Source organism: Alligator mississippiensis, chromosome 1 (assembly GCF_030867095.1).
Source record: "Alligator mississippiensis isolate rAllMis1 chromosome 1, rAllMis1, whole genome shotgun sequence".
Classification (NCBI taxonomy): Eukaryota; Metazoa; Chordata; order Crocodylia; family Alligatoridae; genus Alligator; species Alligator mississippiensis.
In genome coordinates this window covers 301,698,169-301,842,347 of record NC_081824.1, presented here as the reverse complement: position 1 = coordinate 301,842,347, position 144,179 = coordinate 301,698,169, and the positions used below count along the sequence as shown (strand labels likewise).

Genomic DNA, 144,179 nt, shown 5'->3' with positions numbered 1-144,179 from the left:
CCCAGACCCCAACTGGGGTTTGCTGGGGTTGCAGTGAGCCAGTCAGTGAGACCAGTGAGCCAGCCCTCACTGCTCCAGCTAGGCAGCAGAGTGGTGGGGCCAGCCCTGTTCTCTGGAGCAGACAGCACAGCCCAACCCAGGGCCACAAAATGCTGGGATGCTGGGAGACTGTAATTTAACTTGAACCAGGAAGGGATTTGAGGCAGAAGTTTCATAAACTGGTTTGACCTAAATCAGTTATGTCTGATACTACATTCAACCAGGTTTATCTGAAACCAGTTTCAGCCATTTTGAAGCTTGTTTATATGCACTGAACTTACGTTCTGTTACAGATTTAAACCAGTTTCTGATCACTTAAACTGTTTATGTGTATCTTCTGTCCCTAGCCTTTGTGTCACCCTGAGGCTTCTTTGCCTGTCTCCCTCTCTGCTCTTTGGTGACAGATAACCTGTTTTTTCTGTACGTCCAGCCTTTAGGGAGAGGTGAGTGTCTTGCTGGAAAAGTCACAGTTAAATCAAATAGTAAACTGTCCAAGAACTGACTTCCTTGACAGCTCTGATTCAGGCTCCCAAAAATGCTCTGTTCAGTGAATCATGCTTCCTTCTGGAAATGACAGCACTTCCTCATCATGCTGTTCTAACTTGCCCTCTCCTCATCTTCTGTGCTATCAGGAAAGGATTGAATTGCATGCTACATTTTTCCATGCTTGGTAGGGAGATGCATCCTTTCTGAAGGGGAAGAGTTTCTATGAGTCAAAGGATGACAAACTGAAAATTAGTACCAGGCACAGAAATAAATTACAAACAACAATAACACACAAACCCATCGAGGTGGACAGTGGGTGTATATTGGAAGTGTGCCTCCCTGGCAATTTGAGTTGTAGAACTGTTTTAATCAGTTGCTTTCCAGGACTGAAATGAGTGGCAAAGTTGAAAAAGTTCATGCTAGCTGTTGTCCGTTGCTTCTGTGTCTATTGGGGTTTATTGGTTTTTGTCTGTTTTCAAGGCAGGTAAGCTAACACTGTGTGTGAAAGAGAGACAGAGCCACAGAATCTGCCCCTGTTTTGAAGGAGGATTGTATTTATCATCAAACTTCTAGAGGGGAGGGGGGAAAAGAGGGCAGTGCTAAAAATATTTTGTTCCAGCAAAATTTATGCTGCAGACTGTTCCACAACGATTATAATGACAGCGATGTACAGAGACATTTTGTTACATAGAACTTAAACCCCCCCCCTATGATTTACTGAGCAACATGCATTTGGGATAAATATCTTACCATATGGTGAATGATGACTTACATTGGAATGAGAATTTTAAACAGCTCTTTTTATTTTTTTTTTCTGTACAAATCTTTAACTCCCTTGGAGCCAGAGTACATGAAAGCTCAAGCTGTACTTATTATTTGGTAGTTACAACTTGAAATCCTGGCCCTGCTGAAGCTAATGGCAAAACTCAGTAGAGGCCAGACTGAATCTAATTTAGACATGATTCAATGGGAGAGTAAGATGAGAGGTGCTTTTGGGGAAAGCAGGGGTATTTCAGCCACAAGGTTACTTGGTTACATACAGGATGAAGGGTTGTAATTACATCTATATGATTGATTTTTTTTTTTAATTCTTATAGGTGAGATATAGTTCTCTCGTTACTAATTTTGAAACACTGATTGTTGTTTAGGCATGTAACAACTTTGTACCATTTCAGCACAACCAAAAGCACAGGTCTCATATTGTTGTATTTTATTACATATGGTTTAACCCCACAAGCTTCAAGGCACCCTTGGCTGTCATTGTCATCACTCTGAGGCGCTGGGCATTTCCCAGGAATCCATGACACCTCTTAAAACTTGACTCTCTGATGCTTGTAGAGAGAGCTTTATAAATAAAGCATGAAGAGAAAGAATGAGAGGCTTAGCCCAGACAAGACTGCTTCAACATCACATCTCATCCTTAAAGATGAGAACATAGGGCATTGGACTGGTTGGGAACTTCTGGGTTATCAAGCCAGTACATAGCTGTGGCAGGCAGCCACTTCATGTAATCCTGTTTAAAAACAGATCAAGCTTCATTTTCAGCCTGGTTAGGCTGTTTGCCCCACTAGTTCTCCTGATAGGCTATTCCAGCCTGGTGGCTTAGCCTTTCTCATTCTGATGGTGAGAAACCTTCTAATTTCCAACCAACATGTACTGATAGCCAGTTTCTATCCCTTTGTTCTTGGGCTAAACCCTGGTATAGGAATATTACCAGGTGGAATAGAACTGGTACAGCCAATACTGTACTGTGCTTCTTCATGTGCCACAGCACATTTCTGCTGGAAAAAGGTGAAAGCAGAATACAGCAATCCCTAATTACCTCAGCAATGCGTTTGAAGCCACTGGAGTTGGACAGACATTGGAGATTCTGCCATAGACTAAACAGGCAGCTGGTTCAATTCCCCAGCCCCTAGTTCAATTTGCCTGAGAGCTGGGGTGACTCCACGTGTCAGCTGGAGCCCAGCAGTGCTCAATCCCAGCCGCCCTAGTTCCCAGGCAGTGTGTGGTGCCATGCTGCACCTGTGCCATGGGGCAGCTGCCACGCAGGTGCCAGGCAGGGGGGGCAATACCTGCTGCCCCCCACTGCCCCATGCTGCACAAGGGGACTCTGCTATGAGCAGCCACAGGCCCCAATTGCCACTCCTGCAGCTGGTGAGTGTTTGTTTGTTTTTTTTTAAAGTGCAGGGAAACTGGGCCAGGTGGGGGATGGGTCCAGCCAGGGCGTTCATGGGGGTTTCTCCCATGGCTCCCCCCACCCAGGGAGAGGCAGGTACAGCCGGAGGAGCTGCAGGAGAATCTGCAGCTGCCTGGCTGTGCCTGCCTCTCCCTGGCTGATCCGAATCACTGAATCTCTCCGAATCAGCGTCAAATCTTCCGAAGCTGATTTGACTGAATTGATTCAGGACAGCGATCCAAATCTGCAAATCAAATCACTGTCCTCTGAATCAGCCGAATCCAAATTGAATACTTCCCTATTCAAACAGGCCTACTGCTTATGCCATTTCTGGCACATGTGGTGCAAGTTGGCCACCCATGAGTACATAAGAGAAGATTAGAAATAGGTATGGTTATGCACCCATATACCTCATTTGTGACCAGGGACAATGAACCAGAAATCAACATGGATTTGGCATGGCTATTTAGCAGAACTGTTGTGCAATTACAAGGCAAGAATAGGAATTGATTCCTAATGATTGATAAAATGCTCAGCAATTACGATAGCAAAGGTTCTTGCCAAATGTCTGACTCATTCCTTTTGTTCTCTTTTGGCCATAGAAATATTGGAGAACTAATCCCCACTGCCACTATTAGGAGTGTTCATTATGCCTGGTGTCCAGCTTCAATACAGGCAAAATATCCTGGCCCCAAAGTAATTTGAATCAAATGAAAAACTCACACATAAGGAACATGCACTCTAATGAGAATGTAATTACATATAGAAACAACCAATACAAGAATATCATTGCCTTGAAAATTGCCCATGAAAACAAATACTAAAAGAATATCATTGCTTTGAAGAGCAAAATCATGAATCATAGAATCATAGAATCATAGAAGTAGGGTCAGAAGGGACCTTGTAGATCTTCAAGTCCGACCCCCTGCCTGGGCAGGAGGGAAACTGGGCTCAAGTGACCCCAGCCAGGTAGGCATCGAGCCACTTCTTAAAGACCCCCAGGGTAGGAGCCAGCACCACTTCCCTTGGAAGTTGGTTCCAGATCCTAGCTGCCTTAACTGTGCAGTTCTTACAGATGTCTAATCTGAACCTACTCTCCAACAACTTGTAGCTGTTATTCCTTGTTATCCCGGGGGGCGCTAGGGGAAACAAGGTCTCCCCCAAACCCTTCTGGTCCCCCCTAGTGAGTTTATAGATGGTCACAAGGTCCCCCCTCAGCCTTCTCTTGTGAAGGCTGAACAGATTCAGGTCCCGTAGCCTCTCATTGTAGGGTCTGCCCTGCTGTCTCCGGATCATGTGGGTGGCCCTCCTCTGGACCCTCTCAATGTTGTCCGCATCCCTCTTGAGTGGGGTGCCCAGAACTGGACACAGTACTCCAGCTGTGGCCTGACCAGTGTCACGTAGAGGGGGAGGATCACCTCCTTGGCCCTACTTGAGATACATCTGTGGATGCACGATAGGGTCCGGGTAGCCCTGCCGACCATGACCTTGCATTGTCGGCCCATGTTCATCTTGGAGTCAATGATGACTCCAAGATCCCTTTCTGCCTCCGTGCTCTCAAGAAGGGAATTTCCCATCTTATAAGTGTGCTGCTGGTTACTACTGCCCAAGTGCAGCACCCTGCACTTGTCCGTATTGAAACGCATCCTGTTTTTGTTAGCCCACCCTTGCAACCTATCCAGGTCTTGCTGCAGTCTTTCCCTCCCTACTAGCGTGCCCACCTCACCCCAAATTTTGGTATCATCAGCAAATTTGAACAGGCTGCTTTTCACCCCATCGTCCAAATCGCTGATAAAGAAATTGAACAGTGCGGGCCCAAGGACCGAGCCCTGGGGGACTCCGCTGCGCACTTCCCCCCAGGTCGAATATGACCCGTCCACCACCACCCTCTGAGTACGACCCTTCAGCCAATTAGCAATCCATCTGACCGTGTAGGCATCAATGCCACAGTCGCCTAGTTGTTTAATGAGGATGGGGTGGGAGACAGTGTCAAAGGCCTTGCTGAAGTCCAGAAAGAAGTAGAAGTAACTTCAGTTGAGCTGAAATCACAAATAGAGACATCAAGTGAATGAGATTTATTTTTGAATATCGGGGTTTTTTACATTTTTTGATTCAGGTGTCTTATATATATTGATTACTAATCTTCAGTCAGAATCAAACCTTGAATATTTGGAAGTTAGCAGCAATGCTCTTCTTGACTTTGTTGGGACAATGACTTGGCATCCATATTCATGTCCATAGAAAACGCTTAAAATGCATTGACTCAAGCTATGGCAGAAAGAGAGCTTCTGTGAGATGAACTGGCTGGATCCCAGCCCAAGAGCTTGCAACCTGCAGAGACAAGAAGCAGTCCCAGGATGTCGTTCTGCCTATGCAAGCCATATCAGAAATGTCCTGTGTTCAGGTAACACTCCATCTCTCTGGTTCTATAACATACAGGACTTACTTGTCTTGGAGTCTTACTTGTTCACATGCAGTAACTGTATTTAAAGCATCTGCTCTCTGCCACTTCTGGGAACACCACAGTAACAATTCACAGTAAAGTTTTCCTCAAACTTTTAGCATTTTTTAAAGAATTCCAAATATTCTGTATGGTGATGGAGATGCAGCAAAATACTGTCACACAACGTCACTGTTGTAATTTTAAAATTTTACAACACATTCTAGTGAATGCTCCTATCCTAACACATGCAAGGGAATTTTCAGGGACAGAGGCATTGCTGGGCTGTTCTTCACCCTGGGTGGCAACAGGACATGGGACAGCAGCAATGACCGAGTCCCCATTGTTGGTGGCAAGGCCACAATCTATTTTTATGTCCCCTCACACCAGACCAGTACCCAAGGCTGGTGCTGTGCTCACCCACTGAGTTACATTACTGCTCAGGAATCAATTCTTCCATCAGGGCACATATGTGGGTAACTCAAATCAGAGGGCTGCACTGGACCCTCTGCCTTGCTAACTGATACTTCTGCCTGAGGAGTGAGTGGCCTACTTGCAAGGCTTCCTGGAGTGGTGGGGAGTCCATCCTATGGCATGCATTTCTGCTCGTTGGGAGGACCAGCTGAGCTGAAACTCCTCTTAGCTGCTGATTCCATAAGTGTGAAATCTTTGGTTGTGACCCCCATAAGATCCCAGAAGCTAAGCAGGGATGGGCTGCATCAGCACTTGGATAGGATGCCTTCAGAAGATACTCTTGGTGACTCATACAGTGGCAGTCTTTTCTTAGTCAGTACTAAACCAATTTCCCAGCACAACATATTTGTTTATTACACAGAGTACTAGTGAGGGAAGGTGCAAGGAACCAGCACTCAGACTAAAATAGTTAATAAGAAAACAATTATGGCGACAACCAGTGGTCTGGAGTGAAAACAAAACTAGCGCTTCTAAGAAGAGAAACAAGCTAAGATCGTTAGAGGTAAACAGGTCTAGAGATAAGATGTTACATGATGCAGCAAGGCTGAAAAGGAAAGCGAGCTCTAGGGAACTAGAGCCGCAATGGGCAAAGTATGATATTCATGAGGATGAACTGTGGGAAGGAGATTTTGAGGAGATCAGTAAAGAGAGTAAGCAGAAAGGAAGGGAGCAAAAACAGGGAAGATAGGGAGGTTTGACTGGGGTGACAGTATTAAATGGAAGAGTCAGAATTTAAAAGCAGAGAGTAGTATGGAGAGATCAGAAGCCAGGGAGGTTAAGAAAAGTGAAGGGCAATACAGATAGTGAAAATAAGAGACAATACATGGTATGGGGAAGGCTAATGCAACTGGAGAGAGGAACTTTGCTGATCAGTATGCACAGCATTGCAAAAGCTAAGGGGCAAGATGAAATGTGTAGGTTTAAGAATTTTTTACTACACCTAAACCCAAGAGATTTGTGACTACACAGTTCCATGGAAGCTGGGGAGAAGTTTGACCTTGATTAGGTCAAGTTTTTATTCAAGTTATTTAAAGTGTACTTTCTGCAAAATTTGAAAGGGCATGAAATACTGAAATATACCATTTTAAAGTGAGTCATGATTTCTGTAATATGTGCAGGACTCATATCCTGAGTTATGCTAGCTTTCAGGTCAGCAATAAAAATGCACACGTTCCTAGTGGTTCTTCTAATCCATCAAATCATTTTTTAAATTAGTTTTATAGCATTCTTAAAACATTAGTCTGAATTTTCCTCCTAGATCTAGTCTAAGAGCTGATTTGTAACTATTCCCAACCTCTAGGAATAGGGCACTGTTTTTGCCATCCTGAAATCCACTTTCTCCAGCTCTCTTGCCTGCAGCTCTGACTGTTACTTGTGGGGTTTTTCTATAGAGTTGATCTGAAAAGCAGCAAAGCCTATGTAGTTACTTGTAAAGGGGCTTGGGTGGGGGGAGCTACTTTAATGTTAGGGCAAAAATAAACTCTTGTCTTCCAGAGCTTTTTTTAACTGGGGCCCCTTTTAAGCAAAATTCAGTGGGCCTATCTACTCATACCCCCATGGACTGTGCAAGGCTGATGGTTAGTCAAAACATCTTGGGCAGTCTCAGAGTGAATGGTTTCATATTTAAAGCTAATTTTTAGTGTGCCCAACCTGCAGGTCTGGCCAAGCTATACTTAGGTCTGAGCCCAGGGTTAGGAGGGGAGTGGGGTGGGAAAGAGTGGCTCTAAGCCACTTGTGTCTGACTGAAGGTTGGGCTGGGTTCTTAGACCGCATCTACAGTGTCTCTGGGACTTAGTGTAACTTAAAGCAGCCCAAGATGTAGCAGCACAAGCCTGGCTGGGGATTGCTAAAGTATGCTGTACTCCTGCTCTGGCCACGGCCTACTGCATCCCCTGTGTAGGAGAGGATCAGAATGACAGAGTGAGCCTCACAATTGACCCTACCCAGGGATTCCCCTAAACCATAAAAATCCCCAGCTGACCTGAAGAGCAGCTTGCCCTGGTTCTGCATTGCCTGAGCATCACAAAGCACTTAGAAGACAGGCCCAGTGTGTTCCAGGGCTGCTGTGTTGTATGCAGGCCCAGGAGTTAATGATTATTTGGTGTAAGCATGATTGCTTGGTTCAGGCCCCCATGTGTCTGAGCAGCCACCCTTTGAAATTTTGCCTTTGGGGTGATGGTCCTTTCAAAATATTTCCTTAGCCACATCTTGCTCACAAGTGAAGGACATCAGCAGAGGAGCTGTAAGTTCTTTAAAAGGAGAAAGATACTAGGAGCCAGATCGTTGGTGGGTATATATCAGTGCAGTTCCAACTGCACTCTAAGATCCATGTTTGATAGACAAGGCTGGAGTTAAACTACATGTAAACATCACTGACAGCACTGGACAGTGTTATGTATTTGTTTTAACCTAAAAGAAGTTGACCACTTGTGCCCATTAAATTGTTTTCATGCTTCTAGCCAGCATCTTGTGGGGAGTGATCTTATGATCTCTGTACATTCATTTCTGTACGTTTTCCAAAATCCACTACTGCTATTTAGTCTAAGGAAAAAATCCAGTTCAAAACATGGTGCACAAGCTTTAGTTTTTCTAAGTACACAGCTAAGGAATGGCAAAGAGGGAGCAGTTATTAAAATATTTTTTTAGTATTCATTATTTTTCTTGCTCATAGAAGGGTTTTGCTCAATTTGATATTAGTTATTAATGAGTGTCTAGCACTGAGGATGATCACTACTTTGATTTATACTTCCATGAAGTATGTTCTTGGTTATTACCCAACTTATGTTTTTCTTCATGGTTGTTTTATTGATTAGTATGAGGATGAAAGCTGATAAAGCTATCTCAAAAGGAAGGAATTTGGACTCTGCAAATCCAATCTATATGTGCAAACTTGTGAGCCAGAAATGTAATATCATTTTGAAAAGTAGCCTTGTTCAGAATATCTTTGCGTAGGTATGTATTATGGCAGCACTGCTCACAGTTTCATAGGCTGAGATGAGTTGTGTTCTTAAACCTGGAATGTAACCACTTTGCTGCATCTGAAGAATACAGTGTAAACCTCTCCCCCCACAGCAGTGACAGTTGCTTGTTGGGTATAAAATGAATTTTCTGAGAACTAGACAGTAGAAGTCATAATAAGTTTAAATTAAAATGAATTAAGGACAATTTTAATAAATGAAAAATATAGACACTTCAGACTTCCTACATAAAATGTACTGAAAACTCAAGACTTGGCACCATGGAAGGAACCTTTTTAGGATAAATGGGCATTTTTTGTCATCATTCTTTATAACTGAAAGTTTCTCCTTCAGTAGGGTCTAATGAATAATGGTCCCTTACAGAGAATTCCCTGAATAACTGCCTTTTTTCAAAATATCCCTGACCATCCATTTTTCCCATTGGGAATTAATCCAAACTGCCTTCAAGGATGATGGGGCCACCATCTTCCTCAGACATGAACTAGTATGACTTTCCAGAACTGTTGCCAGTGGATAGTAGTGGAGGGATGCGTTGGGGAGCTGGGGAGGGAGACACCAGGTTTGTTGATGGTAGATAAGGAGTTTTGAAAACAGGGTGTTGCGAGACTGGCCCTCCCAGGCTTCAGTGAAAATTATGCTGTATTTATTGTTTTTACATTGTGAGAGCTAATGAGATATATGCATGAATGGTCAGCATACATTTAACTTTTCATGTTCTTTTTTCAGTAGTTTTCTGTTAAATATAGAGATGTATTAACACAACCTTAACTCTTACACAATATTGTGTGCATGTAAATAACCTATACACCCATGATCTTTGAATATGTCTATATACTTATTAGAAATCATTTATTCTTTTTATTATAGTATGCCTTAGAGAGCCCATCCTAACTCATGGCTCCAATGTGCTAGGCACTTTACAAATACATAATAAGAAACACACCATGTCTTGAAGAATTTAGAGACCAGTTGAGTCTCAGAAGTGAAAGAGGGAGAGTACTTGGCTCACTAGCAGGACTGGGCATACAACCTGTAGTGATCACTGGGTTCAATAAACATAGGCATACATGAATGAGAACAACAACACACTTCAATCATATAGCTGTACACAACATCTGCAAACCCTTAGTCTGTCTCTCACTGACTGACTAGCAGCTACTACCTAACTAGGTACTACCTATTAGCAGCTACTACCTAATAACTAGCTAGCTGTTGCCTGAGGGACCATCTCTCAAGTCCCTCAGTCTCCTGTTAGGGAGCCTTTCTAAGTTATTCACTATACAGTATATCTATATTGATAGATATATATCTATGGATATCTATATCTAGAGAGAGAGAGAGAGATTAGGCAGGCCTGTCTTGTGGCTGAGGGGCCTGTGTGTTAAGCTGGCAACAGAAAGGTTTAAGAATACAAGACTGGGTATGGGCAAGTGATCTACAATCTGAAACTGTGGCCCTTGCAGGCTTTGGAAACTTAAAAGCCTTGGCTGGGATGATCCAGTTGGGGCTGGTCCTGCTTTGAGCAGGGGCTTGGACTAGATGACCTTCCCATCCTCATTTTCTGTGATTCTATGATCACTACAGAACCTAGGGTTCCTGACACCCAGTTCTGGGTCCTGTCTGTTGAGCCATGTTATGTAATTACCATTTATGCAGCTCTTTGAAATTTAGTGTTGCATTATGTGCGAGAAAACTATTATTAAGAGAACTGTACGTTGCATTCACAACCAGAAATCTGATGAGGCTAGTCCTCATCTTAAAACACTTCCATTTTTTCTCCATTTGTTTCAAGATCCACTAAAGTATCCTCTTTGTTGTTAAAAGTCCTCGGGGACTCGCACCATATACTGTGCATTCTCTTGCATGATGTCGCATAGAGTTGCTAAATGAACAGATGTGGGAGGTGCCAGAGAATAAAGGCCTAATGGCCAGACCAACTCAAAACCAGAGGATATTCTAAAGTGTCTCTGTCTGAGGCAACAGTTGAGAAATGAGAATAATGCTTGTAGAAACACTTTCCAACTGCAGACCAGTAAAAAATGCAATCATTTTCAGCTGTCTCCCCACCTGAGGGTATTTTTCCTGTGGTTTTTATGGTATGATGCCCCTGTGCTCATAACAGTAAAGCACATGGAGAGCACAGAGATGCATGCAGCAAGAACAGGCTTTGCACATCTTTCAGACTGAAAATAAATCTCATCAGTTTATTTTAGCCTGCCTGCCTGCTGATTTTCATGTGAGCTCAATTTTATCAGACCTGTTATTCTTCTGAGTGATGCCACATCAGGTTCTGCTTCAGTGCCACACTATATCTATCTAGGGTTGAATCCTAAGGCAGTTGGTATGACCACACCATGCTTCCATAGTGGCCAGTTCACACTATTCACATTGAGTATGCTTTTGACTTGGGCCCTGCTTACTGTAACATATGCTTCTCTGCTCATTTAGGGAAGCAGTAACTCAGTGGATGAAATCTTGCCCCTATTCAGGTCAGTGGAAGTTTTGCCATGGATTTCTGTGAGGTCTCAATTTCATCCTTGTGTGTCCATTGTCTCCTGCTGAAAGCAATGAAAGGGGAGGAGGCCAGGCAGTCAGGCGGTGGGAGGATAAGGTTGGGGGAATCCCTGCTGGTTGTGCAGCCTTTCAGCAGGGCTGCAGCAGGCACAGGAGGAAATGCCAAATATGATAGAGTCCTGTGAGATGCTTGACATTTGTCAGCCCTTGGAAGAGCTGGATGAAGAGGGAAGTCTGCCAGAACCCTTGACCCTGGAGACAAGAGCTTGAAAAGAAGAAAGAAAGTGTGGGGAGCCAAAGGCTGCTGGTGAATGAAGGAGCCAACGCTCATGGGAGGGTCACTGGGAGGAAGTGAGACATAGACAGGTCAGCGATTGACAAGAGGCAGAAGGGAGATTCTTTAAAACAGGCTGAACTCTCATTAATGAGGTTTGGGGCAGAGGTTCAGAGCCATGTTTTGCCTTCTGTCTTATCCACTCCTCTTTGCAGCCATGGCAAATCCTTGCAAAGAGACCTACTTTCCTCCATTTCACACAGGCCTTGTTTTTGGCCTGTTTCCTGCTGCCTCGCCCATTGCAGAGCTCGCTTCTTTCACTATGAGTTTAGCTCCATAAATCATAAAATTGGTTTAATTTCTTTTGCTGGCGATGGGAAAGGGAGTCTTACAGAACTGGGTCAGCTCACTGCTGTGAACACTGTTCTTTCTCATCTAATTAGAGTGACAACTGGCATTAACTGCTAAAGAAATAGAGGAATTTTTTTATACATTAGGGGACCATTTCAGGACAATTTACCTGCAGATCCCTTAGGAAAAAATAGAGGAGCAGCTTGGCAGCTTGTGGATTTTATTGTAATCACAGACCAGAACTGACTAACGGAGGTGCTTTCGGATCTTAAATCTTCCTTTCTTTCATTTCTTTGGGGGGACTGGTGGTGGGGAGGAGAGAGGTGGAGAGCTGACACTGTAACAGCAGGTGGGATTTTTAACATAGAAGATATATTTCTTATCTGAACTAAGTTTCCTCTATGTACCTGTGGCCATGTAAATGACCCATGATTAAATTTAATGCTTATTTTAAGGTCCCTTTATACAGTCAGAGTGATGTAAAGGAGACTTGCTATCAGCTAGTATGAGAAGCAGGCCAAAATAATTTTTAATTTAGTCTCCAAAATGCAAAACTTATTAATAGCTATCCTCCCCCCCCATCCCCCTTCCTTCTCGCATGCTCATGCAAAGTCCAGTTCTAGTGAATGGGAATACAAGCCACTGAATATTCAGAGATCTCTCTCACACAGTCACTGTGAGTTGCACCACATGCTAAGTTTCTCTTTTTTCAGAAACAGAAACTTAGTGTCATGCTGCTTGAAAAAAAAAAGACCTGCCTTTATTCCACTCAAGGTATTGCCCCGATCCACAAAAGTGTCCCTTAATGCAGGGATGTGGAGTATGTAACAGGTACATGATCTTCTTCTCGAGGGTTATTTATAACTTGCCTTAGAGGATTACTCTCTATCAGCACGTAACTTATAGTTGCAACTTGATCCTGTTATTTGAGGTCTACCAGCTGACAGTACAGCGCATCCTCAGAGTGCCTCCAAGCTGATTTATTAGTGAATCTCTTATAGCAGTCCCCCAGAATGGTGTTTCAGAAGTAATAAATCATGAAAGCAATCATTAACTGCTAGATGTCTGCTTTGGAGTAAGCTTCTCTGCTTGCCTTTTCTTTGCCATCCACCAATGCTATCTGAAAACTCTGAGTTAGACAAGATGCATTTAAATCTGGTGTTTCAGCTTATCAAAGAGAAACCAATTTAAAGTTCCTCGGATGTTCTTAATGAGCAAGGAGGACAGATCCTACTTTCTGGGAGTTCTTTGCTCCCCTCAAGTAGTCTGCTCTGACATCATGTGCAGTATTTCATTTTTATATATTGTAATGGTTTAAGAACAACACAATCTTATATTGGAACTTTCCATTTTTGTGGCTCAAATATTTGAAGAATCATTTCAAAGGATCCAGGTTTGCATGTCAATTATTTTGCCTCTCAGATGAAGCTTTCAAAGGAAAGCTATAACATGTTGAAAGAAGCAATGACAATTTCTAATTTTTTAGAAATGATGAGAAATTTCTGTTTATATGACTAAGAACTTAGTCATATACCTGGGCTGGGGTTCTGTATGTGACTAAAAATTGATGGGGAGGAAACGTCCCTAATTTTGGCAGGGGTGGAAGTTTTCAGTGCATTTTTCAAGGATGAAACTCAGAAAAACAGAGGAGGTCAGTTTAACCTTGTGGTTGTGGGTATGAATGAGCAAGGAAGTTTAAATTACACTGGAGGGCAGTTCCTTTAGTCACAGGAGGCTGTAGTGCATTCTGGAGCTTTTATAAATAAATAAAATCACTGTGCTTTGATGGTAATAAGCAAACTGTAAAATTCAAGGTTTTGGCTATTTTTGTTTTGTTTTGTTTTGGTTTGGTTTGGGGAAGATAAAGCTGCTTATTAATCTTTCCACGTCACATGTAGGTGGTAGTTTGTAAATAGAACCACCAGGCATTTTTCACAAGTGGAATACAGTAGTTTTCCATTAAACTTTTTGGTTGATGTTTGTCATTTAAAATAATGACAACCCAGGAAAGAAAGAGTGAATTAGTTTTGTGTTTAACCAGGTGGACACAGCATGGTCCAAGTCAGCAGAGTATTTTGCATCATTAGCTAGATGCAGAGAAAGGACCAATCTTATGAGCAGCTCTCACATCATAAGCAGGATTGTTCAGACATTTGATTTCTACAGGGGTTTTTAAAGACCTTTTTAATTTTCAGACATCTGGCAGTAAAAGCAGTAGTTGAGATTATCTGCTCATTTCCAGTTTACTCCTTGATCATGCTTTTGGTTCTTTCTCACCTTCTTTGCTGAGAGTCCTGGTTTGGGAAGTAATTTCCTTGCACTGCTGTCTGTTCTCACCAAACATCTTTATGCAGCAGTCCCCAAACATGTTTTGCAGCTTTTCTGCCTCATTCATTTTCTCACACAACAACCTGGTAGCGGTTTTTTTTTTACTGAGCTATGCCAAATGGCCAGGAGAATAGTCTAGGCTGTAGTTACTGCTTCCAATGCCCTAAAGATTCTTGAAGTGACTCTTTCTGGATCTCTCCTGTAGTTCCATTTCCATGTGGCAGCCTTTGTAGAGTCATTAAAACCATATTCAGTGAATAGGAATAGGCTGTTCTCAAATGACTTACTATTTAGTGCCTGTGGCACATGAATTATTTTGTGATGTGATATCAAGAGCCTGAAGTCGATGGTATTGCCCCCAGTTAATACCAGTTATAACTTATAAGAGATCAGAACTGGGCCTTTAAATATTTATTGTCTGGATGATTAAAAAGAAGGATGGTTTTATGAGAATAAGGACTAGATTTACTTATCAAAAGAAGTAGGTAGAAAATACATTTCCACTGCAAACAATAGCTCATGTGAAATAGCTTTTACTGTATAAATATCGAAGCTCAAGCTGTTGAAATAGTATATGGCATTCTTCAAAGCTTTATGAAACCACAGCACTGTAAAAGTCTCTTCTGTGACAAGGCACTTCTTGCTTACATTCCCTCTCTTCTTTCTGAACCTGGAGCCCATATGCAGGACAAATTCCCATTGTCTACTGTAGCACTTAACCCTACTTGTAGATTGTTCTATTAACTGTGTATGAGGAATACGCTTATATAGAAAAAGCAAACCTGCACTCCCCTTCCTTTGCCTCTGTGCCCTGTACCTACCTGTATCCCTGTCACTACACAAAGCTTCATGTGATTACACATTAGTTGTCTATTTGTGGCACTTTATTTTCTGAACTTATGTTTGTCAGTGTTTCAAATACTTTCATTTGCATCCCTTGTGCCCTGATAAATAGCACTCCAGAAGATTATAGCAGATGCTTTTCATAGGAATATCTAATCAGTCCCCTGAGCACCCACAGCTTTTGAAAGGACAGTAGTACTGGTACAGCAGGATAGAATCATAGAAAATTAGGGTTGGAAAGGACCACAGGAGGTCATCTAGTCCAACCCCCTCCTCAAAGCAGGACCAGCCCCAACTAGATCATCCCCGCTGAGGCTTTGTCCAGCTGTGTCTTAAAAACCTCCAAGGAAGGAGATTGTACCACCTCTCTTGTAATCTTCTCCAGTGTTTTACTACCCTCCTAGTGAAAACATTCTTCCTAATATCTAACCTCAACTTCCCTTGCTGCAACTTGAGACGGTTGCTCCTCATCTGCCACCACTGAGAACAGTTTAGCTCCATCCTCTTTTGTACCCTACATCAGGTAGTTAAAAGCTGCTGTTAAATCCCCCCTCAGTCTTCTCTTCTCCAGACTAAATAAGCCCAGTTCCCTCAGCCCCTCCTCATAAGTCATGTCCCCAGTCTGCTCACCATTTTTGTTGCCCTCATTTGGGCTCTCTCCAATTTCTCTACATCCTTTCTGTAGTGCAGTGCTCAAAACTGAACACAGTACTCCAGATATGGCCTCACCAGTGCTGAGTAGAGGGGAATAATCACTTCCCTCGGTCTGCAGGCAACACTCCTATCAATGCAGCCCAGTATGCCATTAGCCTTCTTAGCAACAAGGACACACTGTTGGCTCATATTCAGCTTATTGTCCACTGTAACCCCCAGGTACTTTTCTGCAAATCTGCTGTCCATCCAGGCATCCCCCAGCCTGTACTGGTACATGGGATTGTACTCTAGGGCTGTGTGAAGCTTTGGATCCTGATTCGATGTGGAGAAGATTTGGCCCAATTCGGTGGCTGAATCTCTGAATCCAAAATAAATCAGGGGACCAATTAAAAAGTCTGAATCGATTTGAAGCTCTCCGAATCTTTGGAAAAGATTTGGAGAACTTCGATGATTCAGACAGTCCCCACCTGCTGCAGCAAGGAGCTGGAGCTGGACTCGGAGCTGGTAAGTAGGGAGCAGAGGAGTGGGGGGGGCGCTGGAGGAGGGGGGAGGGGACCATGCGGGACTCCTGCCAGACCCCATCCCCTGCCTCCAGCTCCTGCCCACTCCCCCAGCCCCGCCATGGCTGCTCTGCCCGCCACAGCTCCTGGTGCTTTAAAAAAAAGCCCCTTCTGACCGGGTGCTGCCAGGTGGAGGGGCAATCTCCACTGCCCCTCACTGCGTGGGGGGCTCTGCCATGAGTCCCCCCAACCCCCTCTGCTCCCCCAGCCCCCCCATAGCTGCCTCGCCCGCCCCAGCTCCAGCCCTTTAAGAAAAAAAACCCAAGAAAAACCCCAGGACTCATGGGTTCCTGCAGTAGCCTCGGGGCTTCAGGGGGCTCGTGGGAGAGCCCCCCACATGGCATGGGGCAGTGTGGGGCAGCGGGGATTGCCCCATGCCAGGCAGGAACTGGTGAGTCTGGGGTTTAGGGTTTTTTTTCCTGAAATAGCCGGAGCTAGGGCGGGTGGGGCAGCCATGGGGGGCGGGACTGGGGAAGCAGGGGGGGTTGGGGGGCCTTGTGGAAGAGCCCCCCATGCAGCATGGGGCAGTGGGGGGCAGCAGGGATCACCACCCCTCTGCCCAGCAGCACCCAGTGCGTGGGGCTTTTTTTTCAAAGTGCTGGGAGCTGGGGTGGGCAGGGAAGCTATTGCTGGGCAGGGAAAGTGGGTTGGGGATGGGACTCAGTGATTTAGAGATTTGGCAGCAGCCAAATCTCCAAATCAGATTCAGCCAAATTGATTTGGGACAGTGATTCGAATTACCAAATCGAATCACTGTTCCCCACATCGGCCAAATCTGAATCCAAAGTGAATACTAGCCACTTCACACAGGCCTATTGTAATGTCGTAAGTGCCGGACTTTGCACTTGTCCTTGTTGAACCTCATGAAATTTGTTTTGGCCCAATCCTCCAATTTGTCTAGGTCATTCTGAATCCTAGCTCTACCCTCCAGCGTATCTACTAGGCCTGTGCAAATAGGGAACTATTTGATTCAGATTCAGATTTAACCAATTCAGAGGACAGTGATTTGATTCAGAGGTTTGGATCACTGTCCTGAATCAATTCGGCTGAATTGGATTTGGAAGATTAGGTGCTGATTCAGAGAGAGTCAGTGATTAGGCCATAGACTATAATGGGGAAATACCTATAACTTCACCTCAAACTGCTGAAAGCAAAACTCGTGTCATGTGTGTGTTAAGGCAGATTTGGATGAAAACAGCAGAGATGGTAGTCCCTTCTCAGAGCATGGGGTCTGTCAAGTTTCAAGGAGGTAGGTGCAGAGGTTTCTGGGAAACTGCACTTCAAGCTGCTGACAAGCAAAACTTGTGACGTGTGACTGTGTATATGTGTGTTAAGGTGTGGCAGGATAAAAACAGCAGGGATGGTAGCCTGTAACAGGGGGCCTTCCTGGTGCCAATTAGATCTCTGCTCGTCCGCCTGTTTCTGGGCCAGCCACCCACCCCTCTTTTGCTCAGGCAGAAAAAGCTCACAAAAGGGACAGAAAGGCTGCAGACAGAGGTTTATATCCTATTTCTACGTCCCTCCCCCACAGCACTGTGATTGGAAGGGGACTCAGGGAAAGATCACAGCCACTAGCCAGCTACAGATGCCAGTCTTTCCTCCCCTGCTCCCCCTCCCTCTTCTCAGTTTCTGTTCCCCTGCAAGACTGCCTTCTGAATCGCTGAATCGCCAAATCTTTTTCCAAATCTTTTCTGAATTGATTCAGACAGGTTTTTTTTCCTCCCGATTCAATTCGGATTCGGTGATTCAGCCTCTGAATCGGGCCATATCTTCTCCAAATCGATTTGGCGACAGAAGATTCGCACACCCCTAGTATCTACTATTCCCCCCAGCTTCGTGTCATCTGAAAACTTGCTGAGGGTGCACTCTATGCCATCTTCCAAGTTGTTGATGAAGACATTGAACAAAATTGGCTCCAGGATTGATCCCTGAGGCACTCCCCTTGGTACCGGTTGCCAACTACAGACTGAGCCATTGATTACTACTCTCTGAGCCCAATGCTCCAGCAAGTTTTCTCTCCACCTTATAGTCTATTCATCCAACCCATACTTCCTTAGCTTGCCTATGACAACATCATGGGAGACCCTATCAAAAGCCTTGTTAAAATCAAAATATACCACATTCACTGGTCTCCCTGCATCCACAGAGCCAGTCATCTCATCATAGAAGGCAATCAGGTTGGTCAGGCATGACTTGCACTTGGTGAATCCATGCTGACTGTTCCTAATCACCTTCTTCTCCTCCAAGTGCTTTGAGATAGATTCCTTGAGGATCTGCTCCATAATTTTTCCAGAGATTGAGGTGAGGCTGATTGGTCTGTAGTTCCCTGGATCCTCCTTTTTCCTTTCTTAAATATGAGCTCTATGTTTGCCCTTGTCCAATCATTCGGGACCTCTCCTGATCACCAGGAATTTTTAAAGATGATGGCCAGTGGCTCTGCAATCACATCAGACAACACCCTCAGCACCATCGAGTCCCATGGACTTGTATATGTCCAGCTTTTCTAAATAGTCTCTAACTTGTTCTTTCTTCACTGTTGGCTGTTCACCTTCTCCCCAAACTGTGCTACCAGGTACCATAGTCTGGGAGCTGACCTTGCCTGAGAAGACTGAGGTGAAAAGGGCATTGGGTACTTCAGTCTTTTCTGCATCCTTTGTCACAAGGTTGCCTCCCCCATTCAGTGAAGGACCCACAATTTTCCTGATCCTCATCTTGCTACTGACATATTTGTAGAAACCCTTCTTGTTACCCTTCGCATCCTTTTCTAGCTGCAACTCCAACTGTGCTTTGGCCTTCCTGACTTCATCCCGGCATACCCAAGCAGCGCTCTTGTATTCTTCCTTAGTTATTTGTCCATGTTTCCACTTCTTATAAGCTTCCTTTTTGTGATTTAGTTTACTGAAGAGTTCCCTCCTAAGCCAAGCTGGACTTCTGCCATACTTGCTAGTCTTCCTGTGCATTGAGATGGTTTGTTCCTGCACTCTCAGTAAGGCTTCTTTCAAGTACAGCCAGCACTCCTGGACTCCTCTCCTCCTCAGTCTGTCTTCCCAGGGGTTCCTGACCATGAGTTCCCTGAGCGAGTTGAAGCCTGCTTTTCTGAAGTCCAGGGTCCTTACTCTGCTGTTCTCCTTCCTTCCTTTCGTCAGAATCCTGAACTCTATCATCACATGGTGGTTGATGTCCAAGTTGCTAAGGGATGCACCTGCTGATAACAGTAAGCTTTAGCTTCTTGTAGCTGTACTGTAGATGCCTGCATTTTCTTGAAGGTACCACGAGTTTCATTCTGTACCAGCTGAAGTCAATGGGAGCTTTGCCTCTGCTTGTGATGGGTCTGACCAAAGGGCCAATCTTGCCTAGCATCCTGTCTCTGACCATGACAAATAACAGTGCTTTAGAGCAGGGGTGTCAAACTCACCTTGTGCCCTGGGCCAGATCCAGAATATGGGGCTCCTTGCAGTTTGGATCCAATGTGGGACATTAAGTGATAGCCACAGCAGCAGCAGCAGCCACCACAGCTACTTTGGCACCAGTGGCAAAGCAATGGCAATGAGTGGGGCAGATGGCCACAGGCCAGGTGGCTGCTTGTCATATTGGAGTTGCACAAGTGATGGCAAATTAGACAGATGCAGGGCTATCAAGAACTGTTGTGCCATCCTCCTTGGGCTCTCCTTCCCTGCATACATCACTGAAGGTGGTGTGAGCCAGAGCCACAGGGCCCTAGATTCTGCAGGAGGCCATGTTCATTACTGATAGCTATGCCCCCAAATCCCCCAGCCCACCAGTAACCCAGCAGGCCAGATGCTGTGGTTCCAGGGGCCAGATCCAGACTGTGGGTGCATGATACCTCGACTTTAGAGGAACAAAATAAGATACACGGCATGTGTACATTAATCCATCCTTTGACATACTCTCCCAGTCACCTTCCATAGGTTACATCCCTCTTGTGTCCAATAACCCCTGATGGTCTTATCCTCCATAAATTTGTCTAATCCTTTTTTTAACCTAAGTGTTTTATTGTCCTCCAACCAACATGCCCTCTAAGCTGTGTGGTGTGTGTGGCCATGCAGGTGCACTCATGCCGGGCGGCCAGGTGCGCCTGTGTGGCCACACATGCCACACAGCTTAGAGGGAATACTGCCTACAACCATCCTGTAACCATGAGCTCCATGTCTTAATTTTTCATTGTGTAAAAAATAGTTCCATCTGTTTGCTTTAAATCTGCTGCCTGCTGATTTCATTGGGTTCCTCCTATTTCTTGTACTATGCCGTATAGTAAACAACAGTCCTCTCTTCCCTTTTTCCTCAACACTCATGACTCTATTGACCAGTATCATATTCCCTCCCGGTCAGTCAATCAGCTTTTTTTCCAGGTTGACAAGTCCTTGCCTTTCCAGTCTTTCCTCATATGAAGGCCTTTCCACCACCCTGAAAATCTTTATGGCCTGTCTCCATACCATTTCTAATTCTAGCATATCCTTTTTGAGGTAGGTTGGCCAGAGCAGCATGCGGTATTTAAGGGGTGGGTACACTATGTATTCATATACTGGTATACTTATCTTTTCAGTTTTGTTTTCAATTCCTTCCTATGATTCCTAATAGTGTGTGAGACCACTCCACAATGAAGCCAAGATCTTTCTTTAAAGGTAACAGTGAATTCAGAGCCCATCATTCTGTTTGCAAAGTTAGGGTTTTTTTCCCCTGTGTCCATTACTTTACACTTACCAATGTTAAACTTCATAGATTCATAGATGTTACGGTTGGAAGGGACCTCAGTAGGTCATTGAGTCCGACCCCCTACCTGGGCAAGAAAGAGTGCTGGGGTCAGACGACCCCAGCCAGGTGCTTCTCCAGTCTTCTCTTGAAGACCCCCAAGGTAGGGGAGAGCACCACCTCCCTTGGGAGCCCATTCCAGATTCTGGCAACCCTTCATCTTCCACTTTGTTACCTATTCAGTTTTGTGACATCTTTTTGTAACTCTTTACTCTTTAACTGTCACACTGATTCTTCTTTTTTGTAGAGGAGGAAAATGTTTTGCTGACCAGAAAAAAATATGTGAAGTAAGGAAATAAACACAAAAATACAGCAGCAGAGTTTTAAATACTCAGTAAGGAAATTATTTATATTGTGCCCCAAAAGGCAACTGTAAGAATATTTGTGATTGTTTTGAGTTGAAGTTATTGGTCCTCAAAGCCTACTGAGCTGTTAATCTGTTATCTTCATAATAGTTACAGAGGCTGAAACCCTCGTTTAAACCTATCCAAAGAACAGGCAGTTTGCCAGCTCTTCTTAATTGTCAGACAGTCTCATGTATTCCCAAATGTTTCTTATCTCCTCCAAAAGAGAAGATATATTCTCCTTGTCAGGAAAAATAAAAACTTCCCATTAAAGAACAATATAAAACATTCCACCTGAAATTGAATGGTAGTAGGCTGCCTTGGATTATAGTCAAATTAAATTTTAAATTAAAATAAAAAGGTGTTTTAGGAACAGGTCTGGACAATACTGGTATTAGTACCACAGAGGAATGTCTGCTTGAGGGCTTCCTTCAAACATCCCCGTATGCCCTTCCCTTCTGCTTCTTTGTAAAAACAATAAAAGGATCCCCCCAACAGGATTTCACTTGCACAGATTCATGAATCTCTACTTGCGTGTGGCTTGTTCAAATGAACTATGAGCGAGTCTGACTCATCATTTCCCTGCTTTGTTTAGCCTATTAGGCAGTGTTAGCATTTACATTACAATTGATCTTAAAAAAGCAAAAGATTTGCAGTAGTTCCAGCCTTAGTCCTTGTGAGTTACTACAGGAAACCTGCAGTCCCACAAGCAACTCTCCTTCTTATTGACATTGTGTTTGCTACCATGCTGCTTACTGAATAAAGTTGCTGATGACTTCTCATTTTCACACAAACTAATCTCTCAGCACCAGTATGGTGAACTTCTCTCTGAGATTGTTTCCTGCAGTGTAAGCCCTTGCACCTTCCACCTCACTGAAGTGAAAATCATGCTGTTATTAGCTAGCTCATTGTAAGAAGTAATAGGGTTGCAGTGCAGCAACTAACTCCTATGAGAAGGTGGCTGCCATACTTCTTCAAGGCATCTCTGTCAGATGCTCCCAATTACTCCTCACATTGCCTAGGGAGTCAGAGAAATGAAGTAGGAGGATTGCAGGTAAAAGGATAGTGGAAAATGATGGAAAGACTCTTATAGGGTTATGCCAACTGGGTTGGGTCCTATGTAATTCCTTCCCATTGCTCTCTCTCTGTTTTTCTCTGTCACGGCAATTTCCTCAGCACTTAAAAAAGTGTGTTACTCTTTCTGCCCAATACTTGTTCCCTCAGCTGTTGTGGGAACATTGATCATAGTATTAAGGCCTTCTAGAATGGGCAGAGGACTGTAACAGTAGCACAAGCAGTAGGAATAAGGCATATCATTACAAAAGGCCTTTTGTAGTTGCAAAGGTCATCTCAAACTCAGGTTGTTCCAGAAACTCGGACAGCAGCATTGGTATGTAGCGAACTACGAAGTGGCTGTAGTTAATGTTCCCTCTAGATAGCTCTAACTGCAGCAGTCTGCCCTGGTCAGCTGTGTAACCATGGAAGCATTTCATCTTGTTCTTCTGGGCTCAGCATTGTAGAGCAATCTGGTGCCATGTGGGTGCAGTTGCAGATGGATCACAACACAGACACATTAGATCTGAAATTGGGGAAAGCCTTTTGTAGTTGTGGCTTGGAATGCCTGCCCTGAATGCGTTAGCAGTGTGTATTCAGTACAAGCAGGTCTGTTCATGCTCTCAAAAGGAGAACTGGGGAAAGGCTGTAGTACCAGCCCCAAGTATAGAAAAGCTGTGATTCAGTTGCCCTTTGTGATTTTCTTTCTTTTAGCTGGAAATCACGAGATTTTTTTCCCTAATAGTATTTTATACTCTTAGACTACGTCCAATAAGTGTGGCCATTTTCCCCCAGGGACAAATAACAGCGGCACACCTTGTGCCACTGCTGCTTGCCCCCAGGGAATGCCCATGCCACGCGCACTCTGGCACACGGCAGGTTACCCTGGGTTGTGTAGGGGAGGCTGTGACTGGCAACAGCAGCCTTACCTGGGGCCTTGGGGGCCCTGGGGAGCTGCAGCTGTGGCATTCCTGCAGCTGGGAGCCTGGCCAGCAGCTGAAGCATGGCTCAGCCAGGCCTGCCTCCGGTTTTGGGCCACGCGCACTGCCTCCATGTGTGCTGCCCTGCTTTTTAAGGCAAGGGTTTTTTTAACCCCAGGTCAAAAATCCCCTGTGCTGCCAGGCAGTATTGCAAGGAATGCCTGCATGTGTGGTGTCTGTCTGCAGCACCACAGACTACACAGCTGCCCTCATCTTGACATGCAGCCTAATGCACCATAGTTTCATAGTAGTGTGGGGTCATAAGGGACCTAAATAGTTCATCTAGTCTAACCCCCTGCCACTGGCCGGAGCACACGCTGGGATCACACGACCCCAGACAGGTGTTCATCCAACCACTTTTTGAATTTAAGCAAGGCAGGAGCGAGGACCACTTCCCTAGGAAGTTGGTTCCAGATCCTAGCCACCCTAACAGTGAAACAGTGCCTCCCAATCTCTAACCTGAACCTGTTCTCCAGCAGTTCCTCATCACCCCAGGTGCTGCTGGGGGGAATAGGGCCCTTCCTATTTGCTGCTGATCTCCCCTAATGAGTTTGTAGGCAGCCACCAAATCCCCATTTAGTCTCCACTTGCTGAGGCTGAACAGGTTCAGGTCCCTCAGCCTCTCTTCATAGGGCCTGCCCTATTGCCCTCCAACCAAGCGGGTGGCCCTCCTCTGAACCCCCTCAAGGCAGGCCACATCCTTCTTAAAATGCATTTCCCAGAACTGGACACAGTACTTCAATTGTGGCCTGACCAATGTCGTGTAGAGGGGGAGTATCACCTCTCTAGACCGGCTTGAGATGCATCTTTGGATGCACGACAAGGTGCAGTTGGCTTTGCTGGCTGCGGTCTGGCATTGGCGGCTCATGTTCATCTTGGAGTCAATAATGACTCCAAGATCCCTTTCTGCCTCTGTGCTCTCAAGGGGGGAGCTCCGCAGCTTGTATGCTGTGGATTCCTTCTCCCCAGGTGCAGCACCCTGCATTTATCTACGTTGAACCCCATCCTATTACCATCCGCCCGCTTCTGTAGTCTGTCTAAATCTAATTGCAGCCTCTCTCTCCCTTCGAGCGTGCCTACCTCTCCCCACATCTTGGTGTCATTGGCAAACTTGGACAAGGTGTTTTCCACCTCCTCGTCCAAGTCACTGATGAAGATGTTGAACAGTGTAGACCCCAGGACCAAGCCCTGGGGGACCCCCACTATTCACATCCCATCTCATGGCTGAACCTCTCACCCCATCCTCATCAATAAATTAAGCGACTGTGGCATTGATGCCTACACAGTTTGATGGCTAAAAAATTGGCTGATGGGGCTCACCCAGAGAGTAGTGGTGGACGGGTTGTACTTAACATGGTGAGATGTGGGCAGTGGGGTACCCCAGGTCTCAGTACTCAGGCCCACACTGTTTAACATCTTCATCAGTGACTTGGACGAGGGGGTGGAAAGCACGCTGTCCAAGTTTGCTGATGACACTAAGATGTGGGGTGAGGTGGGCACACTTGAAGGGAGAGAGAGGCCACAACTAGATTTAGACAGACTACAAAAGTGGGCAGACAAGAATAGGATGGGGTTCAATGTAGATAAACGCAGGGTGCTGCACCTTGGAAGAAGGAATCCACAGCATAGATACAGTCTGGGGAGTTCCCCTCTTGAAAGCACAGAGGTGGAAAGGGATCTCGGAGTCATTATTGACTCAAAGATGACCATGATCCACCAATGACAGACCGCAGCCAGCAAAGCCAGCCATACCTTGTCATGCATCCAAAGGTACATCTCAAGCCAGTCCAGAGAAGTGATACTCCCCCTGTATGTGACTTTGGCCAGACTGCAGTTGGAGTCCTGTGTCCAGTATTGGGCGCCGCACTTCAAAAGGGATGTGGCCAGCCTGGAGAGAGTTCAGAGGAGGGCCACCCGCTTGGTGAGAGGGCAGCAGGACAGGCCCTACAAGGAGAGACTGAGGGACCTGAACCTGTTCAGCCTCAGCATGAGGAGGCTGAGGGGGGGACCTGGTGGCTGCCTACAAACTCATCAGGGGGGATCAACAGCAAATAGGTAGAGCCCTTTTCTTCCCAGCACCACCTGGGGTGACAAGGAACAATGGTAATAAGCTGATGGAGAATAGGTTTAGGTTAGAGATCAGAAGGCAGTTTTTTACAGTTAGGGTGGCCAAAATCTGGAACCAACTTCCCAGGGAAGTGGTCCTCGCCCCTACCTTGGGCATATTCAAGAGGAGGTTGGACGATCATCTGTCTGGGGTCTTGTGAACCCAGAATTCATTCCTGCCTGTGGCAGGGGGTCAGGCTAGATGATCTGTTCAGGTCCCTCCTGACCCTAGCTACTATGAAACTATGAACCCTCCCATATATATACCCCAACATACGCTATTGAACCCCCACATACAGCCACACCCCTTCACAATCCCCCCATGGACACCACCCCCCCCACTCCCCTCTCTTTGAAATACTTTGGGCTTGTTGTGGGCTTGTTTTTAAGGCAGGTCTTTTTTTTTTCCTCACAAGACTTGGCAACCCTCCTCCAAGCCCTGCTCCCCATGGCTGGTAGGCCCGGGGTGGGGGGGGGGGGGGTCTCAACCAGCTCGGGGCCCATAAGTTTGTTTTCTTAAGGACCACTAATGGGTTAATCTGGCCCTGGCAGCCATGTCCATCAGCCATGAACACTGGTCAAGGAGAAGGGAAGAGAAAGTGTAACAGCTAAGAAGTCTCTGCAGTATATTAGCTGCCCTTCTTATTTCAGTGAACACATTCCTGAAGAGTATCCCTTAACTATGAAGACATATAAGAAGGAAGTTGGGAAGGGCAAACATTAATGAATTGAAAACCTGGAGAAATAGAAGGCGTTTAAACAGTCCCGAATGATCATGCCTGCTGCATGTGTAAACCTAGCAGCCTATATCAGTGGGAAGTTTGGCGTGTGCAAGTACTCCACTCACAGGCTATGACAGTGCGTTTATTCTTAGTTTGAGAATTCTTTGTCCAAGTGGATGAAGTTGATGATTGGGGTCATTCATGTAAGTGGAAATAAAGTATCTCCAGGCACTATAACAATTATAACATAATTGTTGGCCATAAATTTCCACTTGCCTGCTGTAGTAAGTTGTTTTTAATGAAACAAATCATTTTAATAATATATTCAGAGTGGGCTGTGCACTCACTCATCCTCACAAGTTATCATTACCTCTAGTCAAAAGTATCTTTTGAGCAAAAGTAGTGAAAAAGGAGCTTTAACCTCTGTGTGGTTTGCATGTTTTTAAACTGAAGAGATTTCTCTTTCTAACTGTTGAGGGGACTCCCTTTTAAGGCCATTTTTTTTTTATGGGAATGTACACTCCAGTTAGAAACACCCACTTCCCAGGGTTTGTAATAGAAATATCAACATAACCTAAATTATACTTTCCATAACATGAGACAAATACTCTAAATCTTATACTGTTCTGCGTGGTTCTGGTTTAAATCTTTAGGAGGTGCTGGTGATGTCCCATACTTTCAATTACTGACCCTACAAATTCCCTTCCTTGGAACCTTCTGTTCCTTGCATGTTCTTTGAAAGTAGAACCCACGTAAATAATTGTGGGCTGAATCTAGTCTTCCTTGTTTTAGTGGCAATTCCCACTGAAATTAATGGAATGAGGTGGGTGTGCAAAAAATAATGGAAATAGCCCTTTTTGGCTGCATCCACACAAGCAGGGGCGTGTGTTTGCAGCAGCACAAATAGTAGTGGGCACGGCACAAATGTGTGCCGCTACTTTGTGCTACAGTGAATGCCCCTGCTGGTGTGGTTTGCAGTGGGACACATTGTCCTGCTGCTCCATGTGCTGCAGGGGGAGCTGGCTCAGTGTGCCTCAGTGCAGAGCTGGCCAGCAGGCAGCACCCCCGCTGAGGCACCCTGTGCCCCAGCCAACCAGGGAGTGGCACTTGGAGATGGGGGAGCAGGCAGCCCTTGGCTGCTTGCTCCCCTGTCTCAGCATTTGTCCCAGCACATGGCGCTTTGGTATGTGTTGTGCCCCTTTCTTTTGCAGGGCTATTTTTGCTACCTGGAAATCCTGGTAGCAAATTTTGCCCCAGTGCTGCAAATTAGCAGCAGGGCACATGTTTTTAAGTGCAATATGTGCAATTATGTGGTGCTGCAAAGAGGCCTCTGCTCCTAGTGGCCTCTAAAACCAAGAAATCCCTGTAGAAAGAATACAGATGGCTTTCTGATTGTTTAAATGTTAACCCTGGCATAATTGACCATGATCCTGTTATTTAGTTTGGTATCCGAAAGCAGATCTGACACAACATAACGAGGACTGTTCCTTGAAGTTGTGAGTGTTTTAAAAAGTGATTAGAGATGTGAACTGAAATCGCTGGCAGTATCATCAGCTTTCAAGATATTATGTACTATCATGCTATGCTACCAACACTGTGCCAAAGCCAGGGACACCAGTGGCAGATATTTGTCAGCCTAGCTACTAGTTTTGAGTGCTTAAGCAGTGTAGAATTGCCACTTTTCACTGTTTGCACTCTAGTCTACTCTTCCCTCAACAGGTGTAAGTAACTTCCACACATTAAAGGAAGAACAGCCCCTTAGAGCATAATCTGTTCTCCCTTTTGCTGACATAAATCAGGAGCCACCCCTCCCACCCCAGCTCTGAAATTAGCAGCGTACAAGTATATGATATCAGATGCAGATTCTGAGTAGCTAATATGTTGTTTCTAAGCAGATGGTAAGGAGGACAAATACGAAACAAGAATTAATGCATGGAAAGAAGTATAATATGGAAAAAATGTGCGCAGGGAAAAAAAAATAAAACAGTCCTGTACCAAGTCATGGCTTTCCTATAACATTCCCACATATAGGAACAAAATATTCTCTCGTGCACTCCTCCTTATAAGTTTTGCAGCTCCTGGGAAAAGTCATATGGCAGAATAGAACAGCAGTTCCAAATATAACTACTCCAAGCAGATTAAACACTGCAGTGAATGTCAGCTTGGCTCTTCAAGGAAGTCTAATGGGGATAGTCCAAATTAGCGTTTTCTGAAGGGAGGGTTTTTTGTAGACTTTTTTTCTGGTTCCACCTTATTGCATATCCATAGAGCTCTGAAAAGTATAACCAGTGTCTGAGTTGTCTGGGGTTCCTGGCGCCATTGAATATACTATGTTGTCTTGACATGTAGAAAATCTCTCCATATGTCTGTCATTCTTTGTTCTCTGCAATCTATGGTGCACACCACCTAATATCAGTATTTCTCTTTCATTCATACCTTTAAAAAGCATTGACATTTAGCCAGGTGCCATTTCATATTGAACTAGGTAACCCTTTTCCTCCAGCTTCCCTGCCCTATGCTGTCCTGTTACCTCCCCCACCCTAGCCCCCTTCCCTCCCCTTCCATTTTTAGCATATTTATATTTAATGAGATTGTAAGTGGTTTGGAGCATGGGGTTGACTCATTCTATGAGTCTGTAGAGCTCCTAGTGCAAGAAGGGCCCTGCTGATGGCAGGTGGGGGGAGAAGAGGACTCAACTCTTGTGTTACTACTAATGACAGTAAGACTAGTACAGGGGATTCTCAGCTTTTTTTCCACAGGTGTGTACTGATGCAATCTGAAAGCAACCGTTAAAGGCTTGAGGCTTTGTGGACAATCCAGCATAGTAATATAATGCATGTAATGGATAGCTTGGCTTTTTTTGGAATAGAATCATCTTTGTATAATAACTTTTATATAATTGCAGTGATGGTCTAAGTATCTTGATATGCATAGCACAAATGAGTCATAGAATACCACCAAAATGATCATCTTGCTTCTGAAGGCAGAAGTGCTTTGAACCCCTAGCTGGTAAGCTGTAGTTTCCATGTGTAATTTCAGTAGGTGACAGCACAGTAACATAGATAAAACCTTAAACGTTCCCTAACTGACAAATGGTCAGGCTCGTTAACTTGATTAAAAATGAAAACTTACTACTACTGGTTTCTATGAAGATGGCAGATTGTCTTGTGGTTTCAGTGTCAAAGTGGGGTGCAGACACTCTGAGTGCAGTTTCCCTGTCACAGACATCACGTATAACCTTTCTGAATGAAGGACTTAGGAACTTTACTTTCACCTACATCCCAAACTGTGGTCCTGAAAGCATCTACTCAGCTACTGCTTAACCTCTAAAGGGCCTAAATATATTTACCTAACTAGATGTGCCTCAGGTATGCCCAAAACTGCACCAATCTTGCCGGGGCTGAGCAGCTCAGCATTTTCCTCATATAAAGTTTTTGTGTCTTCAGAAACTTGGGGTGGCATTCTATTCTTTTCTGGGTGCTTTGACATCTGGACTTTGTCATTGACATGCTTGTCTAAGTCCCCAAAACACCACTTACAGAGGTTGGCACTCTAGTCCTGCGTGCATAGCCCTACCCACATACGTGACCAGAAATAGAATGCCACTCTATATGTAAGTCGCATTTTGGGGACAATCATGTATGCATGTAAATCTGGCTGTCTAGACATCTAGAAAAGAACAGCCGGGCACCTTTGGTGCAATCAAGTAGGTGTTCTCTAATTGTACCCAACACACACAAAATGACAGAGTCAGCGTCTGCACAAAATCAGGTGCAGTGACTTCCTTTTGAAGTAGGGTGGTGCCATTACTGTCCACCTTTTATATAATGCAACAGTGGTTAGAGCAATTACCTAGGAAGTGGGCAACTGAAATTCAGTTTCTTCCTCAGCATGAGAGCATCCAGACACCTTTGCTTTCACAAGCATGCTCTAATATCCAAGCTGTAGCTTACAATGGGCAGATGAGAACTCTCCACAGCTCCTGTTGAATCTGGGCTCCATAGCAGCAAAAGAATGCAAAAATTAGTAATCCCAATGTGAGCAAGAGAGAGTGTGAGAATGAAAGCAAGCATGACAAAAAGAATATGACTCTAATTTAGTCACTGAGAGACTCAGAGGGGAGATGGGAGACCTGGATTTCAGTTCCTGCTCCCACAAGGTGCAGACAGAAGAGCAGCTCCCTGTTGCAACTCATAGCACTTTGCAGGAAGCACTGTGAGTTGCAACAATCTTCTGGACCCAACTGCAGTTTGCGGTTGGGTCCAGGAGTTGGGGATGCCAGCTGCTTGCTGCGAGCCTGCAGCCCAGTCTCCATAGCAATGCTGCTCCCCCGCTCCCAGTCCGGGAGCTATTTTCAGAGTTGGAGAGGGGAAAGGGAGCAGAGGGAGCTCATTCTTGGGGTTCCCCAGCTGGCCCTGAAGGGTGAGGTGGGTGGACTGGACTCCAATCTACCCAGCCCACTTTTTAGCACCAGCTGAAAAAACCCCAGACCAAACTCCCTCTGCTTCCTTTCCCCACTCCCATTCTGAAAACAGCAATAGGCTGGGAGCTTCATAGACACAAGTTACAGAACATGCTTTGTTTCAGAGCATGTTCATCTAAACCCTCATACAATGTTCATCTGAACTATTCCCTTGCTGCCATGTTTCTGGACTATGAGGACCCCCTGTGGACCAGATAATACTGCCCAGCGTGCTATAGTGTATGGCATACAGAGTCACTCCTGCACATGGCCAGATTCAGCATATGGGATTGGGTCAGCATGTAGATGGATCCATGTGTGAATGGATCCATGCATTTGCAGAGGGATGGGAGGGAGACTGCAGCAGTGTTCTTGATCACATCTGTGAATTGATGCTATGCATTGACCCTGTTTCGGTCTTCCAGGCTGTAGGGTTGAAGATTGGGTGCCACTGTATTAAAGAAGTTAGGTAACTACTTTTTAGATTACATTTAGGTGCCTAAAACAAACATTTTTGAACTTCAGAAACCTATGCTTGACCACCACACATGCCTAAGATTGCATCAGCAAGGGTGAAAGGCCCTAAACAGGGGTGGTTGGGTGGGTGTGTGTGTGTCTGAAGTTGAGGGGCCCTGAACAGAGTGTGTGCACATGCATGTGTGAAGCCAGTTGGTGCCTACCTCATGCCCGTGAAGATCCAGTTAGCACCCCATCTGTGTCCCTTAAAGGGTCCAAGCCAGTAAGCATGCTCAGCACCATGCTTAGGCCTCTGGCTTCTGTTGTAGGTGCCTGAAACGTAGGCGTATTATAATGCCTAGTCCCTTTGTACATCTAACTCTTGGCATTTCTCAGAGCCTTGTTTCCTTATCAGTACAAAGGAGATGATTAATAATACGTCTGTCTGTTTTAGTTGGGAGTTCATTGGGTCAATGATGGTCCCTTACTGTCTCTCAAGCTCATGGAGGCCTTTTTCGCTACCTTAATACAAATAAACAGCACTGTGTTTACATTAGAAAAAGTGGGAGAGAAAGGTCAGAGCTTTAGAGGCATAAGGTGATTTATTCCACCCTTATGAAAACATGTCTTCTCATTAGGTTTTCAGGTAACCGTTGGAGATCAAAACACTTAGTAAAGCTATGGTTCCTGGGATGTTCTACTTCCTTTACCCCTGAATCCTTCTCTAATTGTTATGTCCTGTAGCTGGAAATATGGGCTGCATTAGAGGTTATCAGCAGTTTGATGCCTTAACCAAGTGGGTATATATACTGTCTGACTTAACACCCTTCAGCTTTATTTCCTTTCTAAAACTTTAGTAATCAGACCGGTTATGTACTATTAACTTAGATGCAATTAAACTTGCATGTTTATTTTCATGATTCAATATGCTTTATCTTAAAAAATGACAGCTCTGTTTAACAGGAAAAACTAATTCTGTGCAAAACAGAAAAACCAAAAATGTTTGAAGCTGTGTATCTGATTGAGTCAGGGAACCATGTGGTTTTTTTAACACGGGGGAAGACTGTACCTGTCCAGCTGGAAAGAACACAGTAAGAACACCTGAGGCCTGTAGTTCAATATAAACCACTTCCTTCCAGGTTATTTATTCATAAAAAAGAGAATTTCTTTGCTATCTCTTCTAGTTTTGTGCTTAATAAATCAATCCTGTAGTGTAACTCATGCCCACTAAATGCTACTCTTTCCTGAAGCTGGCTTCTGAGGATTGTAGTGGTGGGAATGTTCAAAAGAGAGTCTGGTTTTTGTTACCAGAAAGAAAGACAACAGCCACGAAGTAGAAGCCCTATTGGCAAAACCACAGTGGTTTTAGAGGATATTTTTTAGCTATTTTGGCAAGGCCACAATTAATTGTAGTGTCTCAGTGCTTTGTGCAAGTCTTATAAAAGCAAACTTTTTATGGGCTCCTCTTTCCAATGCACAGATTGCCTAAGTGAACTTCATGGAATAGAGAAGGTACATTTAAGGGAACAGCAGCTCGTATTTCCTGGTCTCAGCATAGATGATACCCTTTTCAGCTGCTGAGGTTGGTTTTGTAAACCACCACAGCTGACCATCGTGGACAGTATGAACCACTGGAGAAACAAATACACATGTGGACAGATTTCTTTTTTCCTAAAAATAGAAAGTAATTGAAAGTATTTTCAGTTAAATGATTTATTAAATTATTACTGGAGGGTAGGTAGGGAAAATTCAATCCTCTCTGTGAAACAAAATGTGTCTGAGGACAGAGAGAAGCCATTTTAGTCACATGTTTTAACTATATATATTATGTTTTTGATCTTGCTTGATAGGAGTAGTTTAAAGATTAATTAAACCTGAAAAAACAAAAATATTACTAGTCTGAACTCATCTATTTATGTACTTTTTTGTAGTGTGATTGGTCTTATGATAGGGGAAAACAATTAAATGTCTAAATGCTCAACCCAGCTTGGTCTTTGGAACTGTACATTGTAATACAAATAAGTACTGAAAAGTCAGTGAGACTATTACCACCTGGTGATGTACAAATTAGTGAGTGAGCTAGCTATTACCTACAATTTACTTTTTTCATAATTTGTGCTTTCTAAATTATTCTTAAGAGATCGTTTTTGTAGCTAAAAACGAACAAAGAAATTCATCATATTAGTTATTCTGCAAATGTTTCTGTATGAGAAAATTAGCAACTACTGTAGGAAACTTGATTGACTTGAATTACAGCAACACTAGCTTGACAGACACTAATTTTGGAAAGGTATTTGTACTGAAGGCTGGAATTCAAAGCAAGTGGAAGGCTTAGCATCTCCATGTGTTACTAAGCAACCTAAGGAACAAAACTTTAAGAGTAGATGAAAAATGATTAACTTATAACAAATTATTTGTTGATGTGCAGCAACCATTCTGCAAAGCCACCTGAAATGAAACTTGCTATTGTATAGCAGAGAGCAGAATGACTGGTTTATGTTAAGCTGGATCAGTCATGAAAGTGTGCGCTGTTTTTGTAAAATATCTCTTTCATCTCTTTTTAAAGAATACAGTTTCATTCAGTGCTTGCAGAAAGCTAAAAAAATTAAAATCATATAAAAATAAAAATAAAGAGAGAAGCAGTAATCTCATTCATCACATTGGTCAGTAAGGCTTGTTAAGTAATAAGGATTAATAATCTTTTACAATATCACCTGCCAGCAGTGACCCTATTACTTGGGACAGGGTATAATTCACTGAGGCCACGCACAAGATTCTGTTTACGACTTGAAGTCTTATCTGGTACATATACAGCATGGCTTGTCAAGAAGAATGAGTCCCTGTTCTGTAATTTTATAGGTAATAATGTGGGACACTGTACAACCCTTTTTCATACAGGCAGAAACTCAGGCCCTTTGAATTTGGGGGCTATGGTTCTTAGTCTACAAGTGCCCAGTTGAATTCAGTCAAAGCACTGTGCACAGAATCCTACAGATCTTTCCATATAATGTGAAAATAGTTATTTGAAGAGTGACATCCACATAGGGTATATATGAGACATCTATTGCTATTGCAGCCCTGTGTAATAGAGCAGCAGTCAGATTCTTCAGTCCTGCAAGCAGGTGTTGCAACTTTTGGAGATGCTATTCATTGTAGCAGCTTCATCCTTAAATTCAAGGAGGCTGTAGTGGCTGTTTATGCAGAGATGACTAATATATAGGACAGGTAGGTACAAGTACAGCTAGGCTTAGTTTATGTTGAATTACCAGTAAATCCAAAAGCCAGGAAGACGGCAATTTTGTATTAAATGCAGTCTGCATAAATTCTGTTCAGAACAAGGTAAAAGGTCCATTCATCTATAATGCCAGTATCTTTTACAGTTATTTTAGGTACCCCAGAAAATGAATAAATGTACTTACATGCTAATGTAAGCCCTCCTGTTAAAAGCAAGTAAAATCAAATTCCTCTGCAGCTGAGAGTCAAGTGAAAGGGTTCATTTACTAGGTCAGCTGTTGCCACATGGATGTTTAATTTCTTTCTTTGTAAAATATTTTCAGCCCTATACTGAGTTGGCCTCCCTTTCACATAACTTTTCTTTATTGCAGTGTTAACAACTTAGCCACTCAAGGCTTTCTGAAAAGATCACAGAATACACTTTTATTCTTCTGGGCATAGGTTTGGCAGCATGTGCTGCAACTACATCAAGGTCAGTATGCCAAGGGAAAACAGCTCTCAGAATACTTCATTTTTAGTTCAGTTAATTTTCCCAACAAAAATCAGAGTTAAGTATTGGTAATCAGGATACAGCTGGGAAAATAAAGCCCACTAAATTCAGCACTTTTTTTTTTTTTTTTTTTTTTGCAGTGAAGACTCACAGCAACAAAGAAATTCCTGTTGGTGACAAAGCAGAAAATAAAAGCACAAGAACCAACTTCTGAAGAATAGTAGTTTAAGAAGTTAAACAGGTTATAGCAGACCCATTATGCTGCTTGTTGGGAACAGTGATGTAAGGAAATCAGAACACCCTGTAATCGCTGTGGCATCCAATATTTGTACAGTACCATGAGTAACAGCTGGCTCAACAAGTGCCCACTTAATTCTTGTTGGCATTTTTGTTTAGTAGCAAGAGCTTAAAATTGGGACTGTAGAACCCTTAGTTTAATTCCACTTTGGCTTTCACTTGTGTCTGAGCAAGTTATCAATAGATTCTTTTGGAAGATATGGGCCTAAACTTTAGTGGCTCAGTTCTCATTTTGCATAGCTGAAGCTTGAACTTCAGAGGAGTAGTTAGTGAACACTTCTGAAAACACTGACCATTATTTCTACTTCTCTTTTTTTCAAATGTAAATATCTATTGGTGCATTTGGCAAGAAAGCTAGGTAGACTAAGATTCAATGCATATGAAACTTGTATCATTTTTGGCATTGTTTGTTCCTATTACTCTTTCTCCAGTGACCAGAGGAGAATTTACAAGAAAGTATATTGAGGAAGTAAGAAGCCAGCACTTCCAGCTGATCCTGTTGTGAGCTAGATGTGTATAAAGACTGAAGGGAACTTTAACTACTAGTTTTGAGCTAAATACTGGGCACGTTTACATGTGCACATTTACTGCAGTAACAAATTACTGCACAGTATGGGTACATGTCTACATGTGCACACCTGTACTGTGCACTAAATATGGCAACTTACACTGACTTGAGCATAAAATTTGATACCTGCATAATGCAGGTATCAAATTTATGCTTGATTAGTTACTGTGCAGTAGCACATGTGTAGATGTGTTACTGTGCAGTAACCCAGGGGGCCTCCAGGGGGTCTGCCCAGCCACTAGGGGGCTGGCTTGAGCCCAACTGGAGCTCCCCCTGGTGGCCACAGGGGTACATGGCAGGCAGACTAAATTTAGTCCCAGGGCTCCTGCACATGTGGATGCCAGCCTATTCCCGCTTTCTGAGCAGTAAATTTAAGCTGGCATAAATACACATATAGACATGTCCACTGTTGATGAAATCTTAGGGCCATTTGATGCAAGACTCCCAACTAGCTTCGCTGCAGACAGACAGGATTTAACTCGTGATTCAAACAGCTGTTTAAATATAAACAAACTTTTTTTTACTAGCAGTGGCAAATTTAGGCATTTATGCCAATCCATACGTATATTTGTTAGCAATTGAATTACCAGAGGAAGGAAAAAAGAATGTAAACAGGAGGATAAGTACCAGCTAATAAAAGCATATGAAGATGGTTTGAAGCAAACTTTTTGAAGATATATCAAGAACCTCAGAATAAGGTCAAAGGGGGTTTTTAGGGTGTCTGTATACAAATACAAGGAGCATGACAAAGACAGATAGGGGAACCAGGAGTACCTGCCCACAAAGGGGATTTCAACACCATGAGTTTAACTGAAACAGCCTGGGGAAGTGAAACTGAACAAGGGAGGGAGCTCAGCACTGAACACCCCTGATCTGCATTCTGAGTTACTATGGGGTGTTTACATATAAAAAAAAAAAAAATCACCCTGGTAATTTTCTTATTGTGGCTGTGTAAACAGTTCAGAAACTCTGAACTAATACAGTGTACCTCTGTGGGTTTTAGCAAGAGTATAAGGCAGCCCTTGCCCCCTTTCTATCCACACACACACACACACACACCTCATTCAATAAAGGTAAGTGTCTCCTGATGTTGAAGTAAAGTGGCAAAACTTCATGTAATTAGGAACCTACTGCCATTATTAAAATACTGTATATAATGCAGGTCAACCTTTCATTAAAGAGAATATAATGAATAAGACAAGCTATGGGATATAGGAGGTTAGTAAAAGAATTAGTTGCATGTACTCCTAAAAAAAACAAACAAAAAACCCCAACCCCCTCCAAGTCCCCCCCCCAAGCGCCCCCCCCAAAACCATTTGATTATTTTATTTTTTTGAGATTATGGAAGTGATGGACATAGCAAACACTACTGCAGATACCAAAATGATACCATACATCTATGAAAAAAGATAAAAAGAGCTTTCTAAGGAACACACAAATATAAAAGAGGAAGCATACTGGGGAGGGATGCTTATTCTAAGATGGGAAAAATCACCTTCAGTAATAAGGTGCTCCTCTTGTTGCTTTGCATTCACAGACCTTCTATTTAAACTGTAAAAAACTATATGCATAACTGTGTATTTCTTATACAGAGCACAGAGATGGCAGAGAGCACACAGATGGCTTATGCAAGTGTTAAAAAGAGCTTTTCACAGCAGACATTGCATTTAGTAATGCTAAACATCCTCTCATTGACCTATGATATCTGAAAGCAAACCATATCAGTAGAGCAAATACAATCAGACACACAGCATGTTTAATTAGCAGCTTTATTTGAAGTTTAAGACATAATTTTGCTGTTGCATTATATTTACAGATCCCTTCTGCCTCTTACATTATTGTATTCAAGTAGCAGTATCTTTGATATGCTTCCTGTGATTGGTAAAAGTGTACAGTCCTAAATTAATAATGCCTTCTTGATCAGAGAGACTACCTCCCTACAAAACTGTCATCCATTATCACAAACCAGAAGTCCATGACCAGCACAGTATAATCAAAGGCAAATTAAAGTTCGAGAATTATCAATTATGACTTTCAACATTTCCAATAGTTAAGGTGCACATGCACTGCAAGTTGTCACTGAGAGTTTAACACCACAAACTGGAATCAGGCACAGAGTATTTAGCACATGCTGTGCAAACTTCTTCACACAGCTGTCGTTGCCCTTTTCAAGCCTGATCCATAATAGCCTTCTGTTATTCTAGTCCTCTCCTTCAGCTTCCCAAACTGAAACTTACAGTCACTGCATCATTTTGCTGTATATTAATTTGCACAGGTGAAGATAACATTTGTTTTCACTTTTGATGCAGTTTGAGAAATTTAGTTACAGAAGTGAAAGTCTAGTGTGCCAACACATTAACTAACTCTCTGCTCAGGTTGCAATAAGCATAGTCAACGGACTGGTATACCACATGTAATACTTGTCCTATAGGATAAGTAGGATACCATTTTGTTTTGAATTTCCAGGCAGCTTGAAACCCAGCAGACAATGTAGCTGTTGCTTAAGAAATACAGAAATCTACATTGTATGCCAGGTTCATGCCCCAAACCTGGAGAGTCTTCTAGTGTCTGATCCTTACACTTCTCCAAATGGCTCCGAAAGCACACACTACTGCTTATGGTACTCATTCTTCCAAACCTGTGGTTTGACATATCAGAAAGTGTGTTTTATCAAGCATACCAAATCAAAATAAATCATCAGGTAGGTCTTTTCTATACTTCCTTCCTTAGCCAGAAGGTTTTGGAACAGTAGAGAACTATATTTATATTACAGGCCACATGACTACATGCTGGAGAAAATAGTGACACTTTCCTTAAAACAAAACAAAACCAAAACAGCCCCTCCCTACCGCCCCATAATTTTCTAACAAATCCAAACTATGAACTGTATTGAACAAATATTTCAGTCCTTATTAGATATTTATCATTTCCAAGGGATAACTCATTATTTATTTTGTATCTTGGAGCCACAAAGATCACTTCATCATAGAGTGATAAATAATCTTCAGCAAACCATGTGGAAGCTACAAGATGTCATCAGAGACCCAGTAGCCAGATGTAGCTGCTGATTGTAAAAACAGAATCTACACTGACTACTGAGCGATTGATGGGCAACTATGAGTTCTGAGTTGACTGCTCCATGGCATTTCTTTGATGTCACCTGTGGAAACAGTAATAAGAAGAAATCAGTATAGTGTCCCATAGGGAAGATTAAACAGATTAAAAACATTGCACGTCTTCAAAAATTTACAGATGGTGTTACAAAGCAATCCTGCTTTAAAAAGTAAACAGAAAAGTGTTTTGTCAGGATAGAAAGCTGAAAGCACATTAGTTCCAAGAGAATAATTTTATATATGCAATTATGTATACTATAAGTAACAAGTGAAACATGGTATTCTTGTAGTTCTGTCTTTTAAATCTGGTTTCTGAAACAGCCTGAAGGATTTTTATATTTAAACATATACTTCTTTCAAAACAGCACTATATAAAAATTACTGCAAATTAAAAGTACAGTACCAGGACTATGCAACTAAAGGCAAAGTAAATTTTTCCAGCTTGTATGTCCTAAAGCATTGTTAAAATACTAGGAAAAAGTTGTTAATTATTTAAAACAACCTCTCATCCCTTTTTGAAGGGTGCATGTGATAAATAAAGATACACTTCCAAGAAGTATAGTTAATATATACTGAAACAATAAGATAGTAACTTGGGGTGCCTACACAGAGAAATACATAATTGCTGGGTATTTCAGTGGAACAGTGTATTCAAAGCAACATAGAAAGTGAAATGTTGTCAGAATATACTTTAAGTCTCATGAGTCTGTATACAAAAAACAACAGAACATGCTTCAAAATTCAATACATTACCAATTCTAAGTACATTTAGCAGGTCTCAGCAAATTAGATCCTCGCATAGCACTGTTCAAGTTTTGCATTACTACAGTAAGAAATACAATATACAGCAATTCACATTTACAATCAATTGCTGGATTTTATTTCTGCTTTTTATTGAATTAATTATTTTGCTACTGAAGGACTTGCCAGAATGGAGAGCACCACATTTGAGAAAGGGTATGACTTTAAAATTTTAATGAAAAAATTCTTTTTAATGTCTTGGTACTGATATTTTAGAAAGTTAATATTTAAAATCAGAAAATAAGAGGTCAGTGAAGGGGAAAAAACAACCTCCTCCCCCTTTAAAAGTCATTTTTTGTTATATAACTTTTTTTTTTTTTTAAACTAGAAAAGAAATAAAGTAGGAAAATTAAACCTTCCCCCAAGCCATATGTAACTTTGCTAAAACAGCTTTACCATTAATCCATAAAATGTGTTTTGCAATAAGACTGATTGGATAGTAGGACAAAAGTTAATCATTTGAAAAACAAAATTTAATGCTGTTTTATTGCCAAATAAAGCAGTTGTTGCTTTATAATACTTAAAAAGGGAGTTAGAGTAGCAAGCATGTTCTGCAGTGCTTGGCTCACAATAAAATTTCAAAGCATATGTAACAGGTTTTTTTTCTGAATATCGTGTATAGCACCAAATCCCTACTGGATCTCTGCTGAATCTACTCCAGGGCTAGGGACAGAAGTTACACAAACTGGTTTAAGTGATCAGAAACTAGTTTAAACTTGTAACAAAATAGAAGCTCCGTGAACATAAACCAGTTTCAAAAGGGCTGAAACTGATTTAAGATGAACCTGGCTGAATGTAGTATCAGACGTAACTGATTTAGGTCAAACTGGTTTATGAAACTTCTGTCTCAAACCCCTTCCTGCTTCAAGTTAAATCAAAGTCCCCCAGAATCCCAGCATTTTGCAGCCCTGGGCTGTGCTGTCTGCTCGAGAGACCAGAGCCAGCCCTCCCCCTCTGCTCCCTAGCTTGAGCAGCGAAGGCTGGCTCACTGGTCCCCTCAGGCAAACCCAGCTGGGGCCTGGGTCCAGGGAAGTGAGTGTTAAACATCCCTTGTCCCAAGTATGGAGCTGTCCTGCCCTGCTTGCTTAGTACTGGCTGTGACTAGACTACAAATCCCAGAGGCACCTGGAAGCAGAAAGAGAAAGTAATGAGCAATCCTGCAGAGTCCTGCTGCTGCACGTCTGGACTGCGAATCCCAGAGACCTTTGGCAGCAGGAAAAGGAAACGAATACACAGCCCATGCTGATTATGTGCTAGAGAACCAGGCTGTAGCGCATCCTCCCCCACCCAGGCATCTGGCTTGAGCTGCTGCAGGCATGTAGCTGCATTTCCTGAATCAAAAGTGAATGTCTGTTCATTTGCTTATTGGTTCAATCTTTGCAGCTTGGACTGGACTAACCTGCAAAGACTGAATCAATTCAGCCTCAGGCTTTTTGACTGCCTATACTTAACCCAGAAGACCATCCCAAATTCCTCAGCCTATCTAGACTAGCATTTTCACTGTTGCTAGCATTAGTTCAGCCACACTAATAGTGGGAAACAGTTATGCAAGTCTTCTCATTTATAGTGCTACAATGATGTAAATCAGCAAACATGGACTGCCAAAAGGACCACCCCATTGTTCTTCCTTGGTTGAGCTAGGCAAATACTGCCTGGCAGTCACTCCCTATGTCACCAGTGACAATCTCTATAGGAACTCCTTTACATTATATCCTGAAGCCAGTGAACTCTTTTCCAGGGCTAGGAAATAGTGCTGCAGGCTCTGCAGTCAGTTGAAGCAAGAGCTTGTAAACTCAAGACATTCAAAAAGCATGAGCCTGAATTGATTCAATCTATGCAGTTTAGTCTAACCTGGCTGGGCTAAATCAGTTTTGTAACCAGACAGACATCCCAGAAATTCAGGCACATGCCTACAGTGGCTCAGACTAGAAGCCAGGGTGTGCTACAGCCATCCTCCCTTCCCTTGCACAGAGAAGAGCTGAGGGGGGTGTGGCCAGGCCTGGACAGGACACTGATTACGGAGGGGACCCCCACCTCCTGGACAGCCCAGTGGGGAATGTTTATCACCCTTAACTCAGTGTTCATCACCCCATTAAGAAAACAGAGGGACATTACCAGTGATCTGTTGATTCTGCCTTTGATCCATGTGCCACAACTCAGAGGTAGCCAGCATGTGGTCTGCTAGCTAATGCTGATATGTCTGTGAGGGACAGGGAATGCCTGCTTAGCAGAGAGTCGGGGTGGGGAGAGTAGAAGCCAAGCAGATGCCTGCAGAGACTTCTGATGCTGCAGCCAGGGAGCAGAGGGAAGGGGCCAGCCGAGCTGTGGAGCAGAGAGCATGCTGGAATACTGGGGGGCTCTGGTGTAATCTTAAACCAGCAAGGGGTCTAGGATAGACATTGCATAAACCAGTTTAAGCCAAATCAGTTGAGCCTGATGCTACATTCAACCAGGTTTTTCTCACACTGGTTTATGTGCACTGAACATCTGTTCTGTTACAGGTTTAAATCAGTTTCTGATCACTTAAACCAGTTTGTGTGTAATGTCTGTCCCTAGCTTTAGGGTCATTGGAATGCTTTTCTCCTACTCCTGCATTAAGTAGATATAGGCTCAGAAACACCAAAGTGATGAATGTGTTTGGTCTCCAAGGAGGCCCTTGAAAATATTGTTGGGGATAAAGCTGCAAAATTAACTAGTGCTGTTATGGAGCTGCTACTTGTTTCTTTGATTGACTGTATTATGAAAGATTCTTAGAGCTGCCTGGGGTATCCAGATGCACCCATCATATATACATATACAAACACACACACACACACGTGTGTGCGCGCGCATGTGGGTGCATGTGTAACAAGACGGGGATACAAACTCAAAATTGGATAATCCATCACCCTGAAAGAGAAGTCTACAGAGAGGTGGTTGGACAGTAGCAGTGTCTGGAGGCCCAGGAGAGGGACCACCTATTCTCATAATGCAAGAGGAGATGGGTATGTGTGGGCCTACGGAAATAGTGTATCACTGTCACCTTGAGGACTTAAACAGGTAAAGAACAGAATCTCTAGGCTTGTTGCAAGGGAAGGATTATGTACAGGAGACAGGGCTAGATGAACAATCTTTGTAATTATGTTTATCTCATCTCCTACATGCAAAAGAAACTCTCAAACTTTCCTTGGATCCCACAGGCATATTTTAACAATTCTTGCAACACAGGACATTGGCTGCCATTGTCCCCTTACTTGACCTGTGTCAGGTTAGGGTGTTACGTCTTACGGTTGTGTCAGGGTTGACTGAAGTTTTACTAATACGTTAGATGATGGATTTGTACAAGTTAGTTTGGATGTTTCTTCCTCTGGCAGGGGGCTGGCTAATTTTGCAGCTTTACCCCCAACAATATTTACAAAAACCAAAAATCTTATGAAAGTATCAGAAAACGAGTGTATCAATCTGAAAAAAATCATTTTTCATACCAATTACTTATACTAATGGGAAAATGCAGTCTTAAAAACACAGCAAGAGAGTGAATGTAGCACAAGGTTAAATAAACATTAAAGGAAAATATTAAATCTTTATTGCACAACTAATAGGAGGCAGCTAACAGGTCTAGTGAGTCACAGCCCAGAACATTCAAGCTTGTGCTTGCCTGAATTGAAACATGTTTTGAGAATATTAAATCATATTAATCAAGTAGGCCAATCAAGGTGTGTGTGCACGTGTGTACACACACACACACACACACACACACACACACACACACACACACACCTGTATCCTGCTGCGTTTCCAACATGAACGAAGCCAACAAATCATCTTTTTTCCCCAAATCAAAAGCTTGGCACATGCCTTGAAACTAGAACAGAGATAGATAAGTTATCATGAAAGGGAAAAGATCTATATTGTAGGCTACCGTGCTGTGACAGTTCTCATTTGAATGGTATTGACCAGCTCTTCTGTCAAAGTTATGTGCATGACAAGGGAAAAAATAATCTATGATAAAACCTTTGGGGGGGGGGGAGGGGGAAAAAAAAAAAAAGAAAAGGAGATAGTGATTTTTGTGGTTTCATAGAACGGACTGTTGTTTATATTTAACTGTCCACAATCACTGCAATTTGGGCAAGGTTGCCTTTTCTAGGGATAGTTGGTCTGGGGACAAAGATGAAAGATGTTGTGTCCCCCTGCCGAGAGAGAGAGATCAATTATGGCTAGTTTAGCTGCTCCTTTTGGGTCCAAAACTATAATTGACACCCAGCATCATAATCTCTAAACAGAAAACTTTATTAGACAAATGCCACAAGGTTATTAAATTTTGTGCACAAAAAATTATGACCTCCATAATTTCAATGTTGTTATTTTACTAATATAACTGCCAAATGTAGCTTAAAGTCTGGGTTTTGGTATTTTGGCATTGTAAAGTAAAGGATATTTCTCCTTATTTACAGCCAGCGCTTCAGCTGTACTGTTGTTCACTTAAAAATATGTTGGCACATTTGCTAAATGCTGACCATAACTTTAAAATATTATGGTCATTAGCATGAACGTTAGTTGAAATAAGCCAAACAGGTTAGTTTGTTTCAGTTAATTAGGCACTTAAGTGAAACACGTAATTGTAGAAATTGCAAAACATTGTTTGAGGAATGGGAAAAAACCCTCTAAATGGAGAGGGTAACTGTGTAGACATACATGCACATTGTGCAACAGGGTAATTATGAGGTGAAGCTAACATCTGAAATACAGGTGTCTTATTAAAGTACGTTCTCATGAACTTGAATTCCTTCTGAGTTACATAGTTACATTACAGCCAGGATATCTTCAGAGCAGAGCATACGTTTGTAGTGATTCCAGCTCTTGCATACCTGAGACCCCGTGACTGTATTGATCATACAAACTTACACCAGCTGATGGTCAGTTGACTCTCCTCACGCTATTTAATAAATTGCTCCATTAAGTGAAGTTTCAGTTTGGGCTGAACATACTCAGGGAAATTCCTGTGCGACATTTTTTAATCGCTGTGCCAGAGAATACTAGTATGAGCAAGCCTAGGGAGGTATATGGTTGGCACAATATTCTAAAACAAGTTCCTAAATGCAAAACCACTGGCATTCCCACAAAGATAGATGCAAACGAGTTTTAATTGCTAATAAATGCAGTTTTTAATGTGGTTATCTTTAACCATGCCTTCTTTCTGAATCTTAATTCCTCTAGAAGTATTTTTGAAGCACATAAAGTCAGTTCCTCATAAAGGATCAACATGAGGGATTATTTTAGGGTACAGACCTTTGTAACAACTACACTGATGTCAAAGAATACTGATATAAACAGCTACAATTGCAACTGTTATATTCTGTAGCAATACATGTAGCAAAACCACTCCAACTTTAAATGCAGCTTCATTAAGTGTTAAATTAATGCAATTTAGCTCACCTATAGGATAATTCACATTGTATGACTGATGTACCTTCCTGAACAGCGACTATCCTTGCCTTTTAAAGGGGCTGAAATATATGTTTTTCTTCCTTTCCAGCATGTAAACTCAGGTTAATTTAGATTCCAACCCCTGAGGACATTAAGGTGGCCGGATCTTGGGGGGCAGGACATCAAAATTTTCTCACTAAAGTAAATAAATAAAAATGGGTTATTCTATTTTCATGAGTGCATGTAAAAATGGCTTAGGGTGCCTAACTTTAAGTCCCTATGTTTGAAAATCTTGGCATCTCTGTGGTTCTCTCTCTCTCTCTCTCTCTGACAAAACATCTACCACTACTAAATCCAAGGGACAGAATGTCTGAGGTGACTGACAGAAACACCCATTGGCCTGATTTTATAATGCTGTTAAGTCAGATGATACTGTAGGTCCTCTGGGGAAAAACAGGTGACCTATTTTCAGAATAAATTTTATTAGGGAACAACTGGAACATCTGGCTTATACACTTTTTGATAATAATTTCTTCAGTAGGCTAGGGGATGGTCAGAGGAGGGAGTACTTCACTGAACCTAGGACTCTCCACATCTGGATCCACATGAATGAGGTTTTTTTTCCACTAGAGTTATATGTTCTGATTTATTTAATTGTGCAATGTGACCTAACTCACTTGCCAGAGCACACCTTCTTTCACTTTCTCTATGAGCTCAAAAGTAGGAGGTCATCTACATAACATTCAGCATAGTTATAGATACAGTACGTGGATGAGGGGATGCCAACCGTTTGATCTAATCTTAGACATATAACCAACATTTACTAATGCAACTCTAGGTTGCAGTGCAGGAGTCTCCCAGAGTGGGAAGAAGGGGAGGGAGATTTTTTTTTTTTATCCTTAGGAAATTCTGCTCCCCTTATAAGCACTAATAATGAATACTGGTTTATGCAGGGCCCCAAACAAGACTGACTCTGCCCTGTGGTATTTTTAGTAGGATTTTTAAGACAAAGCAGGATAATGCAGACACACTAGATCACTACACTATATGAAATCCACAGATTCATAGACATTAGGGCTGGAAGGGACCTTGGAAGATCATCGAGTCCAGCCCCCTGCCCAAAGGGCAGGAAGTCAGCTGGGGTCATAAGATCCCACTGAAATAGACATCCAAACGTCTCTTGAAGGTGTTCAAAGTAGGTGCTTGAACCACCTTCGGCAGCAGTCTCTTCCAAACCTTGGCATTCAAATAACCAGAGTCTGATAAACACCCAGTCAGATTAGAGGATTCAGTAATCCAGTATTCATTACTAATGCTAACTGTGTTTTTCAAACAAGATTTTTAGAAATGACTAGTGATCTGGAAGTCTGTTTTAAGTAATTCAGAAGAGCTTTATTTTCAGAAATCACTGAATACCTGGTCTCTGATAATCAGGTCCCTTAAAAAAATCTCAAATCAGGGTTCCAAAACCCCTAGTCCTTACTGAAAACCATCACATTCAATGTTAAATTTGTTTAGTCTTTTATTCAAGCTATATTTCAAATTTCTTGAGGAACAAGTTCCCTAAAATCAGTGCAGAGCCACAGTATGGCAAATAAATCAAAACAGCATAGAATTGCCATCTAAATATAAGGATGAGAACCAGTAACATCTGAATTCTAAATTCTGAATTTTGGATAATGACTCCTTATATAACCTTGAGGGCATTGTTTAAAATTGAAGAGTGATTATCTTTATAACCTCCTGCGTCCAGGATCAAGTACAAAGATGCTAGCAGGCCCTCTTAAATTTATCTGTCTACTCTTAGATATGTTAGTTTCTTGGTTACCCATCACCATCTTAAGATGAAACATACCAGCTTACCAATATTCAAACCTAAAACACTATTTAAAAACCACCTGCCTCCCCAGCTTCAGAAATGTGGTTAACTGTCTTTATTACCTGCTCTGAGCATCTTGAGTAACAGCAGCAGCACCAGCTAGCCTGGCAAAACCCCAAAATAGATATTATTGCATTTCATATGTGAACCAGAATTAGGTTAAGTTAATGTGTGCATGTATGAGGTAGCAAAGATTAGTTCTGGAGGCCTACTGAATTAAATGTGGGTTTAACAGGCAGAAGATCTAGATTCTAATAAAGGCTGTAGCAATGAATTTTTCTACAGGATGCTTTAAGCAACTTGCTTTCCACGTGTAAATATCTTGTAATAGTACTGTAACAAATTTCTCTATCACCCTGGTTGAACCATTCCTATAAGCTCACTTTCTACTACAATCCTAACTTTATCCAAAGAAAATTAAATCCACCCAAATTTTCACATCTACAATCTTATGCAAATGTAGATTTTTTTCCTGGAAAATAAGGCAAATGATTCAGTGCATCTGGGAAGGGATGAGGGTTCAAAACATTTTCAATGAACTTAAAGAAAATGCAAAGACAAGAAGTTTGGTTAAACTAAAGGTACAGATGAGCAAACATACTACAAGTCATTTCAGGTGCAGTGTTAAGGACAAAATCTATAAGGAAGGTGAGAGTTCAGGAAGGTAGACACTTTTGTAAAACTTGAAAATCCAGAGTTAAAAAATTTTAGACGTTCAAAAACCTCAAGAGTGTATACATTCCCAGTTTAGCTCACCTGAAAATCTGACCTCCTATCCACTCAACAATACCCTAATGCTAACCAGAAACTGCCCAATAAATTGTTCCTTCAGGGCACACAGGTACACCTTTATTATTCTGGAAGCCATGCATCTCTCATGACATAAAAAAATCATTATTTCTCAACAAAGAGAAATCTTTCAGACAGCTAAAACCAAATTCTATAAGGGGTTATGAAAATTATTTTAAAAGACACTGAAATCTAGGAACATTTTAGCTGGCCAGAAGACTACCTTCCTTACAATGTCTGTGCACCATTCCATCCCAACTGCTTTTGTTTACACTACAAACTCACAAGGCTCTTTGCCATTTTTGGACTATAACCAGTGTAGACAGAGATGCTTCTGTTAGTAAAATAAGTAGTGCTATGGATTAGTATGCCAAGCTGCCTCCTAAACATGTCCTCAAGCAGAAGAATACAACAGAGTCTATGGAGTCCCATGTAATATTGGTGAATACAAAACTAAGGTGCTGTAGTACATTCCACATACAAGTTGTCACCTTATGAACACAGCTGTTTTACTTTAAAAAAAAATGTACAGAGCTCTGCAGACTACATTTTAAACTGGGCATGAAGATTACTGTTGGGTGGATGGAAGGTAAGTTTAAAAGTGGTAGGAGAGTCAAAGTTATGGTGGGTTTAAGTGATGTTAGCTGTGTAATTTGCATATTTTGAACTTGGGATCTTAGCCTTTCTGAAAAATTTTTACTCCTCATTAGGTCTCTCTCCCTATAAGCTCACTCCAAGAAAGAGCTTGTGGTATATTGTTCAATTCCAGTTTAACAAGACTCACAGCTGGCAAAATTTAAGATAGGAAGAACCATTCAGAAGATAGGATGACCTAGAGTAAGGAAGACTCTCTCTCTCTCCCCCTTCCCCATCCTCATAGGGTGACCACCCATCCCTAATTGGGCAGGAGAGTCCCGGAATGGGATCAAATCTTGGTGCTAGGTTGCATGACTCTGGGACAGCATTTTTCCTGGATTCACAGCATTATGCAGGGATCCAGGTTTCCCCTTGCAGGCTGACAGCATTCCAGCCTGCAAAGGGCTACTTGGGGCTGCCAGGAACAGGACAAAGTAAGTGTCATGTGCAACTACAGACATGCACATGGCTGGGAAAGATCCATAGATTCATAGATGTTAGGGTCGGAAGGGACCTCAATAGATCATCGAGTCCGACCCCCTGCATAGGCAGGAAAGAGTGCTGGGTCTAGATGACCCCAGCTAGATGCTTATCTAACCTCCTCTTGAAGACCCCCAGGGTAGGGGAGAGCACCACCTCCCTTGGGAGCCCGTTCCAGACCCTGGCCACTCGAACTGTGAAGAAGTTCTTCCTAATGTCCAACCTAAATCTGCTCTCTGCTAGCTTGTGGCCATTATTTCTTGTAACCCCCGGGGGCGCCTTGCTGAATAAAACCTCACCAATTCCCTTCTGTGCCCCCGTGATGAACTTACAGGCAGCCACAAGGTCGCCTCTCAACCTTGTCTTGCGGAGGCTGAAAAGGTCCAGTTTCTCTAGTCTGTCCTCGTAGGGCTTGATCTGCAGGCCCTTAACCATACGAGTGGCCCTTCTCTAGACCCTCTCCAGGTTATCCGCATCCCTCTTGAAGTGCGGTGCCCAGAACTGCACGCAGTACTCCAACTGCGGTCTGACCAGCGCCCGATAGAGGGGAAGTATCACCTCCTTGGATCTATTAGTCATGCATCTGCTGATGCACGATAAAGTGCCATTAGCTTTTCTGATGGCTTCGTCACACTGCCGACTCATGTTCATCTTGGAGTCCGCTAGGACTCCAAGATCCCTCTCCACTTCCGTGCCACCCAGCAGGTCATTCCCTAGGCTGTAGGTGTGCTGGACGTTTTTCCTCCCTAGGTGCAGCACTTTGCATTTCTCCTTGTTGAACTGCATTCTGTTGTTTTCTGCCCACTTGTCCAACCTGTCCAGGTCTGCTTGCAGCTGTTCCCTGCTCTCTGGCATGTCCACTTCTCCCCATAGCTTTGTGTCATCCGCAAACTTGGACAGAGTACATTTCACTCCCACGTCCAAGTCGCTGATGAAGACATTAAAGAGTATCGGTCCAAGGACCGAGCCCTGCGGGACCCCACTGCCTACACCCTTCCAGGTCGAAACCAACCCATCCACCACGACTCTCTGGGTGCGACCCTCTAGCCAATTCGCCACCCACCGGACTGTGTAGTCATCCAAGTCACAGCCTCTTAACTTGTTCACCAGTATGGGGTGGGATACCGTATCGAAGGCCTTCCTGAAGTCTAAGTATACGACATCCAGGCAGTGTGGAGAGCAGCTCCCTGCAGGTAAGCCTATTGGGGGCAGAAGAGGTATCGGGGGGAGGGGGGCAGGGGCAGATCTAGGCTTCTACAGTGAGGGAGTGGGGCAAGGGCTGGGGGCACTGCCCAGCCAGGGTGGTATATGGGGCCCCAGGGCCAGGGCTGGGAGCAGGACAGAGCTTCAGGTAGCTTGTCCAGGGGGCTCAGGGGGAGGTAGATGTAGGTTCTTCTTCCCTGAAGAATTTATATCCCTGAAACATGAAAGGTATAGTAATTAGCCACTTGGAAATGTGAACTTCATTGCTAGAACAGGAAAAAAGCAAAATTCAATTGCCTGCCTGACATCTGACACCTTCAGGGAAGAAGCCTGATGGAGCCTTGTTTCTGCCTCATCTGCATGGGTCACAGAGCAACTTTTTCACAAATGGACTTTGAAACCCAGGGGAATCCCACCATCCCTTACCTCCCCTGTGCAAGATAAAGTTTCTTTTCTATCTGGGATAACTTTTACAATCTTCAAATTCTCCTCTGCCTGATGAAGGGTGTTTGAGCACAAAAGCTTGCAAAGGAAGACTTTTTTTGCTACTGTTTAGTTGGTCTAATACAAAAATATCACTTCTACCCATAGTTTTATCTGCTTCTGCTTTTTAGACCAACACGGTTACAACTTGTATCCCTGTCCTGGATTATGGCATTCTTACTTTGAAGGAGAAAAATTGTATTATTCATATCTGGCAGGGGGAAGGTTAGTAGGGAACACATTTAATATAGAATTGAGGAAATAGCAAATTTGGAAATGAGGAAAGAATAAAGGAAATTAAGATTCCTGAAAGCAACTTTAAATGTTATTAAATACCATTGGTCCTTGCATATTCTTTTATACAAAACCCAATTGCTCTGTTGGGGGAACTTCTCTTATTGCAGAGTTGCAGTTATAGATAGACAAGCAAACTAGTCATAAGATACTCCTAAATTTGGACTGTATATTTGTGTGATCAGTGGGTTTCTTATGAATAGGCAGAGTGCAGACTATACGACTGGAGTGTAAGGAGGGGCTCTACTTTGTCTCATAAACACTGAGGTATTCTGTATGCAAGATATAAACCACTGCTGAACTAAAACAAGAAAACAGCATATAACAATATATTCAATATTGTCAATATTCAATGATGTCTATTCAACATCATTTTAAAAAGGAACACTCCTACACACTGCTGAATACAGAGAAGGAATAAGCTCTACAAAGTGCTCTCAGTATCAGAAAGCTAAAAATATTTCATTAAAGCACCAACTCTTTGGTTAAATAGCCATGGAGCACCCAAACTTTGTCAAACTGAGGATCACTTCATAAGTTATCTAGGCTCCTGAAGCTTACACACCACACCCTCTTTGCAGAAAGTAGATGCAACGGTCCTCATTTGGAAATGGGAGATTACTAAATGTTCAACTAAAGAAGTTATCAATAAGTGTTGGGTCATTTCATTCACACACCACAGATTACATGTTAGCCAATCTGCTTTATATTGTAGTACTACACTCAATAAGTCACTAACTGCCCTAGTGAGCAGCTTATATTAAACCCAAATCATTACCTTTCAGAACAAAACAACTTCACTGAGGTTGCCTAGGTTGTGCTAAGTCAGTATACAATGTGGTCCCCAAAATCCTATAGTCAGTGGTAAATCAGAAAATGTTTCGAGTCCCTTTTCTGTCACTCGAGGGGGGGGGGGGGAGAGGGGGGAAAAAAAAAAAATCAACATTTTAGTAATGAGTAAATTCTAAACTATTTTAAGTGATTAAGTCATGATACATTGTAGACAGGATGGCCAAATACCCCATTAGGAAAAGAAAAGTTAGCATCAACTTCTGACACATGCTTTCCATTTCCAATTAAAGCAATGACAATACTGAGGTATACATGTTTGATTGTGAATAAAAATTATCTACATTGTTTTTAATAACTTTTGTATCAAGTCAAATTTTCTAATACAATAAAATAAAATAAAACCATCCATGGCAAAATACTTCATTGGAAAGTAAGAGTAAGTGACAGAATAAACAGCTTAATAGAAATGACCATCAGATCCATTAGTGCCATGACTTATTTTTTTAGATTCACATAACACAGGCCTAGAAAATGTGAAGACTGTTTAACCTAACTTCATATTCAGCTCTTACACTGTATGCTTTCATTGTTGCTATAGACGAAATAAGAGTAGAGAGGGCTTTAACTTGCTATTTAGTACATCAAGGACATCTTATCAAGTGCATTATTGGACAGAATAAATCCACTTGGTACTTCCTGAAAATCACTTTTGATTCATTATTCTTAATAATTCAGTCTTATATTCTGACTGAACAGCAGGAAGTATCAGAGACAATCACTTTTCCTTTTGAATTAGCACTTGTAATTTGAAGTTTCAATTTACATTACCTTGCCTAAAAAGAACTACCTACTATCACAAGCACAAAGAGTGAGAATGAGATGGTTCCAAAACCTAAAACTGCCTAAAACAGAATTCTTATTCTGACCTTGAGCAAGTCATTTCACTTTCTGTTTCTTCCCCCTGTTTAAAGTAGTGGTCATTCACAAGGCTGTTCATTGGATCAAATAATCTCTGTTCAGATCTCTGAACATAAAAAAAACCCACTTAAAATATATTTCAACCAACTTCCAGCTACTGAACCTTCAATAATGCAGATAAGAAAAAAAATGGATACTATATCTAAACAAGATCAAAAGAAAGACTAGTCTTTACTAAAACATTATTGTGCGAGTTTTATATAAAACTGATATACACTTTAACGATATTTGAATAGTTTTCATAAAGGGGAAAAATACTTCTAAGCACAACAATATTACAGTTAATGAAACATTAACCTCTGAACTTGCCTTAGGTGAGACTGAGTTTCCTGAATATTACTACAATAGGTCAATTTAGCATTGGTTTTAAACACTAGCACTGACAGAAACTTGTTAGTACTTCATTGTATATAGAGCTTCAACCTGAGGAAAGAGTTCTAGAGGTGTTACACTAGCCAGTGTAGATGATGCAAGGCTCATTTAGGATATCTAAAGCCCATTTTTAGGTATGAGTTTTACTAGTATCCTCTACAATCTTTATAATGGGATTAACTTTAAAATTTGGAGGCATTTATTATTTATATTGCAGGAATTTCTAAGAGTCCCATTCATAGCTTTGTGTTAGTCACTGTACAAATGCAAGGAAGTCCCTGCCCTAAAAAAAGCTTACAGTCTATTACATAGTTCCTCCTAGAAAGATACTTTTTTCAAAAACACCCTGTGATGTTCAAGTGCAGCATGTCCAAGCATCCTTGTTTTGTACAGCAGGTGCTCTGTCTTTTTACTGCATTCCGAACCAGTTAGCAAAGTACTTAACATTTCCTTTCAGAATTTAGAACTGGACTTCAGTCCTACAAGAGCTGCCAACTACGACTGTTGGTCAAAGACTTCTCCACTATTATTCACTGCTTATGCTAGTCTAATTAAAGAGACTACAACAATATCCCATATGGGAATCCAAAAGTTAACCTTTCAGCATGTGAACTCTGCCATCAAAACAGCTTCCTACCATCTGTGTAGTAAACTCTTCAGGCACAAGAAAATCTTGTTTCCATGTATTTGTACAGTTAGAATGTTACCGCCTTAGCAAATCAAGATCTTTTTAGGACAGGAAGCAACTTTATTAAGTTTAGAGAGTGTAACTGCCTGGTACAATGGGCCTTGGCTGTCAAGTCTCAGGTGCTGTAGTAATACAACTAACACCAGCACAGGATAATGATTACATGTTTGTAATTGAAAATAAAATGTAGTGTTCATCACTAGTTATTTATATTGGGCTTATTTCTGAGACAAGTTGTATAGTGCAATCAGGCAAAATAATAATATTATGCCTACTACTTCAAGGAACTTCTCCAGAGCATGTGGAGGATCTCTCTTACAAAAATAAAAGAAATTTAAAAAAAAAATTATCTGTTCCTGACAAGTGGCCTTGTTGTCAAGCCACTGAGTTTTACAGAGATTTTGAACAGTGTCCCTTTAGTATAAAGGCACCCTAAGGAGCAGTTTTTGCATTTGTGTGTGTTGTGGAAACAGTGAGAAAGAGTAAAAAAAAAATTTTTTTAAAGAAGAGTAAGAATGAGGCCTGTGAACAGTAACAGAACAATATTTACTGATTTCGATACTACCTAAACAGCCATTGAACATATGCATACACTTCAGGAAACAAAAAAGGCAAATAGCTTTCAACTTGCATGTGTAGCAGATGCTGAACATTCTTCCCATTCATTCCCACCCCAAACTGGCATTATTGAAGATAGGGAATTGGAAGAGAGAATAGTATGCAGAACCAGCATGTCTACTATAAAAGCTGTGGTATAACTGCCATTCAAGAACATAAATAGATAGTATTGAAGTTATGAGTTGGGGGATGAAAATGGCATGTGAATATTACCATCCAGTGCTGCTCCAGTTCAGTTTTTGGAGGGATAGAAGTTCAGAGTTCACTTTCACAGTTGATGCGGGTTTCCTTTTACATGCCTAGAAAATGACTCTGTTGACCACATCCACATTCTGAAATAATTTTTTTTTTTTAAACTCCTAACGAAGCTTCAACCAAAAGAACAGGAACTGACTCATTTCACAGCACCCATCCACTGCCTAATCACTCTAGAGAGTGTGCTCAAGATATGAATAGGAATACCATGCAGCCAACCTGCATTTAGCGTATGCCTCCTGATTCTCTAATGAAGTACCTACACAAAGGCACTGTATGCCCCCCTGTATCAAGGTAGCACACACGTATACATATTGACATATGCCTATGTATATGCATACTGCTTTCCCCAGCACCACAGAACCTGAGCACCTATTACACAAAACATGATGAGAGAATATCATGTAGACGAAGGACATTTTCTTTGCAAGTTAAAGTAGCATGGCTCCAAAGAACCCACAGACCAAGATGAGGACAGTTTAGCCCTTACAATGCATCATCCATATCTATTTATGAAAGTTTATTTAACTAGCACACTTTGCATGTAATCTAACAACTGGCCATATGTTCAGATCTTACATGCTACTACAAATACATTATGCTGTACAATACATTTCCATTTCCTGAATTGTCTTAGGACAAAGCAGCCAACAAAATTTCATCCTGGTAAGAGAACTCATTTAGCAATGAAACAGTTGTAAACTGATATTGATAATATACATTTCCCAGTGTAGAGAGACTTTACTATATGCTTTTTCCCTGTTACCCATATATAGGCTTGCAGAAAACAGGCACTCCATTTAAGATTAATGGCACACCTATTTTGCAGAAAATCAATCTATTGTTTAAACTCACTGAAAAACTGCACTAAAGCATTTCCCTGGGTAGCATCACAATGAAGTAGGTGTGTTCTCTTTAATCAAGGTGTCTAGTAAATGGTTTATTTTAGAAATGAATAAATTGCAAGAATAAGTACTAGAATGCTGCAGAAACATAAGCAATATTCTTATAAAGTTCCTATAAAACATCCTAGAATTAAAAATACAACACAGAAAAAAAAAATCCCCAAAGCAATTCATTTTGCCAAAAACACTTAGAAAGAGCAGAGACAAGGTTTCATAAAAAACTGCTATGGTTTCATGACAAATGATGTGCCACTCAAATGTCTCTGGTCCTCCAGAAGAGACAATATAAGTTTCAGCAGAAGTTTTCTACTAGCTTTGTTTAAAGTATTTGAATATCTATTTTATGAACATTTAAACTGGATTCCCTGTCCTGTCTTTCTGCTGTTTTTTAGTTGATGTATACTCAAGCTATGAAGGATATCCATGCTGGTCATGTAGAATGCCTTTATGTGGACTGTTCTGTTGTAATTTGAGGATAAATTATTTAAAGTGGTGACAAAGAGTCAGGGGAACTGAAACTACACAACGCAAAACTTGTCAAAACTAATGTTTTGTCCAATTTAATCAGATTGTCATTAGGGACATATCTGTAGTAGCTTTAAAAGTAAAATAAAAATGCAGAATATGCAGATTCTGGGGAGAAGGAAAGGTCAAAGTTGCTGCTAGTCTCTCGTAGAAAATGGTTTTCCTCTCCAACCAGAAGGCAAAGAATGGATTCCTTAGTTTAAGCTGATAGATAGATAGATAGATAGATAGATAGATAGATAGATAGATAGATAGATAGATAGATAGATAGATATTAAGGCAATTATGGTTTTGGGACTGAAACTTTTCTTTTACACACAAGTTGCAACATATTTTTTTTGTGAAATAGCTATAATGCATGGTTTCGGCTACACTAGATCTTCTTTTGAAAGGGAATGCAAGTAGTGCCTATAATGGCTGGCTACTTTGAGGAAACAAACAAACAAACAAATCTATAGAAGGATGTTATTGTTCATCATAAAGAGATTTCCTTTGTGGGAAAAGAAATATAAAACAGGTGTCATTCTGGTTCTTACTGGATAGTATAACTCTCAACATAGTTTTACTGTTATTAATATTCTCAACACGGTAAAAAGAAATTTAATCTTTTACATTAAGAAACTGCATGGCTTCTCCCTTGTCCTGCCCATCAAATAATAATTTAAGAACACAAGGAAAAGATCCTCCCAGCTTTTCGGGATCAGTGTACACAATTCTTATTGATCAAAATTGGTTCTACACACACAAGCCATTTGAGAGAAGGAAGAGAACTCTCTATATAAAGCTGGACAACTTCTTGCTTGGGTGACAGTTAACAGCACAAAGATCAGATTATTCTCCAACTAGCAGTTTCTAAACTGTAAAAGACTAGTAATGTGACAGTCTAACTGGTACAGCTATACATTATTACAGTTGCACTTTCAATTATAGAGGAGGAGGAAAAAAGGAACCGAGACTATAAACATTTCCAAGTCACCTATAACCTCAGAATCCAAGTGTTGATAACTGGCACAGCATATGGACACCATCATCCAGCATATTCTACAAAAAAGTACTCATTGAGATTGGTAGTTTGAGGTCAGAAGGTTGGATAGGACTGGCCACTTTTGAACCTTTTTGGAAGTCCCTTAGAAACACAAATGTGGTGCCTAACACTATGAAATCAAACAGGAGCTGAATGTCCCACTCCCTTAAAGTCCTTATGTCCAGCAAGAGATTTGCCCCTGCACCCTGCCCCTCACCCTCTTCCAAGTTACAAAGTAGATCAATAGCAGAATGGAAACAGGCCAGAATCGGATTTATATTTCCTTGCTCTAGCCACAGACCCTCTCTTTTTGTCTTAGTAGTGAATACCTTGAAGTGTTAGAGATTGCACACAGGCAGGAAAGACCTACCAGTAGGATGACCATAAAGTCCTCGTTTAGCTGGGGCAGTCCCAGTTTTTGGAGGCCAGTCCTAGCTGACTGGTGAAAGTTAAAATGAGCATCCCAGAAATGCAGAGGCACAAGGCACAGATCAGCAGAAAGATGGCATAGCATGGCATACCAGGCAGGTACCACTGCTGCCTGCCTGCCCAGTGTACCACACTGTCCCGCTCTCATCCCCACCTCTGCCTGCAGCAACACTGCTGACCTGGGGGGTGGGGAGAAGAGAGAGGGGAAGGGAGTGTCCTGGATTTCTCTTTCTCTCATATGGTCACCCTACCTAGCAGGCAGCTAACCTAAGGCTACTGTTATTTTTGATCATCTTAAAAGGGAGCTGACAGATGCAGCTCTCTGCTGTAACCCATGGCACTTTGTAGGAAGCGCCATGAGTTACAGTGATCCCCCAGACCCAACAGACACTTGCTGTTGGGTCCCAGGAGTTGGGGAGAAATCAAGCTGCAGTTTGAAATGGCTGCGAGTCTGCAGCTGCTCTCCCTAACCCCCCCCCTCCCCCCCCGCAACCCTGGTGCTGTCCTCAGAATGGGAGGGAAGGGAAGGGAACAAATGGAGCTCAGTTTGGGGGTTGCCCAGCCAGTGTAATGGTGGAGCAGGTGGATTGGAACCCCCCACCTCACTGGGGGGAGGGGTAATGTTAGGTTAATGAAGGTGCTCCACTTTGGAGTGCATTCATCTGAACCCTCGTTACGAGGGTTCAGATTGTCATGAGATCAGGCCCTTTTAAAGTGCTCTGCAGCCATGTTCATCTGTAAGGGAACAGCTGTAAAGCACTTCAAGGGGCAAACTGCATGACAAAATGTCTCTCGTGTCAGCACCCAAAGTAATTAACAGAAAACCTACCTAGCCAGAGACATGTCAAAAGTAGGCGTCCTAAAAATGAGATTCAGGGGCAATATTCCAGTAAGAAAGTCTACAACTTCTAGAACATTCATCACCTTTTTGCTTATATTTCTACTGGGTACTTTTCCTGGATCCTTCCTACAGGTCGTATAAACCATTTAATAGGATTTATAATGGAAGTCCTATTACCTACAGCTGTTGGAAGGAAGGAGGAACTTTGAAATCATCTCCCCATGCCATGGCCTTATATATGGAGACAGTATGGTACTCTGCACTTCTCTAGTTAAATCTGTTCTGGGAGGAGCACCATTCCCACATCAATAATTCCAGACCTTCAGTGCAGCAACTTGAAGGAATATACTGCTTCACTTGTGCTGCCATCTCCACAGTTCTGAATAGATAGAATACCTGATTAGTGTCTTATTAATTCCAGTTGGTGTTTGCCCACTGGTAAATACCTCAGAGTTGGAAGGTTGTTGCACTACTGCAAAGACTAGGGGAAAAGGTTTTTATTTCTTTTCGTTTTTTTAAGTGTGAACTTAAAATCTACAATGATTACTGACTTAGGCTCTTTGCTTCATAGTCATCAAAAATAGTCCAAGTTTACATCATCATGCATTATTGCTGAGGCTAAATCCTCATTTTGTCCTTTAAATTGGTAGCTGAAATGTAAGTTTGACTGCATAACAGTATTAACTAAATACAGCTAGTCTCCAGTAGAATATACTGGCTTCTCAAAAGTTCACATCTTAATGGACAGAAAAGCAAAATAGGACTGTTTCATTTATGTAGCTATTTAATGACTTTAGACACCATTTTAAAATAAATGTAAATATAAAACACTCGGTGTATGTTCTTTTAAGTAAATGGAAGCCTGGAAATATTACCTTTATCCTCACTATTAATACGTATTAAATCCATAACCACAAAAATCCTACTGTATATGACAGGCAGCACTTTAAGTTTACTTAAGGGCAATAGGTTTCAGGGATTGAATATATTTGATGAAGTGTCTCTGCTTGTGCAGATCCTGGGCTGACTACTTTTCAGTTAACTAAACCTAATGGATTGGGTTTAAAGCCTGGTTTCCTTTTCTCTCAGCTTGCTGGAATACAGGCTCACTTGTACCTCTAAATGAAATAAACACGCATGTGACCCATATCATCTGGATTGGCCAAAATCGCCACTCTCTTCCCAGATGCTGCTAGGTATCATTTAAGTAGACTGGAGTGCCCAGACATCTCTTTTCCTCATCTTCTTTCATGCCTCAAAGCCCCCTTCTCTATCCCTATCCTCCCTTTCCCCCAATCTTTGCTGACTAGCTGCCAGGATTGTTTCCATCTTGTTATGGTCACAAGAACAGGAGGAACCATTCCAAAGGTAAAACTCCCACCTTGGCATACACCAGGGATGCACAACCCCATTTACTGTACTGTAATGCTGAACAGCCTCATTGTCAGATTCAGCCTGTATTTGTCAGGAATATACTCTCCATTCACCCCCTTTCTCAAACACTATTTACTGTGCTATACAAGTATTAAACTGGTCTTTAAACATTAGTGGTATGATAAACAGAGGTCCTTAATTCTGTTTGCTTTTACCTTAAAACTTTTGCCAAATGTAGCCATAACTCAACTATTTGCAAGGGGAAAATGAAGCACAATTTGTTAACAAAGATCATTTAACATTTATTGCTAGATTAAGCACTTGTTAGGCAACGGCGGCAAAAATACGTTTAATACAAATACTGATTATTCCTAAATCATCCAAACTTGTGACATTTTCCTTAACGTGTGGAAAAAAGCTCCTTGCAAAATTTAGATCAGATGTTGCTTTAAAAATGAGCATTAATTTACAAACACATGATTTCACCAGGATCAAGACCACTAGAAATCTTTGTACAGCATTAAGCACCTATTTGTAGTAGATATTCCTGATAGAGAAGAAAAATTAGAACTTCTGGCATGCACCGATTATTAAACTAATAAAAATGCATAACCTATGGTTATTTGTCATACGTTTTCAATAATGGACACTTCGGTGTACAAAAAAATGACCAAGAGATCTACAGAAAGCCATCACAATGCACATTAAGCAGAGCATTATTGTAAAGATGTAGTTTAGAATTACCATTGAGAGGCCAACATTATCTTTACATAATATGAAGTTGAGCTTAAGTCAATAGTTTGATAATGAAAAATTTAAACAGGTTCAAATGAAGAGCTGCATCATTTACTATAACTTTATAGCTCTGTAATGAAACCTGCTTTTCACACCTTCCAAGAACAAATCATTCTCTCTTCCAAGGAATGTTTTGAACACCAATAAAATTGAAATCCCAACACTGATCCATTTACAAATTTCATTAAGTTGAGTTATGTATGGATTGCTATCAGGGCAGGGCATTTCCACGGTGCAAATGGCACTTGTGGAAGTGTTCAGCTTCTGAATATGGGTAGTGAAACCCTTTCCCTAATAACAGTAGTAATTGCAACAAAATGATTCTATTATATCAGAACAACTTAACATCTGAAATATCTGACTGGTTTTCTTCAAGTGGAGATTACAACAACTGACTGAAACAGTACCGGACATCTACATATACACACCTTGGAACCAGCCTAGGATATAAAAGGGCTTCAAGAGGGTGCACAAATATTTCTAGGGTAGACATTGAAAAAAAAAAAAAAAAAAGGAATTGCAGATGTTCTGTGAAACCCAGAAATATCTGATCTGTTAAGAGTTTGATCATCCTAGTAAGTTATTAGATAGAAAACCCTGCAGATACTATCAAGTTGCTTCATCAACTTCCCCAAATGGACAATTTTGTCTATTGATTCTATCTTTATCCTAGGCCAGGGATGTCAAATGAGACCTGTGGGCTGGATCTGGCCCGCAGATCAATTTAGTCCAGCCTGCTGGGCTGCCATACAGTTGTGGCCTGCTGCAGAATTTGGGGTGCCTGGGCCCCACTGGATAAGAAGACCCTTAGTAGCAAGACCCCCAACACTGGCAATCCCATGGATCTACCCCAGGAGGAACCCCATGGGGGCTCCGAAGCACGTTTGGCACCAGTACCAGAGAGAGCAAGAGAGACCCTCCTCATTGGGCTATTGTTTTTAAACTGTTCCAAGATGTATCATCTCCTCTCCTCAACATTTTTATTCTAAACTCTACAGTATTAAATATGTATTTTACTCTCTCCATACATGACTGTCATGTCAGATTCTCACTACCACTGTTCTCCTGGGGACCATACTTGTATCTTGTTTCCAAGTGATCATAATTAATTTAGAACCTGCTTGAACAATTAACTCAATTTTTTTAATTTGCAATATTTTTCACTTGTTTATACTGTTCCCCCACATTTGCCACCAAATAGTTCTACATATGGGTAGGTCCTTCAAGAGCTGTTCACTCACCATATATATATAAATTACTGTGTCCTCTTCAAATTTTGCTGTTTTACTGTTCATCTTTTCTCTTAGGTACTGTATAGTTATTGGCTAGCACACCACATCCTACCACACATTTGGGGCATCTCATTCAAAATTCCCCTCAATGCATTTATTCCTAAACTTTCTTCTCTTCTTCAATTCTGTCTGTAATCTCTGACCTGTGAGCTCTTGGTTCTTACAAACAGTCTCTTTTAAGGCACTATTTGATATCTGCTGCTATTTCTAACAATGAATCACTCAAATACATAATCTCTGGCCAACTATGGGAGCCAAGAGAGAGAGAGCGTGTGCACACAAGCAAGCATGAGAGAGAGAAACTCATTGAAACATTTGATCCTAGATATATCAGCATTAAAAAAAAAAAAAGCGTTTGCTTTTATAATGTGAGCTGCATCTACAGTTTTGAGCAAAGACTGAGAATCATTCAAAGATACATTCCCCCAATAACTCTAGCAAGTATTTGTCAATGCTGAGTGTTTGTAATAAACTGCGTGCAAAACTGACACATGCCATAGTTTACTGACCAACAACTATTTTTATACCCCAAGTTTGAAGGGATTTCTCTCTCTCATAGCCCCAAGCAAGAGAGACCAGTTAACTTTTGAGCCCTTGCTGTGGTATGTAACTTGTCAAAACAACTCAACACCAAACACATAGGCACAATAGCCCTCCAGGAGAACCTCTCCAATTATTCTGCACTGGATTTCTGGCAACTACAGGTGTATAAGCTACAGTAGTAAGGTTATAGTTGGATGAATAAAATATTTCTGTATTTATGCAAAATTATTTCCAATTGAGGATACGAAGTTTTCACACTTGAGACAGAGACATACATAAAAAGGAAATTCCTCTTGGGGCTAAGCAATCAGGAACAAAAGATTCTTTGGCAAAAAAGTGAAAAAAATAAAATAAAAAGGACCAGGCCTCCCTATAATGCTTCCTCTGAATTTTGATGATCTATAGATACATAGTAACTCCTAAATGTCCTTCCTGGGGGTAAAAAAATAGGGCAGGGGAAGGGGAATAATGGAATAATGCTATAAGGAGTAGTGATGCATGTTGCTACCAAATATATCCCTACTATCACATTTTAAAGATTTTTTTCCAGATATTGAAGTGACTTACATAGTTTAACAAGTTCACGATGTTACTGATTAATATAGACAAACTTGTGGAGACTTCCAACTACTAGTATAATGTTCTCTTTCCCCCTACACCACCAAAAAACTGAACTAGTAGGGAAGGCAAATTGTGTCAGGGGGGTAAGGACCAAATTTTGCATTTATTCAGACACAATAAGACCAAAGACAATGGAACTGCATAGGATGGAAGGAGACCAAAATACACTCTGATTGGCATTCCCAGATAACACTATTCAGAAGAGCCATCTGCAGTGACACACATCTCCAAGCACTGTTTTCCTATCCAGAGTCCAGTGATATTAAACTTGGGAGAGCCACATAATTCAGTGATATTGCCAAATCTAGGACACTGGAAAATGCTGAAATAGTTTGATTACTTGGATTCTACTGAACATTTTTATGCTGGTATGCTTTTCATGAATGCATACCTAGAAACTACTAAAATGATTTTTTTCTTAATTAGTATAGGCAAATTAGCATTTTAATACAGGAAACCCATAATTTATTTATATAGGAATTTTTGTCCAATCCTCACCCTATGTTCCTGCAGTACCCAAGCAATTTCCACTGTTAACCTGTGTGTGCATTTACTGAGAAATATAGTAAAGTTTAGTTTGATGAGTATTTTCTTCACTTTAGAGCCTCTCTTTCTACTAGAATTTTGGAAAACCTGTGTAATAGTTCCATTAAGTTACTTTAACAAAAAATTGCAATAAATTCTACACATACCTGCAGAAATTATAAAGTGATCGTGGGTGAGATCACATGCTTCTAATTTAAGATTTTATATAAATACGTTGGGAGCAGTCAACAGAATGATACAAATCAAAGCATAAGAGTAACATAGATGATCTAAACAGAATTCCACCAGGACATGTTTATTTAGTTCCTGATATTTCAGCCCGAGCGTGAATCACTCAGTCAGTCTTCACCTCACACAAGAATTTCAAAACAGGTGAGTGAAAGCAAAGGGGTGAGCAATAGTGGTGGGGGCACTGGTTAGGTCATTATGTTAAAGATAGACAAGCCCATTAATGGTATTTTTTCAGGCTTCAAATATTTAAATTCACAAGTTATCTAGAAAAATCCTAGAGAGATGTGAACCTTCTGTATTTCCTGCACAACTAAGGAATATTAATTAGCAAATGTGTGTGTGTGAAATGTTCTTAGCTACAGATGTTTCATGTTTCCCCTCCCCCACCAAGAGACTATAAAAATCTCTAAACACAGTTTGCTTAAGGCTAAAAGGTAGCATTTTCACAGGTGGCATCTGGCCACACCTTAGGTAAGAAAAAGAGTCCGATTGCAAAGACTGGATCATGTTCTTGCTGTAATGCTGTAGGTTGCCTTTAAAAGATGTGCTTATCTGAAAGTCTATTTTTTATTGCTCTTATTAGGCATTTCCTGCTCATTTGTGCAATAAATTTAGCTACACAGCAACCTTGAATTCTATTTTTATGAAAAGCATTGTTCAAAGAGCTTCCGAAAATTGTATTAGGGAAGAGAGAAAGGCCTCTGAACAACTAAGATGTGCATTATAAAATTACCAAATATTTTTTTAAAGACAAATGAAGAAGGTATGAAACACATGAAGTAGAATCAAAAACCTAAATTTGCTTTTTATTTTGGTACTCATTTGGAGAAAAATAAAATAGTAGTTTATGGTGACAGCTACAAAACAACAACAAAGCAATTTTACATGTTTATCATTAGAATAATCTTAACAACACAGTAGAAATAGAAATAAAAAATAAATAGTGTTGCATGCAAAACAGATATGAAGAGGCATCACACAATTTGCTTGCTGACCAATGCACTATATTACATGCACAGCTGTTTTTCTGTCTGTCTAACCGGATATTTTCCAGATAATGCTTCCAGTTCACATAACAAATGTAAAGGTGTTTTGAATTGGAACAATGACTATTATAAAAAAAAAAAAAGTTGGTTTCCCTTGTACTTAATCACACTGAACAATCCACTCAAACTTTTAGTTTTGTTCTTAAAACCAAAAAACTTTCTATTCAAATATAGTTTAATATCATTTTTAAGCTAATTACAAAGTGGTCTTCCCTTTTTAGCCAGGAGCCATCAAGTATTATACAGATTATGTTAAAACAATTTGTATTTAGACACTTTGTTAAAGATCAAAGATTTTGTTGTTGAAAAGGATACTATAAAAGGCAGAAATCACAAGCCTATCCATTAAACTCTCTTCTACTTAAATACACTGTTTGAAAAGGTTTATTACTTTTCCTTCTAGAAAAGAAAAAAAGAGTTAAATATTCCCTTCTACTCCTACAAAACTGTTTTCAAATTTCTGTTTAACTATGCCAAATAACCAAGTTTGTATGTTCTCCCATTTAACTTAGTTACACTATTAGAAATCTGCAAACAATTTTATAATTCTAACACAGACCAGATGATATCCATTAGTAAGCAAAGCCATTTTTCACTTACCCATTCTGAGTAAAGCAGTATTTCCTGGTGACAGGCTGCCGCAGCTCCTGTTAATGTACAATCCTTCATCACAGCTAGACTAATCTAATATTAGAAGTGCCTTTGCAGACTGTATGAATGATTTTTTTTTTCAGTCACTCTCCAAACTAAGGAATTATCAGCACTTCCTGTGACAAAACAAAGAAGAAGTAAAAAGGAAAATAAGTCCACACAAGTTCCTGGCAAAGAGTTTTAACTGCATTCCTCTTAATCAGTAAACAATTTAGTGACAGTTACCAGTTCATGGGAGACTCTCATTAATCCAAATTGGCTGCTGTTGGCTTCATTATCTATCACCGGTTTAGCCAAACCCACAGCACTGATAACTGTGTTATCACATGTTGCTGAATCACTCTCATCTCAGAGTTACAACCTAAGTGTAACTCAGCAGTGGCACAGAATAAAGGTTCAGCTATCTCTAGTGGAGGGAGCTCTTATAGAGAACCGCCAATTAGCTGCTGACCAATCGCTGCTGCACCTAGCTGGCTTAGTCACATGACAGGACAGTTCCAATTACTGCAGAGAAATTTCTGAATTACTGAGGTTACACAAAGGACACTCATTGAGGGGGGAAAAAAAGAAAAAAGAAAGAAAGCAGTAAGCTCAACTTGAAAACGCCCAGGCTGAGACTGCTAGTGCTTTAAAGCAGGAAACTCCCTCGCCTCACACAGACACAGATACATTCAGAACTAGCCAATATCTAAATAAGAGGAATGTCTGGCACACATTAAATTAATCCTCATACTAAGATTTGGTTTATAGATCCACTATAGACATCAACTCATTCCCTTTCCCCCACACCAGCAAAATGTCTTTTCTCTTTAAATACAGCAAAAAACAAAAATCTTTCCAGTCTATTCTACAAAACTTATAATTAATTGATAAATAAAATACTTTGTTAAAACAGACAAGTTAAAAGTTGATTTTCAAAGGAAAGGAGGTTATGTGGGTAAATCTTATGCATAAATTGAGATGTTTTTCAAAGCAGTTTAACAGCTCATACAAGTAAACTCAAGTGGTGGCGGGGGGGAGAAGTGGGTGACTTAATTAGGTCAAATAATCAGTGACTAGTTCTGCTTCTAGCATCATTCAGTACAATATTCCATCAGTCATGCAGGTTTGACAACAGACAATAAAATATATACATGCCAATTAATTATCCATAACATTTAAGTATGTGTTTTAAAAAAAGAGAGCTACAGAAGCTTAACTGCTAAATCAAAATTTGAAAACTGTTGAAGACTATCCCACCTATCTACAAATCTTTTTTCTTTTTTTAAAGTGCACAGAGTAATATCTGAAGTCACTATGTGATGGGGGGGGGGGAAGGGAAAGTGCATGAGACCTTCTCAGAACTGTACCACACTTCAACTCTACTTTTGTACCATAAATAAATGTATACGGTTATGAACATCAGATGGCTGCAATAAATGCTGTTAGAGACAAAACTGGAACAACTAAAAGGCTGCCTGCTACTGCTGATTCTTGCCAATCCCTATTGATGGGTAGGAAGCGTAAGCCAGTTCAACCATTCAAGATGACTCAAAAATTGCCTCACTCCCACCCTCCTGCTCCACAGAACAACAGGCTTCTTTAAGTGGGGAGTAGAATCCTTTGTAAGAATGACTCAGAGCTTGTCTTCATCCCTAAAAAGGTGTGCATGTTTACCTTGGGGTAACTAACACATCAGCAATTTTAAGTAACACACAATGGAGACAAGGTACTTTCATTTTACCACAAGGTAAAAATGACTGAGATCGAACCCAGAAAGGAACTGAACCAATATTTAAAATTGGGTGATATGTCCAAGGGCTCAACTAATTCCTAAAAGTGGCCAAATTTAACCTAGGGAATATTTCTATTAAACCACTATTTCCTTCCCCCCCGCCCCCACCCACTCCAAAACACCCCACTGTTTTAAATTGGAATAGCATGTGGCTAACAGAAAATATGTTTTTACATCAACATCAAAAATTTGATGTCTATTTTAAATTAATATTTTGTAGCCAGTTGCTTTGTGAGTTTCCATGTGCTGTTATTTTTAAAAATGAGGCAATCCTATTTTAATCCCATATTATCTATATTCTGAATTCATTTTATTCAAATTGCCAGACTATCTACAATTAGCCCTTATCTTCTAATGAGATTTGTTCAAGAAAGCATTCTTAAGTAGACTAAGGAATAACCAGATAAGATTATTGAAAAAAATAAGAATCTTCCTATACACGCTTAGAGGCACTCTGTCTTCTTGAATACCCTTTGCATGATCTCTTCAGTGTCCAAAGCTCATTTTTCTTGTTTAAAACTCTTACCAAAATCAATAAACACTAATTAAAATTCTTGTTATAGAGTTCAAGAAGAAATCTAAAGTAGTATGTTCCTAACTTTTTCAGATGCATATCAGAATGGAAGCATCCTTTTGGGTCATTAGTCCCTACTATCACAGGCATCAACAACCTTTAATTACTTTTATGAATCAATCTAGTTTCATCCTGAAAACTAGTTAGGTTGTTTACCACCACTACTCCCATTGGAAGGTTGTTTCAAAACATCATTCCTCGGGTAGTTAAATGACTTCTAATTCTCAGCCTAATTTTAATCCTAGCCAGTTTATTCTAATTTATTCCTATGACAATATTGCCTTTTAACTTAAATGCCTCATCTCTCCCTAATGATTAGGTCCTAATGTATTTTGAGGGGCATAATCCCCTTTTTAAATTCAGGTTTGCTAGAATTTGAATAAAGTTTCTTTATTCAAGGGGACAGGACATAGCAAAGAGAAGAGTTGTGTGAAGGCTCCTTTCTCCCTACCATTCATTATGAAATGTTCACATAATTTAGATTATTTTTACGAAAAGCAAAATTTTACATTGTACGTGTTCTTTGAAGACAAAAAATGTGCAACTCAGATGATACAGACTCAAAATATTCCAGCTATTCTATGTTAGTAGTCACAGTTAATTTGACAAACGTCAGACAAAGCATAGAAGAGGTGAACACCTTAAAGCAAGTTTATTCATGAATGAGAAACTTTGGGGTAGTAAAGTAAGCCCTCATAGCACGCCTGGGAAATAGGCATCTTTAGACTCCTTTCTATATGTGGAGAAATGGAGCAGCTAAGTGACATGCTGAAGGTTACAGGTAAAAATGTCAAACTTTTAATGTCTTAACTCTCTGTCCCAGGTAGAATCAATTAGAACACACTGGGCACATCTTCATGAGTGGGAATATGTGGTTCCCTGGGGACAAACAGCAGCAGCACAATGCCACTGCTGCTTCTCCACAGGAAATGCCCATGCACGTGTGCAGCACATTGCCCTGGATGTGGTAGCAGAGCCTTGCCTGGGGTCCTGAGGGCCTCCGGGGGCTACAGCCACAGCAATCCGGCAGCACGGACCTTGGCCGGCAGCTGGAGTTTGGCTCTGCCTGGCAGGCTCTGGTTTCTGGTGGCACATGCTGCTGCAATCTGTGCTGTCCTACTTTAAGATACAGGGTTTTTTGACACTGGGATCTCCAGAAATTAAAACAACCTGCCGTTTTTAAAGAGAGAAAAACATAACTGTAACTTTGAAAGAACCCCTAGTTGATTTAGGTAGAGAAACCTTTCCTCTCACAGTTTCTTGTCTGCCTTTTCCTTCAGCATCACTAAGATTCCCTATCTCCACTGCTGACAAAATACTAGTTCCTTGTTTTTGTAGCCCCAAGTAAAAGGTAGACCAATTACCTAGATTATTATACTGTGCTCATGGTGTCTGAGCTGTGATCAATACGCAACTGTGCAAGAGAGAAGAGGGCACAATCCTGTCTGATATAACCAAGAAACACTTCTACCTTCCAACACAGCACTTCCTATGGCAAGCTATTATCCCTGCTAAATACTTATTGTCCAGAGGTCCCTCCCTTTTGCAAAAAAAATAAGAGTAGTAAGAAGACAGACAGACAACAGTATTAGAACACCTAAGCAAACTGCTGTCGTTTCCTTGGGTGAAGCCCATTCACAATAACACTGTGAGAACTGGGACTCTGAGCCAGGTATAAACCAAGCTGGGAAAAAAGAAGAAGCAGATGTCTTCCCATTGCCTGCTCCGCTGAGAAATGGGAGCAAGCTCTGAGGAATCCCACCCCATCCAAAGAGAAGCAGTTCAGCCCAGCCAATAGTGAGGCAGTCAGTGGCCGCGGGATATGAGAGTTAGACAAGCAATAAGAGGCATCAGCTGGGTTGGGAGGGGGAGAGCAGAGGCTGACTTAGGTCTAACATCATTGTGTATTAACTCTGCTGTGCTCATCAGTACAGGTACATAAGGGTCAGTTTCACAACTACTATTGGATTTCAAGTAGAATTGTAGGTGGTCATCACTTGTGAACATTGGACCCTTATGTTCCTCTCCCATATTCCCTTTTAATGATTGTCACCATACAGGCACACAAATAAGCTCTTAGGAGGTAAGGTTAGGATATGAACTTCCAGCATGTCACCCAGTCTACAGTAATTTCCCATGTTCATGGTTACTTTGTGGTAAGTATGGTCGCTTACATTTTAAAGAAGGGATGCAAGTTACAGGGAACAGGGCAAGCTGTTATAAAGTCATGTTAGAAATGATTTCAGCACCAAAAAAGTTAAAAGTTTCAACACATGTCAACATTAAAAAACCCAGCTCGTTAAGGGTATATTTTTCTCCTTTTACCTAGTGAGAGATTAGGGGGGGGGGTTTCTGTGTAAATCATTAAAGCACACAGGACCCTTCAAAAAGTTCCTTTTCTGAAAGATCAAATTAATAAATGTGAGAATGCCTCCATATTTATACAGTATTGCAGGTAGCTTTAGCTGTTCTTAGCTGTTAAAACCAAATAGAACACAGTACTACTTTTCACATTACTTCAAACACACACATATAGAGATTACTTCTGCTGCCTCCATATCACTAGTCACCAAGAAACCTTGTTAAACTCATTTAGATATAAGTAATACAGCACTTCGGAAAAGCATTTCTTTTACCCTGTTTTTGAACAGCCACACTACATTTTCAGATTGCAATGACATAAATATACAGTGGGTGAGGGTAGGGGTGATTTGGGTGGGAGAAGAGGAGGATGGAGGAGGATAGGGTTCTGTGCCAAGAGCTGAATCATAACCATGTGAGTAATTTTGAATTTTTTTCCTAAGGGTATGAATCAAATTAAGTTTGTTTTGCTGTGGGTGAAGGAAGAGAGAATATAATAGCATGAATCAGAGCTATCATCAAATATGTGGAACAGACTAAAAATTAATTGCAATTACTGCCTTCTTTGAAGAGTTACTGCCACAAGATGTAACAATTTTATTAAACAATACACTTCATACAAAAAAAAATTCTCAGGAGCTAGACTTTTCCTTTAATTTTTTTTCTATTACAAATTAGTACCTGGAACAGTGGTTCTTAGCCTTTTTTTCACCTCAAGGTACCCATATTCACTCTCAAGGCATCCCTTGAAAAATGTCAACTCTTAGTTTTCACTCATTTTTGAGTGAAGAAAAATAATAGAGCAATTCTCTTTTCAGAAAGACCACAACAGGTCAGAATATTTTTGACATTACTTCCTATTTGAAATCTCTAGGTTTATCTTGTAAATCAGGGGTTGTCAACCAGGAGTATGCATTCTAGGGTTCATTGGCAGTACCTGTGGAGGAGGAGGAGACTGGCTAGTGGATGGCACCATGTAGGATACCATCTTCCAGATCTTGGTGGTCCTCAAGCCCTTCCTTGAGAAGGACTCCCTGCTTCTCGACCAGCTGCCAGGGGTACACCAACCAAAACAGGTTGAAAATCCCTGTTGTAAATATTTTTTTACCCTGGTTGAGAATCACTGGCCTAGAAACAGAAACTTGTTTGACAATCTGTTAGATACTTTTCTGCCCCACATACGAAGTAAAAGGAACCTCTATTGGTAAAGCCACTGGCATTTTGACTATAGCGCTCAAGTCCAGTTAGAGAGTGTAGTTATGTGGAATAGAGATTTTACAATTCTACAGCAGGCAACTAGTCATTCTAATGAAGATAACATATTAAGTGAAGTACAGGCGTGTTGCACCTTACACAGGGGTTAGGTTCTGAGGTCAGTGTGTAAGGCGAAAATTGAGCATAATCAAATCGCCAGCAATTTGACTAGCGGCAACTGCCTCTGCCTCCAAAACCTCCCGCCGCTGCCGTGGAGCCGTGCTTGGAGCTGCAGCCGGTGGCAGCGGCACAGTGCGGAGTGGTGGGGGGGATGGCTGTGTGCCACCCGGCCACCACCACGCTGCCAAAACCTGCCGCCACCACCGCAAATTGAAGCAAACTGAAGCCCTGCCCCCCTCCCACCCCGCGTAAAGTTGAATTTGCACAAGTTAAATGCGCGTATGATGTGACTATACTGTACACAAAACAGAAAATGCTCACTATTCCTTTCAGTTGGTCTTTCTCTGAGTGATGACACCATGGAAAAGACCATTTCAGAATTCTAGCTATTATGATGCTGAGATCAACTGATTAGCTAAGTACAGACAGTCAAAAGCCCGAGGCAGAATCAATTCAGTCTAGGCAGCTTCCTCTAAGCTGTGCAAGTTGAACCAATAGCCAACTGAACTAACGTTTGGTTTTCAATTGGGAAAGGCAGGGGGAGGCTTGCACTGACCCAGAACAGTAGGCAGGGGGCACCAGAACACTTCTTTCAGCCTGCCAGCCATTGTCAGCCCAGACAAGTGTCCCCAACCCCCTGCCGTCCTCACACAGGGTGTTGAGCCCCCTGTCCAGTACTGGCCCATCTTGGGAGAGCCTCCCCATCAGGAGGTTTCCCCATCCTGGGTTGCCAGCCCAGGCAGCCCTGGGGAGCTGAAGGGCATTCCTGGGGAGCTGAAAGGCATTCCCCCCTCCCCCTTCCAGCTGCTGAGGCTTGCAGGAGCTGAGGCAAGCAGCTCTGGGGTTTGGGAGGGAAATAATTCCTCTCAGCTCCCTGGTGCTATACCAGGCTGGGGGATTCTTCATTGGGGTGAGGGAAAGCCCCCCAGGGCAGGGGCTCCCCAGTGCCCCCATGCTGGGCTCCCCAGTGCACCCAGCCCACAGGGTTTCTCCCTCCCTCTTGTGGCAACTGCTGAAACAAATAAGCAGCTAAACAACATAGCCCAGGGCTGCAAAGCATCCTGGGATGCTGGGGGACTGTGAGTTAACTTGAACTAGGAAGAGATCTAGGACAGATGTTCCATAAACCAGTGTAACCTAAATCAGTTAAGTCTGATACTACATTCAACCAGGTTTGGCCATTTTGAAAGTGCTTTATGTGCACTGAAATTCTGTTCTGTTACTGGTTTAAAACAGTTTCTAATCACTTAAACCAGTTTTTGTGTAACTTCTGTCCCTAGCCACTATGTTTAATTTTAAATATGCCATACCAAAAATAAGTAAAATGTGAAACCTCTTTTTGCATTGTTTTCATTACAAGAATTTCAACAAATACCATTAATTTATGATAGACAATGTTCTTTGGGTAAATCTGATATCTTTTATTAGACTATTCAGATTTACCCAAAGAACTGTGTCTGCCTATGTCCTCAGATCAACGAGGCTACAACCTACACCCCTGTATTAATTTATGATAGATAACCAAGAAATTAATCCATAACATAAACCAAATTCTGTTTTTTTAAAAAAGATATCACCCTCAAAAATCTTTGTCATTTTTAAAAACTAGTTTAAGGTTTTAGTATTCCAGGATGTTGACATATTTATCTTCAAGTTTCTAATACAGAGGAAACATTGTTTAATGTGAATGCAGCATCCTAAAAACAAATTGGTTTTCTGCCATATTAAAGTTAAAAAATAAATCATTTGAAATTGACTCCATCCAAACAAATCCCTGTACAATTCTATAGTTATTCCCTACCATATGCCCAGAGGGAAAGAAAATTAAGATGCTTATAGTGTGCCTGGATATCAGCTGACTGATAAGCCACAAAATGAGGCAAATTCCACGACCAAGGGCCCAATTTCCAGACATACACATCTATATCAAACTACATGACATGTAAGCCATGCAGTTATTTCAAACTTTCTCGTTTATCCATCTGGATAAGTGGGGAAATGATACTTACCTGGGGATTCTCCTGAATCCCCAGATGTTAAGCCTTTTAATTTAACCAAACCTCAAGAATAAGTGACTTCTTTCCATTACCAAAGGGTCACGGTAGTATCATTGCTATACCTGGGAGTCATGGAATGTAACGCTCCAGAGAGAATTATCTCAACAATGCAAGAACTAGAGATCTGATTGACAATACTTTCATTCCCACAAAAAGTTTCCTTTAGCAGAGGCCCATGTTGCCACACTCCTGTAGGGATTCATCTAACCACCTCCTCCCTATAAAAAGAAGATCACTGATAATCTCTAACAATAGCATTTACCATTAAACTGTTGTACCATTTTACAGAAGAGTACAAAATGGCCAGAACTCAACCACAGAAGACAATGAACATCTCTCACTCAAAAGGGAACCAACATCATCTTTATAACTGCAGTTTTATAGCAGTCATTTGTATTTATAATAAAGCAGCATGTGTATTAATGCTGTAGTCTTAGATCTCCAATTAAATTGATAACCACTATCCATAAGTCATTGTCCTCTAAATTTGTACTGTTGTTTTGATCTACAGTTGGGGATGTTATTAGGAATGAGTAGCCCTCCACAAAAATATATACTTTTTGGTAAAGTTGGACCAAGTCTATTCATCAGCACCAAAACCAATCTGTAAAACAGTTCCCATTTTTATAGGTTTTAGACAATAGACATGGTAATTCCTGAAAATGAAGGATAGTTTTAGTAATGTAGTTATTCTGAACTAGTTATGTCATGGAAAGAGTAGCATTCTAGCCATTGGGCACATTCTATTTCATGACCAAGAAAGTAATCAAATTGTGATTTATTGATATAAAGACTTTTGCACATTTTGAAGTACTGGGCGTAAATTAGCTATTAAAAAGAAGCTTTCCAACTGCTCTCTTTAACTGTCTAGATGTTACGCACAAACAAGACTTAAAAAAAATCCTGCCATCAACCACAACACTCCACTTGGTCAATAGTTTCAAGGCTCAGCACTGCATGTGAGCTAAATGTGTAATGATAGCTTCATTTGCTTATCAAATCATCATGGGTCTATACAAAGGTCACAGAAATAATAATCCAATGAACCAATTGGATTTGGATGAGGTCCTACATTCCAAGTACCTATTTCCCTGAGTACTGTAGGATCCTTTGGATTGCAGAGAAGCTATAGAAAAAACAATTCTATTTTAGCTCCTTAAAAAAAAAAGTCACATGTACTGCCTGTTTTTACTACTCCAGAAATACTTTAAAAAAAAAAGCAATGAAAAAAGCACACACTAAAATGCAGGGACTTCCAAATACATGTTTGGAGCATAAAAGAAAAAAACACCACTAATATAAGCATTTTTCCATGATGATCTTACATTTATTTTCTTGTATCACGTGATAAAAAAAAAAACTTAAGGAAAATTTCTATTTCAAACCTCAAGATCACAATATTGGCTAAGTAAACACCAATTTTTATGGGACATTCATCAGGGGTAAACATACAAGTACTTAACTAAGCTCACATCTTGCAAAATTTGTTATTTTAAAATTTAAAATTTAGATATGTTCCAAGAGTGTTCTTCAAGATATTTCTTTTCTGTCCTTTTATGATATGCCTGATTTTTCTTGAGATGGATGGAGAAGGTATTTGACTTGTTTGTCTGGGCCCTGCTAATCCATGCTTGTATGTTAGATGCTTCTCTACCTCATTACATTTCAGTAGGATATGTTTGAGAAAACAATTATAAAAAACCAAAAATACCATATGTGCTCACATACCACATGCCCTTTTTATTTTTTTGGAGAAAAAAAGTCCCCAAATTGGGGTGCATCTCAAGTGGGGAAACTGATGTTATGTCCAGAACAGAAATGCCCTACTTTAATCCCCACTCCACCCAGCAACACCAATGGCATTTCTTTTTAGGCAGTTAAGAGAGTGAATTGACTTAATGGCTCATTTTTCTTTACGTCATAGGTATTAACAATTATCATTCATTTTTAATAGTCTTGATGTTCCACTAATCAAGCTAATCTTTCTTGTGGCAATTTTGCTGCCTGCTACCTACTCCTGGTCTCTTGTCTTCTTTCCACAACTTGCAGACAGTTTCTAGCTCTTTTCAAAATTATAGATCCATACATAGAGACCCATGCTCAGCAGCCGCTAAGGTTTCAGCTTTTGGTTAAGCAGGAAAGGGAGGGTGAATAAGTTGAAGATTGAGATCTGTCTTTGCTTTGGCAGCCATTCTTTCGGGAATTTTTTTTCCCCATCCTTCCTTCCCAAAAAACAAGGTGTGTGTCATATTTAGGGGTGCATGGTATGCAAGAACATACAATAACTCAACACTTCTGAATAGCCTAGCAGGACTTATTTGTATTTATCTGTTCGACAGCACCCTTCTTAGGGCAGAGACAGTCTGTTCTATGTATGTCTTGTACAGTATCAGTCACAATGTGGGTTCTTGTTGCTAATAAGATACATTTAGAGATATGTTTCTGATGTGGTCTTCTGCCACTTTGGGATACAGAAGTTATTCAGGCATGCATACAAATATACCTCCCTACTTAATGGAGGCAGTAATGCTCCTACTTCCAAAACAAATCATCATAGAAACAGAAAGACTTTATTTTTGTTTATGCCACCCAGACAGAGTCTGTGGCTATACATTGAAATATTTGGCAAAAGCTAAACCGCAAGTATGCTGCAGCACTGTGAGTAATAAAGATAAATGTTTGTATTTTGTTTTTTTGGAGAGTCCTAAATCAACACACTGTAAACAACAGTATCAGAACCAAACAACACCAAAATCTTTAAAATAACTTCACAGGATTCAAATCATGTAATTTAGTTACTTTGTTCTTTAATAGTGTTTAGAATATATACCAAGTAGTAATTCTGTGTACAACTCTTATCAGCTGAGGCAGGGGATGGATTTGCTTGAATCCAGCCCTCCCCATTACTTAAGGTTAAGCCAGTTGGGGCCTAATACTGCATTAAAAAGGTGCTTAATCTTAAAAGTACTTATTTCTTTACTTGAAAACATAAATTATTATACCCCTTAACATGACAAGATGGAACTTTCATCAACATATGGAATAACCTGAAGCTCAAACTTCAAAGTACCCTGTGCATAATGTACTGTATTGTGAGTTACTTTTCTCACGTGTTCCATTGGGGTATTGCCCGTTATACATGAGTTCTTAGTTCATTACCTATCTTGACATCTTTATGTTCTTTCATAACATTCAAAATGATTAACTTATTTTAAAAAATAAAAATAACTTAGCTTAATTCTTCAACCTTATAGCCCTTCCTGCATGTGCACAAGTATATAAAAAATCATTTGAACAGATCCATGCATAACCAAGTAGCATTTTAGAATCAAGTTAAAAGGGCCTGTAGAGCATATAGCTTTTAAAGAAAAGCTGTCAAACTGCAGCCCTCTTAAGTTTGCCAAAAATATTTAATGCTTCTATGTATTTTTCTTTAGTGAAAATAAAAATCAACTCTATTTTGTAAAATATAGAAAGCATCCCAGTAGTCAGTATTCTTCACTCGCTCCCTAGCAGGTACATGTGAAATGAGAGAAGGATACAGAAAACAAGACACATTAAAAATTCTGATGGGTAGTGATATTAGAAATCTAATTCTTTGAATCACTTTCTATTGTTTTAGAAATTGCAGTAATAACTAGAAATAAGAGGGCAGCTGCAAAAAAAAAAAAAGCTCTCCCAAAAAACCCCCCAAAAACCCTTCAATTTCCACTCTGATGCAGGCCATGTTATACAATTTATTAGCAAATATGTTGTTTTCACTCAGTACAGCTTAAAGCAATGGTTCCCAAAGAGCATGCCAGGAGAGCAACAAAAGTATGCTGTAAGATCCCTCTGTGTGATGAGATAAATGCTTTCCTTCCCTGTCCAGCATCCTGCATCGGTCCCAGCTACTTCAGTAGTGGCTGTGGCTGCTCCTCTGGGAACTGCTGCCACACCTACCATCTTCCAGCACCTTGCTCCAATGTGAGTGGGCAGACACACAGGTTAGGGACAGAAATTATGCATAAATGGGTATAAGTGATCAGAAACTGGTCTAAACCTGTAACAGAACAGGAGTGAAGTCCATACAGACTAGTATAAAAATTACAGAACCCAGTCTAAGATAGATCTGAATTGATGTATTATCAGACTTAACTGATTTAAATTAATAGATTCATAGATTGTAGAGTCGGAAGGGACCACAAAGGATCATTGTGTCTGACCCCCTGTCCCTGGCAGGAAACAGGACTGAGGTCAGATGACCCCAGCCAGGTGTCTATCAAGCCTCCTCTTGAAGACTTCCAAGTTAGGCAATAGTACCATCTCTCTTGGAAGCCGATTCCAGATTCTGGCCACCCTTACTGTAAATTTTTTTTTCCTAATGTCTAACCTGAATCTACTCTCTATTAGTTTGCATCCATTATTCCTAGTTGCTCCTAGGGGTGCTCTAGTAAATAGCGCATCTCCAATTCCCTGTTGTCCTCCCTTGATAAATTTATAGGCGGCTACAAGGTCTCCCCTCAGACGTCTTCTGTGAAGGCCAAAGAGATCCAGATTCCTCAGCCTCCCCTCATAGGGTCTTTCACGGAGGCTACTAATCATGCAAGTGGCCCTCCTCTGGACCCTCTCCAGATTCTCCGTGTCCCTCATGAAGTGCGGTACCCAAAACTGGACACAGTACTCCAACTGCAGCCTGACCAATGCCGCATAAAGGGGGAGCATTACCTCCCTCAATCTGTTGGTCATGCATCTGCTAATGCATGACAAGGTGTGATTGGCCTTGTTGATGGCTTCATTACACTGCCAGCTCATGTTCATCTTGGAGTCAACTAGGACTCCAAGATCCCTCTCAGCCGCTGAGCTGCTGAGGAGGTCATCCCACAACCTACAGATGTGTTGGAGATTCCTCCTCCCTAGGTGGAGTACCTTGCATCTATCTTTGTTGAATTTCATCCTATTTCATTCTGCCCATTGATCCAACCTGTCCAGATCAGCCTCTGTCTGCTCCCTGCCCTCCAGTGTGCTAACTTAGCCCCATAACTTGGTATCATCTGCGATGATAAACCGGTTATTGAACTTCAGTATCAGATCCCCTCGAAAATCACGTTAAGTTGCAGTCCCCCAGCATCCCAGGATGTTTTGCAGGTCCCCACGAATCCCTCCTTGCAGGGAGGGTGGGCTAGCCTCTGCCCCAGCTTGTCTACTCCGGCCAACTCAGGCAACCCCAGCCCCTGGCCTGTCACAGAGCTGAGGCAGCAAAGCCTCTGTTTTCCAGCTGAGCCAGCAGCAGCACAGAAGGTGGATAAGGGGGTGAATGAATCCCTCCCCCACCAGATCCAGTACCCCACCCCACAAGCTAGGGTCTGAATAGCTTTGCACAGCAGGGGCTTTCCCCCTCATTGCCCAGTTTGGCCCGGTTGCAGAGCTGCTTGCTCAAGCCCTGCCCCTAGCCCCTGCCTCAGCTGCAGGGGGGAAACGGGGGAACGGAGCCACTTGCCCCAGCCCTCCCCCACTGTGGTCTGCACCCCCAGGGTCTAGGGGTTTCACACACTGCCATGATCCCTAGAACTCAGGGTTTTTTCAGTGGGCATGGTGCACTGGTGGGGGCACAGGTATCCCCACCGTGTGGGTCCAGGCCCATATAAGCCAGCCAGCACAGGTGGAAGGAGTCACCCTGCTGCCACAGAGCTGGCCTCTGGTGGGGTGCTGGGGTGGGGGGGCAACAAGCTGGCCAATCAGGTGTGGCCCAGGTACTGGAAGGCATACTTGAACACCTCCAGACTGTTGGCCTCTGTCAGTATAGTCACCCTACTTCTCCACCACCTGCCCCAGCTATGAAAGGGGGAAGAATGTCTGTTCTGTTCCCTCCTGACAAACTAGGGCATTTAGAGCACTTCTGCCTTGGGCTTTTTGAACCTCTGTTCTTAGACACAGATAGTCACAGTTTGCAATCTGGCTTATTCCCTCCACTACTCCCACTCTTCCAGGCTTGGCAGCAGGGGCCACAGTGTTGTTTGCTTGCATGTAAAACCCTGCAGAAGTAGCTCCAGAAGTGGAGGCTGCCCTTACCCCTCTGAGGTACAGATAAAGAAATGGGAGGTGGGGCAGATAGTGGAAAGAGGAAGGGACAGCAGGGTGACATCCTGTCCCTGCTGCCATTAAGTGGCATCATCTAAAGCACTAATTCAACTTTTTTGGCCTCAAAGCCCCCCTCCAGATCTTTTCTGAATTTAGACCTATAGAATCATAAAAAATTAGGGTTGAAAGGGACGCCAGGAGGTCATCTAGTCCAACTCCCTGCTCAAAGCAGGACCATTCCCAACCAGATCGTCTAAGCCAAGGAACTTGGCTCATAAGCTGCTTTTACATTGTAGATGCCATTTCTACAACAGCCAGTAAAACTTCTAGGCAGATATTCTGGTTACATGCCTCAGTGTTTGCAACTTTATTAAATGCCAGCATATCTCTACATACATACATACACACACACACCTATACATACGCACCCCTTTCTCTATATATATAGAAAACAATAAAAAGGAGCTTTTTTGCAAAATAATTGGGACCTTAAAAAATGTTAGATCTTGTTCAATAAATGCAATGCAAAGTTAGCAAAGCTGGAACACTGAGAATACTATTCTAATTTAATCTAATGACTGTTCTTTAAATGAAAGTTAAAGAGACTATTGCAGCTGCCTATAACAGAGTAAAAAAGATATTTATCCCTAATGTATAACTGTACAAAAGAATTCAAAAGATACACCAATGTTATTTGTTCCACAGAATTTTCTTCTAATTGTAGGAAAAAGAAGGATGATGCTATCCGATAGTATTTTTCACTATTTTATTCACCATTCTTCCCATCCAACCTGAAGCCCTCACCAAATTAATATGTGGTAAACAAAACACAAACTCCACAAATGCTGAATAAAATTAAATATTTACAGTCCTCTAATATTTCTGGTTCACTTTATTACCAATGCTTTACTCCAAGGTTCGGCAGCCATTTTGCTAGCGTGGGCCAGAGCTTATGACCAAGCTATCACTGGGCTTGAAGTCTGCACCCCTCCCTCCCTCTGGCTGGCTTCCAGATTCCCAGCCCCTCTGCAGCAAGGATAAGCTCAGATGCTGCAGAGCAATGTTATCTGTAGCAGAGGGAAGTGCTACAGGGCAAAGGGGAAGCATGGTGAGGCACAGGTCCACAAGACCAAACTCCCATATCAGATCAGACCTCTATAGACAAGATCTGACCACTTTGTGGGCTGAATCTGGCCCGTGGGCCATAGGTTGCCAACCTTCTATGGCAATCCTCTAAAACATCATCTGGATAGAAGGCAGTCCCCATCAAACCCTTTGACAGATTCTAGGTTTTTCAGTACTGCCTAAAGACTCTACCCACAAAGATACAAACTTCAGTTAAGAAGGTTCATATGAAAGTATATTTCTCAATAGGAGATATGCAACAGCAAAACAGTATCTTATCCCTTTCACTCTTTGAAAACCTGATAATTTCTGGTACTAAAAAGGCTTTCTCCCTTAAAAGGGTGACCTTCCACTTTACAGATTAGAGACTTAGCCTCAGGGGAAAGTCCTGAAAATTTAAGCCAGGCACATCTCCTACAAGAAATATAAGAAACCCCAGATCAGAGTCGAAAAGTAATACAGAATATTCAGCCATATCAATAATTAGGATGTCACACAGTTTACAAGCCAAACACCCTTCACCCACAATCCTTGTTTCTAACTAAAGCGCTGTCCTTTTATTTCTATTTTTCTAGTCATCCATTGATTTAGCATGCATATCACATTAAACTGCTTAGCTATATGGGCAAGAATGTTTCTCAAAATGTTATGAATCTTTTGTTTCTAGTGCAGCTGACTAGACTAGAAAATTCATTTCCCACAAATATTAGACTTGTTTTGGAAATATGTTGGAGCTATAAATCACTTTAAATATGCATATTCACTAAATTATATAAACAAGGTTGCCCTGATCTTTTAAAAGTAAACGGTTTCCTCTTTAGTACTAATATAGCTGAAATTACAATATGCAACAGAATGTAATTTTGCTAAACAATGTTCATGGCAAGAGACTATTACTGCCCACCTGGATTCAGTCACTTTCCTAACAAATCTATGAAACTTTGGGAATCACAATGCACAGTGAAAATGAATGGCACCAGTATCTTGTTCAAGCAAACAGTTTATGATTAAAGATAAAACTTTCAAGAATGCCAAATTCTTTTGTAATTTGTCAATTAATTCAAAGCAACAGCAAGACTTAAATATCTGTGTGTCTTGGTTCCACATCTCACCAAGAAAGCTTATATTACCTGCACAAGTACCTCTCTTAAAATGTGATTCTCTCATTACTTTCCCCAACAAGCAGCCTGTATCATGAGGCCACAAAAGGGATAAAGTGACACAAAAATCAACATTACTACTCCCACCCCTCCCACCACAAAATCCTACAGAAACACCATACTATTATATAAACTTCAATCTAACACAGACCACATAATACGTTAATAAGAGTATTAATATGAAGCCACCAGCATGAAACTATTTGTTCAATCTACTCCCTGTATTCCAGAGATGGGAAACAAGCAGATCTCACAATGAAAACAAGTCCAGACATTCAGCAACATTTTTTAACATTTCCGTGACAGACACAGGCACAGACATTTTAAAGAACTATGTATTTTATGTATATATTGGAAGTTCTCTAGTTATGAGAATCTCTCCCATTGAGCATAAACATTGTCATCCACAAATGTGGATGGTCATGTTAGAAATCAATGTTTGTAAACTGGTAGGCAACCTGAATAGCTGCCCAATAGCTGACTAACTGGACGTTACTTGAAGAATGAATTACTCTTCTAAAAAGAAAAAGAAAGCATCAAACAATCATTTGCAACAACATACACTTTTGTTTTCTCAAACCTATGGTATTTTGCAAATATTTTGGTGATATATTAATAAATAGATAAGCCAATAACCAAGTATTTTATCTAAAACTATTTTCAAGCATCTTCCAGAACAAAAATAGTGAACAACACATAATTAACGTCATTTTGTAAACTTATAGACAAAAGGAAGGCTTTTAATAACAAAATGACTTCTATTAGTTAGAGGCAAATTCTTGTTATTCTTTTAAATTAAATAATGCTATGTGCTTCAGGGGGAAATAAAGACACTAGTAACAACAAGCTGTTCACCATTTTTGAGCCAAATACTTGCAAAAATACTGAACACAGAATACATTCATAACTGCAGCAAGACAGGAGTTAGAGCTAAGAAGCCTGAAAGGGAAAGCAACATCTTTTAAAAGTTTTGATGAAGACCAAAAATATCAATTCTTACCCCAAGATGTTATGTTTAAGGCTTTCTTTCTAAAAATTATGTATTAATGAACTTGCATGAAGTTGATTTGAAATGGAAAGGACTTGAGAACCACAAGTTCTGTACTTCACTTCTGCACAAGAGTTATGATTTTAAAGTATAAACAACCTATAACTTTTGCTCATAACCAATTTCTATATTTTATACTGAGGCAAACTATGCATTTTTCGATCTAATACAAGATTATTCTAGCAGCTATTGGCACCAACCCCTAAATAACATCGTGGGCTGTATCTTTAAAAGGTGTCAGAGGAAAAGCAGATGAAATGCTGTAATCTCCACCCACTGTCGTTTAAGAACAGCTGCCTACGCACTCCACACACCCAGCATCCTGCAATCCACCCTTCTTTACAAACCCACTGCATTAGGCTATGGAAATTCAGGATATATGACCACAGTGGCCCTTAATTCTGTAGCCAGCCTACCACGCAGCATTTTTGTGACCTCTACCCACTTGGTCATACTTCCCCCTTATATCCTGTGAGTGGGCTGTCTAATGGAGTCAGTGCTTCCCACAGCTTTACCAGACTGCAGCAGCCGCCCTTATCCTGGAAATTACAAACCCCGTTCTTTTAAACATTCCATTCTCCTCTAACACCAACAGGGTTTCCTGCTCCCCTCCCCTTTCAAACAACAGGTCTTTCAATATAATCCTCCTCCCTAGTAACACCTTTAACCATTTAGCTATTTAGTACAGTGCTTAAACTTTACCTCCCTCAAAAGACACATTCAGTTTCTTAGGTAACCTCTCTGCCTATACTTACACACAAATTTATGGAAGCAATCAACATTTAAAACACTGAAGTCCTCCATTAATAAGTTTTGGGCATGACAACTACTTACCCTAACAATTCAGCCAATTTTTATTAAATGCTGTAGTTTTGCTTGCTGAGCTAAATCCCCATCCCCGCCCCCCCAAAAGTAGCTCTTTATTTTGGCTAAAATTTTCCTGGCAAACCAGAATCTACTGTTTTTCTTTATTAGCAAAAGATGCTTGGGAACAGTTTAAGTCATTACGATGAATGAAAGAAAATATTCAATGCAAAGCTCAAACTGCAGAGGTTCAATTTTGAAATGTATTTTTCTTCAAAGGAGAAAAGCATTTTCTGGAGGGGAAAGGAAAGAGATCAAGATGAAGAACTTAAGCATAACAGAAAATGGCATATATTTCAATACAGTTTATATTTACTAGTCATGAAAACATTCAATATAAAATGCATATTACATGAGTCCTTTCAAATGAAATCTTTAAAATAAATCACTGAAATGAAATTTAAACAACACTGTACAGGAAAATAAGTTGTCTTATATTCTTCAGCCTTCAAGAATAGATTTCATGCATCTCTATTCAGATAAATGCATAAAATACAATTAAAACAGAATTGTCAATGTCTATGTTAGTTGGTGGGGAGTAGTAGGGTGTTCATTGACTCTTCATGAACAAACTTCCTTGGGATTGACATAAAGGACAGAGAGCCACCTACATCCAACTATATAACAATTCCTTGTCAAAACTCCCTGAACATTAAGCAACAGCTCTTTCTTACATGAGCAAGGAAAATGAATTTGCAACACAGATGAGGGCATATGACTTTCAAGATGCCATTCATGAACTCATTAAAACAACACAGTAGCCAAGGATGGAATGTTTGGACTCCTGTTCTACATTACTAAATTTTAGAGCAATTAAGCAATTTCCTAACATTCAGAAGGCAACAATGGAATTTAAAAATTAGAAATAAGAAGAGAGGAATATCTTACCTTCCTACTCTTACTCCCACCTAAAACAGTTACCTCAAATTATGAAATGCACCATCTTTTCAATTTCATCCCACTGATTAAAAAAACTGTAACAGGCTTTTACAGATGCGAAACAGAAAGATTCCTGACAGAAAGGTAATTAAGGGCTGGCATAGGAATACCCAATGTAAACTATATATTAACTTCTCAAAACTGTATTGTTTTTCCTGGCATTCATTTTCAAATGAAATAATAAATAAAGACATGATCTTCAGAACAGGCAACTGGTTTAAAAGCTAGGAACACGTCTTTTTTAAAAAAGGGGGTTCTCTGATCATTTCTATTATGATAACCCCTCAACCATAGCTTCAATATACTATAAAAATTGATCACTGTTTTTAGGCTTCTTCATACTGTTCTTCAATAAGCAAGTAATATAAATGTTATTTTGCAGGGGTTAACGCAACATGTCTAAAGAGAAGAATTAAGAATAAATTATTTGTAAGAAGCGAATTCCTGTTAATATTAGCAACGCTCTGAAAGCAAAGTAGTAAAAATTGTAGTCTTTTGGCTGCTCCATTTCTCTGGAAGCATATTTTTATTAGAGAATGAGTTTGCATTCTTGTCCTGCTTTACATTAGTAGGTATTGAGCACTTGAAACACCATGCTCATTTGCTTGAAGAATGCTGCTATCTGGAGTATTGGAAACCATTCCAAATCTCTCTTCAAATTAAAACTTCAAGCCTAGATAAAATAAGTCAGAACTATTCTGAAAACAGAAATCAATGATACTTCACTGCAGGCCAGCTATGTAGTAAGGAGTGCTAGGCATTTGAAAACAACCAAAACAAGCATGTTTAACACAACATTTCAATGGCTACAGTAATCTGGGTTGAAAAGTTCAAGAGCAAGACAGTGCCTTTCAACTGTTTAGACCATACATGCAGGCAACACTTTCTTACTTTGTAGGCCATCTTCATTCATCTCTTTGCTTTCCTTAGTCCTTGTATAGTGCCATTAAAGTGTGTAACTGATGTTTGGATAAGATATTGCAATTAGTACATTCCATTGAAACATCAGTATGTTGTGGCAGCACTTTCATTTCTGAATAACTGTCTATCAAAATCAAGATAAAACATCAGGCACATCAATACTTCAGATGCTTATTTCTTCTATACGTGTATATGTAGTAGTAAGGAAAAGAACAATTGCTTTTAAACTAATTATGTTTTTCCTTTCTTAAACACTAAAAGAGTAAGTGAAAATTAACCTGCAAAGAGTTTACACATGTTGATGTTAAATATTAACTCAAAACTGTTCAGTTAGAAAGCTTCAGAAGGTAATACATGTTACACTCCTGTGCATCTGAGGGGGAGGGGGAGGTTGTAAGAAAACAAGTTCCTTATTAGTCCATCCAGATTATTAAAATAGTCTTCTGGCCTACTTTTGCATCAAGCTTAAAATGGGTGCATTAGTAGAACATCAGTGTGCAGAAAGGATGTCTTTCAAAAAGCCAGATTTCATAGTGAAGTATATTTTTAACAAGAGCTTGCATGCAAATCAATAGTCCATTTAAAATATTGTACCACAAAGACTGTGTTTCCATAAAGGATAATGCTGTGATACACATCATTGTGAAACAACATTGGTAAGAATCGCATTCATATAATGCTGAAGACGCTAGAGTTGACCCTGATCAAACAACAACACTGAATAGAAACCTAGAACTTTGTTCCTCAGTCTATGTGGCAAATTTTAGAATTTCTTGGTTTAATTGTAATTATTACATTTCAAAACATATTTTAAACTGAATGCCATTTGCAAGCTGATTTATTTAAATGAAGTATTTTGCTTTGCAGTAATACAAATATCCCACTAGATGGCATTCAGCTTTCTTCAGTAATTCCATACTGATTATTTATTATTTAACAAAAAAGTTATGAGATTAAGAAAATTTAAAGTAATATTTCAATTAAAATAAAATTTAAAAGTCAATATAATTTTTGTTTTCAGATTTTTTTAAAAGTACAATAGTGAGCCCTAATATAGTCTCCCTCATTTATGCTTTAGAAAAATGACTTAATGTACTAAAATGAAGACATTTCTCTATTAAGGATTTAAAGAAACAAAACAAAAACTGGAGACTTCCCTATCATTGTGCAAAGGATATAATTCTGTTTAAATAAGCACTTCAAAGCTTAGGAATTTATCTGAGTTGTGCTAAAATAACTGAACCCTCTGGTCCACAAAACTGGGATGACAACCTTATTCTCAGTTTACAGTATTTCTGTTTCCTTGTCTATTTGGCTCTATGAGAGAGGGAGGAAGACAGATTTATAAGAAATTAACTGACAAGTTGCCCAAATATTTGGCCAGCTAAAATAATGGGTCAATTCAAGTGATGGTAATGATTTGAGCCATTTTTTATTGAATCAAAAGGAGTTCATGATTCATCACTGCAGTACTATACAGTAGTTTTTTCCTTCAACTATATTCAGCTTTTCATGGAGTTGTCCCTCAAAAACCAAAACTAGAGAATCTACTAAAGTCAGTGATAGCATAATATGGCCTTAGAGCAGTATACATTTTACATAGTCTCCAAGGCTGCATTAGAAAGCTATGCGAGTAGAAATAGTACAGCACTTAAAAAAAAAAAAGAAAAAAGCCAAACACCAAAACAAATAACCTAAATGTAAATAGAGACTCTTCACAGAATTTTCTTAAGATTTTTATATTGATTTTATACATTAAAAAATTCTACATGTATAAAAAGGTAATTTCAACCCAAATTACATGCTCAATATGGCTATTAAAATGAATATTTTTCCTATTGGTAAGGCAAATATAAAAACAGGAGTCTATCTAATGCTATATACATGGACTCAGTTCCTCAAATTTCAAATATAGTACTTAAAAATTACATCCTAACATAAATCAGGACAATAATGTGTTGTTCATTTAATTAAAAATAAGCAACCAACATCACAAAACAGAGGTATTTTTTTAAAAGCCTTCCTAAAGTTTTTTTATCTTTCAATTTAAAGACATCATTTGATATAGTGATGGCAAGTACTCCTCTTCAGACATACCCAGATTGTAAATATTCACAGTTTTGAGATCTATTTGAACAATACAGGCTGTCTTGTCCAAGTCAAATAAGTCAATGATCATGACAATCAGTAAATTCAGCCATTCCTTAGTTCAAAATTCACTCCACAATGACTAATCAATTTTAAGCCTACTAGACAAAAAAATAATGCTGTACAGAAAGTAAATTGTTAGCCTTTTGAAGCAATCTTATATTTACCCATTTCCAGTTTTACATTTCTGTTCCTCTCTCATATTATTAAAGTTGTACACATATATAACAATGTGAACTGTCTTGTTTATGTCTGTGCACCAATAGAATTTCTCCAACACTCAACCGCAGACAAGCCCACCTGCCAGGAATTCCCCTAAGGACGACAGCATGAAACGTAAGAAAATTTGCATCAGTTCATAAAAGATCACTTTGTTTAGGATTAAAGCTGAGGCAGAATTGGTGACGTGAATGTTGGTTATTTCCATACATGGGGACTGATTCTTTTAGCACTGAAAATCCTCATTGATTTCCAGTCAGGGTTGGAATTGAGTAAACTAAGTAGGCAGCTCTCCTTGCTGTAAGCTTATGCAATTTAGGTAGGAAAGAACCATCCAGTTTTTAATGTATTTTGATCAATCTGGCTGTGCTCACAAGGGTTGTCATGATCAGCGACCACTCACTACCCATTGTCATGCTCCATATGTAGCCTTTTTTGTGTCTCAAATAGAAATTGTATGAGATACTTCAGTAGACAACCTATAATAGATGCCATAAATATCTACATTTTTGCAAGACAAAAATTAATTCCATAGAATTTCCTTGTCTACTTGGCTCTAATAGTAGCCCACTGCCCCCTTCCCTGCCACCCCATGAGTTCCTTTTAAAGGTGCTGCAGGGTGCAAGGGAGTAAGCACTCTAAGAAATAAATTAGTCTTTAAATGGGGTGTCACTAAATTCCAAAAAGTTATGGAGGGGTGCCTTAAGTCTAAGAAAAGTTGAAAAATATGGGTACAGGGGCATGGAACTAATCACCTTTGATGGCAATCTGTGCACAGACGATTGTTGACAACATACTTGGCCCTGGAATGGGGAATTATCCTGTGGTTCAAAAACAGTCTTAAGTTCCGTCATAGGAACATGCAACTATATCAACTAACTCTGCCCAACTATTCCCATACCCACAATGGCCCTTATTTGGGCCACTACTGTTTGGGGGCGGCTTTGCAACATAGACTTACACAGTTTGTGCTAACTTGATACACATGCAGCGATTTCACTGAAATCAGAACTCCACTTATGAGTTTGTAGTCAAACAACTACCACATTTGGAATCCCCCTCTCTCTCTTCCTCCCCCACACAAGCCCTCATTGGAATCCCCCCTGCTCCCTCCCATGTTAAACATCATTTTTTCTGTCATCTGAACATCAATTACCATCCCTAGGAGATTCCATTATCCCAGGCAAGTATCTTAAACACAAGCAATTTTTAGATAAATTATAGAAAAAGAACCCTCATAAAATAAAAGATAACTGAAAATGTATGCATCTTTATACTTTCATATGTGACACCTCTACTATACAAGACACATTGCATACAAATTACAGAAGGACAGTTTGTTGAAGTATTGCAAGACAGACAGTAACAAAATACTCAATTACTGAAATATCAACTATAACTTGTCAAAACAAAGGGCCAGATCCTATTCTGCCCTGCTGAAGTCCTTGAAAAAACAATGCATCTATCCGCCTTAGCCCTAAAACTAATTTCAAAAGGGAATGAAGAGAAGCAGAGACCCACCCTCTTTTGTGTTAATCATTTTTCAGGGACTTGAACAAGCGGAACAAGATAACATTTAAGCACCCTAAGTGCCACAATGACACTTAATTGAAGGCCCAATCTCTCTCAGAAATAGAAGTGAGGTAGCCAAATTTCTGCCTTTAAAAGTCTTGTAACATATCTTTCAACATCAGTCAGTCCCGGATTGCAGCATTAAGGCCTCCTCTACATATTACAATTTTGCTACGTTTAACCCATTAATCACAGCATAAATGGCAAAGAACTAGATATGCACCTAATTTAATGGCAAACCAGCCATAAAATAGTTTCACATATAACACAGAACAACTTTGTGGCTGGCTTATATGGCACCTTAAATTGAACATGTGGCTGGCCTGACAATCAGCTTGAAATCAGATTGTTTGCCCAGCCTGGGGACCCCACTGGGGTCTGAAACTAGCCCCATGCAGTCCCCCATCAGTCTGAAAAATCAGCTGATTGCCAGGTCTATCAGGGACCACGCTGGGGCTGGTTCCAGACTGCAGCTGGTTCCAGATTAATTGTAGCCCAAGCTGACAATTAGCTGATTTGAGGCCTGGCCCCAAACCTGTGGGCACCCATCTTTCCAATTCCCAGTGCAAGAGGAGCCCAGGGTCATAAAACTGGGGCACATGGGGGCTGGGGCACATGACTTCAGAAAAGCAGACTTTGACTCCCTCAGGGAATTGATGGGCAGGATCCCCTGGGAGACCTGTCAAGAGTCCAAGAGAATCCAGAAGAGCTAGTTGTATTTTAAAGAAACCTTACTGAGGAGCAGGAACAAATCATCCCAATGTGCAGGAAGACTAGCAAATACGGCAAGCAAACAGTTTGGCTTAGCAGAGAAGTCTTCAGTGAGCTTAAACACAAAAGCAAGCTTACAAAAAGTGGAAGCTTGGATAAATGACTAGGGAGTATAAGAATATTGCTCAGGCAAATAGGGATGAAATCAGGAAGGCCAAAGTGCAATTGGAGTTGTAGTGAAGGGTAACAAGAAGGGTTTCGTATGTCAGCAACAAGAGGAAGGTCAACTGAATGAGGGAGGCAACCTAATGACAGATGAAGAGGAAAAGGCTGAAGTACTCAATGCCTTTTTTACCTCGGTCTTCACAGGCAAGGTCAACTCCGAGACTACTGCAATGGGCAGTTTGGGGAAAAGGTGAGCAGCTCTCAGCGGTTAAAGAACAGGTTAGGGCAGGGGCAGGTAAGGTCCAGACCATACTGTCACTACTGCAAGAAGCCAGGGCAGAACCATGGTCCACTACCTGCACACCCCTGCCCAGAGCATGCAGGCTGCAGATCATGGCTTTGCCCCAGCTCCAGACCACACTGTCACCCCTACAAGATCCCAGCCCCGCCACGGAGCAGCTCCCTGCCCTGTCGCGCCCTGCCAGTGCTGCTGCAGCCAATCTCCATGGAAATCCTGGCCCTGTGCTATCACAGTGTGGCTGCTGGGGTCTCCATGGAAACTGGTCCCAACCATGCAGGCAGAGGCTTCTGCCAAGTGGAGTCCAGCCACCAGCTGGATCTGCCATTTTGCTCACCCTGGAGTTAGGGACTATTTAGAAAACCTGGGCGTGTACAAGTCCATGGGGCCACCTGCAATGTATCTGAGGGTCCCAAGGATTGGCTCATGTGATTATACAGCCACTGGCAATTATTTCTGAAAACTCATGGGGACTGGGGGAGGTTCTGAACAATTGGAAAAGGGCAAACATAGTGCCCATCTTTAAGAAACGGAAGAAAGAGAATCCAGGGGAGGATCCCCTGGAGGAAAGAGGGATCCCAGTCAGTCAGCCTCACCTCACTCCCTGGAAAAATTATGGAGCAGGTCATCAAGGAATCCATTTGGAGAAGAAAGAGATCAGGAACAGTCAGCATGGATTCACCAAGGGCAAGTCATACCTGGCCAACCTGATTACCTTCTATGAGATGACTGGCTTGGTGGATGAGGGGAAGAACAATGGATGTAATATACCTTGACTTTAGCAAAGCTTTTGATATGGTCTCCTACAGTATTCTTGCAAGCAAGCAAAGGAAGTATGGGTTGGATGAATGGACTGTAAGGTGGACAGAAAGCTGGTTGGATCGTTAAACTCAATGGGTAGTGATCAATGGCTCAAGGTCTAGTTGGCAGCCAGTAGCAAATGAAGTGTCCCAGGGGTCAGTCCTGGAGCTAGTTTTGTTCAATAACTCTAGTAACGATTTGGAAGATGGGATGGATTGCATGCTCAGCAAGTTCATGTGAGATACCAAGCTGGTGGGTGTAGTAAATATGCTGGAGGGTGGGGCTAGGATTCAGAGTGACCTAGACACAGTGGAGGATTGGTCCAAAAGAAATCCCATGAGGTTCAACAAGGGCAAGTGCAAAGTCCTGCACTTAAGATGGAACAATCCCATGCATCAGTACAAGCTGGGGACCAACTGATAAGCAGCAGCTCTGCAAAAAAGGACCTGGGGGTTACAGTGGACAATAAGCTGGATATGAGACAACAGCGCGCCCTTGTTGCCAAGAAGGCTAACAGCATAATGGGCTGCATTAGAAGAAACACTGCCAGGAGATCAAGGGAAGCGATTATTCCCCTCTACTCTGCACTGTCCATTTTTGGGCTCCCCTAGTACAGAAATAATGTGGACAAGTTGGACAATGTCCAATGGAGGGCAATGAACTTTAAAAGTTCCCTCTTCCCTCCACAGTCACGTTGGACTTTGTTACATGGTAATTATGGGCAGCTCCTGGAGCTCTTAATCCCCAAGTTGTCCGCACATTAACACCTGAAACTAGTTTTACACACTCATCATGAGGCTCAAAGTTATGCCACTCCAGGGCAGGATTCTCTCTGATCTGTGTTACCCAGTTCATGTTACTGTAAGGTGTAGCCACTCTAGGCTACCCCTTAGTGTAAACACTCTCACCCGCCCCCTTCTGACTGGCTTGGATCAGGTCCACTGCCCTCCCCCTCAGGGAGTGGGCAAGGAAAGGTTAACCTGCCTGCTGTGCCCTCACCGCAGCCACTGCTGTTCTTCAGGCCAGGCTCAGCCTAAAGAGCAGCAGTTGGGCACTAGGGACTGGGCAGGCAGATTAACCCTTCCCTGCCTGCTTCCCCCCAAGACAGACGGAGCGGGCAGCCACAAGTAAGCGGGGAGGGGGTGAGAGTGGTGGTATAGGGGAACCAGGGGAACCCCAACAGACAGGGCAGAAACCCGGAATGAGAGACAGGGACCTTTTAGTCCTTCTGGCTCCTGCTGGTCTGAACCATATGCAATGGAAAGCCAGGCCTAACAGGGCTAAGCACCCCCAAACTAATTTTGTGGCAAGCAGCGACAGCAGCAGCACCATGGCGTCATTATCTCACAACACCCAGCACCTCTCAGCACTACTGCGATGCTCCACCATGGCAGTGCTGTGCACAGTGCCCCCACTGCACACTCTTCCACTGCTGGCATGCACCAGCCCCGCAACAGCCCTCAGCCTCCCCAAATAATATTTTCTCCTGCCGCTACCGACCTGAACATGCAACTGCTCCAAACTTGAGTTAGCGCTAACACCAATTAACATTTGAACAGCTCACAGTGTAACAAGGCCCTTTATTTCAGTGACTTTTGTAATCAGTTTTGGAGATACTGCTAGTTTTTCACACATATGTAAGGGCCCTTTTACATGGTAATTTTGGGTGGCTCCTGGAGCTCTTAACCCCTGTGCACATTAACACCTTAACGTGGTTTTCAGCACTTGTTATGTGGCTCAAAGTTATGCCACTCCAGGGCAGGAGTATCTCTGATCCACACTACCCAGCTCCTCTTCCATTAAGGTGTGCCCACCCCCACAGATGTACCACCCAAATTGATGTCCTCTAGTCTCTCAGGACCTCTCACATCCCGACCAGTAAAGCAGGGATAGAAGCCTGTCTTGGCTTACCAAGCCCCTAGTGGCAACTCACAGCTACAGCTCCTAGGTCCTGCCCCTGTTTATTAGGCCTCTAGTGGCAAGTCCCAGGTGTGCAGGTGGGGGGCAGTCAGAGAAGGTTTCTAGACTGAGGGTGTGACTGCTCCAAACTTCAAGCTAGCACTAACACTGATCAACATTTGTGCAGCTCACAGCATAAGGTTTAACAAGAGTACTAGAAACTGAATACACTGAGAAAGCTATTATGGTTTGACTCTGATGTTTCAAATCCATTTTACTGCATTTTGTATTACATCTCAGATTGTTTGACTATCTTGTGAGGTGACCAAAAATAAGAAACAGAAGGAAGGGATATACATTCTAGTGCTAGTGCATTAGGCAGCACAACAGATTCACAGAAGTTTAGGACTGGCAGAGACCTCCCAAAAGATATTTGGGAAATTTAGCTGACCTGTTGCCTCTTGAAGGTGTTTTAGGTTAAACGCACAAACACATGATGGGTGATAATAACTTATGTTTACAGAAGCAAGTAATGGGAATAGGAAGAGGAAATAACACCTGTTTACATGCCTTTTCTTTATGTTTAGGGAATAAAATGAAACAAGCAAAGAAACTGCTGGTGCTCTTTTTATTCCACATTTTAGTTTTCCCTTTTAATCAACATAAAATATATGTCCTTTTTGAGTACCCCAGAATGTAGAAAGACTTTTTAAAAGCAAGCACTGAATAAAGCATTTATGAAAGTCTCTTCTCCCATCAATTGCTTAATGCCCATTACCTATACTTAAGGTTCCAGTCAGCAAAGTTGTAAATGCTTCAACTTTTGGCTATTTTTATTTCTGGATAGTGATTTAACTGCCAGTAAACAGAAAGATATCCTCCCAACAAGGAAGAGAGTTTTCTCCTAAATTGTTGCAGTGGTCCTTTAATTTTTTTTTTTTAATGACTCATAGTTAAAAGTATTTGGGGATTCCCCTCTAAATAGGATCTGACACACTTGCAATATGGCAAGTTATTTTATTAAAACTATAACAGCATACAACATGCATGTAATACCGAGAATGAGACCTAGTAACCTAAAATAGGTCTTTTTTTTCTAATAAAACTTTTGAAGGGATTATAATTAAAGACAGATTTTAACTGTATTGAACAAGACTGACTAGCAGAACTGTAGCAGTGAAAAAAAGTCTAAAGAATGCTGTGCGCCAAAAAATCAGAGGGTTGGTTTTTTTTTTTTAAACTTTCCAAACAACTTTAATTCCTTGCAAAATCTATCAGAATAGATCATTTCAATCTTACCTGTGTTCTGAAGTACCTTCTCAGTGGGCTAACTGATTAGTCATCAGCTGATCACCTGACTAAACCCTGGAAAAAAATAAATCAGCTGACCATCTTTGCTAGCTGGCTTCAGCTTAAATACTAGTCTCCATAGCACTTTGTCATGTGAGTCAGGACAGAACCAGCTGTCATTGCTTCAGAAAAAAGGGAAATGGGCCCCTCTGTTCCCACCTCCTTCCTTCTTCCTCTCTCTCTTTTTCCTATCTCTCTCTCTCTAATCCCCCTCCCTTTTTCATTCTTTAACTTTGCTCACTCACTGCCTGACTGGCTGGGGTCTCCCAGGGGAAGCCGCATTCCACAACATACAAGCATTTCCCCTACATCTTCAGGTTTCTCAACAAGCTGCCTACACACTTCTACTGGGTTGTTGTTTTTTTTTAAAGAAATCAGAGAAACAGAGAAAAGGCACCACATTCCACAACCCTCAGTCAGCCCTGGCAGGCTATGAGGCATTTTCAGTCACACAGCACAAAATGCATTAGTCAGAGCTGGAAGACCACACACTTTGTACCACTACCATGCTAACAGAGAATGGTCCGAGCTGAACTACAGAAAAAAGGAAAGGAGTGTTCCTCTATCAGTGCTTTCATTTCACATTAAGTATCCCCTTAAATATCAGAAAAATACCAAGAAGAAAAAAAACAAGAGCTGACATACACAGTAAATTGATTTGCTTAATGTTAAAAAGCATCAAAACATCCCTGTTCATATAGCCCATCTTTTACGCAAATAACTCCCCCTTCAACAAAATGTATTATTCCAAAGACTGCAAGGCATTATCTAAATCAGAACGTCTATCTCCCTGATGGTTTGTTCATGGGAAATAGAAGCCTAGAAAAAGTGAAAGTAATACTGCATGATTCAGAGTCTCCTAAACCACATATACTTTCAATTCTAACATTTGTCTTGTTCAATACTCCTTACAGTTCTGCTTCCAAATCCATCTCTATGGAGTTTTAAGCAGCTTTGATTCTTTGCATATAGAGAATCTGATCAGAAAGGAATGAGAAGAGAGAGTTCAGTGTAAGAAAACCCCATTCCTAATCCAAATGATCTAATCGTTTATCCATCTGCTCACTACTTCAGCCCCCTCCCCTTTCCTTCCCTTATCTATTGCTTCAAGGCATTTTAGCAGTTCACATACCAATTTAAGGGAAAACGCCACTTCTAAAACACGTTCTTCAGAGCGTACTTCAGCATACGTTGTTTTCTATTCACAACAGTACCACAAAGCCCCCTAGCCTGAATTCCCCACTTTGCATAGGGACTGTCCCTAAACACCCTGCTAGACACAGAGACTTGAATGGAAGTGAGAAGCAGGGGGCGGGGAACCCTCAACCATTTACACTGGAATTTCTGTTTAGGAAAGTCCATGCTCTGAGTATGAAAGTCTGATATTAGATATTACAAAGCCACTTTTATTTCTGCATACACATGACTCAGATACAACTTCTCTGTGGGCTCTGTGGTTATGTTATATTTCATCTTAAAAGAAACTTGTAAGAGGAAACTTTTTAATATTTGTTTTAAGAAAAACATTATGTATTTACACATACTGGTAGTTTTTCATGCCATGCATTCATATATAGTGAAAATACTGAACCTGCCATTGTTACAGATATAATTTAAGTTACACAAGATTTTTTAAATTAAAAATTTAAATAGCTTACTCAATTGGATCCAAAAAGTCAAACAACAACATTCTATAAATAAACTATTTCATGGAATAGCTCTCATCTGTAATATCATATTTTCATAATAAAGGTGAGGTGAGTATCAAGAAGAGGGGTAGAGAAACATTTTCTTAAAACATCAGCAACTTACATATTATTAGTTTCCAAAACCAATGATAGCTGCTGATATGTAGAATTTCAGTAAAGAAAGGCTATCACAGAACAGTCCCAGAGATTGAACACTGTCTCCATTATAACAAAAGCAGTCAAATGAATAATTCATGAGTGGAGGGAGTGCCCTAAAATTAAAAAACCCCAGCTATTTTATGAAAAGCTATCCCTTTCACTCCTCAATTCCCCTAAATACTTAACAAGTCTCTGTTACTCTGAAGTGATATATTGGTGGAAATATTTGGAACAATTACCCTCTACATCACTGATTTTCTGAGAAATATGAAATGAAAGTTAGAAGGTTTGTTCAAGTGGAATTCTCCCAATATTAATCTTTCAGGTAATAGAAATATAGCAAGCTTAAAGAAAATCTTAACTTAAAAGGTCTTTCACAACTGTATTTTCTAAGTTTGAAGAAGTAAAATATAATAAATGCTATATGGGAATGCCTTTCTGAGACTCTCAAAACCCTATACAATACTAATAATTTCAGTTTTGCAACACTATCACAGGCAAGATTTTTTTTTTAATTGAAGGTGGGAAAAACGAGGCACCAAGAAGCCTAAATGATTTGCTCATGTGCACACAGGAAGCCTCCACCATGAAGCCAGGAAATGAATGGTATCCTGGCTGCCAGTCCCCGCACTACAGTGCAAGAGAAGCTTTCCTTCTTCACATTAATAAATCATTAATGAGTATAGTATTCAATACAACTGCAATAGAAACCAGTCTTAAGTCCACAATTAGAATTGTGACAGTTTGGTGCAAGAAGCAAGGCAACAAAGAGTGAACCTGAACCAGACCTTATACCAAAAGAGTTCACAAACTAAAGCGGCCCTGAGTAGCTAACATTTTTTAAATTTTACGCTACAGTGGGAAAGTACTGCTGTTTATGCATTACAGTGAATATGAACCTTAATAAAGTGCATATTATATTGCATTTCGCAACAGACTTAAAAACCTATGGGCATATCTGCACCGACTAAAAAGAGATTCTTAACCAGAATGCCACAAGATCCTTTGAAAGGGTGCCACAGGAAGTATAAGGAGGTAAGTGAGATGTGAGGAGATAAGCAAATAAGCTCAGGCTTGGGCTCTCCCTGCCCCACCACTCCCCAGCTCCCACTACCTGGCACCTCTGCAAGGAGCTAAGCACTGTAATAAATAAATTAGTTTTTTTTAATGGAGTGCTGCTCAATTCACAGAAGTTATGGAGGGGTGCCTTGAAGCTAAAAAGGTTGAGAACCACTAGTTTAAAGACTTAACTAGAAAACACCAGTGCCACACCTGGTCCTGCACATATTATACCCCAAAATACATGTCACATAGCACCCCACTAAGCCAGCTGATCATATACCATTAAGATTCCTCTTTGAAGAGATTGACATATATCCACACCTGCAATAAGGAACCTCTATAATAATCATTTCAGGACACAGCAGAAGTGAAGCATGCAATATATTTGGATGAAGTCAAATTCAAACCCCTCCTACTCAAGTCCCCTCATGCCATGTGTTTAGTATTTGTCACTGACAGTTAGTAGCAAACTGTAATTGGCAGACACAACAAACTACATGTAGAAACTGTGTATAAAATCATGACATGAACTGTAAATTAAAAAGCCTTTCATGCTATGATGAAATTAGAGATACAAAGTACAATTTACATATAGAAGCATAATGAAGTTAGATAAGAAACATATTGATGTTCCTTCCTTTAAAAAAAACATAAAAGCCTGGTCAACTTGTTTTCAGAATCCTGACTAACTACTTTTCTAGTATGTTTAAGCTATTGCTCCCAAGATAGGCATGTTCCCTTTCTGTATCCTCTTCTCAGAGCTGCTCCCATGATCTGATCTTGGCCGAAAATTTTCTGTTTTGGCAATTACTGCACCCTTCTCTTCCTTCAAAGTTGCTCTCACAGCAAGTCCTTACAGGAATAAGCAAGTCATCTTTAGCTAGAACAATCTGTACAACAGAACACAATTTTAATTTCTAGAGTCCCCAAGAAAGCAGAGGAAGATTGGACTACATCATAAAAAAAGATGAAGTGTTTGGCTATTAATATATAATGCATATAGTAAACATGATCACTGTGAAAAGAAAAATGTCAACATAAATAGTTACTATTGGTCTCAGAAATTTATGGCAGGAAGGCAGAAGGAAAAGCATAGTGCATCTATTAAAACAATTTTGGAGGTTGGCTAAAAAGTTAGTTTTCAGACTGCAACACAGAAGAACCAAAACCCTGGTTCCAAAATATTTTAAAGTTTTTAGAAGGTGGCATGTTTTCAGTTTGCTTTCTTCAAAACAGCCATTGAGAGTCAGCATACTGAGACAAATTCTCTGCAGTTCTGCCAATGGAAGTGTATGAATTTGTACCAGCAGAGAATCTGGATCATTTATCTGCTACTTAAATCATAGAAATGTAGGGCAGGAAAAGACCTCAAGAGATCAACAAGCTGAAATGAGACAGGATCAAGTATACCTAGACCACTATCAACAGATGCCTAACCTGTTCTTTAAAATTTCCACCAAAAAAGATTCCACAACGTGCTTTGCACATTTTTAGATGTCATCTGACAATTATTTTACTTGCTAGAAAACATTATAAATAAACATGCTTCTAAATTCTATAGGCAAGTTTGTTTCTAGCATTCATACCTGCTGTTTACTTATACAGAATACCAGTGCTATATGAAGTCAAGAATGCATTTTTAGTGGATGAATTACCCACAGACCTTAAGCTATTACACAGTAACTAACTATGCAGAAGTTAACAGTAACTTTCAGTAGTTAATATTAAGAAAGAATGAGGCACAGTAAATGTGGGCTGGCACATTATAAAAGGTGGTGGAAAGGTAATTTCCAGTAACTTTGTCATAGGAAAAATTATAAATAAGCCTTTTTTCCTCTTTCAAAAAGGGGTGAAAATTTGGTGACTTCAACTGTGGTGCACATTGCTATCATTATCAGCATCATCTCTACTGCTTACTTTTATTTCACTGACTAAGGTTAGTATACTTGTGGTTTTGGGGAGGAGTTGGGGGGGAGGGGAGGGGTTATACTTTCCCTCAATGACCTTCGGTTGCTTAATTACTTCCTCTCCCTCAATTACCAAAGCTACTTTTGGTACAGAAGTTACAAGTAAGTGAACTGTTAGTGCATTTTCACTCCAAAGTAAATAGTAAATAGGGTAGAAAACAACCCCCTGGCTCTGCCAGTTCTCCTCACTCCTGACCTGCAGCCCCTTGTTCCTACCAGTAGCCCACTTTAATGTTATCTTGGTGTCAGGATTTCTCTGCTCCCCCACTTCAACCCCTGCCCCTCATTTTTTAGCACTGAAGAAGCAAAAATGCTGAGAAGAAAATGTGCAGTGAAATGGAATAAAAACAATTAAATATATTGATAAATGCCTTCACTATAACTATTGAAGTTAGTTAAGCATGTGTTTGTTGAATGGTCCCTTAGTGACACTAGACAGAGCAGTGACAGTGGCAACACACTTCTTAATTTGGGGTTGATTAATGACCAGTAGCAGCAGGTTCTTTGATAATGGGACCCATAGGAAAAGCTGTGGTTAACTTGTGTAATATTCCCTTTTTCCTTCATCATGTCTGCCATTTTAGCGATTTTTAAAATTAATAGTCTTCTTGGCAAACCACTAGAAAGCAGCATCTCCAGTGATATAAAAAATGCTTATGATCAATGTTGGGGATTACTTCCTGCTACATTTCTGCATCTCCATGTTTCCCTTGTCATCTGCTGTGGGGCAGGAGGAAGCTAAGGGAAAAAGGGAGGAGTCTGGTTCAAGTCTTCAGTATCACAAATTTCTTCTGTACTACCCACACCTTTTACGCCAGCATCCAGAGGAGTGTCAACGATAGCCAAGCAGAAGCAGGTGTACTGTGGGTGGGTGCTAAATTACACCCTTTGTTGGAACAGCAGCAAAGAACCCACTTCTAGTATCAAGTTGTCAGTGCATTACTTCTCACTTCCTTCACCTACCTCTGTTTTGCCGTATCACACTCAGTATGGGGGAGGAAGGTTGATTAGTATCCTTAGTATCAGTTTGGTTTATACAAGGGGAGGAGGTTTTGGCTTCTATTGGCCTCGCATTTCTGGGCTACCTGGTCCACCAATTATCTGGCCTTCAACCCAACCGGTTTCGGTTTGCCACTCAGGCTATCTGGCCCTCCAAATTAACTATAGATTTCTTCCTCTTCTCTCTTGACTTGTTTTGTAGATTTCATACCCCACTGGCCCAAGTCACCAAACTAGCATATACAGTATGTAGTCATCATTGGAGTTTCAACCAAGTAACATGACGAAACAAAATTACTGGGTTCAAAATCCTTCAAGCAGATACTTTTATTATATGCTACTTCTTGAACTTCTTGGGCCTGGCAAAGATTCTGTCAAGAGAATTATCCAAGCTCCTTGAATCCTTTCCTCAGTGCAAGAATACAATGCATTCTTGTCAAACATATCCATTTATTCTTCCCACTCCTCTGTATGCCCAACTCAGGGGTATGCTGGCCACAGAATAACTGGAAAGGTGGAGTCAAGGCATGCAGGACCTCTTTCATAAAAAAACAAGGTAGGCATTGGTCCCAAAGCCTGAGGTCTTTCCAGAGAAAACTCCTAAGCACCCACTTCAAAATGTGTCACTTTCCACCAAATGTATGTGGGTAATATACAAGAGCACACATTTTTAATGCACGACAGGGCATATGCCTTTTGCCGTAGGGTGCAAGATGAAATGTATAACAGACCAGGGAACAAATTTATTTAGGAAGGGCAACACAAGAGAAGTAACTATTCCATGGCTCATCAGGGGAATGGTTACAAACTGGAGAAGCACCTCTTCCAAAAAGCAATTAGCAGTGACTACCAACAGAATGCACCTATTTCTCACAGAACTTTTCTTGGTACTTCTACTTCATAGGCTAAAATCCATAGTTCCCTCTGAAAGGCACTCGGTACTAACAACTGCATGGACCCCATCTCACTCCTATTTTTCTGTCTGCAAGACACCCACAGGAGCAGGTCTTTCAAATGCTTAAAGTGGAGAAGCAGCTTTTTCAGGCTTAGCCTGGCCACCACATCAGCCACACACACACCAAGGCCTTTTCGGACATTGCAGAAAATACTTACTCTTCCGTTATTTTTCCAGCTGGAGATTTTAATAGCTTATTGGGCTGTGCTCCCACACTACCATGCTGAGAGACTCTGCATATAGACCTGAACCTTTTTCTAAAAGAATAGGAGTACAGAGGCCTTTTCTTGTGCATTGCTGCCTGCCTCTTGTCACTTTTGTCCTGGCAGTGGGGTGATATGTGAGGACTATGTGAGCAGAAGGGGAAGAGGAATTGCTGTCCTGAACCTGCTGCTGTCTGTCCCACTGGCCCTGGGTAGCAGGTCACTCATTCCAGACATTCTCTCTCCTCAGCTGACTGGGAGGCCAATATCCTCCATCCTGCAAAAGAACAAAAGTCTTGCTACAGCCTGTGTGCCTGCCTGGGCAATCACTGAGACAGACAGGAGGCCTGTGCCTGCAGGGCCCAGGGGAGAAGCTTGAAATGCTGGAATAAGTCCTATGACTCCAAGATCTAACTCTGAGATACAGAGGATAGGCCAACTGAATCTGCCAAGGTTGAGTTCTTCTTATTCCCACTTCAGCTACCCATGCTCATGAAATATGGTGTTACCAACTGACACACAGAATCATTTCCACACTGAAAGTGATCCAGACAAAAATGGAACTGAGTTTTACAACCACTGCTAAACATAATATGCATTTCCAAATATTACCAGTATGACCAAACCCATCCTTACATATTTGAAGTGTCCTATAGACATTAAAATCTCCTTCGGGAATGGAATTTAAGGTCAAGGAGAAGGGCATGAGACACATTAAAACAATAATGGTTGCATTTGCAAAAAAAATGTTCTTGATGCAAGCAAGATGTTCTTCTGTGACATAACCATCTGGAAGCACTGTGTGTACAAATCATCAGGAAAATAGATCTCTCAACCAGTCTGTCCAAGAGTCCCATTAAGGCTTTCCTTAGACAAGAAGACACACAAGTTAAACTCCTCTAGTACTTCACATATTGATAGTGTAAGGGTATGAGCTCTACTGATTGACAATCTTGGCAATAAGAAAGAGCATATTTATGTGCGAGTAAATTCAGCCAAGAGCAGTGAATGTAACTGTAAAATAGGGTGCAGACAAACATTAGGGCCTTGCTCTAACTCATAAAGCGCCACGAGTTAGAGCACCACCACCCCCTCCCCCCAACACACACAGCTGCCAAACTGGCCCAGCCCCAGTCCCCTACCAGCTCCACAGCTGTCAGCAAGGGAGCTCCCAGCTGCTGGATGGCCAAATGTGGAAGGCAACTGGGCCCCTCACTGGCTTGGATATTAGGAGAAGCTGGGTCAGGCCCCTGAGGCAAGGAGGCTGCATTCCTCCTTCCCTCCCCCTCAATTCTGGCCATTCAGCAGCCAGGAGCAGCTAACAAAGAGCTGTCGGCTGCTGAATGGCCAGAGCTGAGGGGGAGGGGACAGGGAATGGGGCCCCCTCACCTCACATCCCCCCCAGATACCCCTGAAGGTATTGGGAGGAGCCAGGTCAGGCCTGCGAAGTGAGCAGTTACTGTATCTGAACCAGACAAAACATCTGTCAGCTACTTTTCAACTTGGGACCAAGATAAAAAAAGTGAACTGTTTTTGAGAATTATGAGTGGAGAAGCACCTAAAGTCAGCAAAAAATGAAAGTGAAAGTGAAAGCATGTTGTTCCTCCAACACAGTGGCAAGACTTTTCTACAACACAGCTCCAAACTCCTCTTGCTTCTCACCTGAATCACATTCCTCTATTTTCTGTAGCACAGAAAACACCCCCATCCCCACCAAGAAACAGGATGAGTGAAAGAGCTGAAGTTGTGCATCCTATGCTTGCCAGAGTCTTCTCTGTCTGAAATTATGCATCAGTGCAAAGGAAGCAGAAAGTAACTGCCCACCCAACTCCCCTCACTTTCCCCTTTGGAGGCAGGTATGGTAAGCAAAGCACTGGGATAGTAGGGTGCCCAGAGACAGTCCTCTACCCAATAACAGTGTATTGTATAGACACTATATGCGGCACTATAAAAGGCAGTGCTACAGAGATTTACATGGTCTGATTTCATTCAGGAACAGTTCCTATTTCATTTAGGAACATTTATGCAGCACTTCTGCCATTTCTGTAGCACTGTGCAGAGAATGCATGTGTGTTCCCTTGACTCTTGGTGCTACAAATGTCACATGTCTTTATAGCTACAAATTCTGATTTGAGAAATTACAAAGGGAAAAACTTGGGCTATGCTACCCAAGGAACTAGATTATACAAGTAAATAACTCATATTATTAAATTGACCACTTGTGTACATACCTGAGGCCATGGGGTTTGAAGACAAAGGGATGTGCAGGTGAAGCCAAGGCAGCCCACAGAATGTCCTGATGTTTTCTGGGACAGGGTGAAATCTGGGCTTGTTTGTTCTGCCAACCCCAGGAAAACTAATTTTCTTCAGTATCCATGTAATTTTCAGCCAAACAAACTGCAGAGAGCGCTTATCCAGTGCCTCCACACCATTTCCCACACACAAACACATGCATGTCCACAGGAAGAAAAAGAAGATCCATACAGAAATGTTCCAGAAGCACCCTGATCAGCTGCTTTGGAACCACTTTAAAAAACTCCCACATAAAAATCTTCCAACCCTAGAGAAAGGAGGTGGGGTTGTATCACATGCACTTCTCTCTGAAGCATCATTAATTATTCACGTATGCCCAACCAGCTCAAGATGGTAGCCTACTCTGAATAATAGTTCATGTTTCCCTATACAAACCCCTATGGCTGGTCTAAGCTTTGCCCTTCAGTAGAGACACAAAGCAGGTGACCCAAGATTCAGGGCTCTATCAGACATAAATCACTACTACCCACTCTAATGATATGATTCACATTGATGTTTCTCAACCCATGGGTCATGAACTAAAAGTGGGTTGCAAGAATATTTGAAAGGGTCACAAGCAGTCACAAAAAATGCACGAAACCTGCATTTCAGCTGCAGCCTGCACAGGCTGCTTGGGGCAATTGGAGATAGAGGTACCATATGCATCTGTGCGTGCACACACAAGTGCCTGGAATGCAGCCAGGCAAGGTGATTGGAGCAGCCCTGGCAGCTGAATGCAGGTAAGTCTATGGAGAGTGGCAGTTAGAAGGCCAGGACTTTGGGACTGTCTGGAGGGCTGTGTATGTGTATATGGCTGGGGTATGCAATGGGGATTGGTGTATGATGGGTGCCAGGTGCCTGCCGGCTTTGGGGGTAGCTGACCAGGTGCTGGGGCTGCAGCATGGCAGGGGAATGGAGGGAGGCATCTGCCCCACCAGTGGGGAAGGGGGTGGGGGCAGGGCTTTGGGGGCAATGTGGAACTGCGTGGCCAGATTGGGGCCCCAGGGCCAGTGCCCATACTTGTAGGGGCGGGGCAGCCAGGAGACGCTGGCTGGGGCAGGGCTGGGGCCAAGCCACCTGGCACAGCGTGGGAGCCCCAGCCCAAGGCAGGGAGGTGCAACAGGCCTCCCCCTCATACTCCCTCCAGCCTGCACTGGGGTCAGACTTACTCTGCTGCTGCCCACATGAGCTGGAGCTGCCACAACCCCTGTGTTTCAGCCCAGGCTGGATGAAGCTAACTAGGGGCCCCCTCTGGCATGGCTGTGGGTGCAGGAGGCTGTGGGTCAGGAGTGAGGGCTACTGGTAGGAACAAGGGGCTGCAGGTCAGGAGTGAGGAGAACTGGCAGAGCCAGGGGGTTGTTTTCTACCCAATTTACTGGGTCAGGACTGGCCACCAATGTTTACAAATAGGTCCTGATACAAAAAAGGTTGGGAACTACTGATTTACATGTCACCTTCTCAACAAGGGTTCAGGGCAGCTTACACAAATCGTGGATGTTGGGTGAGGTCCTGGATGATTGGAAAAGAGCCAATATAATACTCAGCTTTAACAAAGGGAAGAAGGAGGATCCAGGGAAGACCAGTCAGTCTGACCTCAATACCTGAAAAGATCATGGAGCAGGTCCTCAAGGAATCTAATGTGAAGTGCCTAGAAGAGAACGAGGTGACCAGGAACTGCTAGCATGGACTCAGCAAGAGCAAGCCATGCCTCACCAATCTGGTTTCCTTCTATGATAAGGGGACAGGCTATGTGGATTGAGAGAGACCAGTGGATGAGACATACCTTGACTTTAGCAAGACTTTTCACACTGTCTCCCACAACATTCTCATTAACAAGCTAAGGAAATACAGACTAGATGGAAGTACTGTAAGGGGATATAAGCAGGTTACCTCACCTGCTGGCTTTTGCAGGTTGGCTCCTCAACCCATCCTCCCTTCCAAAAAAAACCCCCCAAAACATATGCTGCTTGCAGACATTAAAAAAAAAAAAGCACTTTACCGGAAGCAGCAGCACATTACTTCGACCAAGCTCTGCAGAGTGTTTACAGATTAGGCACTTCAGAGTGGCTTTTTGGTGTTTTTAGCTAAAGCTGATTCAAGCAGCTATTAGGTAGAAGTGCCAAAAAAACAGCACTAAAGTGCCCAATCCATACAGATGTTGGGCAAGGCAGGTCCAGCTCAGGCACTGCCTCTTCTATGCATGCAGGGGGCTCACTGTAGGAATGTGTCAAGTTTAAATAAAGCACCATTTTTGTTTTTTTAATGTCTGCAAGCAGCCATGGTGCTCAACACAAAAGCAAAAAAATAAAGACAAAGCAGAAGAATTTAGGATTTTGTCTTGGGCACTTGAAAAGAAGCCCTTTAACTCTGGCTCCCAGCACAGCAGGATACTGTAGTTTGTTCTGGCCACAAACAGTTGAGCTCAACACTTGCTTCCTTGCCCCTGCTTAGTCTTCTAGGAGCTTTTTAGAGCTCCTGGCAGAACACCCCCTGCTTATCCAAATGCTCTGCAGCTGAGGTCTCTAAACAGGGCTGACAGTTCCCTCAAAAAGGGCCAGACCACCTTGCTGCCACCTTGCTACAGGTGGATACGTAACTGATTGGATCATTATGCTCAACAAGAAGTCATCAATAGCTCAATGCCTAGTGGGGACAAAGGATCAAGTGGGGCTCCCCAAGGATCTGTCCTGGGTCCAATATTGTTTAATGTCTTCATTAGCAGTTTGGGATCAAGTGCACACTTAGGAAATTTGTGGACAACACCAAATTAGGTGGAGTTGCACACACTCTGGGGGGGACCATTCTGGCTACGATCCAGAATGACCTGGATAGACTGGGAAAAAATAGTCCTCAATCAACCAGATGAATTTGAACAAGGACAAGTGCAAAGTCCACCACTTGGAATGTAATAATTGCATGCACAAATACAGACTGGGGAATGACTAGACAGAGTGGACAAAGAGGGGATTTGATGACATTCTTCAAACTCCTGAAGGACTATTAGAGAGAGGATGGGGATGGGCTTTTCTCTGTGGCTATGGGGGACAGAACCAGGAGCAATGACCTCAAGCTTCAGCATGGGAAATTTAGGTTGGAGACCAGGAGGAACTTTCTAACTTGTGCCATGTATCAGGGATTGTATCTAGGAGTCCAACTCTTCCTGTCCTGTGACCATCACATTCAACAGGTGTTACTCCCAAGCTTGAAATGAAACACAGACCTCTTGCTGCTGCTGGATTTCACCTTGTACCTGCATTCTGTTCCTGTTGAGCCTGTGCAAGCTGTGACACCAACAGCTGCTGTTACTCTCACACAGCTGCCTTTTGCTTCAAGGCACTGGCTTGTTGTAGAGCTAACAAATCGACAAAATTTCTACCGTATTAACTGCTCCTTTCATATCAGTGTCCTGAGGCAAGTCACTGATAACTCAGCAAGAGTAGAGGTACATGGTGGGTGGCTGCCAAATGACATTTCTTGTTTTAATAGCACTAAACATCTGACTTTCATATCCCATTATCTGGTGAAGCAGGGCACTTCCCACTCCCCTCACACACCTATACACCATCTTTTTGTTGCCCTTCAAGAAGGAGAGGAAAGGTTGTTTAGAATCCTTAGTATCAGTCTTGTCCATAAGAAGGAAGTGACTGGCTTTTGTTAACTTTGTTAGGTGATATCCATATGATAACTTACCATTTTCCATTCCAGTGCCATTCAATATGCTGTGCTGCTTTGGGTGAGCTGCCTCCTAAACCAAAAGCAGTGCAGTCATGTCTGCATAGTGCCACAGGTGGATTGATTAGCTTTGCTGAGTGACAGAGCCAATTAGGCTGTCCATGGCACTCCAAAACATGGCTGCGCTGTTTCCTGTTTAGGCCTCAGACCACTTGGAGCACAGCAGGCTTTGATGTTGTCATCACTGAGTGCAATAAATTCATGATGTGGACATGGCTAGCAGTATAACCTTGCAGGCATCTGCCTGCATGAAACCTAGTTTGCTCATGAGCTACCTAGTGCTCAAGTTACCTGGTCTTGACTTCAATTTTCTGCTCAAACTAAACTAGCCAGCCCTGTGCCTGGCTGGCTTCTAACATAATCACTGTATCAACTGTGTATAACCTACTTTTCCCCAATGCAGCATGAAAAGTATGATGCCAAACTACTACACTAATCTAGATAAAGCAGAGTCCAGCTAAAAATACCTACAACAAACCTAATTTCTAGTCTTACAGCACCAGTTAGCCGAGAAAGGGTCTCATATGACTACCAGTGTAATCTCATAAAAGATCTTACTGACATGAATGATGGACCTGCAGGACTAAGATGCTCCTTTTGTATATGTACAAAAAACTAACTTTTCCAGGTCATACTATAGAATCAAACATATTTGCAAAGCTAATGCTTTCCAAGATGTAAAGGGTCTTTTTTTATACTTTTCTTCCTTAGAATATACTTTATTTCATAAACTGCATTTACAGTACACAAGATGCAATTTTTGAATCAACATGCCTAGAGAAATTTCAAACATAGGAAATTACATCTTAATCCTTCAGCAAAATGGAAGGAATATGCAACTTCATTTCTAGCTGTATTAAAAAGAAAATTTAAAAAACCACAAACAAACCTTCTCTAACCAATGTTTAACCAATGCACCCAGTTTTCACAACAAAAGACTAGTTCTTTTCACAATAGTTTCAATCTGTCATGATTTACATCATTGAAAGTTGTTCAACTGCCATGTCACTAGGACAGCAATTCTCAACAAGGGTGCCATAGCACCATGGGGTGCCTCGAGATCCTTTCAACAGTGCTGTACTATGTTAGCATTCATAGGTGTACAAATATGATTCAAAAGAATAACTCCAGAGATTTCACAAAGGAATCCCTAGCATCAAAAACATTCTGACCTGGTGATCTCCAAGTTCTTTGCTACAGAAAAATTGCTCTATTATTTTTCTGTAGTCAGAAAACAAGTGAAAACTAAGAGCTGGCATTTTCTGAGGGGTGCTTCAAGTCTAAACACGTTGAGAACAACTGTACGAGGACTTAAGAAATCCCCTCCTGGCTCATTACACAGTGAGACAGTAGACAAGGGATGCAGAATCTACCGTGCTGGTTGCTAATCTGCCCATCTATTTCTAGAAACTCAGACGTTAGACTCTACATAAAAGAAATTATATATCTTAATATTTACTTCCTGCTTTCCCCTCACTTGAAGATGTCTAGCAGTCAAAGGAGAGAGGTGTATGCAGGAAATAATGACAAGTGTCAATAATCTGCTGAGAAAATTTATGAATGCTTTAAAAGGAAAATAAACACTTAAAAAAAAAAGTTACGCAAGACATCAGCTTCTCTGTCTTACCTTACTGTGCACAATTTTAATACGCACAAATACAGCGCTAAATTCTATCCTTAGAGGTACGTGGTACAATTCCCATGAGCAGTAACGGAAGCTCTGTGTGGGTGAATCCAAGAACAAATGTTTGTCCCATAGTTATTTGAAGGAGTATTTGTTTGCTACTTTTATGCTGCTATTTTTAATGTGAACTAAAACTAAAAGAGAAATCCCTTGAAAGTGATTACAAGGAGTGGTTGAACCTTCCCCCCCCCCCCCCCAAAACCCCCCAGATTTTTAGGTGCTTCCTATCTGTTCATTTTATTGCCACCTCAGTGATACTGTTCATGACTCAAATACTACAGATAACCCTAATGTAGAGACCTATTACCAGCAAAGCACCCTTGTCCAGACTAGTTAACCAGATTCTTGTGGACAAAATATGCTGATGGTTAATAAACACTGCAGTTTATGAGTATCAAAGTTCTGGAAGAGAATTACAACTAAACTTGTAATGATAAAATTAACTGCTATTAAAATAACTATTTAAACAAGTCACAAAATATCAATATATGTATTTATAATGTCCCATACTGAAATCCTCTGGTCTTCGATATATTGTCATTAAGTTTTGTCTCAAAATTTTCAAAGGCTTATTTACAACATTTGTTCCTCTACAACTGTGTCGTTAATTAATATTCAAATAGCTTGTTCACAGTTTTCATGGCTAGAAGCCTAATGCTTTTCAATAGCATGTCACTATTTAAATCAAGTCCCATTTTATCTGAGAATCTTGGGGAAAAAGAAAGAAAGGGAGGAACCCTAACAAACTGAATGAAAGCCAAAACATGTTTAAATAAGGAGGGAATGTGCATATGTGAGGGAGAGGGTGGGGGAGAGGGGGAAGTTTGCCTGTTCCAGTTTTTAACTAAATATAATCCATTTGTTATATGTAAGTATTACGACTGAAAGCCATCATTATTACAGATTGTGATAAACTCCTTACCTTTAATTCAGGTGCTGATAGGTTGCCAGAGAGATGCACAAAAATTAGGAATTGCTAAATCTGAATGTTGTGTGCACAGTCCAGATGGCCAGCTTTTTGTAACCATTTTAACCATTTTATTTTCCTAAGGAAATTAAGACTTGATCCATGAATAGCTAGTATAGGCCATTTGCCAATTATTTAATTGAATATTTCTAGGAAATCATTTAAGGCCATACATCATATTTTAAAGATAAAAGGGTACATGAGTCAAGAAATACTGAACGGAACTGCTTTCCTCTTGGCCTTCTATATGATACCTACTGCAATATTATAGGAGGACTTCGTGAATAGTAAAAATCTATTTTCATAAACACTCAAAGAAATAAGGAGGGTCATCATCCTCATTTTATAGATTGGAATAAAGGCCTTAAGAGATTAAGGTAAAAAGCATCCATTAATTGTGGGGGTTCAATCCAAGACGCACTTGATCCAGTTTTTCAGAGTACTTAGCATTAATTATATACACATTGAAAGGACAGGCATCATTGCCTTCAGTTACACCTCAGGGAGCACAGCACATACAAGAAATCAAAACCCAAGGTGTCAGTGGGGGCACCCATAAAATGGCAAACACACATATAGAGACCATCTTTGAAAAGACTCGAGTAAATGACTTTACTAGTGTCACACAGGAACACTGTGGCAGAGCCAACTATAAAATCCAGTTTTCGGAGGCAGCATTTAACTGCCTAACATAACCATCCTTTTCCTCCATGCAAGTTTCCGTCATTCGCTACATGCCTTCCAACTTCTAAAGCAAATGAAGCAAGCCTGGTTTGCTACACAACCTAGATTCACCCCCATATCTTATGCACAGAATATCATCAGGACTGCTGTAGGAAAGAAAAAAAATGTGCAGTCGTGCAATGAAAGACTGTATCGTATGCAAAAGACCATTTCCCAATTACTGCCTGCCTGATCTTATAACGTGTGTGTGTGTGATTTTATAATCTTATACACACACACACAGGTGTGCAGGTATATGGGTATACCTGTCATATCAAAACAATTTCCTAGGTTTTGGGGGGGAGGAGGGGAATGAAAAATGGCCCAATAGTTTCATCGTGCGGAATCATACTGACACCAACACTGATTCAGGCACAATGCTGAAACCTATCATCCACTGCAGACACCTCTGCCGGTTTAGTTAATGGAGTAACTGACAGCAGTAACAGACTGTTATTCTTTATGTGGACCATCACAAAAGGGGGTGGGGGAGATGATACACACACTCCATTAGTGAGTTTTGTAAATATTTGCCGATGGACAAAGAATGATGCGACTCAGAAACCATGAATTTCTCAGACAGAGTAGCCTGCTCTAGTTGTCAGAGACCTTTTCTGCTGTTTCCTTTTACTTCAATTTCAGTTTCTATCCCAGTCCTTGTCTTCCTCTAGGAGCTCCATATCTGTCTTCACCATTTCCCTTTTTCCAGTCTCAGTTTTCCACCCTTGCACTACTTAATTTATCAAGTTATTTCCCCCTAAGCCAAATTTCATCCCAATCTCCATCCCAAAACTTCTCATTGTCCTTGCTCAGCCATCCGTCCCCACCAACTTGTCTTCGACAGCCTTCCACTTTCCCACCCTTTCAGTTCTGGCTTCTTACTAGTCAAGTTGGGTAGCTTCCTACTACAGAGTGTCCAAGTGCCAGCTGGGAGAATGTTGACTGTTAAGGGAGAGAGTCTCTCCTGCACTCAGTTCCTGCACCCAGTGCCACAGCAGCAAGAAGCAGAAGCTAAAGGGAATGTCTTAAGTACTGCAGCCTGGTAGAGAAATGCAAAGCAAATACTTAGAGCATTTAATAGTTAGGGCTTTGTGGAACATATGCATAAGTGGAGCTTCTCAACAAAATGTTTGAAAGACTTTAACATGAACAAACCATAGTTTTCCCTTGTCTTTTGATCAGAAATGGCCAAATCATTTTACTCGAAATGTGTCTCACATCACCAATAAATCAATCAAATCAGCCTTAGGCAAACACCAAGCTGGGGCAGACATTCAAAAAGCCTGAGCCTGAATTGATTCAGTCTTTGCAGGTTAGTCTAGCCTGGCTAGGCTGAACCAGTTTGTAGCTGCAGACATCCCAGACATGCAGGCACGTGCCTGCAGTGGCTCAGGCTAGAAGCTGGGGGGCACTAGAGCAACCCTCCTGTACCTTCCAAAGTACTGAGTGGGGGGTGGCCAAACCCTAGCAGGATGCTCTGATTAGTCCAGGGAGGAATTGATAACAGTGTTTATCACCCCACTAAGAAAACAGTAGAGGGGCATTACCAGCTAGCTGTTGATTCTGCCTGTTGATTCTGCACAGAACATAGCCAGGTTTTCTAGCTAATACACAGATACCTCCTCAGCAAGTCAGAGGGGAAGGGGGAATTCCTGCTCAGCAGGGAGTGGTGAGGGGGAGCAGGATGGGGGGGGAGCAGCAAGGAAATCTCTGCCAGAGCTGCATCAAGGGAGCAGAGGGGAGGGGCCAGCCCTGCTGTGAAGCAGAGAGCCCCACCAAGGTCAGAGAGCATGCCAAGATGCTGGGAGAGTCTGATTTATTTTAAACCAGCATGGGGTCTGGGACAGATATTGTATAAACCGGTTTGACCCAAATCAGTTAAGTCTGATACTACATTCAACCACATTTATCTCAAACTGGTTTCAGCCATTTTCAAACAGGTTTATATGCACTCAAAATCTATTCTGTTACAGGTTTAAACTGGTTTCTGATCACTTAAACCAGTTTGTGTGTAATGTCTGTCCCTAGTCCTAGTAGGGAAATATTCAGGCTGAAGGACATAAATTCAGTAAAATTATAAACAACTGTAAAGGGCACCTTATAATGGGAAGGGTACGACAACCTTAAATACAGGCTTTGAATGTGGTCATGAAACTAAAAATGTATTCTTGTACAAATGAAATTCCATCAATGGGAAAACAGTTAAATTCAGCAATGTTCCATCAGATATACAAAAACTGAACACCTCCCTCAGTATCGAGATCGAGGGAGTCAAATAAAAATACATTAAAATCAAGCAAATGAAACAAAACCATTTCCATGTTACAGCTGTTTCCTTCTCAGCACTAAAGCACTGCCTTTACATTTCCTCTCCTCCTGCCCAATGAACATCTATTGCTCAATTCTAATCCTCACCCTTTTCCAGCTGCAGATTCCCTTAGCCTGCTGCATGAACCTCAGCCGAACAGCTGGATACACAAGGCAAGCAGAGCGCTTAGTCCACTAAACCCTCCCTCAGTCTTTCTTTCTATCCACAAGGAGGACCTTCTTCAATAATGCAACAGAGGCTAGAGGACAATTCTGAGGTGCAGCAGAACTGAATTGAGCTTTGTGTACTTCTGACTCTGATTTAATATCAAACAAGCAGAGAACAAATCAAAATCAAGTTCATATTATTCAGCACTTCATAAAAAGCTGATTTACGAAATCTTGCACTGCATATTGTCAATATAGTTTCAATGCACAGGCCTGATGCAGTTTACTTTATTTTTAATTACTACATATTATAAAACTCTTAACCCTCTCCCCAAAATGAAAACTCTTCTCTCCTTCCCTTTCCAAAAGTATAATAAAATGGAGCCAAAATATAATATATACTATGCTAGTATTCAGGACTAGAAAAGAAAAGAAATAAAAAATATTTTGTACCAATTCTTCAACATAAATTGTTCCTAGATCAAAAGAAATTACTCTTAGCTGGAAACTAACTGAAACAAAATGCTGTTAAAAGCACAACACAATTGTTGTCTTCCAGTCTTCTCCATTTCATGTAAAATACTTTGCTACCCAAGTTTCAGTGGTTCTTGCTGTGTTATCCATCTCTCCTTTAAAAGAAAATACTTTGTAACCATAGCAATTCTTTCCCACCCTGATATTATTTCCTGCTGGTTTGTTCTAGGTTTTTGCACATAGCAACCACAACTATTCTTGTTTCAAACTGTCAACCTCTTCTTGGCAGCTCTTAGCAAATTAATGCATCTGTAAGCTTTCAAACAAACCTAATAATTGTTCTATGTTCCAAATAAACTACTTAAGTATTTAAATTATGAGATTACAGCCAGTGGTACCCTGACACCTGAAATACTGACATCTATCTTACATCTGTCCTTTCCTATGGATAACTAGGGAACTTTACAGTTCAAACAGCAACATTACATCCATAGGCAACTAGGAGGGGGTACCGGGGGGGGGGGCAGGGGGGGAAAATGTGCCCCCCCAGGATTGGCCACTGCTTCTGCAGGCGCTCGCCATTCACCACCTGATACTGCTGCCCGCTTCTGCAGGCGGTTACCACTCACCACCCCACTGCTCCCAGCTACTGCAAGCGGTCGCTGCACGCCATCCCGCCACTGCTGCCAGCTTCTGTGAGCAGTCACCACTCATCACCTCCCACCCACTGCCAATGCTGCCGCCAGCTTCTGCGGGTGGTCGCTGCTTGGCACACCAACACTGCTCACACTGCTACCCACAAACTGTCCCCCCCACCCCCAGTCTCAGGACGCACCAGTCACCCATGATTACATCATCCTGCTATTACACACTAAATTTACAGCGCAACACCCAGTTGGTACTGCATGGCTAACATGTTTTAGTGAAGTCACGTCAAAGTAAATATCAGAGATTCCTACTACACCTAACAGGATGAATTTCAATATTACAAATATAGGTTGCCAACTGGCAAATACTTATGTGTGTACTTGAACTGTGACTAGGAGCATGCACTGAAGTCCCAATTAAGACAAATCTCCTGCCTAATATTTGATGGATTGCAATTGCAAAGGATTGATCTCACAAGATTGTGTGTGAAATTAACTCTGCTTATGTTAATAGTCATAATGGGAATACTCACACATGTAATTCTTTGACAGATGATGCCCAAAAGAAATACAGCAAGAGGAAGTGTGCCCAATATGGTCCCTACCCAAGGATTCCTATTTTTTCTTATCCCATAAAAATCAGATCTTTGTTCCTAGAATACCTTGAAGTTTTTCAAGTCCATCCCTGTGTATTGGGATCTTTTTAGATTTCTATTATACTATGATATATACAATTTCAAAAGAAAAAAAAAAAAAAGGTGAGGGCTATCTGTTTTTCACAGAATGAATCATCTTTAACTATCTTATAATTCAGTTGAGAACTTCAATTGTGAATACACTGCTGGAAGAAAATGGAACACCGCTCAATCATATTGCTTTATATCATTTTATAACATATACATTAAACCTGTATTAACTCTAACATCTCCTATACCACTTTTTCAGTGCAATGCAGGTCATTATTTCTTAATTTAATTTCATACCTCAGTATTTATTGATATGCTATATTAATGCATAAGCATTCTACCATTCAAACAATGTTTGGGGAGTTCACATAATTTGCTCCCTCCCCCACCCAATACATTCTAACCATTTGTGAGATAAAATGTCAGGGCATCAGGTAAATTTGTTAATTACGATACCATACCTTCAACCCAAATCTATTTCTACATCTGGGCTCCATAGCAATGTGGGTGTATCATTGTGGTGCATGTCAACTGGGACTGCTGTTCAGTGAGTCTGGGGAATATATTAACTATGGCTTATGTTGCTAGTCTACATTGTTTGTCATTCTTACATTAAATTCTCTCCCTCTCCCCCCTAACCCCACTAGTCAATGGGACTTTTGCCATCAACTTCAACCTTCAACAGGGCCAGAGTTTTACCCCAACACTTTCTATATTTATAAGGTACCTAGCATAATGGGATCCCCTCACTGTTATTTCAGCTACAGTAGTTTCCCAGTTAGGACTGAGTTCGCACCATGGTAGGCACTGCATAAATATCTAGTAAGAGGCAGGAAGCACGCTGTAGAAAATATCCTGAAGAAGTAATGAAAGGTGGAAAATTCAGTAGAAATAAGGGAAATGACTATGTCAAAAGACTGAAATCAAATCAGTCACACTAGGTAAGAGTTCTTATTAAGATGACAAAATTTTGCCTTTAACTTCTCTAAGGAGTTTAAATAAAATTGATTTAAAAAAAAAAAAAAACAAGAAAAAAACCCCTCCCATTTAAAAAAACCTCATCACCTACTTTGCATTTCTCAGAAGCTGCAGTGCCAATAAAAGCTAACACCAATTAAAACGTACTCCAACAAGAGGTTTCAGAAGACAATTCTGGCATTCCCACTGTGGTGTTAACGTTGTTCCAATACATTTAGGAAGTGCCTCAAGCACACAAAATGTAATGACATCTTCTGAGTGAGCATATCAATCTATCTATTTTTAAACACTTAATTCTTCCACAATTTTCAACCTCCAATGTTTACATCTGGTAGGCTCTAAATTAAAACTAGCAAATAGTGGAGCCAGCTGCCTCAAGAGGTCTTGATGTAAAGACATATAATAACGATCAGAACAATGGTTAGTTGTTTTTATGACTACAAAGAAAGAAAAAAAATGAATAATCAAAATTAAGTATTACAGATTATTGTGATTAGGAATAAAAGGAAACATTATAGTATAACCATGTTTAACATTATTTCTTCTCCTTCTCCCACAAAAAATAGAAAAATGTAAGCCCTTTTTGCATTTTTGCTAAGAGATGGATAACTGATATCTAGCTATCAATATTTCTTATTAAACTAAAAGAAAAAATGAACCTCTAAATCAATATTTTCTGGATTTTGTCCCTGCAAAAATTAATGTTTCTTTAATTGTGGTAATATTTCACTAATTCTCTTAAACTAAAAACCACTTTTTTTAAACTGCAGATATCAGCAGAAACAAAAAAAACCAGCTTCTTTCTGCCATAATTTGTATGGTATCAATATATTCAGCATTATTAAATTATTTGAATGTAATGTTACTTGCTCAAAGGTCATCAGTTTACCATATTTACTCAATTAGAACATGAGGTTTCCTCCCACTGAACATGAAGGGGAAAAGCCCCTCACTTTACAATTGAACACAAGGTGGGGGGGGCAGTAAGGAAGGGGCAGGAAGCAATTACATGCAACTGAAAAAAGGAAGATCAAATACATTTTTGTTTAGGTTCAGAAGGCCTATCCTATCAAAGGCCTTCTGAGTACATATATTTAATACGACTCAATCAACCAAGAGCTTTAAAATTAGGCTTTTTGAAAAATATGAAGTTCTCCTGCTATAAAAGCTGTATCTGCTTTAATACACAATTTTAGTTAATACCTTTTTGAGCATTTAAGCTCCGATTTTCTTGGAAGTTGCATCCTGATTCAACAAAGAAAAATGTTACATCTTGTTGCTTTTCCATTTGAGTTAAGAAGGATAGAGACTGCAACTGAACCGAGATGTTGAGAAGAGGTTTATTTTTCAGTTAGGTATTTTAAATCTTCCAGAACAAAATCCTTATAGCTTTAATTATTATGGCACTGATTGCTTTTGTTAGACTGTTATATCAAAGTCAAAATGCATTCCATAAGCCACACTAAGATACAGTTTTGAAAACTTCTGTAGGAGTTTTAATAATTGAGATAAATTCAATTTTTTAATTATATTGTTCCTATTAAGATGTGCTTAGCGTATAATAAAATGCAGAACATTAATGTTTTGTTATCTGCCCAACTTATCTTATAGAAAAAAAACCCTTTATGATTTCTTGAGTTGAAGTATGAAGTTTTCCTTTTATTCTCCCATTCAGGTGTTCCAGGTCTAATAAATTTGAAATGTTTTTGCTCTTTTTCACAGAAAAGTAGCCAATAAGCATCTCTACTGAATGTAACAGGTTTTTAATTTTTTTAACATTTGTTTTAAATGGCAAATAGTCTAAAACTTTTTTATTGTGAAGAGCCTATTCTGGTGACCTACTAGACTTGATTTAAGTGTTTCCTTGTAAGTTTAGAGGAAGTTTTGTATTAGCACTAGCCTATGAAGAGAGTTTAAAATTTTCCCATTATCATTTTTCTGAAAGTCTCAGAACTTTTCACTTTACTCATTCTCTGCTCATCTGTAATTGAAGTGTCTATCACAAGACTGATTGATCCAATAATCACCAAGATGAAATAAAATATTAAAAGATTAAGAATGGGACACAGATCAGTTCAAGAGTGAAGCCAATGACCTATATCTTGGAGAAAGCAGAGAGAACATTTGCTCTTGATAAGTCCTTTAGATGTTATCCTCAGAAGAAACATGACACATCCATGTTTGAGATATAAATATTAATCATTATGGACGTGTGTAGACGAAACAGGAGCCCTAAATTGAGGGTGGGTTTTAAAAAAACACCGCTTCAATTTAGGGCTGATTAAACCCCCGTGTCATGTACACACCCCGCTGACTTACCTGCAAGCTGCCGGCAGATGGAGTAGTCCTTGGGCTGCAGGGGGGCTGGTGTTTCCTTCTGCAGCAGAAGGCGCCCCCCCCCCCCAGGCAGCTCCCACCTACAGGCATCTGGCTTGGGCAGTCCTGGGGGGCACTGCAGCCACAGAGGGAAGCACTGGGCCCCTGCAAAGCTCAGGCAGGCAGGCAGGCTCGGAGGGGAGTGGAGGGGTGGGGGGGGAGATCAGGCTCATCTTTTGTCTTGGTCCGAGCCTGCTTTTCCATACTGCTGCCAGGCTGCCTGCAGGGCTTCCTGCAGAGCTGCGTAGCTGCATGGAACCTGGTGCTTCACTCCGCGGCTGTAGGGGCAGCAAAGTAAAACTCCTCAAAGGAGTTTTAGTTTGCTGCGCCCCAAGTCATTTAAGGTGCATTACACCACCAAATTTCCTAAGGTGGCTGGAACTAATCCTCAATACACCGTCAAGGTGTGCAAACATCAACACCATTAAAGCAGTGAAAAAGCATTTAGCCCACTTTAAAGTGCCATACACACATACCTCTCATTTTGTCTACACACAGCCTGTGAATGTATTCTTCATATTAGTATGTGCCATCATATTACATCCAAGTTTATCAATTCTTGCCACAATTCAAGCATGTGGTTAAGTGCCTTCTTAAGTGTTTTGCTAAACTGGAGCCTTTAATTCTATTTAAGACTACTCTAACATGGAAGAGATTCCCCCAAGCATTGAACTGACATTTTACTGAAAAAACCTTGTAAGTGCCAGAAAATTCTCTCAAGAGTATCATAGGGTACCACACAATATTAGCACCGTTCGGTGTGCAGACATCTATGCACGATTCACAAAATAAACCCAGATTTCCAATAGGAATCCTTGGTGTCATAAGCCTTCTGATCTGTTGTGGTCTGAATTCTTTGAAAGAAAAGAATTGCTCTAGTATTTTTCTGTAGTAAAAAAAAGAAGTCAACCACACACGCACACAAGTGAAAGCTAAGAGCTGGCATTTTCTGAAGAATGCCTCAAGCCTAAAAAGGGCAAGGTGCCTTGAGTCTAAAAAGTTGCACACCGCTGTTTTAGAGCCATGACAAACCTCAGCAAATTAAAGTTAGATGAATAACTGACAACAGTTGTAGATTGTCGCCCTCCCTGTGAATCAGCACTAGACATTGTTTCCATTCTATTTACCAACAGCACAGGAATGGCAAGGCTCAGGAAATACTGTATTCAAGTTCAGGGTATTAGAAGGGAAAGGCCTCTCATGGTTAGAGATCCCTCTCCCCCAGTTTCCTAGCAACTGCCACAGTGACTCCTTCTGCCCCAACTGCACCCCTTCTCTGTCCCTCTTTCCCTTCCCATGTACTGCTCTCCTGATCTTGTTCCCTCTTCACTGCTCTTGACCCCCTTTGCATTTTTAGTTAGGTTACCCTCTTCCTTAGCCATCTGCCCGGGAGCCAGCAGGGGGAGCATTGAAAACACCTCACTCAGCACGTGAACGTTCTAGCTGATGTTAATGGGGCTACTCATGGGACTATACTCATGTATTTGAAGTCAGGTGCATGCCTAAATACCTTGATGAATCAGAAACAAGATCTTGAGTTACTGCTTATCCTTACATTTGTCATTTCTATGCTCATTACACACACATACACACACTTCTATCCCCAATCTTGTTCCTACAAGTCTTTTCTTCCTGAAAAAGACATTTCCCTCTCCTGATGACCCTTCCCCTCTAACTGTATATACATGTAGCTTCACAACTATTCTAACAACAAATTCTACCATATGTGTTGATATTTTCAAAGCAGGACAGGGGGATTTATTCACGCACTTGTCTTAAAATAATATGTATAGTTAAATCCTTATGATACTTTGAAAACAGCTCAACCTCTATGATCAAAACCCTTATTTTCTATTACTCGAGCAATGCATATATTGTACAAAACAAGCTAAAATACCTTTGTTGCATTTTCTGAATGTTTATTTTAAAAGAGAAGCACAAATATTTTAATAATGGAACAGGGTCTTCCAGCATGTGGCTATATCTTTCCTGCCTATTACAAATTAGTTTACTACCTCTTTCAAAATAAAAATTGTTGCAGTTGAGGAAGTTAGGCTACTGAATATATATATATATATATATATATATATATATATATATATATATATATTTCTCTCCCATCTCATCTCACCCCAGGCTCAATGGGGACCATGAATGAGGTAAGAATTTTAAACAGCCACCACCCTCAGTAGCTCAGAAATTCATCACAAAGATGTCCTTTTCAAGATTCATTATTCAGAAGTCACATTCAGCCTCTTTTCCAGTTTGATTAAATGCTAAATTATATAATTAGATTTGTATCTAATTGGGGGGGGGGGGCGTACGTCATCCAAAATGGGACAGGAAAGGGAGCAAAGAAAAGAGCAAGGAGAGAAATTAAAAATAATGCAACTGAAAGTAGAGCAAAAAAAAGAGATGATCCATTTGCCCTAACAGTGAAGATGTTGAGACTAGAAATACTGGAAAGAGTTATAAAACTAAAACTTTAAAGCTAAAAAGCATGAAAAAAAATCACTTTTGAAAATTCCAGATAGTTTTTCCAGAGTAATTTTGAGACCAATAAAATGTGGAAGAAAATTCAATAAGGTAGTAAATAATCTGAAAGAGAAATGGACACATGGGGTAGGAACAGAAGTTACATATAAACCAGTTTAAGTGATCAGAAACTGGTTTAAACCTGTAACAGAACATAAGTTCTGTGCACATAAACCAGTTTCAAAATGGCCAAAATTGGTTTAAGATAAACCTGGTTGAATGTAGTATCAGACTTAATTGATTTGGATCAAACCAGCTTCTGGAACTTCTGTCCCAGACCCTTTCCTGGTTTAAGTTAAATCATAGTCCCCCAGCATGCTTTTCAGTCGTGGGCTGGGCTGTCTGCTCCAGAGAGTAGGGCTGGCACTGCCCCTCTTCTCTCTAGCTGGAGCTCCAGCTGGCTGAGAAGGAGGTAGAGACTGCAACTAGGAGACAGCAGCATCTGCCTGGCTTCCCCTGCCCCACCCCCCATCGCCACTCACTGCTCAAGCAAGGATTCCCCCCGCCGGCCTCTCTCCCATGGCAGGGACTCCAGTGGCACAGCCCACAGCCAGCATCTAGCCATGTCCCAGCATGCTAGCTAATGCTGAGAGGTGTCTGTCTGTATGTCTTCAATTTCACTGGAACAAAGAGCAGTGCCTGCTTAGGGCTAGAAACTAGTGGCTTGCAAATACAAATGCACCCTGCAAATAAGAAGAGCTTGAAACTAATGAGAGAGATGTGTTTGTTTACTTTTGTAGGGCTTGATAGGCTGATAAGCTTTGTGTTTTGATAAGCTCCCTGCTGGCTTGCTTCAAAGCCCACAATCTGTCAGTGTTCAACAGGGGACAGAGAGAGCGGTGTGAGAAATGACCTGGTTTGCAATGAATGCGAACTGCAAGTGCCATCAGTTTGCTGGAGATGGACAGCATGAAGAAGCAGGGAGAGGGAGACTGAAAAGCTCAGTATCATCAACAGATGCATGCACTGCACACAAGCAGTCCTCCCTCCCCCTGCTTGCCTCAGAACGCTAGCCAGGGGCCAGGGTCTGGCAACACTCCCTTCCCCTTGAGCAGCAAATGGGGCAAAAGCCTAGTGACGGTCTGCTTCCCTGTTCCCCTCCAGACACACCACAGCTGGGGACTGTGCAGGCTAGGGAGTGGTTTAAACCCCTCCCTAATCATAGCATCCTGCCGGGGCCTGACCACACCACCCCGCTCTGCTCAGCACTGTCGTAGGGAAGGGAGGGCTCACTCTAGCACTCCCCTGCCCCCACCCCATCCTCCAGCCTGAGCCACTGCAGGCATGTGCCTGCATTTCCTGATTCAAAAGTGAATGTCTAGCCACTTGCAAATCAGTTCAATCTCTGCAGGTTAGACTAACCTGCGAAGATTGAATCAATTCAGGGTTGGGCTTTTTGAATGTCTATCCCTAGCCATGATGCAATGGACTACACTGCAGGATCCATGCAGTCCTATCTAATTATGTTACAATTGAAAAGATGTGTGCTCTCTCCATCTTGTTTTTCTAGGTCTTTAATTTTAATATTGAATCATATTTTTTCTGAATCATCTGCATTTTTTATTTTTTTTTTACTTCCAGAGGCCTTAATAGTCTCTAGAGAGGAGGTATTTATCATCTAAATCTCTTCAATTCTTGCAGCATTTTTTTCTTTCCAGTTTTGAATCAAACATTTTAAAAAGATGTGTTGTCTGGCTTGTAAATTTCCAGCATAGTTTTCTGTGAAGACACTTATATTAAAGATTTGCTGAAATGCATACTTGCAGCATAAACAAAATCTAGGTTTTGGCTAACTGTGAGGCAATCTAGGTTTACCTTAAATAAACAAGGCTTACTAGAACTAAAGCTGCTTGATGGTCACAAAGAAGAGATTCCAACCAGATGACCAAAATTATCATCAACAGGAATCCTGGTTTTCTCTGATAAAAAACCTCCAATTTTGGGGTTTAAAAAAATCTCCAATTTTGGGGTTTAAAAAAGTAATCCAAAATCTACGTTTTTCCATGATTAAAATGAAATGTCTTTGATACACACATGTATATATAGCACTGTTTCATTTTGATCACAGAAAAATGTGGATTTTGGGTTCCTTTTTTTAACCTGAATATTAGGGATTTTTTTTTTTTTTTTTAAGCAGAGAAAACCAGGATTCCTGCTCATCAAGTAGTAGGAACTCAGTGCTTCAGCTTTAATGTTCTAGTAACTCAGATGTGAAACCTTGGAAAGGCAGGGGGGACCCACCACAGCCACAACATGAGACAAATCAAAAGCAGCACCCCCAGGTAGTACAGGCACTCCTTACAGGGCCCTTTATGTAGCCCAGAAAGACATAAAAAGAACTGACAGATGGATGGAATTTAAAACTCAGCAAATAAGGAAAAAAGTAACTGGGAGTAACTATGGTTCCAAATGAACAACTGGAACAATGTATAAGCAAAGTTATAGATCCTCAATGTTTTACAGGTATTCAACTCAAGACTACGCAACTTTCTAAAAGATAAGCTCCATTCTAACAGACTATTAAGGAAATTTTAATGTCCTATATTACACAGCATGTCAGACAAGAGGTTGTAATGGTCCCGTTTGACTTTAGAAATCCATGAAGAAAACTAAGGGTCTATTAGTCTCCAACTCAAATTTTAAAAGCAAAAATATTTACAATATAAATATATTTTCCTATGTTTAAGAAAAGAAAAATCTAAGTAAAGATGTAGTTGTGGAGAAGCATTTCCAAGTTCTAGGTTATATTTCTAAGTATTTTAAAATCATGTCTTCAATTTCTAAGAAATATTGGGTACTCATTCTGCAATTAGGGGAAAATTCACGTAACTGTCAATTTGCCCTCCTACAGATGAACTATGACAAAAGCTGCCCTCCACTTCCCATCACTGACACAGGGGTACCAGTATTTTTACTTCAGAACGTGTATACAAAGACAACACAAGCATAGTAGTGAAAGGTTGTGGTTAGCAAGGTACCTTCTTATGGTAAATGTAGTTATTTCCTGTTATCATGGTTGAGTAAACCAAAAAGGTGATCTACCTAATGTCCATATAGTAACTCATTTCACACCAAGAGAAACCTCATGTGCCATAATTTAGTCCACCATTACCTGTTTACCCTGTTTCAGTCCTGTACTTTTTTTTTTTAGACAAATTCCCCAAGTCCTGCCCTTCATTATGCTGGTTTTGAGTATATCATTAAACAAACTAACTATGAATAAGCAATTCAAAATTTTAAGCCTCAGGAGTTGTCCTCCATATATAGAATAAAAAGGACATAAACCAAGAAGTTCAGGTGATGATATTGAACTATGCCACATTAAATGCTATTAGAAGTAATAAAGGATAAACCAATTATGTTCTTAACTATTTGGAAGGTTTGTATATAGGGGAAATATATGCAGCACACACAATAAAAATGCTACACTCCAACATTTCATTTTGAAATTTGGCCTTAAAGTATAAATATCTTCTAAAAGATTTCATTCAAATACATGTGCTCCAAACTACATGGGTTCTCATTACATGGGAGACAGAAAAAATAGGGAGGAATCCAAAAACTTCAACTATTGCTTTTCACTTCTTGTCAAATAAGAAACCAGAAGCACATACGTAACAAAATAAGCAATATACAGTTGCCACTAATAGTCCGTATCTCCTTACCTCATCTGCTGTCAATTATCAAGTTTATTATAATATTGTAAACAAGAACACTATAAATAAGTGAAAGGGGCAGAAAAGAATGCTTTGAAATCTCATGATCTGTTTGTGGAAAACCCCTACACCACTACTAATGAATTCTGTACCATTTCTAATCCTAGAATAAAACTTGAGTCCCATTGATCACAGACCCACAAGCCTATCTTGAGTGCATTAGTTTAAATCTGGTTCTGTTTCTGTGGTACAATTGCTGCAAGATATCTTGCCTCATTACCAGCTCCAAAAGTCAACTCAAGTCACAGGAAAGACCAATATCTTGTTTGGTTGGTAGAAATTTATATTTTTTAAAACATGCAATTGAAAAAAGTAATTGCACTATGAAATTAGCAGTTCCAGTTAGCAAATATATTGCATACTAAGTATTTTTGCCACAGGGTTGTCTTCAGAAACAGTCCTTCATTGCTTAGCCTCATATTCTATGGTGACCATATTTATTGCCATAAAATTTCTCTAAAAATTGACAGGTGACTCAAGTGAAAACACACTAACTAAATCCGATACCAAACTATGGTCCTATTCCACCTTGCTCAGAAATCCCTGAAATTAAATGTTCATCTGCCTCCTTTGTAACATGCCATCATCTTAGCCTGAAGACTAAATCTCAAAAAGCAACAAGCAGCCATCATCTTTTGCATTAACCATTTCTCAAGGACTTAAGTAGGAAGACTTCAGCACCTAAGCCAACTTATTCCACTTAACAGAATCAGATCCAGACTACATTTTAAGCTAAAATAAAAGCCTCAGAATCAAAAGGCTATTTCTTTTATAGGCTTTTCTTTTCTTTCTTTTATACCACTAATAACCTTTATATTACTCCCTCCGTTTTGACTCCTCTTTTAGAATGTACTAGGGAAACATAGAAATACAACTGCAGCTGTGTTTCTTCACTGCTACCTTCTGCCTCCATCTTAAGTGACAGAGCACCAGCGACAAGGGTTAGAAAGTAATAATCTCCCACCCAGTTTCCCTAGCATTTGAAAGGACAAGAGAAGCACAAGCAAGGAATGGGATGCACCCACCAGCTACTTCAACTTCCACCAGCCTTAGGAGCTGATGGTTCCTGCCCTGTGAAGACAACTCCAGGAAGAGTATCTGGGGTTCGTCTTATAACGTCATACTTCTTATAATGCCACAGTTCAAGTCTCTCTCTCACACAAAGACATCATTACAGACCTCTAAACCAATCAATCAGGTAATAAAAATGCCCACAAGGAAATATAGAAATCTAAAAGGTATATGTGGGATTTTAAATTCATTCATTGTAAAACAAACAAACAAACAAACTCCATAATAATAACCAGAACACATATTTCACTACAATCAGACTTAGGAGAGACTAAGGGTGAGATCATATTTTATCTATTAGGCACACGAGTAGACTTAGGCTCTTAACTGGGATTCTGTTCCACCCTGTTAAAATCCCTGAAAATCTATAATACCTCTACTTTTGTAACAACCACCACCTTACCCTTCAGACCAAGTTGCAGAAAAAAGAGCAAAGAGGAAGAGAACCTGCCTACTTTTTATATTAACATTAATATGTGGAGTACAATCTGAACCTATGTGTATCAACCAAAAAATACGTCATTCTGGCAAAGAAGTCAGAGAAAAAAAACAAAGGAAGAGATTCCACTTTAAATCTTTTGGAGAAGCACAAACACTAAAATACTGTGGTGTCACCAGCAGGGCTTTGGCTTCTTTGACCATGGAGTAGTGTTCCAGAAAGATTGACTGCTGGGCTGCATCCACACGTGGTGTGGACATTTGGTTCTCTGGGGAAAATTAGAAGATGGGTCTGTGGTGCCACACACTGCACATACTGCACGGCTGTGCTTTTCTGGACATGGCCCTGGTGTTCACCTGATGAAAAGAGGGACAATCATCTTCAGATACAAGCTTGCTAACCTAGTGAGGAGGACTAGGTTCACTGGGAGAAGGAGACAAAAGCCCAGAGAATTAAGCAGAGAGCCTGAGGATCTAGATAAAAACTTAATAAGGGAGAGCAATAACAGATGCTTTAGCAATGTTCTCAAGAAGACGATAGGACAGTCAGCTGGACACCTGAAATGTATATCTACTAACGCGAGAAGTATGGGGAACAAACAGAAAGAACTGGAGGTCCTTGTACAAGCACAAAATTATGATGTAATTGGGATTATGGAGACGTGGGGGGATAGTTCCCATGACTGGAGATCTACCATGGATGGGTATTGTTTGTTCAGGAAGGATAGGCAGGGGAAAATAAGGAGGAAGTGTTGCCCTACATACAAAAGCAATGTACACGCTTGGAGGTATGGTGCAAAGTGGAAGGTAGGACAGTTTAAAGCTTCTGGGTAAAGGTCAGAGAGGAGAGCAGCAGGGGAGATGTCATGGTTGACCTCCAAACTAGGAGGAAAGAGATGGACAAGGCCTTCTTTAAACAACTGAGGGAAGCTTCCAAATCACAGGGACTTTGTTCTCATGAGGGACTTCAATTAGAAGAATGTTTGCTGGCACAGAAACACAAGGAGTCCACAAATTCCTGAAGTGTGTTTGAGATACGTTTTTGGTACAGATGACAGAGAGGCCAACTAAAAAGGAAACCTCTTCTTGACTTACTGCTTGTAAACAGGAGGAATTGGTTGAGAATGAAGGTGGAAGGTGACTTGGGTGGCAGTGAACATGACATGATAGTATTCAACATTCTAAGAGGAAGAAGGAAGGAGGGAGAACAGCAGAATAAGACTGGACTTCAAAAAAAGCAGACTTCAACAAACTCAAGGAACTGGTGGTCAAGATCCATTGGAAGGCAAGTCTATCCAATGCAACAGAAGAATGGGAAATGCAACAGAAGACCAGCTGGGCTAGACAGCAATCTCTTCAATGAACTGAAATTTTAAAAAAGGTGAAAATGATATAAAAACCTAAAAAGCCTATAAAAAGTGAAAATGTACTCATTATACTAGGAAAGAATATAAGAGTATTGCAGGGTTATGCAGGGAGAAAATTAGGAAGGCCAAGGCTCATTTTGAGATGCAGCTGCCAAGGGAGATTAACAAAAAAGGAGGATTCTACAAGTATGTCAAAAGTCAGGGGAAGGAGGCATACTTAGCCATGTTAGTCTGAAATCAAGTAGAAAGCAAGGTATATTTGCACCTTATAGACTAACTGAATTATATTTCATGTACGTTCCAACAGCATCCTGGGTTGTATTAACAGGAATGTCACTTGCAAACAGAGCTGGCCCTAGCGGGGTGCAGGACCTGGGACAAATCAGCCTGCGCAAGGCCCCCTTAGCACTGCATGGGGCTGTGGTACCCCTGCAAAGGGGGTGGGAGGTCTCCATGCTTCTTTTGTGGCGCGGGGCTGAGTCGTCAGCTCCAGGTGGACCCCACAGGAGGTGCCACAGCTGCTCCGCCTGACTCCGTGGGGTCCCCCCAAAGCACGGGGCCCAGGGCAGTCACCCTGATTCAACCTATCCTGTCTAACATGTCTAATTCCTTAGAGGAAATGAAGGCTGAAAAGAAACAAGAACTAATTCTAACTTGTGAGACTGATACAAAATAACAAAAATACAAAACAAAAATAATTCAGAGCAAATAGATCCCCAAATTCTCATACTAGCACAGCAGGGTTTCTTTCATAACACCAATATATTACCAGATAGGGAAGCAAAAGAAAAGAAACCCACAACCCAAAAAGAAAGTTTCAGTGCAGTCAGGAACTGGCACTTCTATCTCCTGTCTTGATGAACTTTGGGTACAACATCTCCCCCTTTCTGGTAAAGAACCATGGGATCTCACAAACAAGACATTGCACAATTGATTGCAGATTGACACTTGACAATTTAAGGGCAAGATCCAGGAAGGTGGACATCCACACAGAATAATGGAAAACAGCCCACAGGATAGCTGTCAAGTCACAGATCATTATGCAAGAAACAGAAGATTTTCATAACAAGGTAATCATTTAGAAAAAAAAAATGAAATGAGGTTTGTTCTCCTCATAATATCTGTTTACATGTATAAGAGTTATGCCTCTTCTAGGCTATTTTTCTCCTGACTATACATTACTAGTATGCCAAACTTTTTCCTCGTTGTTCTTTTTAAAAAAAAATCCTTTATCATTCTTGGTACTGCCCTTTAGACATTTCTCCAATTTGTGGCTTTTTGTTTGTTTGTTTGGAAAATAGAAATTAAAAACAAAAACAGGACTTCAGGTGGAACTTAACCGAGAGTACTTGGTACTGGACAATTGCTTGTATTGCTACATATGAAACCCCTGCTGCTACAACTCAATAAAGCTTTTGCTTTTCTCCAAACGCAACTTAATCTCTACTACAACTTCCAGATTCATGTCTGTTCTTCTCCAGTATTTGTGCATTTCCTTATTTCTTCTTACAATAAGAACCACTTCATTTTTCATGTTATGGACCTCATAATTCACTTCAGGCCATTTCCACAAGGTGTCAAAGCAAAGTTGTACTTTATTTCTGGCATCCCAAGTATTACCAGTCCTTTCCACAAGTTCGATTAGCATGCTCTTTTTACTGTGTTCCACAACACTGATTAAATTAATTACTAGATTCAAAGCAAGCAATAGCACTTCTGGGACCTAATCTCCAAATTCAAATCATTAAATAATTACTTTGAATTTAATTTTAGTTTTAAACAGTCATGCAACATGACCAATTCAGAAAAGCACTTATGTGTAAGTTGTCCAATTGGCTTCAAGTTTTCACTGAAGTTAAGTGCTTTGCTTAATCGGTAGCTGGAATGACTGTTACCTGGCTAGGGTTTCAAAATATCATTATAAGCATTACCATTTCTTTCAGATGCTTATCACTGTGAAGCAATCCCCTTTCAGGTTGAAAGGTGATAGTCCTAACTTTCCACTAAAAAAAAAAAACATATGCCAAAAATGCAAACAACAATAGTTAATCTTTTAGTAAGATAGAAAGTTGAGAGGGGAGGGGGAAAATTACAAAATGTGATGAAAGTGCTTTGTTTTCTAGTACAATTCTGTAGCTGATGTATGAAAATTAGAATTTGGTATAAAAACGCTGTCAACGATAGCGAAGAAGCAGATTTTGAATCAAGGGTCAGGAGCATTAAAAACAAAACAATAAATGCACAGTAGTCAGGTGCAGAATATTGACTTCACCAAGGTTGCAGTTCTGCAAAAGCTTATGCACCTGGTTATTTTTAAGCATCCCACTCGGTTCAGTGTAACAAAAATGTTAGCATTAAAAACGCAAGTTAACTGCATGTAAATGTTTGCTGGTTTGGATCTAAATGTGCTTCTAAGAAGTTCTATGCATACATGAAACTCAGTAGTTCTACAGTGAAATAAGTAGTTCCCTATATTTTTTCCAAGGCACCCTGGATTCTTTCCAATTTCCAAATTTTTATTTTTCACAACCACAAATAAAATAAGCTAATGATCATACAAATTATTTCTAGGGCAAGTACATTGCTCTCTCACGTGAAAGATATCAAGTCTATGGATATGAAGAGAAAAAGCTAGCACACATAGAAACTTATTAAAAAGCACACTCTGCATTCCATTTAGAACGCTCCTAATTAGGGATTTTGCTTAATAGAGGCAACTCTTGAGGAGCTGATTTCATCTAAAGATGTTGAAAGCAATGTCTGCTACTTAATTGGCACAATATTAGGAGAAATTCTGCTTAATGGGGATGCATTTGGCTGGTACAAGTCAGTTAAATGATGCTTGAAAGTTTGAAGTGGATGTGAAATTCTAACCTCTTAATACATAAACTGCCAAAAATGGGGGGGAAAAAATAAATGCAGTATATCATTTTATTCTATAAAATATTTCATGTTGAAAAAAACTGACGATGTAAAAATGCACTTCTCTCTTGGAGTTATTAATTTGCAGAGTAAAACTCTAAGCGCTCTTAAGAGAACTGTCATATGAGGACAGCTATTTAAGACCTGATCCTCCTGCTCTCCTTTTCTACTGAATTAAGGAAGATTTTGGGGACACAGTGAACTGCAGGCCTAGTTCTATATTTCAAACAACCTATTCACTTTAAGTAGTCTCAGTTGAAATCTACATTATTCCCAGATCTTGCCACCCCTGTCCCTCCCCCCATTTCAGGGAATTTTTTGACACATTAAAATAAATAAATAAAAGCATAGGTTATAATAAAGCAATGTGTCTCCTCTCTAGCCCTAATCTCTCTAAGGAAAGAAGCACATCCTCTTATTCAGTGTCATGCTCTCTGCCACCATCAAATCACTAATCAAGATCACTTGCCTCTTTTCCCTTTCAACACTTGCCTTTTATTCACTGGTTATTCTGTTAGCATTAATGGTGGCTAGAAGTTCAAAATTTTAGACAGAAAACTGCAGTTTGCCTTAGCTTTACATATAATTATTAATCAAGGGCACTTTCAAGTCCTATATTGCAACCATCAGGCTATACATTTGGCGGTGCTGAAGGACCCACCTGAGGAAGATGCATTGCAAATTGGTCATCGGAATGGACCCTTACCATGGAATAGCTATTCTGTTCAATTAAAGGCTAAAAAATATGTATAAACAACACAAAACTTCAGCTGCCCCAGCACTAACTGAGAAGATACTAAAAGACAGACTAATTTGTCCAAGTCAAAGGGCTCTGCACACTCCTATTCTGTTTTAGAGTCTCCTACTTTCTTATTCCAAGTGTAGTCCAGCTAGAATTTTCATTTTCATGTCTTTTAGTGACTTCATCTCAAAGCCATCCTTCTCTACCTTGTAGAAACATAGACATTCTGTAAGTTATGAAGATGTTCTATAAGGTATATAGGTGTCATGTAAAGCCACCTTTGATACTTTATAGCCATTCAAGCAGATGCTACTTAAACTTGCGATCAGTAAAGAAAAGGAAGTGTACTGGCTGAAGCCTGTCAGGGTTCAAGTATTACATTTTCTCCAAAGTACCTATTTATTTACTGTTAAGCTAGGTTCCCTGGACATCAGCAATTATACCTGCTCCAGCTTCACCACATTTTAAATAGACTGAATGTTTTCTCCTAATTCACACATAACATTTCAAAGACCATCCTATATGAATGTTAGAAAGACAAAGAATATATGTTATTGTATAAAACTATACTGTCATTACCTCCCGCAAATATGATTTCAAGACAGTTTTTTTAATAGATGGTACCTAACTTTATGATAGACATAAAATGATTCATTGTACAAATACATTTACCAAAATTTATTTAAGAAAGAAGAATGCATGGACAACACTTATGTCGAATGTAATAAGGAGGTTGTTCCACCAAAAGCTATGGAATTTGTTGTATTATCAATGTATAATGGATGTAGACTGGTAGCTCCCATCAAAGCAAACATCTCTAGAGATTTTAGATAGATAGATAGATAGATAGATAGATAGATAGATAGATAGATATGAATGTTAATATTGCAAAGACGTTCTGGTTTACTTCATATGAAACATGACTCCAGATTTAAATTAAGTTGACTATCGCAACTGCAGTTTTCAATTATATCAAAACAAGGCTATACAACAACATGGAGAAGCAATGTAAACAACAAAAAGCCATGTTGACGTTTTCATCTATTTTTCCCATAGTACTTATATAGGAATACAAGAAATTAATTCCATTTTAATTTTGCAGGAATAAGGAGTTACACTTTTAAGAAAGAAAAACAAGTCTGATTAACTGATCCATAATGGAGGCTTTGTTTCTACTTTATGCCAAATTGCACAATTTACCACTGTCATTTCCAATGCAGGTAGTCCAAAGTAGAGCAAATACCGTAGATCCTCAGTGATTTGCAGTACTAGTCAGGGACCCAATGCAAATTGTTGAATTTTGTGACTCAAGTTACTATTTTAGCAACAGAACCTATTCAAAATTTAGCCAAGACACATTATGATATATACACATCCAATTTCTGATCTACATGTTATAATGAATTCATTAATTCATTCAGATACTAACTACTTTGGTAGGTGCTTCACAAAGTAGTCCAACTGAATCCTTTATTTAAAAGCTAAAAATATACTTAGTTACCTTACTTAATCAGCAATAAAACCAACAAATATTACAGCCAAATGTATGTGAAGAATTTCCAGTTCCCTCCAAGCAACAGATTAAGCACCTCCTTTGGGGTGGAAGCTAAAAAGATAGCAATTGGTACCCAAGTTATCACAAAGGATAATGTGCTAAAGTGTGCTGTGGAGGGGGCAGTGGGAGAAAAGAAATCTTTACAACATAACTCTGAAATTCTAGTTTTGCTAGTTTAACAGAAAACACAACAAAACAGTTTGTTTTAAAACCATGTTAGTTCTTAAGAGACTATCAGAGGCATGAGGTATTGATTGTATTGGGGTAGCTTCTAGGTACCTTCTCATTTAAACTAGGAGTTTTGCTAACAGGAGACAATCCCTTCCCAAGACACAACACACAGTACAAACCACTTAAGTTACCTTCAGGCAAGCAGAAAGCTATTTAAGTCATGCAAACAGCACTTGCCATTTGCCATCTCTGATTGATTTCAGTAATAAAGGAGACACCTAAGCAGATATAAACATGCCTGCTAATTCCTGTCAGAACAGCCTGCTCTCAAGTTCTCACACCTCATTAGTTCTAGTTACATAGTTACCCATAGCATGCACTCAGCACCCGCTTAACTGTTGGCACCTCATTTAGGCTCCCTACATTGTTACTCAGAGAACCTTGCCTTTACCAGCAGCTTTGAAAAGTAGTCCATTTCAGGGTTGTCAATAATACAAAACTGCCAGTGACGTAAAGGGCCCGAAAAGATGAACTGTCCACCACCCAGGTCAGACCGAACACGCCAATCATATGCTGCTTGTACTGTACCAGAATAGTTAAATAACTATGAACTCCCCTAAAGAAAACTTTCATTCTAGAAGAAAAATAATTTATCCAGTTTAATTTACAGCACTTCCAAAGCAGCATAAGCTAAAAAAACAGCAAAACACATTTCTCAGACTAGAATAAGGGTGGCCACGTGGAGTATCAAATGGTCTCTCTATAGCTATTTCATACCTTGCATTAAACCAATATAACTTCTAAGGTAGGCACATCTCAAGGGCCTGGGCATGCACACAAGTTAACAATCACTTCCAGAAAGCATGCCTTTGGCACCCAGTATGCAAATGATGAAGCTTACTTAAGAACAAACATCTTCCTAATTCCTCCACAGATTTTTTAAAATCCTAATAAAAGACACCTGACACACTTTGAAGTTGGAACTTCCTTTTACAACTGAAGTCTGTCTATTTTAGATAAGAGAGCACCATATCTGATTTAGGAAATAAAGTTATCAGTACCATTAGTACAAGGCCTTGTACCTATTTAAGAAAGCAAGTTATGCAAACACTACAGCATTCAAATTCTTTTGTAGTTAAAACAAACTGTGAAGAGTTGTTGACATACCCTCTTCCCCTCAAAACCACCTTCAAACCATTTTTCACATTAGTTATTGCACGTGAATTTTCATACAAGTTTGATTAGAACTTAATTTGAATGAATTAACTGATATGTGGTCCAAAAATACCGAGAAAATCAGAAACGTTGGAATACAGTAAATACTAGGAGGTTCATCAGCAGTTAGATTAATCACGTTTACATACCTGTGGTATTTCAGGTTCCTGTGCTTAGTCATGTGTACACTCTCTTCATTTTCTCACGGAAAGAAAAATAATTTCTGCCAACTTTTGTTCTTGGCTTCTACACTGCCACCTGTAGTCATACAGGAGAAATTAGCCATATATTATCCTGTGAAGTCTATTATCACCAAATGTTTCAGCTCATTTAATTTTCTAAACAACCATAAAAAAGATGCTCCCATCTGCATAACGTTAGTTAAAATATGTAAGACTGACTTATCGTAAGTACCTTTCTAATACATTCTAAGAAGAAGAAAGTATTCCACGTAAATTCAAATGGGGGGGGGAATCTATAACCCCCGTATTTACTACTCTGTTGCTTCAGATACGTTATAACCTTGAATGGACAATATCCCAACTTTCAAGTATACAGATGAAACAAACTAATTTGTCTGTCTCCTTGCAGGAACATTTTATAAAGGTGCACTTTCAAGGATAAACTTTGCTACCCTACATATCGAGTAATCTAATGTCCAAAAAACAAAAAAATGGAACTAGCATGCAAAAGTGGAGGCCGCATATCTTTAAAGAAACAAACAAAAAAACCCCCCTCACCTAAATCCAATTCTTTTTTATCATATCGAAAAGATCATTTTACTGTTGGCTGTCACAAATTGGACAACTGTGTAAGTGTCCAGCCCATCCACTAAATCTGTAGCCTTCAGCATTTCAACAGTAAACAAGACAAAGATGGACTGAGTATTCAAAGGCCTTGACTTCTTCATATTTGGGGGCCAGGATTAAGCACAAAAGGAAGGTGTGATCTGGAAAGATTGGCTTTCCAAAATCGTTGGCCGAATAAGGAAAAAGTTGGTTTTAAAGAGGAAAGGCTCTTTTGGGTGGCTGCTGGTTTTAAGAGGGGCCAGCACTCCCTTGGCTCCAGGTAAGAATTACAGGTATGTTGTGCGAAAGCTTCCTTACAGCTACATCTTGGCTAGCAACTGCTTGCCTGGGGAGGGTGAAAAAAATAAATAAATAAAACAGATCAAGCCATTAAAAGAGCCTAAAATGGATTCCCCCTCCCCACGCCACTGTAAGCCCCCAGCTGACAAGTGCTGCTCCTTTACCTGAAAACACGAGGGCTTTTCCTAGGCAACATTTCATAGTCAAACCATCTACTGAAGGAAGAAGAATCAAGAAAAGGGGTCATCCCTGAGGGGAAGCAGGATTTCCCAGCACTGGGATTCCCAGGCACACAAGCTCCCCCCATTCCAGGTGACTCCTGGCCTGAGCCTCGCCCCTTCCCGGATGAAAGGCACTGGCTCCAGCCGAGCCCAGGGGGCGGGAGGGGGGTCGTCCTGCCGCCGCCTACTCCGCCCGCTCCCGGCCCGCGGGGCTCCCGTCTGCTCGCTGCCTCCTGCGGCGGCCCCGCCGGCCGCTCCCACCGCGAGCCACAACCGGGCAGTGGGGGAGTGAAGGGGCAGCGCAAGGAAACCACCGCAATCCGGAGCCCGGGCTGCAGCCGCAGGCGAGCACCCACCCGGGACCGGCCAGGAAGCTCGGTCCAAAACGCAGCGATCATCCCATCCCCTCCCCACCCCGCCACACATCCGGCACACACACACCCCCACACATGCACACACACGCATACATATACGCACATGCATCCATACACACACGCATGCACACATGCACCACCCCCAGCTGACAGCAGCAAGTTGGGAGGCGGCGCCGCGCCCCTGCCCCGAGTCCCAGCCCCAGGACAGAGCAGGGAGCCGGGCCGGCCCCTGCCGGAGCTGCCCACCTGCGCGCCCCGCACGCCCGGCCTCCGCCGTCCCGCTCGGCCGCGAGCTACGGGCCCCGCCGCGCTCCGGAGCGGGATTCCTGCGGAGGGAGGGAGGGAGGAGCTGGCCCGGCCCCGCGTCGCCCGCCAGCCCGGCCGGCCGCTGCCGCCGCTGCTGCTGCTCCCCGCGCCGCGTCCCAGGCGCTCTATAGGCAGCACCTTCCCCCCCGCCCTCTCCCTCTTTCCTCCTCCTCTCTCCCGCCTGCCTCCCCTTCTCCTCCATCACATGGCCGAGGCTCCCGCGCCCCCGGCTGCTGCCTACACGCCGCCCCCGCCGCTCGCACCGCAACCTGGCACACGCACGCACTCCCTCGCACACTCACTCTCGCACACACACACACACACTCACACGCAGAGGCGCAGTCACCTGACCGCGCTCCTTGCCCCCCTTCCCCTTCCCCTTCCCCTTCCTCCCGCGCGGCGCAGCGCACTCCGGCCGGCCCACCTGTCTGCGCCCCCCGCCCTGCCGGCTCCGCCACCCACGCGCCGCGCCCACACGCAGCCCTGAGGGGAGCCGCAGCGCCCCCCGCACGCTCCTCCCCGCGCCCTTCCTCCGCACAGCTGCTCTGTACTCCCCCCACACAAACCCACCCACCCCCACGCACACCCACAGGGGCACGGGGAACACCCCCCAAAAGGAACATGAGTAACACACACACCGCCAAGAAGCACCAGTAACAGGCACACACCCCCAAAGGGGCACCAGTAACACATACCCCCACCAAAAGGGACACGGGTAACACCCCCCGCCCCAAGGGGCACCGGTAGCACATGCACACACCCCAAGAGGGGCACCGGGAACACATACACATGCACCCTGAAAGGGGCACGGGTAACACACACATACACACAAACAAAGGGGCACCAATAACACACACATGCACCCTGAAGGGGGCACAGGTAACATACACACACACCTGAAAGGGGCCTGGGTAACACCCCCCCCCCCCAAAGGGGAACAGGTAATGCACACAAACCCCCAAAGAGGCATAGGTCACCCCCCCACAAGGGGTACGGGTAAGGTAGTAGAGCAAGTTAAGAGTGTCCCCTCCCTCACAAGGTGAAGAGCAGAGGAAGTGGAGTTGTGTGTGCTGTGCAGCGCAGCTCCCTCTGCCTCTGTTGCCTGTTCAGCCCTGTGTTGGCACCAGGGCTTCTGAAGCCTCCCAGGTCCGGCTGCCAGTAGCCATGCCCCCAGTCCCAAGCATGTCAAGAGCAGACAAGTGGGGCTGTGCAATGCAGGTCTCTCTTTGCTTGTGCTGGCAGTTCAGTCCATGGCATGAGGTCTTTCAGAGCTTCCTAGGTCCATCTGCCAGTAGCAGTGCCCCCAGCCTCAAGCAATGCCACACTCCTCTAGCTTTTCCTTAGCAAATCAGGTTGACCACCCAGTTTTGTCTTTTCCCCCTACCCTCCAAGTTTTTTATAAAGATAAGCCATCATGAAATACAGCAACAGCTGTGTTTTTACAGACACGTCAGGATCTAGGAATTTGTATTTGAAATGTAATTAAAAGGAGGAGGGGGAAGTGCACTCCATCTTTTGGGGGGGGGGGGTTTAATCATTTTACAGAGATCTGTTAGGAAACTGCTCAAAGTTCAGCGCTGGATGGCTCTCTGGCATCCTGTAGTGGAGGGTGTCCTGGATGGAAGTCATCAGGTATTAAAAACGAGTGCAATATTTACTCCCCGCAAAAGGGAATTTAAAAAAAAAAAGGAAAAAAGTGCCTGCGCTGTAACTGGGGCAGGAGACTGGAACGCAACCTCAGAATAGTTCCATAATTGTCTAATTTCTGCTTTTTGTTTCACATTTTGGGAGTAAGTTAACATTTCAGAAAATATGTTTGTTTTCATTTCCCCAGATAAGATTTTATCCCTATGAAACTGACCTTCAAATCATATATTTAAATGATCCAGCAATGCAAATGGGGCAAATTTTTTTTAACTGAAATATGGATTGATATGAAACACTACAGGGCGCGGGGAGGGAGGGGATAAAATAAGATTTTATTTTAATTTCCACCCCAACTTTATTTTGGCAAAAAGTGTCTGTCATGAATAATTATGTTTTCTCAACATTTTACTCTAATCCTGTATGTTAAGGTCGTAATTCCCGAATGCTAATTTCTGTCAAAACAAGAAAAATCCATAAATTCTTCTTATAAAGTGAACTATGTATACTGGAAGTGAGCTTCAGAAAAATCAGTGCTCTTGTGCCCTTTTCTTGTCAGTTGTAGTTTTCACCTTGTTTTAAGTTCCTCTTGGGTCTCAGAGAGTTAACAAAAATCACTGTTAACCCTCTAAGCATTGAGCACTATAAGAATATTAAATGAGAAAGATGTATTTATCAAAACAGGAAATCTAGCAAGTGCATAAAAGAGCATAATCTTTCATACCAGTGGGGAAATTTAACTTTTGTGAAAGCGGGTTTAAAAAATGCTTCCCCAAAGTAGAAACTTTGCTGTTCTTTTTCAAACATTCAGCCATAGACACAGATACTGATTTTCTGTAAATATGTATTTGTTTCTTTCAGTAAAAGAGCATGTACACATAAATGTAACCTGTTCTAAATGGGAAAAGATCAAAGCCAAATAAAGCATTCACAAGGAAAATGAATAAATAATCTTGCTGAGGAGAGGACACTAATCAATATGTCTAGCTCAAAACAACAACATTTCTATTTTATTCCTTTTGGGCTTTCATTTTGAGGATACAAAAACCAAACTGTCTTTTGGTACAATATTTTAGGGCATAATAAAAGCATCACTTGAATCTGACATTACTATTCTGCTTGTAAGGGTAATTGTAACTTTTTCATCAAAATAATAAATCCTGAGTGTGTTTGACTTTGGATTTAAGGTCTGATTTTTTGTCTATGTGCTGACATAAACTTATAATATCATAGCATGTGTCCAAGCTATGTCACTTTTCCTCTCCTACTGAATTGTTACTGATTTTATTTCAGTATGTATTCAAATTTTTATTGACTAATAGGTTACATTTAGAAATTCAGTAATTACCTGGAATTAAGTTCATGGGTGTCTTCGGTTTGCCTGGCTCCACCATCTCTCTTCAAATGAAAGCTCAGCAATAGAGGCATCAGGACCACACCAGCATGCCTCTGACCTAGATGAATCAGGCCATTCTCCATACAGTCCTCCATATACATATTGTATTGTCTGAAAGTGTCACAGCTACTGCTACAGATGTAATGAAACTGCAGAAGAAGATGCTTGTCGCTCCCACTGAAGCACACCCATCTCACAGGCTATTCCTCCTTCCTTCTAAAATACCATCACTCCTTTCAGGTCTTACAGAAAGGATGCTGAAAATCTAGGAAATCCAGGTGGAGTTTCCTGTTTTCTCCTGATTCCCACAATCTGTAAACAAGCATTTCAGTCACTTCATAATGAATGCTAATCCCACGCTGCCATATTGCCTGGAGTTTCCAAGCTACAGAGAATTGCATCAAATCAGAGCTGGGCAAAGAATGCTTTTTTTCTCACTGGATAACATTGCTTTTTCTCTCCAGAACTTCAGGTTTGAAAAAAGAAGTCATATTGTTAAAATAATTGAGAGCCAAAGTGAAAAGTCAGTTAAAATATTATTCTCTCATATCTGACAGGGCGACAGATTAGAAAAAAACAAACAGCTAATAAACCCATTTCATTTATATCTGCACCAAAAAAGATTACTTGCTGCTTTCACCATGTCCCCAAAGTCTATACTGCAGTTGTTTAGCTGCTGTACTATTCAGAATTCCCAGTTTTCTAGATGATGATTTGTGATTCAACACTCCTACTGATAGATCTCAACTTCAGCATCCATTTACTTTACACAGCGTTACATCAGGTCTGCAGTTCCTTCCCTCGGTGTCTATTCAACATAACCCTGTGACTTTTTGTCTAGTCTGCTACAGCATTCACCTTCATTGCAATTTCTCAGCTTAAGTCTCCAATTTAAATGTTTGAACCCACCAGGAATCTCTAGGAATATACAGAATTAACATAAGGAACATTCGGACTAATTGCTTCTTCATTTGGACTTTTTACTACAAACCTCATATTCACTACAAACCTAACATTTCCTACTGGGGAAATGTATACCACTTCCTGACCAAGACAGATAGGTGTAGTTAGCGTACCTTGCCTAACATTTTTTCTATAATTGTTCACTGTTCAAGCTGCAGGTAATTCTGCTTACTTGCCCCAAATATTAACATTTTATATCACTGAAAAATGTCTTTCCTTCACTTCTCTATCTCATTGGCTAAGCAAACAGCTTGCATACGGCTCTTTCATTTTTCCTCGAATTAGGTTCTAGAAAGTATTATTAAGGGAAATTATTTGCTTCTCCCTGCATCCTAAATTCCTTCATAAATTCCTTAAAAGAGCTAGTAAATTAATGGGCTAAACTCTGCCCCACTTAAATCAATGGGGTTACTTCAGATTGTTACCACTCTGAGAACAGAGTTTGGCACAATAAAATTAAAAGCCAGTTGGGGAATGTAGAAATGTGGACCTCATGTTTACAAATATTTTAAAGGGAATACACACCCAAGCTGGAAAGTAATTAAGGACAGCATATGGGAATGTAATAAAATGGGGGAGGGAAATAATTAAGGTAAAGAACACATCCGTATAGATTTAGTAATTGTACACATTTTCAGTGGAAAGCCATTTTATTCCTGTCAGTCAGACTGCAGAAAATTTGCATAGAACATTTAATGTTCAGGAGTACCTTGCTATGAAGTTATGGGATAGTTGTCTAAAATAACCCTTATGAACCTCAGATCACCATGTTTGTTGTGGGCAGATTGGAATAAGGATTGTTTTCTAATATTTATCCTGCTTTAGTTTACTATTCACAGTAAAATCAGCATAATCTAAAGAGAATACATTGGGCATCCATACAAGTGCTCCGAGTTGGAGTGGGAGGTGCTTTAATTAGAGCAGGTCTGAGAGCCACTCTTACTAAAGCACCCGCAGCATCACATGCATTCAATATCCCGCATTTCAAAATGGCATCTGGGGCACTTTAAAGCTCACTTGATGAACCACTGCCATTTTGAAATGCAGGGACACTGAATACACGTGGTAATGCAGAGGCTGCTGGAGTGCACTAATTAACACATTCCAGCAGACTCGATTAATCAAGTCTGCTCTGATGTGCTAATTACCACATGTTGGAGCAGAGCTCTGTCATGTGCATAGATGCCCATTTTTTAATCCACCTCTTCAAAAAGATTCTACTTTTGTAGTTAAACTGCCAAATTGGTATAATGGATCAGTGGACGCCAACCTTTTTGGCAGGAATGCCAAACATTAGCCCCTGCTCTCCTTGAGTGCTACTATGATCCCTTTCTCCTGATATGCTGCTCAGCTTCCTACTCCCTGCCCTGTACTCCTTGACCCAGCAGGTGCTCTGCTTGCTACTTTGTACCCTTTGCTCCCTGCTTCATCTGATTCTCTTCTTTCTGCTCTCTGCCCAATCTGCCGTCTTGCTGCCCTGTCCCCTTTCCAATCTGTCACAAGCTTCACAAAGAGACTGCCTGTGCCACTTGCAGCACCTGTGCCGCAGATTGGCCACTCCTGTCATAGATGATGAATAAGGGAAATGAAAGTAACTATACCAATCCAGAATAGCAATAATATCCTAGTTAAAAGCATTAAACCATTATTGTGTTCATATGTTAAAGGTAAAATTCAGCCCAGTGAATTGCAGAGGCTGACTACAAATCAAGTCTCTCAATACAAATGTCAGAAGGGAGGTAGCAATCTGTAGGAAACCATATGGATAATTAATTACTGGAGAACTGGGTATTCTGGGGTAGGTTGCAAGGGAAGAGCTGTAGATGCACACGGTAGGGGTAAACAAAGGCCAATTATCATCCATACATCAAGTTCCCCCTTACCAAGATTTAATTGATCTCAAATCCCAGCAATTGATTCAAAGTTGCCTATAAACAACAGATATTATCACAAGTTTTGGCTTTCATCCAGGGTAAATTACTATTCTTGTCTTCTTAATAGTCTTTAAAGTCTTATTTTTTGTTTAGAAAAGAGCTTATAAGGGTTACTTATATAGTAGTCTAGTTAAGAAACTGGACCAAAACTTTGAGAGACTAGGCTTCAGTGAAAAAGGCTATTTGATCTTTAAAATGATGATGATCTTTCTAAAGCCACTGTTCAAAGACTAAAGATTATTTCTACCCCGTCCCCCAACTTTATGGTTTTCTTTATTAATCAATAGTTTGAGTTTCTTCTTTCTAGCAGACTCTAAATAATAATGGACTCCAAAGCATAACGGACAATGGCATACCAGCAAAAAATTTTTCTGATAAAAACTGATATAATACCAATTGCAGAAATACACCATTTTAGTAATATTACTCTAGTTCATCTGTTTGTTAGAATCTTTGACTTTGCAACACATTTTGTAGGTTCTTAGGCATTTAAGTTATAATTGTAAATGAAATACATCTTTAGAATTTTTTCACATTATTCCTTTTGGGTGTGTATTTCTTTTTTTTTTTTCTTTTTTTGCCATTCTCTCTTTTGCCATAGTCTCTTTACCATAGTCTATCTGCTCTCTTCAATCTTTAGATCTCAGAAGAATTTATGTCAGTTATTAATATGGACAGTACTGATTAACTCCTTTTGTGCTTTTTTAAATAATCAAGGAAACTTTGGTCAAGGTGCCATTTCAGTCAATATATGGTTTAAAAAATGAATATTTATATTCAGACACATTGCATATTAACATTTCAAAATGTTTTAAAAATAAAAGATTTTCCCCTATACAATAAAAATGCTTTCCTTTCAATAAATTTGATTTTTTTCCTCTTTGTTATATATATGAATGGGAGCTGTATTCCTTACATACACATTTACATGAAAGGGTGAGCTATTTGTGGCTAGCTATGGATATATGCATTAGATGGTCATGACTAGTTGACACATTAGGAAACATGTTTGTCATGGTGTGGTAGAGTAAGAGCTAAAGTGTATTTAGCTTGGTGTATCACATTTTGGAATGTAATTTGTTTTCCTGGTATAGATTTATCTGGATATGCCCTTACAATATACTGTGCCTTGACAGTAATTTAGATAGCATGTACTTCTAAAATCTTTTCTGCAAATTAATTTTATAACATTCTTAATTATCAAAATATTTAACTGCATTTTATAGTAGATCACTCACTGCAGGTGCATCTACATGCACAATTATTGCAATATAATAAACTCTGATGCATATTGCACCAGAATGTATTGCTCCCGGGTGCCACATTTACACGTGCACCCAGGACTACAGTACGTTGAACTGGGTCAGAGCAGCCCCAGCTGGTAGGGGACCTAGAGGTCAGCCTGCTGCTCCAACCCAGCTCAACGTATTGTGGAGGGGCTGGCTGTGGCATAAGGGTACTTCAGTTCAGGGATAGCTGGCAGGCAGCCCCCACACTAAAGCACTCTCGTACCCCAGCCAGCTCTGCCAGCATCTACACATGCAGTGCTACACACTAAGAACACCGCCGTAGGATAGTACTTGTGTTTACTGAATAGGACTGCACGTCTAGATGCTGAGACTACTGCGGAGCTAATAAGTTCCACAGTAAACGTCTCATGTAGATGTGCCCTGCAATTCTTAAAATAATCCTTTCAATCTGCTGTTTTCACTTATTCAGCACTTCTATGACTGGAGAAGGGGAGTTGTTTAAAACCACCTGTACTCTTCAACCATGAAAGCTTAGACCTATGCTAATGGATTGATTGGGTTCTTTAGAACTCATT

The 144,179-nt window shown here is 41.0% G+C and overlaps 1 long non-coding RNA gene across 2 annotated transcripts; it reads right to left on the bottom strand.

The window, feature by feature from the left end:
• Positions 1 to 37,354: 37,354 nt before the first annotated feature.
• On the bottom strand, positions 37,355 to 136,479 carry LOC106738310 (uncharacterized). 2 transcript variants are annotated; one of them, XR_002090159.2, is made up of 4 exons: positions 136,358 to 136,479; positions 134,578 to 134,686; positions 65,159 to 65,325; positions 37,355 to 38,759 (listed from the first exon to the last, which is right to left on the bottom strand). It is a non-coding gene; the product is annotated as an uncharacterized LOC106738310 (long non-coding RNA). The 2 variants fall into 2 exon arrangements; XR_002090158.2 differs by lacking the exon at positions 136,358 to 136,479 and adding an exon at positions 135,681 to 136,110.
• Positions 136,480 to 144,179: the final 7,700 nt, after the last annotated feature.